Source organism: Pinus tabuliformis, chromosome 4_1 (genome assembly GCF_031772625.1).
Source record: "Pinus tabuliformis cultivar Carrire ecotype Pingquan chromosome 4_1, CPIR1, whole genome shotgun sequence".
NCBI lineage: Eukaryota > Viridiplantae > Streptophyta > Pinopsida > Pinales > Pinaceae > Pinus > Pinus tabuliformis.
The window spans coordinates 505,722,274-505,866,452 of NC_142303.1; the positions used below are offsets into that span (position 1 = coordinate 505,722,274).

Below are 144,179 nucleotides of genomic sequence, written 5' to 3' on the forward strand. Positions count from 1 at the left end.
GTCAATACTTGGCCAGACATTTGTTACGCTGTTAACACCCTCATTCAATTCATGGTGGAACTGAAGAGGGCGCACTGGGCAACAACCAAACATGTTCTTAGATATTTACTAGGAATCGTCGATTATGGACTGTTATACACGAGGAGTAAGGATATCAGATTGAGTGGATTTACTGATGGAGATTGGGCTCGAAGTTCAGTGAATCAGAAAAGTACCTCTGGGTACTGTTTCAACATTGGATAGGGAATGACCTCTTGATGTAGTAGGAAACATAAATCCGTAGCCCGGAGCTCAACTGAAGTAGAGTATATGGCTGCAAGCACAGCTTCGTGCGAAGCCAGATGACTTGGAAAACTGCTTGTGAACCTATTCAAAAGAAAGATGGAGGCGACTAGGATCATGTGTGATAATCAGAGCTGCATCAAGCTCTTTGAGAATCCATTATTTCACGATTGGTCAAAGCATATTGATATTCGATTTCACTTTGTCAGAGACTGTGTCCAACGAGGAGCTGTACTGTTGAGCTACACTCCTATAGGAGAACAGGTGGTAGATATCCTCACCAAGGCCCTTGTAAGAACCAAGTTTGATTATTTTAGGGAGAAGATGGGGATGCCAAGCAATCCATTTCAGGAGCAGAAATGGGTATGATGTTGCAGTGCAGTAGCAGTTAACAGTAACACGATGCAACGTAATGAGAAGGGCTTGCAGTGCAGATGCAGTTAGCAGTAGCACGATACAGCGTAATGAGAAGGGCTTGCAGTGGAGATGCAGTGTTGGGAAAAAGGACCAACAACAACACAGATGTAGAGGGAGTTGCAGTGTCGGGAAGAAGGACCAACAACAACACAAATGAAGAGGGAGTTGTAGTACATATGTAGCAGTGGCAATGATAGAGCCATGGGCAGTAGTACAGGATGCAGCAGTGCAGAGGATGTTGGGCAGGGAGGCTCAACGTCAACACAGGTACTAGTGCCATATAATTAGAATGATGCTCAATGTGGAGTATTACTAAAGCACAATACTCGCTAAAAGGAAGTGTTGATTTGGGGTAGCATCAAATGTGATCTAGCCATGAAAATTGGTGGAAAGGCTAAAGCACATGAGATCTCCAAAACCCAGAAATCGTTTTGGAAAAATCCATCCGGATGAAGAGTTATTACAATAATTAATATTTTTAATGAGTTCCTAAGTCTAAACTTAGGGAAATAAAAATATTAATGGGTATTAATAAAGATAAGGATGAGAAGCTTCCAAAATATATGGATCAAGTCTATTTTATTCCTAGTCATTGATTAGGGACTTCATCTCGATCATTGATTCATCAACATGAAAAATATAAAAGGAGACTTGAGGGTCAGTTGGAGATACACTGAGGGGGACCAGTCAATGTGATTTCTGGAGCGGGGTTAGCTGAGAAATTTGAACTAAAGGTCTGGAGTGCAACAAGAGGTAGAGGGTACGGAATAGAGAGTCGAGAACACCACCAGAAGATCAACGCAGAGGGTTGGGAGGCAAACGTAGAGCCTCTCAGGCAGACGTAGAGCCTCTCAGGCAGACACAGAGGTAGCAGGACTGCGCAGTCACTGTAGGGCTTGTGTGGGTGACGTAGAGAGGCGCAGTGCTGACACAGAGAGGCAGAGGCTGACACAAAGGGTCTGGGAGCTGCGTAGAGGCCAACAAGATTGACGCTGAGACTGAGAGAAGTGCTAGAGAATTTATCTCTGTTGGGTAAGCCAATGTGGCACCCAGTTGTACCGGAGAATAACTGATTAATAAAATCCTCCTCTATTGCACTGGTTTTCCTGCATTGGGTTTTTCCGGGGATAATTGTCCAAAATATTTGTGTCTATGTGTTTTGATTCTTGTGCATGTATTTGTTTCTGGCTTATGGTGTGAAATCTGCAAGAGAATTTATTTTAATGTTTACTGAAGGGTTTTACTAAATAACTTATTGGAAAATAAGTAGGAAAAATAAATCAGTTGTTGCAGAGATAGAATTTTCACATTAGAAGTTGTAATGCTATTTTCAGTTTGCATCTTTCTCGGTTGGAGCCCCTTCCAAAATAATTTTGGGTTATTTTTCTCAAGGAAGATTAGTTCTTGCCTCCTTGAAACCATGAAATCGACCTTTTTTCTTTCTTAATATATGTTTGTAAACTTTGATCTTTATGTTATCCTTGTTTGACTCTTTCCACATTCTCCTTGGCTTTTTGCATTCCTCGTCAAACCAAGAATTAACCAGAAAGCAATTTGTTTAGGCCTTCTTAATTTTTGCTCTTTTGCACTTTGCAAGTGCGCTTTGAATTAAATGTGTTAATTCGTGACTTTGAAGGCTGTGAATTGAGATTTTCTCATTCTCGAAGAGCCTCTCTAGCGTCATTTTGAAGGTATTACAATTTTCTGGAGTCAAAAGAATTCTTCTCTTTGTGAGATTTTTTTGAACACACTGAGTTTTTGACTCTATTACTTCTTTGCGGTCCAAGAGAAATTTAAATAAATTGGCTTGTGATCTGATTTTAAGTTCCAAAGTTGATCTCCAATCAAAACTTCCTCCATTTTCTCACACAAACCATGCGAACAAATTACATAATCTACTACACTTGCTCCATTGTAAGTATGGCAAGTGAAATATAAACTAAAATATCTTTATTATCATCTAGAATCTCGATGAAGATACGGATTATAACCATTGATTTAGCGCTGACTTTAATAATCATGCTTACTATAAATATTTATTTATTTGTGAATGTAAATATTAGGTAATATTTTTTTTTAATATATATATATATATGTTTTTAATTATTATATTAGTGAAAAGAAGTAAAGTTTTATTATTGAAAATATGGAAAAAATATTTAAGAAGTCAAAATTAAAAAAACAATAAATTAAAATAGAAAAGTTATAAAAACTTATAATTAATGAAAAAGTAAAATTTGTTTCAGTTATAATAATGGTGTTATTTATAGATATCGTAAAGAGCATGTGTTTCTTACAGTTTGAGTGGGCCTAATGGTTAAGAGCATGTGTTTCCTCCTAAGACATTCAAAATCAGAGGGGTAGTGTAGGTATGACTTTGCAAACTTAGTAATCAAACAACTACGCGCAGATGGGTCCCTTTTCCACAAACAAAAAAAGTCTCATACACTAATTTGGTGTCTAACTTCCCTGTGACCTTAAAATTAGATAATAATGTTATATATATTTATATTAATATAGTTTATAATATATATTTGTGTTATCTTTTATTTGTTATATAATATTATATATATATATATATATATAATGGTAGAAATATATTATGTTAATAGTGAAAATATTTACTTTATAATTTATAATTATTCACATGAATTTGAATTTCAAAAGTTTTAAATCTCCGTTTGTTTTTGTTTTTAGGATAGATAGTTTAATTATTATTATTATTGTTTTCTTTGAAGTTAGGAATTTCACATCATGTCAAATGATGATTACAACCAATTTTTTTGTTACACTATGTTTGAAGGGAAACCTGACTAGTAATATAAATTGAGAGTCTCAAGGTTGCTAAGACCTCTTCTAACTAGAGCAATTTGTAAATAGAAACTTATAAAAACAACCTCGCTGTGCTAGACCTGGACATACATCGATATGAGAAGACAAAAAACCTACTATTGTTGCAAGCAAAAAATCAGCGAGTCATAACAACTATTGGGCAAAATCTCCAAGGATTCAAGCTCGCTGGTCATTACCATAATGTTCAATGATCTCTTGGCTAGAATAGTCAAATTGTGGTCTATATTGTCAATCTTTTCCTTTGGCTCTAATTATCTTGCTAAACCCTCTTGTATCTCCCTATGCGGCCTGCAATATTCAAATGATGTTTTTCCTTGTGCCGACTTAGTGTTATTATCGATAAAATTGTTAGCGCTCAAATCTGCCTCAGGCTGAGGAAGGCAAAACTCGAGGCAACATCATACCATGCTCAGCCTCGTAGCTAGCCCTCCGAGGACAGGAGAGGGCTCTCTCCAGGTCTATCTCGGCAAAAGGTTTTCAAAGGGGCTGAGATGACCAATAAGGAATACTGATCTTAGGCTAGATATTAAGTGCAGAGGTTTAAAGGTGATTTTTTGGGATTTTTGTTCAATCAAAGGGAAAAACAATTTTGGGTGCAGGGATGAGACACAGTTTCTGCAGAGGTCTGGTTGGAGCAAGGTAGGCGATTGTTTTGATGCTTTTAAAGTGATGTGGTGAATAGATCAGACAGGTGAGGAGCTAAGGAGAGAAAGCAAGAGCAAGGGTTCTCCTTAAACTGAAGAAAACATGGAAAATTAAACAAATTTAAAGGCAGAGCACAGCAAATTTATGGATTCTACACTTCATTTGTTCAATTGCAAAAGATGAGAGATGGAAAAATGATACACATAACAAACTTACAAGTACTGAAAGAAGCACACCATCAAGACATAAAGCCACAAGAATTCCAAATAGTGCTGCAAATCCCTGGTCTTCCCTTTGCCAAAATGCTGAAGTAAAATGTACAATAAAGTCTCAAGCCTCTTCCCAAAGAGTCCAACCCTGAAAATGACTAAGAAAATACATAATATAGGCAAGCTAACACATTCCCTTGCCTCTAGGGGTCAAGCTCATCATCCTAGGAGCTGTTTAAACCAATTCTAAACAAAGCACTACAATCTAGGCAGTCAAAACAACTTGCCTCTATAAGCTAGGAAACCAATCCATTCATTAAATGTTTGCTATTTCATGAATGAATCATCTAGAATAGGTAAATAAGTGTCAAGTCAACATAAAATTACATTAATTACATCAAGGAGGGTGAAAAATCCCATCACAAGTCAAAACTGGTCCAAACTGGGCGAATTCCTGAGCTGGAAGGTGCAAAATGTGCAAAAAATCCTGATGCGTAGCGCGCCTTTCCACCTGATTTTGGGGCACTTCCCGGCATCCAAATTTAGCTCAGGTTGGCTTGTTGGAAAGCCCTAGATGTCTACTTTCCAACCCAAGTGGAATTTTCCAATTTGGTGTCCATTTGCCCCTCCAAAAGTTCATTCTTGCAAGGCTGCTACCTGTGTGTCCAAAAAGGGGTAGTGAGGTCATTTTTTGCATGTTTTTTGACCTTTTGGGGACCCAAACCTTGATGAAATGCCTTAGCAGTGGCTGAGCAGATGTATTTCATCATGACAAATCCAAAAATGCAAACCTTTCGTGATTTGGACCTCCCCATCTTCAGGGTAGCGCGCGGCACGCTACGCGTTGAGCTCAAAAACCTGTTTTTACATAAAAATTTCAAAATTGCCAAAATTTTTCCCAAATTGCTTGAAATTTGGGCTGGGGGTCCCCAATCAAGTATTATGCTCAGTCAAAGAGGCTTCGGCCAAAATTTGGAGTGGATCGGGCCTTTTCCGCCGTTTTAGTGCCTTACTCAATCGCCTCTTAAGGATCTTAATTTTTGCTTTGCAAACATGCATGCGGGCCCAGTAATGATTCTTCATGTGCCGAAGCAAGTCTTTGTCTCTATTGGCCTTCGCCAACAACCCCTCCAAGTGTCGGTTGACCTTCTCAAGCACAAATTGCCGCGCAACAGGTGTCAAATCACCCGGTCTTTTACGGGCCAACCTACGGTCTTCACGGATTCGTTGCAGCTCTATAAGTGTGTGCTCGTCCTCTAACTGTTTATTGCGCTGCTCTAGATACCTGATATATGAAGCTGTCTCATCATGACTAGTAACAAAACCTGATGGCTCACCGGAAGGCCTCTCCTCATGCTTGGGCTTCTTGCCCTTATCCTGTACCTGCGGTGCTGCTGTCGAAAGCGAGGCCCCTTCCACACGAGGTGGAGATAACACTCGCTGTGCTGATGAAGTCAACGAGACCCCTTCCACCCCCGGTGGAGATAGTACTCGTCGTGCAGATGCAAATAAGGCCCTGTGTCCTCGCTGATATGTCACACATGCTGGAGCGCTGACATGCTCTATCTCAGGAATGTCAAACTGATGTGAAGGCCCTCCCTCATCATGAACAATCTCAGGAGTTGGCTGTGGCGCTGTGAAAAGGTCACGAGAAATAAAATCCTCCCAAGTAATGCCCTGCTGTGCCAACTGATGCATCACTATGATTTTGATCAATGCATAATGATAGATGCTTTTATGCTGATGTGCTGGGCTCTTCCTTCGTACTAAAGGCACCATTCTCTCTATGTTGTGACACATGAAAAATGGAATATTCATCATACGTACCCTTGTGAAATGCATCAACAAACGGACATGGTACGCATAGAGACGTGAGAATCTGCCCTCACAACTGAAATATCGAATGATGAGTTTCATCAATGGCGCATACTCATCCCTTAGGAATCTGAAAGGAAAAACTGCAGTCAAGTGTCTCATACATCCGGGCTTGATATATGGCTCATAGTGAAATCTGTCTAACTGCTGGCGTTTACTCCATTCCTCCCCTACATTTGGTATTCCAGTGGCCTGAGCAATAATCTCGGGTGACAAGGTGAAATTCACTCTGGCAAGGTTTACAAGACCATCCTGCAAATGTAGAACAAATAAACGGACTAGTTCCCGATGATGCTGGATTTGTGAGATCCGCTCACAATATGCAAAACATGATTGATACTGAAAACAGTCCATTGCAAGTGGACAAGCTTGCAATTGAGCCAAAGAGGTAGGCTCCTCCCTGACATGCCGACCACCTTTGCCACCTTTGTGATACCTTCTTGCCTCTGGTGTAGAATCACTATCATAATCCTGCTCATAAGCTGACTCGGTCTCTGACATGTTCTTTAAAACCAAGGTAGCTGGAATATATATGCTGATATACAACTGTGTGCAAAATTGACTGTGGACTTTTTCTTTTTCTCAAAATGCTGTGACCAAGGGGACACAAATATATAAGGGAAATGTTAGGAAAGGGGAAACATTAGGGAAATAGGGGCAATGAGAATAAAACAAGGAATTTAGGGAAGGGAAAGGGCATAGAAATTCTGATATTTTAGGGTTTGGGGTGAAGTAGGGAATATTATGGTTGTAATAGAAGGGAGGGGTTAGAATTTTGTAGGGGGATAGTGTAGGGTTTTATGAAGAATTTTTGAGGAAAATGTTGGTGAATATGGGAGGGGTAGGAAACACAAAAGTGGAAAAACCTTGGCAGCATGTAATTTTGAAACCCTAGCAAACTAGGCCTTTGAATCCACACAGCAACTTTAGGGTTTTTACATTTAATTTTCATGGCACATCTATCATAATTTTTTCTCATTAATCTTGCAAAACCAAGAACCAGCCATGGAAATGAAGCCTACCTGTGGTTTGCTTGAGTTAGGAGAGGAGTTGAATACTTGCTGGCGAATTTCTGGGCAGACTTCCCAACACGTAGCGCGCCTCACCCAACGCGTAGCGCGCCCCTGGTGCGTAGCGCACGAGTAAATTTACACTGAGAAAAGTGTGTTGATGCGTAGCGCGCCCTGGAAACGACCCGATTTGCCCACAAATTTGTAAAATCACCTTAAAACATTGTTCTTTGCTCTTGGGATGTAGAATGGTTTGGTTATGATGAGAAATGTCTTTATATAGACACCCCTTTGATTTTTGCTTGACCAAAACCCCTTTTCTAATGTTTGGTTTTTTGACACTTTTTCAGATTAATAGGCTCTGACTTTTTGGTTTTCTCTTTAAAAAAATGGTTGAAATAATGATTTTCTCTGATAATTTTTTGCAGGGATAGCTCTGATATGCTCTTGCAAAGGAGACCAAGGCTGCGCTTGAACATTTGGAGAACTTGAAAATTTTGACAATTTTTACAAAAATGAGATGGTGACTTATCTTCAAAACAGAGTTTTGAAGAGAAGCCCTTATTCAGCGGTACAATGACGAAAATTATTGAAGTGATGATCTATCAAAGACATCCCTCTGGCCTGCTGGTCTTCTAAGACTTTTCAAGACAAAATTGACTCAACCCTAGACCTAAGACCTCAAAATTTAAAACATGATTGTAAATGACCTTTGAAGACTTATTTTAATAAACAGGCCTGAACCAGCAGTGCCAAGCACGAGGGGAATAAGTGACACAACCCACTCCATCAGAGTTATGGCATGCCTAACGAAATGCAACTGATCAAAACTGGTGGGACACCTAATCATGAAATGCAAAAGAGCTTTGATCTCTGATGGAGGGATAACTAGACCGACTCTAACATTGGCTCCAATGGGGATGGTAGCTCCTTGGAGATGCCAAGAACCGCAGATCTCTGTAAGAGCTAGACAGTGCCTTCATCCATTGGGCTATGGAGTCATTATTCCAACAATTAACACAAAACTTTGACACATTTATTGACTGAAACTTGATTCAAACCGATTCAATTATGAAACCTACATGACTGAAAAATGACTCACAAATGACTCATAACTGACTTAACTAAAACAAGAACTTACAAAGCTTATTGAAGGGCAGCAGTCCATCAAGATTTGAAATCATGATGACAACCACCTGTGTTTCTTACAAGACAATATACCATCAAACTATATCAAAATGCCAATGCAACCAATCAAGAAGATGGCTTCTTGACTGATTCTTCTTATCAGATCTTCTGGTCAACAGTACAAACTTATCACTGGGCATCCAAAAACATAGTTGACCATGGCTGCAACAAAACACTTTAATAAACACTTTCACTGCTGGCTGCAACAAACTTGCTAGAGGATCGTAAAAAACATGAAGATTTGCCATTGCCACCTCCTGCTGAAAGATCAAGGTGTCCTTTGTTTCAAATTCTAATCTGCCTTCATCATGTGCTTCGGTAAAAGTATGCTCATGGGCTTCAAAAAACTCTGAACAGGTAGATGAGCAGATCTCCTCTTGTAAAAACATTTCAACACATGAGACATATGAAGAATCTGAAAAGTAATCCTGTATGCTATGATCTTCTGTACTCTGACAATATGATAGGTCATCTTCATATGATATCACAACCAAATTATCAAGTTCCTTATTACATTCTTCAATATTATCAAGCACAATATTATCATTTATATCGTCTGCCACAAATTCACTCAAAGAAACTTTTTCACTTGCTTGAGCAAAGATCTCACCTTGCTGTTCATGAGCTGACTGAATGACCTCCTCATGAAGACTCTGTTCTGATGAGATGGGAGCACTTAGATTTGTAACTCTGTTTTCTTCATGCCAGATGATCTCAACAGCCGAGTTTTTCTTTATAGGATTCGGCACAAGGTATTCTTGGTCATCATGATCTGAATGTTGATCTGAAATAGTTGACTTGACTGCATCACATGAATATTGACTACCCTGCACGTTGTCTTCTTCTGTGGGCAGATCTGAAATAGAACCCTCTCTTTCATCATTTTCAGCCATATGACCATCTTCAGCCTGCTGATCTTGATTCTGCTGCAAAATGTCCTGATCATCTGGACAAGTATCCTCTAAGTTTTCTTTATGCTGCTGAAATGGATTCTCATACAGAGCCTCCATGATCTCATCATCCATAAAATTATCATCTTCATAATATTTCTCAAGGCTTTCAATAAAAGTAGAAGCATGTTTGCAACAGTCATGAACCAAATTTAATGATGGATAAGATGCTTGATATCTTTCAATAAACAAGGCATGAAAATCCTTTAAACAGTAAATACAGGCCAGCGGCAAATTTTCATACCAGGATTGGGCTTCACCTTCCAGAGTGGCCAGGAATATCTTCATCAAGCAATCTTCAGGAAAATCAACTTTCAACTTGCGAATATGCATGTGAAATCTAACCAGATGTAAAGCAGCGTCCTTCCTACCATCATCTTTAAATGTAGGCAAATTCCTTGACCAATCTACCTTCGGAATTTTATTTGGAAAACCAGGGATGTGATCTCGGCTCATGGGAGCATATCTTCTTGTGATTTGGTCCATCTTGAAAATCTCACAGCTACTGATCTCTCTGCAGTGAAGTCACCATGAAGCACAGGTTGCTGGATTCTTCATGAAAGGAGTCGCCAGGTGAATGATTTCAGCCTTCAGAAGTGTCCGACTGCTGTCCACCATCAGCATCAGATCTGCAATTTAATTTCATGTACTGGGACAAGACAATCTACAAGTCGAATGTCACATCAACAGCAAACCATCTTCCCCAGTATGGTCGCCACTATGTTAGCGCTCAAATCTGCCTCAGGCTGAGGAAGGCAAAACTCGAGGCAACATCATACCACGCTCAGCCTCGTAGCTAGCCCTACGAGGACAGGAGAGGGCTCTCTCCGGGTCTATCTCGGCAAAAGGTTTTCAAAGGGGCTGAGATGACCAATAAGGAATACTGATCTTAGGCTAGATATTAAGTGCAGAGGTTTAAAGGTGATTTTTTGGGATTTTTGTTGAATCAAAGGGAAAAGCAATTTTGGGTGCGGGGATGAGACAGTTTCTGCAGAGGTCTGGTTGGAGCAAGGTAGGCGATTGTTTTGATGCTTTTAAAGTGATGTGGTGAATAGATCAGACAGGTGAGGAGCTAAGGAGAGCAAGCAAGAGCAAGGGTTCTCCTTAAACTGAAGAAAACATGGAAAATTAAACAAATTTAAAGGCAGAGCACAACAAATTTATGGATTCTACCTTAACACTTCATTTGTTCAATTGCAGAAGATGAGAGATGGAAAAATGATACGCATAGCAAACTTACAAGTACTGAAAGAAGCACACCATCAAGACATAAAGCCACAAGAATTCCAAATAGTGCTGCAAATCCCTGGTCTTCCCTTTGCCAAAATGCTGAAGTAAAATGTACAATAAAGTCTCAAAGCCTCTTCCCAAAGAGTCCAACCCTAAAAATGACTAAGAAAATACATAATATAGGCAAGCTAACACATTCCCTTGCCTCTAGGGGTCGAGCTCATCATCCTAGGAGCTGTTTCAACCAATTCTAAACAAAGCACTACAATCTAGGCAGTCAAAACAACTTGCCTCTATAAGCTAGGAAACCAATCCATTCATTAAATGTTTGCTATTTCATGAATGAATCATCTAGAATAGGTAAATAAGTGTCAAGTCAACATAAAATTACATTAATTACATCAAGGAGGGTGAAAAATCCCATCACAAGTCAAAACTGGTCCAAACTGGGCGAATTCCTGAGCTGGAAGGTGCAAAATGTGCAAAAAATCCTGATGCGTAGCGCGCCTGAGCCCTACGCATAGCGCGCCTTTCCACCTGATTTTGGGGCACTTCCCGACATCCAAATTTAGCTCAGGTTGGCTTGTTGGAAAGCCCTGGATGTCTACTTTCCAACCCAAGTGGAATTTTCCAATTTGGTGTCCATTTGCCCCTCCAAAAGTTCATTCTCCCAAGGCTGCTACCTGTGTGTCCAAAAAGGGGTAGTGAGGTCATTTTTTGCATGTTTTTTGACCTTTTGGGGACCCAAACCTTGATGAAATGCCTTGGCAGTGGCTGAGCAGATGTATTTCATCATGACAAATCCAAAAATGCAAATCTTTCGTGATTTGGACCTCCCCATCTTCAGGGTAGCGCGCGGCGCGCTACGCGTTGAGCCCAAAACCTGTTTTTACATAAAAATTTCAGAATTGCCAATTTTTTTCCCAAATTGCTTGAAATTTGGGCTGGGGGTCCCCAATCAAGTATTATGCTCAGTCAAAGAGGCTTCGGCCAAAATTTGGAGTGGATCGGGCCTTTTCCGCCGTTTTAATGCCTTGCTCAATCGCCTCTTAAGGATTTTAATTTTTGCTTTGCAAACATGCATGCGGGCCCAGTAATGATTCTTCATGTGCCGAAGCAAGTCTTTGTCTCTATTGGCCTTCGCCAACAACCCCTCCAAGTGTCGGTTGACCTTCTCAAGCACAAATTGCCGCGCAACAGGTGTCAAATCACCCGGTCTTTTACGGGCCAACCTACGGTCTTCATGGATTCGTTGCAGCTCTATAAGTGTGTGCTCGTCCTCTAACTGTTTATTGCGCTGCTCTAGATACCTGATATATGAAGCTGTCTCATCATGACTAGTAACAAAACCTGATGGCTCACCGGAAGGCCTCTCCTCATGCTTGGGCTTCTTGCCCTTATCCTGTACCTGCGGTGCTGCTGTCGAAAGCGAGGCCCCTTCCACACGAGGTGGAGATAACACTCACTGTGCTGATGAAGTCAACGAGACCCCTTCCACCCCGGTGGAGATAGTACTCGTCGTGCAGATGCAAATAAGGCCCTGTGTCCTCGCTGATATGTCACACATGCTGGAGCGCTGACATGCTCTATCTCAGGAATGTCAAACTGATGTGAAGGCCCTCCCTCATCATGAACAATCTCAAGAGTTGGCTGTGGCGCTGTGAAAAGGTCACGAGAAATAAAATCCTCCCAAGTAATGCCCTGCTGTGCCAACTGATGCATCACTATGATTTTGATCAATGCATAATGATAGATGCTTTTATGCTGATGTGCTGGGCTCTTCCTTCGTACTAAAGGCACCATTCTCTCTATGTTGCGACACATGAAAAATGGAATATTCATCATACGTACCCTTGTGAAATGCATCAACAAACGGACATGATACGCGTAGAGACGTGAGAATCTGCCCTCACGACTGAAATATCGAATGATGAGTTTCATCAATGGCGCATACTCATCCCTTAGGAATCTGAAAGGAAAAACTGCAGTCAAGTGTCTCATACATCCAGGCTTGATATATGGCTCATAGTGAAATCTGTCTAACTGCTGTCGTTTACTCCATTCCTCCCCTACATTTGGTATTCCAGTGGCCTGAGCAATAGTCTCGGGTGACAAGGTGAAATTCACTCTGGCAAGGTTTACAAGACCATCCTGCAAATGTAGAACAAATAAACGGACTAGTTCCCGATGATGCTGGATTTGTGAGATCCGCTCACAATATGCAAAACATGATTGATACCGAAAACAGTCCATTGCAAGTGGACAAGCTTGCAAATGAGCCAAAGAGGTAGGCTCCTCCCTGACATGCCAACCACCTTTGCCACCTTTGTGATACCTTCTTGCCTCTGGTGTAGAATCACTATCATAATCCTGCTCATAAGCTGACTCGGTCTCTGACATGTTCTTTAAAACTAAGGTAGCTGGAATATATATGCTGATATACAACTGTGTGCAAAATTGACTGTGGACTTTTTCTTTTTCTGAAAATGCTGTGACCAAGGGGACACAAATATATAAGGGAAATGTTAGGAAAGGGGAAACATTAGGGAAATAGGGGCAATGAGAATAAAACAAGGAATTTAGGGAAGGGAAAGGGCATAGAAATTCTGTTTTATTAGGGTTTGGGGTGAAGTAGGGAATATTATGGTTGTAATAGAAGGGAGGGGTTAGAATTTTGTAGGGGGATAGTGTAGTGTTTTATGAAGAATTTTTGAGGAAATGTTGGTGAATATGGGAGGGGTAGGAAACACAAAAGTGGGAAAACCTTGGCAGCATGTAATTTTGAAACCCTAGCAAACTAGGCCTTTGAATCCACACAACAACTTTAGGGTTTTTACATTTAATTTTCATGGCACATCTATCATAATTTTTTCTCATTAATCTTGCAAAACCAAGAACCAGCCATGGAAATGAAGCCTACCTGTGGTTTGCTTGAGTTAGGAGAGGAGTTGAATACTTGCTGGCGAATTTCTGGGCAGACTTCCCAACGCGTAGCGCGCCCCTGGTGCGTAGCGCACGAGTAAATTTACACTGAGAAAAGTGTGCTGATGCGTAGCGCGCCCTGGGTGCGTAGCGCGCCCAAGCTGATGCGTAGCGCGCCCTGGAAACGACCCGATTTGCCCACAAATTTGTAAAATCGCCTTAAAACACTGTTCTTTGCTCTTGGGATGTAGAATGGTTTGGTTATGAGGAGAAATGTCTTTATATAGACTCCCCTTTGATTTTTGCTTGACCAAAACCCCTTTTCTAATGTTTGGTTTTTTGACACTTTTTCAGATTAATAGGCTCTAACTTTTTGGTTTTCTCTTTAAAAAAAATGGTTGAAATAATGATTTTCTCTCATAATTTTTTGCAGGGATAGCTGTGATATGCTCTGGCAAAGGAGACCAAGGCTGCGCTTGAACATTTGGAGAACTTGAAAATTTTGACAATTTTTACAAAAATGAGATGGTGACTTATCTTCAAAACAGAGTTTTGAAGAGAAGTCCTTATTCAGCGGTACAATGACGAAAATTATTGAAGTGATGATCTATCAAAGACATCCCTCTGGCCTGCTGGTCTTCTAAGACTTTTCAAGACAAAATTGACTCAACCCCAGACCTAAGACCTCAAAATTTAAAATATGATTGTAAATGACCTTTGAAGACTTATTTTAATAAACAGGCCTGAACTAGCAGTGCCAAGCACGAGGGGAATAAGTGACACAACCCACTCCATCAGAGTTATGGCATGCCTAACGAAATGCAACTGATCAAAACTGGTGGGACACCTAATCATGAAATGCAAAAAAGCTTTGATCTCTAATGGAGGGATAACTAGACCGACTCTAACAAAAATGACAGGGGCACATGCCATGCACCAAATATAATGAGAGCCACAACCCCTTTCATATGTATCAAAACCAAAAACACTCTCCTTAAAAAAGATAAATAATTAAATCTTTCTTTACCAATTTATAAATAAATAATATTTTTTTCCCTTTACAAATTTATTAATAAATTATATATATATATTTTAAGACACTTAGAACTAAACTGCCATCCCTACTTGTTATTTACTCTTTGATAAATTTACAAAACATCTACAAATAAAACATTCAAAGCTTACCCTCATTTAGAGTCCATCTCATCCAAGGTCGTAGTAATATTGTTGCATTCGGTACTTACAATTCTATACCGCGGAAGTTTGAACTCTATTAATACCAGCAGATGTCTGTCATTTGAAACGCTCCAGGCCGTGGATGATCTCGCGTCAGCTTTGATTCAACGGTTCAAAATGGGCACATCAGATTCGAAGCTCAATATCTCTCGGGTATGCTGAATTATGCTCTTTGAACGGACATTTATTAATTATTTACACTTCGTAATAATTTATTTGATGAGGCTCTGAGTTTTTCCCATTTTTGGAATGCTTGGTGATTGGTAGAGTCCTGCAGATGAAATTACCACAGTTAAGGGCCGAACCGAGGAAACTGATCCCATCTTGGAGAAGTTGAAATCTCTTAAAATTGTAAGTTCATTCATACTGGGTGTCAATTTTCGAAATATAGGAGAAATAAAGGGAACACAATTTAATCTGGAGTTGCTGACTTTGCACAATTTATGATACATTCTTCTGGGTTCAAAGTGAAGAGTATTGAAAAACTCGTAAACGATGAAATGGATTTCGTGTAATTCCATTAGTAGTGAGTGCAGTTGTCATGGACCAATTCCTTTCATGGGCATTATAGATTCCAGAGCCACAGACATTGATATATATGAACCATAACAAGATGGATGAGTATACAACCCAGTTATGATTTCTTTCTTTTGAGGCAGGTTTCTCCTATACTCAAGTCCCCGCCAACAGAAAGTACCTTGACTGACATTCTGGTTCGGAAGCCTTCGTCGGCCTCAGATTCTGGTCAGTATCGACTATCGAATACAATGGGTTTTTAAATTTATGGTTTCCTGCTCACTGTCATCCACTGTTTTCAGCGATGATAATTTCTGACATTTTAGTTTGTGTTATTCTTTTACAGTGTTAGACCGTACATGTCATGATCTGGGATATTAAGAATTTCTTAATTTGAGCGATGTTTGATTTTTCTTAGTTGTTTTGAGCCTTAATTTCCTTTATGGAAATCTTAATGGTTCATAGTTACCCTTTCTCCTTCTTGGTCCTTTTTCCTTACAAGATTGATTGTTGATATACTCGAGTTTTCGAGGGAGAAGGACTCGAGGCTGGTCTGTAATTTTAGCTGTGATATGCTGCAAATAGATTGTCCTTATGAGAATACCAACTAAGATGGTGAAGGTAACCATGGTAGGATCTAGCTCCTCGAGTTGAGCGTACCCATCCGACATCATGTCCTTGCTGCATCCATAAGTAACTCATTTCATGGCATTTGAAACCTTGGTTACGGGCAATCACTGTCACCGACTAATTTCGTAAGTCCAATTCATACGTTTTACTAGGTGTAGATTGTGATCAAATCGATCTAGTGTTCACATGAGATTTATAATACCCGAGAGTTTTTCTTTTTCAAAAACTGCAGATCAGTTGTTCCTGAAGGTCTAACCTATTGATTTTATAAAGCCATGAATTGTTAATGCAAAACTGTTAGAATTTGACGTGGTTGCTCAGTTATTGTTCTCCATCAGTATGTATGGCGCACTCAGCAAATCCGCACTGCAGCGGCAGAGAGAGCCTTTTGAAGAGGCGTAGTTGTGTAAGCAGTGGTAGAGGGTGCATGCATGCGGACAGCGTGCATGTGCTAGCCTTGGACGGATTCCGGATTTAGTAGCTGCTGTTTCATTTTTAGACATGCACACTTCGTACTTAGATTAGGTGCTTTGAATAAAAGTTGTTTCAATTCTTAGGACAAATGCCTTGCATGTTGAGTTTGCTTTATTCTAGGCAGGCCTCCATCCAAGGCTGGGTGCACTTCTCTAGAGGGGTTGGGTTAGGGTTTGACACAGTCAATCTAGATGCTTTACGCAGACAGTTCACATGCATTATAAACCCTAGATCTTGCCTATTCTATAAAAAAGAGATGGGGCATACCGTTCAGGATATGGCTTAGAGATTTGGCAAGCTAATTGCGATGCAGCTATTCTTTTTTGGGTGATATTGACTTGGTGTAAATATTTTTTTCAATGTGATGTGTTTGCAGATTTGGCATTCCTTGTATACAGTTTTGGTAGGGGCTCTTATTTTTCAGTAAACCAGAGTTTGTAGGACGGCAGGTCTGCTTACCATGAATTGCAAATTTAAGAAAAACAATGAACACAATTTAACTAAAACAATTAACATGTTCAAACTGTTGATGATTATGTTGCTGAATCTTCCAAGCGTTGCAGAGAACCTCACCTTTCATTGTACACTCCAATGATATGCATTTTGTGAGCTGGTATATGTGTAGTCTTATTGGAATTGTTTATGCAGGTTAGTCTTGTTATAACATCTGTATAACGTTGAAGTAAAAATTGAATAAATTGTTTACCCAGGTAACAAATTTCAATTGAGTATTGTACGCAGTACATGTAACTTCATTATACGAAAATATTGTAAAAACAACATGAACTGCCTTCATTTGGTCTTCAACTTGTAACGATGTCATGCAATAGAGAACAAGAGACATTGATAACCATCATAGTGAAGCATGCAATGACTATAATTGAATTGATATTTGTCATAATGTTCTGAGATTCTGTTGTTACAAGCCAGTCTTTTTGCTTGTGCGTATATGTTTATTCAAACACTAGGTAGCATGTCTACTAGTTGCATTTCCAATAGAGCATGGCAAACCAAAAGTTCCCAGAGATATTGCGAGAGATAAACTTTTGTCATTTATATAAACTCTTAAAAATTGTCACTCCATCACCCAACAAGGAAAATGGCACAAATGCATGTTACACCCTCAAAGAATAGTGTTCATGCTCTAATATTGAGCTTCAAAGCATCCAAAATTTAAGTAGTGATCGCTAGGAATATGTCCCCGAGGGTGGGGAATGTGTTTCCCTTGGTAATGGGTTGGGATGGGAGGAAGTTTGGGGGAATCCCCAGGCGTCCACCTTTGCGGATTCCTCAACTTCCCCCATAATATGAGTGTGTGCGTGTACACACGTGTATATATTTTTTTTCCATGGAGAACTTCCTTGTGAAAACCCTCCAAGTGTTTCATCTCATTCCTTGAATGGCACCTGAGGTAAATTCTGTCAGCAGACAATATGTACACCTAACCTTGGGGGACCTAGGTGAATTAGAGCTCATGACCTGCTTGGCCGTTATGATTCCACTTGAGCCGATACTTGGGGCTAGAGGTGTGTCTGTATTTTTTTGAAGGAAAGAATCCTCCCGGGAAACCCATGGACACTTTCCCACATTTCCTGGATGGTGTCAATAGTAACCTTGTTGGCATACACTGGTATGTGTGAAAGTTTCTCGGAATAGAAAATTCAATGCAAAACATAATTTTCATTTTCAACTTAGAAGGTTTCTAAGATTTTAGCCCTCTGAACTTTCAGCCTTAGGGCTGCTGTAAAACACAGTACAAAACAGCAGCAGAAAGAGTATAATGTTTCACTTCCAATCAGCCCAAACTTCCTGTCATTTCAAGGAGAAAAGATACCAATCCAAAGGGATAAATTTCAACCCTTTTAGGGCAATTAATCTGCCAATAACTAGATTTGAAAATACTCTTTTACAGCAGTAATAACAGCAGTACAACAGCAGTAAAATTAGCCTTTTATATTCTTCACTTAGATGTTAAATCTCTTAGCAATTGTCCTTTTACTTATTTTTAATCGGCAAGACATATATGACTGTATTAATAATCAATAAAGAACATATATAGCTGAAAATCAAATCTGGAAATTGCACAAATTTTAGACAGCTGAAAACTTCATTCATATTCAAGATGAAGTAGATGTAGATACCATGGTCTTCTCTAAAGGCTAGTACAAATTCTCTCATCTGTACAAACCCTAGCTAGAGCAATTCAACAAAACTCTAACAACAAAGGAGATCCAATGTGCAAGAGTCACTGGAACACATCCTTCAAGGCAAAATGTCCTCTCATCCTCTTCTTCATAATTTCACCCTAGGGCTTTATCACAAAACCACAATCTCGAATCTCCAAGGGGTAAACCCTAACCCTAGACCTCCAAGATTCTCTAAGATACTTAAAGAAAACTAAGAAACCCTAGCGACAAGCGAGAGGGAGAAAGATAGAGAGACCAAGCGTGTGTGCATTCTTCTCTTGGTTACATCCCATCACAAGAGTGGATACTAGTGAGTGAACGAACATATATTAATGGAAAGACTCTTTTCTTCCTCTATTTATATGAGAGGTAAGGAAGGCCAAGAATACAGTGTGGGCCTTAGCCCTTACAAGCAACCTACAATGAGCACTTGTAGGCCAATGCAAGCGAGGCACTACACTCTAAAGTACATATGTCATGCTTGAAGGTGATGTTGTGCACAATAATGGCTCCAAGTTGATGTAGCTATGCAAGGCAAGTTTACATCCCTCCATCACAAGGCTCCAGGGACTCCATGGATCCTCCTAAACAATATACTCTACCAGGTCAACCACCCTTGCAAGAATACCATTGAAGCCCTAGGTGTCCTTGTTACCCACCAAAATGGGTAACCCTATAGGAGAAATTTTCTCCTATCTTGGACAACTATCTAGTTGGCAGCCCCACACGTTGCTTGGTGATGATGATATGCCACATTCATCCACCATTTGCACGGGTCATTCACCTCTCACCATCCAATAATCCTCTTGAAGGAAGGTGGGCTTCCAGTCAACGAGTACTTCAACCATTTTGCGATGAAGTACTTTTACCGAATGTTTTGGGAATTTTAACATGGATCAAGTGGTGAATTAGATGATTTATTGATCTTGACTATAAATTTGTTTTCTCACCTTAATAGGGGGGTTAGTCTCTAGCCCTAGTTCAATGGGACCTCCTCTATGGCCTTAGGGTCATAAGAGGGGCACTACTTGTAAAACTTGGATTGAAGTAGCGTGTCCATTACCATTCCATACCTAACATCTTTCATCATTCCCTTGATAATGTTGCTGCACAAACTAACAAGCCTTGTGAATATGCAAAAGCTAGAGGGCACACCAACACTTAGGACAGAGGCCCACTATCACCAAAGCCTAAGTCCCCTACTCTTCTCAGATTTTCACTGACGGGAGGAGTCCCAGTGTTAATCGTCCCAGTGTTAATCACTTGTAATAGATATCTCTATATAATAGGTTTGACGTGAGGCAAGGTAGTTCATTCAATGGAAAGGTTCAACAAAAGTGCAAGCTTTGGCAGAAGCTATTGAGACTTTCCACAAAAAACCCCTTGGAAAGAGACTACATGAGACATAGGGTTGAAATTATATATATATGCATCCAAGGTCAAGGTATGTTGGAAATTGTAACTAGGTTCGGTCTTCATTTAATGTATTTGAGTCATCATGAAATACACTTGTCAAAAGAATAAAGAAAATAATTTTTATGATTGTGTCAATGACTTATTAAAGCATTGGTTTCATGCTTGGGTCATCATTATATTAGTCAAAGTCTGTTGATTTGGTGTAGCATCGGATGTGCTGTAGCCACGGAATTTGGTGGAGAGGTTGGGGCACATGAGATCTCCAATACCTAGAAGGGGTTTGGGTAGATTCTAAGCAGATCAGTAGATGTTAAAATAATTAATATTTTTAATGGAGTCCCTAAGTCTAAACTTAGGGAAAATAAAATATTAATGTGTATTAATATGAATCTGTGTTAGAATGGTCCAAAAGACATGGATCAAGCTAGACCTAATCTTAGCCGTTGATTAGGGATTTAATCACGGCCGTTGAATCATCAACAGGAAAAGTATAAGAGGAGGCTTGAGTGTCACTTAGAGAGCACACCAGATGATCAGTCATTCTATTCTCTAGATGGGGTTTGCTAAGAGAGATAGAATCAGTGATTGGGAGAGCAGCTGAGGGGCGTTGAGTATAGAAAAACAGATATTGTGCCGTGAGAGCAGCGCAGCAGCTAAGGAGGGTGACGTAGAGCCAGCAAGGGCTCACGCAGAGGCAGCCAAGTGTTGCACAGAGCACTAGAGGGGCTAGCGCAGCTGACACAGAGGCTCCCATAGCTGACGTAGGGCCTCCTGGGGCTGACGCAGGGCCAACGTGAGACAGAGAGGGGCTGATGCAGTTCAGATTGGGCAGACACTGGGGTTGCAGGAGTAGTTTTGTGTTGAGGAGCTATCGGAAGGGTTTTCCGGGGTTTCAGCCAGGAGATTTCTCTTAAACTATGAGGTATAGCTGCTAAGGAAATTCTCTGTTGGGTAGGCCAGTTTCGGCACCCAGATTGTACTCTGATATTGCTTAATAAGAAAACCCTCAGATCGCTGCACCGGTTTTCCCGCATTGGGTTTTTCCAGGGACATTGGTCCAAAAATAATGGTGTCATGTGGTGTGTTTGTTCTTGTTTCTTTTAGTTGCTGATCTGTAATATGTTGAGCATGCACTGGTGTTTATTTTCAGTGTTTACTTTGTAAATAACTTGTTAAAGAAAAATAACAAGTAGGTAGGAATAAATAAGGAAAAGTGCATGAAGGGTCTCTAAACTAAGTAAATTTAGAAACTTCAACATGGTATCGGAGCGTGATTGCAGATCACAAGAGGACTAAAAGACATTAGCCGAATGGAGCAATAACAACAGAAAACAACTGTCTTGAGGTGACAGAAGTTATTTCTAGCAACGTAGAAGCCAAGGAGTGTGACGGAGAGCCAGCTAGGGCCACACAGAAGAAGCCGGGAACTGCGCATAGCCTCAGAGAGGCCATCGTTGTTGACGCAGAGGGCTAGAGGGCTGATGCAGGGCAACCTAGGGCTGATGCAGGCCCATATGGGGTGATGTAGAGCCAACGTGGGGTAGAGAGGCGCTGATGCAGTTCATAGAGAGGCAGTTGCCGGAGTTTAGAAGGCTACAGAAATATTGCAGAGTCAAGCTGGTGAGGAACTGTAGTCAGAACAGTACCTGACAGAGCAGGGCCAGAGGAGTTGTTACCGAGGGTTTCTAGTTGAGGAACTTGGATCAGCAGTGCAGTTGCATAAGACGATCAGAGTAGGGGACATCTCTACAAGCGACAGAAGGATTTCCAGGAGGGAAATCAGGACTCAGAGGGAGTCTAGAAGAGAGCTTCCAGAAGGGAAGTAGAGGAGCGCCATGGCACTACACGGGGTAAGAGACTAGGATAGGCTGGACGGAGCATTGAAATTCGTAGTCTGGAAGGCCAGAATCTTATCAGTGCTTGACAGGAATCGTGTCAAGAACTTTGCCTTGATGACAATAGCTATCCCAGTCGACCCAAATGATAATGACAAGTACGAAGAGGCGATGGCGAGGGCCAAGTGCATTATCCTTGACGAGGTCAAGGATCATGTGGTACCACATATAGCCAAGAAGGAAACGATAGTTGAGATGTGGGAGGTTCTCAAGAACTTGTGTTCTGTGCAGAGAAGAATGCTGCTCGAGAACCAGATGAGGTCGTATCAGATGAAGAAGGGTCAAACGATTGACTCCTTTCTCGGAGGACTGAATGAGATCCGAGATCAGTTGACTGCTATAGGAGCGACACCGGATCAAGAGCTTATGGTAAGGACAATCCTGAATACTGTCTCAGAAGAGTGGGAAGTGTTTGTCTAGAGCATCTTGGGCAGAGGGACTCTCCTACCTTGGGACGAGATGTGGGCAGCTCTTCGCCAGGAAGAGATCAAACGACAGTCAAAGACAGGTAGCAGCAGCAAAGGGATCAAGGTCAAGCAGGAGGAGGAGGATGTGGCCCTAGCATCTGAGGGAAAGCAAGAGAAGCGGAAGAAGGAAAATCTCTCCAAAATCAAGTGCTTCCACTGTGGGGAGATGGGTCATTATGCGACCCAGTGCCCAAGGAAGAAGAGTAAGGGAGAGTCTTCCGAGACTAAGGCAGCGCCAGCATGGGCAGAGAAGGAAGTTTTGACAGACGATGATTGTGCCATGAGTGCACATGCACCACTTGAGTGGAAGTGGGGAGACATTGAGCTGTAGTCAGGCGGACTACAAGCGATGAGGGGCAGGATCCTTGAGGTACCCAGCCTCTTGGATTAGACCTTGCTACGGGAGCCCCGATGAGGAGTAGTAGGACTGGCTGAGTGGGTAGAGATGGATGCAGATGAGCGGCAAAGAGAGCTACAGTGCAGGAGTCCCAAGACAACGCAGAGCTAGCAAGCTGCAGTAGTGCGAGAGGCATAGGAGTGTTGCACCAGTGCAGGAAGGCACAGAGAGGTGTGTAACGGTGCGAGATGCAGGGAGTTGTTGCAGCAGCGCAGAGGTCAGAGATAGGGAGCACTTGTCAGCGACAGAGGGAGCTTTAGCATTAGTGGGTGTTTCTAGCCCAACAGGGAGGTCAGTTGGGAGATTAGTTACTTACTTCTCAGTAATTGAGTTGTAGTGCAGCAGTGGGCAGCACAATGCAGCATGATGAGAGGAGGTGCAGTGCGGATGCAGCGCTGGGAGAAAGGACCAGCGACAACTTAAATGCAGAGGGAACTGTCGTATAGATGCAACAGTGGTAGTGGCAGAACCATGGGCAGCAGTACAGGAGGCAGCAGTGCAGAGGATGTTGGGCAGGAAGGCCTAGCATCAGCACAGGTACTGATGCCGGATGATCAGAGTAATACTCAGTGAGGAGTATTGCTAGAGCATAGTCCTCGCTAAGAGGGAGTGTTGATTTGGGGTAGCATCGGATGTGCTCTAGCCATGAAATTTGGTGGAGAGGTTGGGGCACATGAGATCTCCAATACCCAGAAAGGGTTTGGGCAGATTCTAAGCAGATTAGGAGATATTAAAATAATTAATATTTTTAATGGATTCCCTAAGTCCAAACTTAGGGAAAATAAAATATTAATGTGTATTAATATGAATCTGTGTTAGAATGGTCCAAAAGAAATGGATCAAGCCAGATCTAATCTTAGCCGTTGATTAGGGACTTAATCTCGGCCGTTGAATCGCCAACCAGAAAAGTATAAGAGGAGGCTTGAGGGTCACTTGGAGAGCACACTAGATGATCAGTCATTCTATTCTCTAGAGCGGGGTTTGCTAAGAGAGATAGAATTAGTGATTGGGAGAGCAGTTGAGGGGCATTGAGTACAGAGAAACAGAGAAGGCAGAGATTATGCTGGGAGAGCAGTGCAACAGCTAAGGAGGGTGACACAGAGCCAGCAAGGGCTCACGCAGGGCCACACAGAGCCAGCCAAGTGCTGCGTAGGGCACCAGAGGGGCTAGCACAGCTGACACAGAGGCTCCTAGAGCTGACACAAGGCCTCCTAGGGCTGACGCAGACCTAGAAAGGCTAACACAGGGCTAGCGTGAGACTGAGAGGGGCTGACACAGTTCAGATTGGGCAGACGCTGGGGTTGCAGGAGCAATTTTGTGCTGAGGAGCTACCGAAAGGGCTTTCCGGGGTTTCAGCCAGGAGATTTCTCTCAAACTGTGAGGTATAGCTGCTAAGGAAATTCTCTGTTGGGTAGGCCAATTTCGGCACCCAGATTGTACTATGATATTGCTTAATAAGAAAACCCTCAGATAGCTGCACCGGTTTTCCCACATTGGGTTTTTTCGGGGACATTGGTCCAAAAATAATGGTGTCATGTGGTGTGTTTGTTCTTGTTTCTTTTAGTTGCTGATCTGTAATATGTTGAGCATGCACTGGTGTTTATTTTCAGTATTTACTTTGTAAATAACTTGTTAAAGAGAACATAACAAGTAGGTAGGAATAAATCAGGAAAAGTGCATGAAGGGTTTCTAAACTAAGTAAATTTAGAGACTTCAACAAAGTCCCCATTGTGGACTCCTAGGATTAATCATGAAATATGCTTGTCAAAAGAATAAAGAAAATATTTTTTATTATTGTGTCAATGAATTATTAAAGCATGGGTTTCATTCTTGGGTCATCATTATATTAGTCAAAGTCCCCATTGTGGACTCCTAGGATTAATATTGAGTTTATAGAGTTATTGCATATTCAAAGAAACCCTTCTTGGGATTTTGAATCATGTAAAAAGGTTTACCATTGAGTCAATTTATGTATCCTCCACACCAAGTCGGCCTAGAAGAGATCAAGTCGGCTTAAGGACACTGATTTGACCTCACTTGGAGCATATAAATAGAAGCAAGTCGAAGTCATTTGGAGCATCTCATCTCAAGCAAGTTTTATATCTCAAGAGAAGTTGGAGAAATGCGAAGTAGGACGAAGTTGGTCTAAGGAAGTTGAAGAAAGTGCGAGTTTGGGGAAGTCTAAGGAGAAGAAGAAAATCGAACTATTAGCGCCTCTCTCTCTCTGTTTCGTGCCCTAGTTTGGGAGATCGAAGCCTTCCAAGTTTCACTAATGCCGGAAGCTGTTGCCTAGTCGAAGTTGTTGGAAAGGAAGTCAAAGATCTAGGAGGCTGGCTTGGTGTGGAGGGAAGGTTTGGTCTTTGTCTAGGGTGAAGAGTCTCAAAGAATACTATTGAAAGGAAGAATTTTCTTTTACGGATTTTCCCCTCGAGGGGGGTTTTGCCTTGGCATAGTGCCTACATCTTGTGTCTCTTATTTTGTGATCTTCATACACACATAATATGGTAATTGCTTGATGAAAGATAAGATAATAAAGAAGTAAAAGAAGCCAACACACTCACAAGTAATTATCATGAAAGGAGAATCAAACCCTAATATAATTGCTTTGATTTTCCAACATGGTATCATATCTAAGGTTTGGAAAAGTCGAAGATCACTTTGTTGGCATGGATTCTCCCTCTTTGATGAACTGTATAAGAATGGGTATCAACACTTCTGGAAGCTAGATCAAGAAGGTCATCTACTACTTATTCAATAAGGTCAAAAGTCAAGGATTCTTGGCTTCTCTTACAGGTTCTCTTAATGATGACAATGCATGGATCATTGATAGTGGAGCATCAAGACACATGACAGGAGAAAGTAAACAACATCATACACTATCAAAGGAGCCATCTTCTCTTGCAGTGGAATTGGGTGACAACAGAAGCTATGTTGTTAGAGGCCTGGGATCAACATCGTTGAAGCTGGATAATGGATCGAAGCTACACCTCAACAACATTCTATATGTTCCAGGTTTGAAAAAGAATTTGCTTTCTATTTCTTGTTTAGAAGATAAAGGGGAAAGAGTTGCTTTTGTTGATGGAAAAGTTTTGGTTTGGGAAAAAAACTCTAGCATTGATAAAGCTAGGGTTATTGGAGTTTGTGAAGGAAGCCTTTATAGAGTCATTACACCACCTGCTTAAGCTTTGGTTCATATGGAAATAAGTCCCATTGAGCTATGGCGTAGGAGGTTTGGTCATCTACATTATAAGGTCATCCACATTATAAGGTCATCTCTACTCTTAGTCAATTGGTTCATGGTATTCCCAATATGAATTTAGATCACGAAGGTGTGTGCAAGCAATGCTCTTTGGGAAAACATACAAGAAAGCCATTTCATAATAGTGAAACTAGGTCTAAAGAAATATTAGACCTCATTCATTTCAATGTGTGTGGACCCATGTCTGACACACAAAATGTAACTTTGAGTTGATGTTCATTTTTGATTTTTGAACAACATCTGGATGGGTTGATACAGGGCTACCAAAAGAGAGTTGTAGATGTCACCTACAACTAGCACTCATGTGGTTGGATGGAAGATCCTGAAGGAAACATGACTTGGAAGAGGTAGCTATATGAAGAAAAGCTAGATGTGGGCTGGAATATCACTTTCTGATAAAAGGAAGGATGACATGACTGTTGGTTCAATCTTATGGTTCGTGAAAAGAAAGTGATGAATGGCCGATGCCCTACAAAAGATGAAGGCTCCATAATGATGAAGATAAAATTCATGACGTTGAAAGAAGGAGCTTTACAAGCAGCTGAAGGTCCCATGATCTCCACCAAAGAGCAGAAAGCTGCTAGAAGCAAGTCCCTAAGTTAAGATGGAGCTTGGATGAGTCCCTGGGTAAGAGGGAGCTTGGATGAGTCCCTGGGTAAGAGGGAGCTTGGGTACATTCCTTTATAGGAATGGGTATATCTTCCCTAGTTGAAAGGGAGAGAGACACGCACTATTCTTGTCATCATATTGAGAAGAAAGAATGAAGGATTGGGTAAGCATCTGGCATCTGATACTCTGTGAGGATGTGGTAGGGCATCCAAGATAAGAGTAGTCAAAGAGGACTGATATTCTTTGAGGACTAGGAATCCAAGATAAGAATAGTCCTGGAAGGACATACTCTATGAACACCTGGGTGGGGCATGTGCCTTGAGAGATAATGATGATTGTGCCTGTCAGTCATTGGTCTCGCTAGCATTGTGCTCTGATCTTGTGGAGAGATAGAATTGTTAGTCAAGGCCTTGCTATGTGACAATGCTGTTTGATATAATGCAAATAGATGGCTTACCAGTCCGACTCTTCTTATGAGAATTCTACATATTGAGAATGTCTAAGAACCTTGTATGGATTATGAATACCTCCCTAGTTAAGAGGGAGTGTTGAAATATGTAACTAGGTTTGGTCTTCATAATGACATATGTAATCATGATTTTATGTATTTGATGTAATGAGAAAAATAAATTTATTATTGATATTCTTGAGGCATGGGTTTCATGCTCAAGGAAATTTATTTTATAGGTCAAGCACCCATTGAGTGCTTCTAGGTTTGTCATAAAGTCAATTGAGTCATTGTCATGTATTGAAGACCCATTTGGGTATGTTACATATTGTAAAGATAAATTTCTTTGGGTCAAAATAAAGTCAAAAGACCCTCCAAGACCTCGTCATGATGCAAAGATCAAGTCGGCCTACTCAAGTGGACAAGTCAGCCTCAAGGGTGCAATTCGACCTAGCAAAAGGCCTATATATAAGAGAGACTTTGACCTCACTTTTGTCACTCACTTCACACACACAAGTTCGATCACAAGAGAGAAACATGTGCGAAGAAAAGGACAAAGATTGAAGAACATGACAAGTTTTCTGGATTTGTTTTGGCCTACTTCTCTCCACACGTGTGAAAGGATTAGGGAACATATTGAAGCAGAAGAAGATGAGTTGCAGAAGTCGAGTTAGGGCATCTTCAAGGTCACTTTGCAAGCCGAGTTCTCTAGGAGAGAGAATCAACTCAAGCGAAGAGGAAAGGAGGAAGAATCTACCATTATTTCCCACACGTAGGATAAGGTTTTCTATAGAAGAAGTTGCTAGGTAGGTCGAAGTTGCAGAAGAATTTGTTGGGCATGTCGAAGTTGCAGAAGTTCCAAAAGAATTTGTTGGGCAGGTCGAAGTTGCAGAAGAATCTGTTGGAGGTCGAAATTGTAGAAGAATCTACCGGGGATCGAAATTTTAGAAGTTGCTGGAAAGTAGGAAAGATTTGATTTGGTCTTGGAGGGTCTTGGTCAAGGGTCATAGGCCTTGGAATTCATCAATTGAAGGTCTATAAGAAGAGAAGAATTCATGTGGGTTTTCCTCACAGTTGGAGAGCTTTTGGCTCTCGATGATCGCCTATATCTTCTATCTCATTGTTCATTATGGTTTCATAGCTGTTTGATGACAAGAACACGATAATAATCAAGCTAAAGAAGAATCTAATTAAGATAAGTAAAACGATATGACAAGCATTTATCAAAGTAAGAGAAATCACATCTAATCTAGCTGCCCCTAGATTTCTCAACACAAACAACTACCAAACAATGAAGATCAATGAAACAAGAGAACACAGAATGTAGGCCGCTAGCTAGGGCCAAAACCTCTCTTGAGAGGAAGACCCACAATAATTCTTCTTCTTATATAATGTTCATATGACGAATTCCAACACCTATTACCCTTGACAAAGACACCTCCAAGACTAAGTCAAACTTGTTAGATGAATTTCCTCTTCCACAAAGTCAACGTTAGTCAAACTTGCCCTAAAGTAGCTGCAACTTCTCCTTGACCTAAATTTTTGGACCTGCAATCCTGATTGCAATTTTCGGCTCCTGTTGCATAAACCCTAGCCGGAACGTGTGTGATAATGATGGTGAATTTTTCTTCTTTTCTCCTTCACTTGGACAACTGCTTCTTTTCTAGCAATTCGACTTGCAAGGTAATCCTTCTTACATTTATTTTTGGCCTCCCAATATGACTGTAATATTTCGGTATATGCTGCAATAGATGATGCGCCCCAACTTCTTTGCATGTGTGAGGGATTGTAGCCCAGACACTTCAGATCTCAATTTACTTTTTGTCTCCTTTCTTCTCCTTGTTCTTTGCTTCCTTTTAGGTCTTCTTATCTTCCTTGATCGAACTTTGATTCTTGCTCCTTAAGTGAGGTTGAGTTCTTCATATTTATAGGCTTCACATGGTGGTCGAATGGCTCTTTATGAGGCCGACTTGTTCTTTCATGTAGGCCGACTTGTTGCAGCTAGGTTGACTTGCCTTGGAAGGCCTTTTATGACTCAAATAATTTTCTTTTACATAATACAAGATGCCCAAAGGGATCTTACATATTACAATGATCCAATTGACTTTTAGACTTTATGAGAAAGCCCTAGAAGCACTCAGTGGGTGCTTGACTTATAAAGAAAATGACCTTGAGCATGAAACCCATACAGGTATGGCATCTTAGCATATACAACTCAACATCTTTTCAGTCCTACATTTTGTATAAGATGTTCCTACAATTGCTATCCTTCCTACGGTTGCTGGTTGGCATGCATGTAGGACGTGGTTCATCCCTTCCTACCCGGTGATTTGCATGCGCGTAGGATGTGGTTTATCCTTTCCCTACGATGGTTGTGATGTGTGACTATAAGATGTGGTTCATCCTTTCCCTACATGTGGTTGTGAGCAGGATGTGATTTATTCTTTCCCTGCTATTGCTCCAGTATCATCCTACCCATGTAGTCTGGGACACATGGGAAGTACCTCTCATTTGGCCAATGAGTTGGGAAAAGTGGATAGGGACCATAGCACTACCGATGGATGCATCGTGTATTGCCATACTCCCTATGTCTAGGATGCATGATGTTCATCAACTTGATCACTTGGGATCAAGTCCGATTGGGGTTCAACCCCTGGTTATGTGGACTGACTTTTGTTAGTGGAGAGTGGCAAGGTCTTGTGACTCACTCTCGATCAATTCTTCTTCATTATCTATATTAGTGTTCAACAGAGTTGAGACGAGATGTAGAGATGGTTCATAATGAATGGATTGGCAGGTGGAATTCTCCCTAGTTGAAAGGGAGTGTTAAAAATTGGCAACTAGGGCCAAATTCCACTTTGGGAAGGTCTTTTGAAGAAGATAATTATTGCATTGAATTCCTCTTTTCGAGAAAACCAAAATCGACCTAAAGATCATCAAATTTGGACAAACAAAAGTGTGTTTTTGAATTTATGCCCACATGTGCAAATTGTTAAGGTCGACCACATCATCAAGTAGGCTCATAAAGCCCAATGACCATGTCACTTGACCCCCCAACGAGTTGTATATATAGAGGTGCCTCCAACCTCATTAGACACGTCCTTGGCCACTCATCCTTGTGATAATATATCTCTGTGGTATCAAAGTTAATTGGAGGGCAAGGTGTGGAAGAATCTGGGCACATCTATCTCTTATTACAGGTCCGAGATTTCTCGTAGGCTGACCGGAGTAATGAGTGGTGGGCTGGTGTGTTTGACTATGTTTTATGGTGTGGACACTCTCTTCTAAGTATGCCACAGCTACATGAAGTCCTTCTCAACTAGGCCGCTAGCCTTATCTTGCTGAACAATGGGCCGAGAAGATAGGCATTTGCCCAGGTAGGTTGCAGACCTACTTTGGTGAAGACTGGTTGGTGAGAGGGCTTGCTTGGGGTTGGCTTAAGCCCTATCTTATATCAGAAAGAGGCCAAATTATCTTGGAAGGAGGCCGTAACCCTGCCCATGCATAAATCAAGAAGGCGAGTGTCTTATCAAGGGTCTAGACCAGCCCTAGGGCCAACAAAGGGCATCTTCTTGTATGACAGGGTTAGCCGCATTGAAAGGAAGTGCTATGAATAGGTAAAGTAAGACAACAACTTAATGTAAGCAACCCTAACCAAACCATGAGTAACTTCAGTTGTCAAAGTGCTGGAGCTTTAGAACCTCTCTCTTATCTAAGGTTGGAATTACAAATTAGCAAGTCACTTTGACTTTGATCTATTGTACTCTCTCTCTGTTGAACATTTGATATTGATAATAAGAAGATTTGATCAAGGGTTTTCCCCATCTTGGGGTTTTTCCTTGGCTTGTGCCATATTATTGTGTCCTCTTGTCTTGGCTCGTCTTCATCATTTATTGCATATGTTCTTTCTTTAGTTACTGTCAATATGATGATGATTCATGAGATTGCTAATGGATTAAACATGGGCTAATATTGAATATTGAAGTAACTACCCTAAGCAAAGAACATGTTAACCTAAATAGATGGTATCAGAGCCACGGAGAAGACAAAGCCCAAGCAAGAGTGAAAGAGAAAGCAATCTCAGGAAAATGTTGATGTTTGTAGGGTTTTAGATTATGGTTCTGTTCAGAGGCTCTTTGATCTTCTTCTAATTGATCTATACGAAATTTCGTGGTTGCTCTGAGGCAATCCTGGGAGGATGTCTGAGGTATTTCTGAGCATGCATTTCTGGGTTAATCTTTACATCCTTTTTCTCTTGATCTAGATTTTTCTAGATATTTTGGTCTGAAGGTTCTTTAGCCCTCTTAGGGCTCGAATTGGAGTCACCTTTCTAAATTTAAATCTGAGGATTATAACTTACAACAACTCAGATTTATGGCTCTGTCCAATAAGGCACCACAGAGATGCAAAGTTATCTTAGTAAATTATCAGGACTGTTCCTCGAAAGAAGATGGGAATACTCTTCAGTCAACTTCAATCAAAACTCAGATCTGTTTGAACTCAGATTTGTCATTTTGTGATTGAGCTTGATAATCTCTTGGAGGGAAGTCAAATCATATATATGGATCCAAATTTCAGAAGAGGAAATAAGTTAGTAACCTAGTCCAAATTTTTGAAGGCATTGTGAATTTGAAAGAAGAACCAGATCACATGTGCCAATTCCTAGGCAGAAATATTTCAGGAGGCTTTTCACCACAAAAAAAAGAGAGTGAAACCAAGAATCCTCCATCCAATTCTGGGTGTAAGTGTTTTGACCTGTCTTGAAGAAAATGATCATCTGCAACCCTGAGTATCTGTGAAGAAGCCGAGAACTTGTCTCAAGGCACATATTCATATTTAGTTCAAGTATGCTCACATCTTTAAAAGCCGACTTGACTGAAGAAATTAAGCCAACCGCACTAGTTAGTGATTTAGAATTTTTGCATGGTGGAAGCCTCATTGAAAAGATTGTGGCATCAAAGGATCCTAGTAGCTCACTTGTGCATTCCTAGTCGAATTGTATTGAAGTAATTATAATGGTCACTTATGAGACTTTTTGATACGTATTCACCTGCTTCAACACCATTGCCTTCAGTAAGGACAATTGGCATCATTTGCTACGCAATAGATTTTCATCATTGTGTCATCCTTGTAGCTGTAAGGGCTTTAAGCTTAATTATTACATTAGTTTGAAGTAGCTGGGTTTTGGAATCAGTCACTTCAAAGAATCAGATATTTGGTTGACTGATCCATGGCTGAAGCAAGTGTTTGGAGCTTATTCCTTGAGGCTAATCCAAGAATTTAAGGCTGATCAGTGATATCTTAATCTAATGCTCAGTAAACTAAACCGAGAGACATCTGTGTAGATACTTCTGCCCATTCTGAAGCATAATTTTGAGATTTCTGAGGTATTGGTAGGAGCATTGATAAAACTTAGTAGGGCATGCTACAAGGGACATTAATCCCAACTCCTCTCTATTTTTGAAGTGTTAGATTGTTTGTTCATAAGGGTTTTGTGCCCCAAATCCATAGGCCTGTAAAACCTCAGAAGATAATTGCAAGGAACAGTTCTTAAGCTTAATGGTTGGCTGGCGCAATTGTTGTTTTGGCTTGAACTCCTTAATGAATGATGGTTTAATGGTATCTGTGGTTTCTTCATGTGTGAAGTCAACCTTGTACATCAGTTGACTGCTCAGGCATCTATATAAGTCTCTGATTGAATAAGGGTAAGAGGTCTTTAAGGTCAAGGATCCATCTTCATCAATTTAGGCAGAAGTATCAGTTCTTAAAGTGAAGGAAAAACATCTGAAGCAATATTAGAGGCACAACATCTTCATCAAGTCAGATCAAGCATCAAAGGAAGTCATCCTCAGGCATTCTAGTTACAACAGTACTTCAACACACGAGGTATGACTTTTGCATGAGGGAGGTACTATTGAGATGGCATCATATTTGCAGTCAGACGTATATTGGCATCAACATTCATACATACAGTCTGCAATAGAAAAAGTATTGCTTTCATTAAAATAAAGACTGGAAAAGAAGAGGCACAGTTCTAGGCACCACTGCATTCATAAAGAAAAAGGGGTCGAGTCTTCTATGTGTAGAGGAGACCTAGGACATTAGCCAACTTGTGGAAATTTTCTGACTTACAGTAGCTACAGGCATCAAGAGGTGAAAGCATCTCATTCCAGAATTAATCCTCCTTCTGTAATGAGAAGAAAAATTGAACAGCTTCAATACTGTCACAAGAATCTTCAAGTAACAAAGCACAAAATCTGCTAAGATCTTGAATATTTCAAGTAGGAATGGTCTTCCTGGAAGTATGGAGACCTGAAGCTACCAGTTAAGGATAGAACCCTGTCCAGCAAAGATTCCTGGTTACTTCATCATTATATATGGCATTAGTCCTGTTATGTATAGCTCTACCTTAGATATGGCATCTCAGCATATACACCTCAGCATCTTTTCAGTCCTACATTATGTATAATATAGTTACAATTCAGTATCCATGATGATATGTTGTAACCCCAGTAGATTGATGGTCTTGTTCACAATCGAAGTTGTGAACAAGACAAATGTGAATTTTGGATAGCTTATCTTTTGAAAGGTTATAAAGTAATAGAAATCGCAACAGCTTTTGGCTTTGATAAAAGATGCTGCTCACCTAAAGCTTTTATTCTTGAAGAACAGATAGGAAAAGAAGTGCATGGCACTCTGGAACAAGTTCTCTGTATCAGTCCTTATCAGCATGAAAAACAGAGGTACTCGGAAGAAAGTGCATGTTAGATTCTATGCCTTGACAAACACGATAAGCAGAAGACCTTGGGTTCGATATCCTAGTTGCATTAAGTCAGAATCTTATGAAGAATGGTTCTATAGATATGAATACCTGAATGAGAAAGTCTCCTCCTCATCATGGATTGGGTAATTTGATGCGTTGGTAGCTGTCATCTAGCAATGAAGGATCATACAATTGTGTTGAAACTTGAGATAATCTCACGAGAAGATTTCTTCTCCTTGTTTGAAAAAGGACCATAATTCACCTAAAACCAGTCTTCAGAGGGAGCTATAAAATCCCTGATGACTTTGCTTGTCCAATTTTTGGAAGCAAGTCATGTCAGTTGAGTTTAATAACTCTGATGAACTGCACATGGACCAAAGGATTAATAGCAGGTTGCAAGTGGCTTGAAGGTTATGCGCAAGATTACTTTCCCAATATTTAGAGGGAGATAAGATGTTTATTGATAATCCCTATCCTCTCATTTATCATTATAAGAGGAAGTTGATCTTCCTTTAGAGAGAAGTTGGGGGTCATGTAAAGACCTTACTATGAGGGTCCCGATTGAAGACTACGTTCTAGGAGCTCTTGAGGACTTGGGGTACTTCTTGAAGCTATGAGTGACCATAGGGTGACTGGTTCACGTTCCCCTATAGGTGCGCTATGTACAGGGTGAGTGGTTCACCTTCCGCTGTGATACCCTATGATGGTTGACATGTGTTTAGGGTGAGTGGTTCACCTTCCCCTACTTGATGACACGTGTGTAGGTTGAGTGGTTCACCTTCCTCTGCGATTGATGATATATGTAGAGGATGAGTGGTTCACCTTCTCCTATGGCATATGAGTAAGATGAGTGCTTCACTGTGAAAATTTCTAAACAAAATTTCTATTACTGCAGCAACTGATTTATTTCACCTACTTATTATTTCCAATAAGTTATTTATGAAATCTCTTCAGTAAATATTAAAATAAATTCTACTGCAGATATCACACCATTATATAGAAATAAACATATGCACAAGAATCAATCACATCAACACAGTTATTTTTGGACAATTGTCCTCGGAAAAACCCAATGCGGGAAAACTGGTGTAGCAGAGGAGGGTTTTATTAATCTTCAGCAACAATTGCTTTTACAGAAAAATTTACACAGATACTGGGAGAAAACACCCGAGACTTTTTTTGAGACTTTCTGACACCCTGGAGAGCTTCCTTTCTCTACTGCGTCAGCCCTGCGTCACTCTGCGTGGCTATGCGCAACTCTGGTCCCTCTTTGCGTCATCCTTGCGTTTCACTGATCTGTATCTCCCTCTGCATTGTCTCTCAGAGTCCTTACGTCACTTCTTCTGAGCTCCCCAGACTGCTGCTAATCCCCCCTCTTCCTCCAGCCTGCAACTCTCCCTCTGAAATCGATCTCCTCTTCTGTGAGAATCGAATTTCCTTGAGACACTGAGTATCTACAGGTGTGTCTCCAAATGACCCTCAAGTCTTCTCTTATACTTTTCCTGTTGATGAATCAACGGTCGAGATTAAGTCCCTAATCAATGGCTAAGATTAAAACAGACTTGATCCTTGTCTCTTAGAAGCTTCTCATCCTTATCTTTATTAATACCAATTAATACTTTTATTTTCCTAAGTTTAGACTTAGGAAATCATTAAAAATATTAATTATTTTAATAACTCCTCATCGTGATGGAATTTCTCAAAACAACTTCTGGGTCTTGGAGATCTCATGTGCCTTAGCCTCTCCTCCAAATTTCAAGGCTAGAGCACATCTGATGCTACCACAAATCAACACTCCCTCTTAGCGAGGAATGTGCTCTAGTAATGCTCCATCATTGAAACATCACACTGATCCTCTGCACCGGTACCTGTGCTGATGCTTGGCCTGCTGCCTTACATCATCTACACTGCTGCTTCCTGTACTGCTGCCCATGACACTGCCACTGCCACTGCTACATCTGTACTGCAACTCCCTCTCAATCTGCTGCATCATGCTGCCCATAGCATTGCCACTGCTAACTGTTGCACTGCAACTTCTGATACTTATCCATTATTGAAATGGATTCTTTACCATCCCCATCTTCTCCCTGAAATGAACAAACTTTGTTCTTCCTAGAGCCTTGGTGAGGATGTTTGCCACTTGTTCTCCTGTAGGAGTGTACCTCAACTGTACTGCCCCTTGTTGGACACAGTCTCTGACAAAGTGACACTTGATATCAATGTGCTTCGACCGATCATGAAATACTGGATTCTCAGAGAGCTTGATGCAACTCTGATTATCACACATGATCCTAGTCGCTTCCATCCTTCTCCTGAATAGATTCACAAGCAATTTCCTAAGCCATATGGCTTCGCACGAAGCTGTGCTAGCTGCCATATATTCTGCTTCAGCTGAGCTCAGAGCCACGAATTTCTGTTTCCTACTGCACCAGGTCATTCTCAATCCAATGTTGAAACAATACCCAGTTGTACTTTTCCGATCTATTGTACTTCCAGCCCAATCTGCATCAGTGAACCCACTCAGCCTGATGTCATTGCCTCTGGTGTACAATAGTCAATGCTCTACTGTTCCTTGTATATACCTGAGAACATGTTTGGCTGCTGCCCATTGCGCCCTCTTAGGTTCCACCATGAATTGACTGAGGGTGTTGACAGCGTAACAAATGTCTAGCCTGGTATTGACCAGATACATTAGGGATCCTATGAACTGCTTGTACAAGGTGGGATCAACATCTTTGTCCCCTGATGCATCAATTTTCTTCCAGTTGGTGATCATTGGAGTAGTCATAGGTCTACAGTCGTGCATCCTGAATCTCTTCAGGATTTCTGTAGCATATCTCCCTTGTCTAAGGAAGATCTCACCCTTCTGTTGCCAAACTAACAACCAATGTTCCACCAAGGTTCCGGGACGAGGGGGCGAGGGAGCGAGGATACGCGGGAGCAGCCTATGCAAAAGCTCCCCGCCAATTTTTAGGAAACGTGGGGGGACGTCAAGGTCTTAAAAGCTTATAAATATAAAATATAATTTATAAATTGAGTCCACTATGAAAATTGGGTTTGAATTGAAAAGCTGCAAAGCATGATCATTGATATGAATATCATTATCTAATATCATATAAATTTAAAATTCTAATTTATAATCATACATCATACATTATGATTAAAGTTTAAACCATATTGATGTTCCACTTCCTACTATGAACATTGAATACTGAACAATGAATATTGACATAAAATTATAAAAGTCAAGTCTGATACATCAAGAGTCAAAATTTTATAGAGTTAGAATAACATAAGAACATCAACATATCGAAAGATAAACGAGCATAATTTTGCTCAAGCCTCAAGGTAATGCCTTGCTAGTCTCTGCATCTAGCTACTGCATGAATAAATAAGAATCAACCATATCACCATCTGAATCTAAATCACTAGCATTCTCAAACATGCTAAGTGGCACACCAACCAACCCCATCTGTCTCTCATCAAGTCTCTCCTCCATATCTACCTTTGCATCATCCTCTGGATCAACATCCCATCATGTTGCTAGTCCCTTCAAATACTTAGGTGTCTTCTTATGCTCAAGGCGTAGGGCATTGTGCATAGCAACTAACTTCTCTGCTCTTTTAGAGGTAAGCTTGTTCCTCTTGATAGAGTGGATGAAGCTATATGTGGACCAATTCCTCTCTGCTGCAGAGGAACTAGGAGCATCTTGTGAATGGAGTGAGGGGCCAGGGCGAATAATGAATTGAATTTATAAGAAAACAAATTGAAACCCTAAAGTATTAAAACTAATGTTAAATTTTAATTATAAACAAAAGTTTATTTAAAAAAATCGGGCCCCTCGACCCACCACATCCCCCCTCGTCCCCCCACGTTCCCCCTCGACCCCGCCCCCTCGACCCCCCATGAGCCCTCAAGACCCCCTTTTCGGAAACGACCCCTTAGCACAAGGAAACGTCCCCTGGCATGTCCCCCTGCGTACCCTGTTTTTTGGGAGCGTGGGGAAATGACCCCTTCTCGTCCCCAAGTCCCTGGAGTGTGGGGGAGCTAGGAAACTAGACCCCTAGGGGTGGGGGCGAGTCCCCGTGGAACACTGCTTCCAACCCCAGGAAATACTGCATTTGTCCTAGATCCTTCATGTCGAATTCTGTGGCTAGATTCTTTTTGCAGACCTTGATGAGCTTGGATGATCTTGTCAGGAAGAGATCATCCATATATAATACTAGGACTAGAGGCTTATCCTCTACAACCAAATAGTAGAGATTGGGATCTGCGTCACTCTTGACAAACCCCATCTTCTGCAAGTAGCCATCAATTCGACCATACCGTGCTCTAGGTGCATGTTTGAGCCCGCACAAGGCTTTCTTCAATCTGCATACATGAGATTTCTTCTCATGTGTCTCAAAGCCTTCTGGCTGTTCAATGTATACTTCCTCTTCTATTACCCCGTTCAAGAATGTCGTCTTGACATCCATCTAATGAATCTCCCACCCCATCTGTGCTGCAAGAGATATCACGGTTCTAATAGATGTATACCTGGCTACTGGGGCGAAGGTCTCTTCGTAGTCTATTCCTTCCTTTTGAGCATACCCCTTAGCCATAAACTTGGCTTTGTATTTCTCCACACTACTGTCTGGAACATATTTGATCTTGTAGATCCATCTCAAACCTACCATTGATCTGTCCTGAGGCCCAGGCACCACTTCTCAGACATCATTCACCATTATAGAGCTATATTCCTCCACCATCACATCCACCCATACTTGATGCTGAATGGTCTCCTGAAAATTGGAAGGTCCCCCAACCTGAGCTACTAAGGCCTGGTATCTGTCTGGCTGTTTTCGCTCCCTTCGACTGTTCCTGGGTGCACCAATGAATTCTTCTGCATCCCGTAGAATCTGTCGGAGTTCCCGGCTCATTCTTCCTCTGGTAGTAGGCTCATCTGTCAGCTCTTCCTCTTCTTGTGATTCCTCTTGTTCTGAAGGAGAATTTCTTTACTAGCTTCCGTTGGTTGAAGTGGTTTGACCAACGACTCATCTTTTGACTGCTCTTTGGAAGGCATTTCTCGAGGTTTTTTGAAAGCTCTATCCTCCATGAACTTTACATCCCGCCAAACTACTGCCTTCCTGTTCCCCGGAAGATAGACTCTATATGCCTTAGCATTCTCGATATATCCCACAAGATATCCTTTCTCTGCAGTTTGATCTAACTTCTTCCTCTTCTCCTCGGGTATATGACAATATGCTAAACTCCCAAATATCCTGAAATGAATGACTTCAGGTGTTTTCCCGGTGAGCTCTGGAGTAATCTTGCCTAATGTCCTATGAGGAGTTCTATTCTGGACATAAACTCCTGTGTTGTATGCTTTTGCCCATAGGAATTTTGGCATATCCTGATCATACATCATTTTGCCCTAGCTGCTTCCACAATAGTCCTGTTCTTCCTTTCTGCTGTTCCATTTTGCTCCGGATTGTAGGGAGCTGTCCACTCTCTTCTGATGCCCTTCCTAGCGCAAAAATCGGTAAAGTCCTTGTCAACATACTCTCCGCCATTGTCAGAGCGCAACACTTTTATCTTCTTTCTTGTCAGATTCTCCACTAGAGCTTTGAACTCTTTGAATCGATCGAAAATCTCATCTTTGGTTTTCAGAAATTAGATCCAAGTCTTCTTGGAATGATCATCGATGAAGGTGACGAAGTATTTGGCACCACTAAGAGCCTTTGTGGACATCGGTCCACAGATGTCTAAGTGTATAAATCGTAGTACACTCTTGGCCCTATTGTTACTTCTTGGAAACGCTGCTTTGGCATACTTGCCTAGAGCACACCCTTTGCATACATCATCTCGTTCAGAACTAAGATCTGGAATTCCTGTTACAGTTTTTCTGAGAATTTTGAGAGCCCCATGGTGTAAATGTCCCATCCTTCTGTGCCATAGTTCATTCAAATCCTTGTCTCCATTACTGCCTATCAGTGCCATTGGTGATTCTAGCTACAACCTGTACAACCTGTTACTTCTGATCCCAATCTGGACCTTATTTTTCCAACTTGGATGTTTGACGCATGCTTTCTCCTTAATGAAGAAAACGTCATAGCCCTTGCTTTGAAGTTGAGATATGGAAAGTAAGTTCATCCCTAGTCCTGGCACATGCAACACATTGGTAGCTTGGAACCGCTCTCCTGTTTCTGTTTGAAAAACTATAGTACCTTTCCCTACTAGAGTACACTTTGCCTTATTCCCCATGGTGATATGAAAATTCATTCTTTCTTCTTGATAATCTGAAAAACATTCTCGGATTCCTGTCATATGCCAGGAAGCTCCACTATCTATATGCCAAAACCCCGAGGAGGCAGAGCTTGCTACGCAAGCAACTTCTTCTTCCACTTTGGAAGCCAATATAGAATAGTCGTAATTTTTGTCTCTTGTGCATTCTTCTGAAAATCTGCACGAGTCTCCTTGAGTGGATGCCTTTGCATCATGCTCTTGACCCATAATTGATTTTCCCTTCCTGTTGCTGAATCTTTGCTCTGATACCATGTGAAAATTTCTAAACAAAAATTCAATTACTGCATCAATTGATTTATTTCACCTACTTATTATTCCCAATAAGTTATTTATGAAATCTCTTTAGTAAATATTAAAATAAATTCTACTGCAGATATCACACCATTATACAAAAATAAACATATGGACAAGAATCAATCACATCAACACAATTATTTTTGGGCCATTGTTCCTGGAAAAACCCAATGCGGGAAAATCGGTGCAGCAGAGGAGGGTTTTATTAATCTTCAACAACAATCGCTTTTACAGAAAAATTTACATAGACATTGGGAGAAAACACCTGAAACTTTTCTTCGAGACTTTCTAACAGCCTAGAGAGCTTCCTTTCTCTACTGCGTTAGCCTTGCGTCACTCTACGTGGCTCTGTGCAACTTTGGTCCTTCTCTGTGCCATCCCTGCGTCTCACTGATCTGTGTCTCCCTCTGCGTTGTCTCTCAGAGTCCCTGTGTCACTTCTTCTGAGCTCCCTAGACTGTTGCTAATCCCCCCTCTTCCTCCACCCTGCAACTCTCCCTCTGAAATCGATCTCCTCTTCCTTGAGAATCGAATTTCCTTGAGATACTGAGTATCTGTCGGTGTGTCTCCAAATGACTCTCAAGTTTCTCTTATACTTTTCTTGTTGATGAACCAACAATCGAGATTAAGTCCCTAATCAACGACTAAGATTAAAACATACTTGATCCTCGTCTCTTAGAAGCTTCTCATCCTTATCTTTATTAATAGCCATTAATATTTTTCTTTTCCTAAGTTTAGACTTAGGAACCCATTAAAAATATTAATTATTTTAATAACTCCTCATTTGGATGGAATTTCTCAAAATGATTTCTGGGTCTTGGAGATCTCATGTGCCTTAGCCTCTCCTTCAAATTTCAAGGCTAGAGCACATCCGATGCTACCACAAATCAACATTCACCTTCTCCTACAGATACCCTCGTCGGAGGATAAGGAGAGGATGATCTTCATGTTAGACACCTCAATAGTTGATTCCAAACATCGTAGCTCCTTCTAAATATCAGGAAGATAACCTTGTCTGCAACGTAACCATCTGCAATCTACTATTAATCCAGGGATTTTATAGCTCCCTTTGAAGGTGATTACCCATACAAGAGATGAGGCTTTCCATGAGAAACTGATCTATTATGGGGAAGGTTCCTTTGAATTCAGGTGATTATAAGACTATAAGATCTTGGCTTAATGCAACCAAGATGTCTAAATTAGGATCTCTTACTTATTTTGCTTGATAATGTGAAAATTTCTAAATAGAAATCCAACTGCAGCGATTAATATTATTTATTCTACTTATTAACTCAAAATTAAGTTATTCAAAGTGTTTCTACAACAAATATCGAAATAAATTCTACTGTAGTCTTCACAATTAAAATACTGCTGAAAGTGAATGCAAAGAAAAATACTAGCACAAGTATAACCACAATGACAGTTATTTTTGGACAATTGTCCCCAGAAAAACCCAATGTGGGAAAACCAGTGTAGCAGATGAGGGTTTCTTTATTATTCTTAAGCAAAAATCTCATGTACAAGATACAACCAACAAAATAGAAGAGGATTCTCTGTGAGAAATTTTACACACACTTTTCGGCGAGTTTTTGATCCAAGAGAGGACTTGCGGCCCTCTCTGTGTCTCACTGCATCAGCTCCTGCGTGAGGACTGCACTGTCCCTCCTCTGCGTCACAACTTCTGCGCTGTCCCTCTTCTGCATCACAACTTCTGCGCTGTCCTCTCTCTACTCTGCGTCTTCTGTTCTTGACCCTCTCACTGATGCTGATACCCTCTCTCTCCTTCTCTCCTGCAACTCTTCCTCTGATTCAATTTTCTCTTGCCGAACTTCGTCCTGTGAGAAAATCGATCTTACTCAGGTAACTGAGTATCTGCCTCTAGTGTGTTTTCCAAATGCCCCTCAATGTCCTTATAATCTTCCAGTTGAGAACCAACGGCCCAGATTAGATTCTAATCAATGGCTCAGATCATTTGGACTCGATCTTCGTCTTTTTCTATAAGTTACACCCACAATTTAGATTAATATGCATTAATTATTTTAATTTCCTAAGTTTAGACTTAGCGACCCATTAAAAATAATTAATTATTTTAATAAAACTGTTTCTGTGTGGAATTTCCCAAAGCGATTTCTGGGTATTGTGGAATACATATGTTTAAGTTTCCCTGCAAAATTTGAGACTTAGAGCACATCCGATGCTACCAGAAATAAACAGATAAGACATAGAATTTGTTATGCACCTCGTTTAGGGAACCTTTGATTTCGTGCTGATGAGAGTTGCCCCAAAGGAGACTGTTCCACAGTGCCATGCACTTCGTCTCCTAGCTGATCTTTAAAGTAAAGGTTTCAGGTGAGCTGCATTCTTTATCAAAAGTGCTGTATTTTCTTTTAATAGAAGATCCCAGTAGCTTCTTCATAAATAACATTTCAAAAGATAAGTTATCAGACTGTCTTGTTCACAACTTCAATTGTGAACAAGACTATAACACAGTCGACAATTTACAGGAACATGTCATCAGGGCTTCTGGACTGAAACTATATCATAACACTGTAAGTGATGCTGAGCTGAATATGCCAGATATAGAGGGGATAATTCCATAATGCAGAGGTTGCCCTATAATAGCTTGATGGCCATATAGAGTGAGATCATATAGTTCTGTTTCAGTGAGACCATATGCGATTAAGAGACCAAGACCAAAAACAAAGCGAGATCATGTGATTTATAAAACATGATCATAGGGCAAGAGCATATGCTGATACAAAGATGCAATATTGCCACTACCAGAGATGTGATGTCATTACCATTACATTGATGGCATTAGAGTGAGTAGACTTGAGCATGAGAGAGACCTCTAGCCATAGATGAGCGAGAGTGTAGAAGAGTGAGCTATTTTGAGGGATGATTCCAAATGATCATTACAGAGATGTGATGATGCCACTTCAAATAGAGATTGGAGATTGGACCAAATGCATTGCTCAGATTTGAAGCTCCAGAGGTTGACTACTAGATATCTGTTACAGGTTTACTGAATGCAAGAGTCCATTTCGAAGTTTGATTTAGGTCACAAGTAGTTTGCTGTGCAAGGTAATCTTTAGGACAGATTGACACCTCAACAAATTTGATTTCTTAAATTCCACACAAATGTGTTGGTATAGAGCCAACGTTGCCTACAGATTCAAGATATTCGATCAAGCTTCAGATTTGCCAAAAATGCTTGGTAAACCTTAGATCAAATCTTAACATAAAGATAAATATGATCATATGTTTCCAATTGTTCCACTAGTGCATATAAAGATAGCTTTGGATAAGGTTGCCAAACATATCAGAATTCGAATTGTTCTCCAACCTTATAGTTGATAATAGGTTCAAAGGATGGACAAAAACCCTTTTGCTCAGACTTGATGCCCTTAGACAGAGGTTCAAGTGCGTCATCAAACAAGCCCTCCTTCAAGAACGAACTGGATGAAAGTTATAGATTAAATGGCCTATAACATGCTTTGTCAAAAGGAAACTTTTATAAACAGAATACTTGTCTCCTTATATGTTGGATGCATCAACATAGGCTCTGAATTTTGGCTTCAATAGAGATATTGACCATCTATAATTGTGAATTAACTGAACCAATCACATACGAGAATGTCACTGCAATGTGTATCAGGACCTTCATACTATAGGTAACAAAACAAAAATGCTCAGGATTCCCATGATACTGTGAACTGGATTGTATGTGAGAAGGATGTTGCTTCGCTGTTTGCTGCTCAGGCCACAGAGACTGATTAAAAATTCATCCACTGTTACAGGAGTAGATAAGGAGCTTGATTATATCAAAAATTGTGCCATGATTGATGGGCTGCTTTAATAAGGTACAAATCCTGCCACTGTGGCAACCGAGTCTGTAATAACCTCTTTATAGTGGAAGCCCCTTTAAACTCAGTATTGTACAATGGACAAACTTCGGCTTCTCCAAACAGAGATCAGAGTTCTTTCTTTGATAATTTGAAGACTGATATCTGACCCTTCTTTAGATGCTTGTGATGTAGTTATCTTGTGCCTTAGATAAGGCTGAAAAATTATAAGCCTGAAGTAAAATAAGAATCGATCTCTTCAAATGCCTGCGATAAGGCTTCTTTAGGGTCTAATGCAACTGCGAGTTCTTCAAAAACCAAAATCAGACTTTGTCAGGTAGCTTAGAATAGACCAAACCCTAACTCCCTGTTGTTTTACATTGCAGCTCCTTCGAGAGGTCGATAAATTCACTTCTTTCAGTGATAGCTTTCACTTTCACTATGGTTTGGGCTTATCTTCACCCGAGCTCTGATACCATGTTAATTTTAGCTTAACATGTTCTTTACTTAGGTTAGTTACTTCATGAGATCATTAGCCCATTAACAAATCATCACATTAACCATCATCACATGAGAGTAACTAATGAAAGAACATTAAATGTAAATGCAGAAGACAAGCCAAGACAAGTGAACACAAAGATATGGCTCAAGCCAGGGAAAAACCCCAAGATGGGGAAAACCCTTGATCGAATCTTCTTATTATTAATATCAAATGTTCAACAAAGAGAGAGAGTACAATACTTCAAAGTGACTTGCTGATTTGAGCCTTCATAGGGTGATGACATACTGCAGAGGTATCTTGATCTGATTAGGGTTTCTTCAGTTCATCATGTCTCACCTAATACATCATTTTAGTTGTGGTTCAACAAAGAAAACAATATGGTGCCGTTTGCCGATTGTTGGAGTTGTTCTAGATCTAAATCAGGCCTCTCTTGAACAGACCTGTGGTCTACCTTGAAGAGAGGCTTCACAAGAACATATGATCCATCCAAAGATGTTCACAATTCAGCCCAGAAGTTATACTCAAACTCGGCCTACCTTTCAGCTTATGATTCTCTGACCAGCAAGAACAAGTTCACCTAGACAAAGTGCCCAGAAGATATCTCCAGTCCAGCGACTGACCTTTTGAAGTAGCTCGGTCCCTAAATCAACAAGATTTGGCCTACAGCCTGCTTGAGAAGGACTCCTTGTGGCTGTGGCCCACCTAGGAGAAAATTCTTATGACATGCCCTCAAACACCTCAGCTCTACTTTTATGCCTGTGGTCAGCTTCTAAAATAACCCTAATCTGCAACAGAGTTAGATATGCCCAGAACAATCAGTTCTTCCATGATTAGTCCTCCACCTAACTTCGCTGCCACAAAGAGGTAAGAATGGTGCACTAGGATGATGAATACAACCCAGAATTTCCTTTAAGATCTGCGTCCTGCCCAACAAAAGAGTCTTGGCCCTGTTGTAGAAGAGAGACCCAAAAACAGTTAGCCCTTCATCCTCCTCCAAAAGTTTGTCTGTCTCAGACATAACAAACCCTTTCAATGTGTCAAAAGAGGTTGGAGGACACGTCTACATATATAAGTCAGTAGGGGTCAAGAGATTTGTCTATTGGACTTGTTGAGCCGACATAGAGATAAGGCCAACCTTGATAATTTTTGTGTGAGAGAATAAATTCAAAAACCCACTTCTACTTATCCAAATTTTCTGATCTTTAGATCGATTTTGGTCTCAAAGAGAGGAATCTAATGCCATAATTATCTTCTTCAAAGGAGTAGTCCAAAGTGGAATTTGCCCTAGTTGCCAATTTTAAAATTATTTTATCAAAGATTCCATACCTTCTGACCTGAAGTGCTTACTGCATGTAGCTTGGTCGATTTGCCTCATTCCATTCTCAAAATTTACTTCAATTGTAGGCTTGCTTCAAATAGACCAAAGACTCTTGACAATATACAAGAATCTTTTCAAGATGTTAAATCAAGATGCTCTTCCCAAGGTATCTAGCTACTGCTCCTTTTGATAGTCCTTCTAATTCGACTTCTATTATTGTTCCTTTCATCAAACAATGCTTGGATCAAAGACTTTTCTTATTTAGGTACCTTCAACAATAAATCTGGTATCATTTTCATGTATTTTAGACTTGTGCTATTACTCTGCAAACTTGGCCCTCTGGCTAGGGCTTTTTGTTGTCACAGTAATAGTCTTGATACTAGGCTTAGAAAGCCTCTTCAACCTGCAGTCTTGTATCTTCTCCAGGCTGCTTCACTTTCCTGGACTGTAGGGCTACTACTAGCCTAAAAGATGAAGTTACAGGTCTCAACCTGTCTCACCAGGAAAACAAAACCTTGCGGCCTTGGATGGTCCTCTTATTATCCTGCTCGGACCTCTTAAGATGCTGCCTGTTGTATTCTTTTCTGTCTCTATAATCACTTCAGAATCCATGGACAGGAATTCAGACTAGATTCAGGATTTTATACTCACTGTAATTAGAATAACAGTGATCTAGAATTAATCTATTCTAACCAGTGTTGCGAAAATCACGATAATATGGAAAAATCGCGGTTTCTTGAAAATGGCGATACTATCACCAGTAGAGGATGTGGTCTACCCCCTGTAGCTCCTAGTTCTTCAGCGTCTAGAGCACAGCAGAGCCAACTGCCAACTCCATCGACATCTACATCTAGAGGGAAAGCTATTGCGTTTTCTCGCAAGAGGGGCAGAGGAAATCAATGGTATTAGTTATTTGGTTCATTTCATTGTATATGACATTATGACTCATGATATGAGATACATTATTATATTTTTTGTTGATATTTTGAGGCTGAGTTGGGACTCAGGAGTCAGGATTGACTATTCAAGACATGATTCACTGTTATGTGTGATGTAGCACTAGAAATGATATTACACATCTTATATATTAGCTCTTTTATCATATTTATGTGTCAATGTATTTATTTTATGTTGTAGATGTTTTAGATATTAAAAAAATTGAAAAAAAATGAATATTTTTGTATTTTACGATTTTTCCCGATTGTTACCCAATTTTTACGATTTTTTTTCCGATTTTTTCCCTCGTTGATATTATCCTGATAATGATTACTGCAACATTGATTCTAACTCTGCTCTTCTTTGGCCCTCAAGGAGAATACAAAGAGTTTCAAAACCTTTGATCTTATGTTCGAAATGTCTTTCTTATTTCAGAGGTCTGATTTCATTGTAGATTGCACAAAAATAGCCAAAAAAACAGCTCGGCTTTTGACCTAGCTGTCTCGAGTCTCGACCTTCAGGATAAATGTAAACAATCCCTTTTTGCTAGACTTGAAACTCTTTTTGCTTCCAAACAACAATGATCTTCCAGCTGTCTATGCCTTTAACCTTAGCTTTGAAACCATGTTGGAAAATTGGTTAGGGCAACATTTAATTTAACTTTTCTTACGTAATAGTTATTTGTGATGTTATTTTCTTCATCTTGTTCATGCTTATGTTCTTATCATCAAATATATGCCAAAACAATGAAGGTCATAGTCATACAAAGATGAACACAAGATATAGGCTCCAAGCTAGGGCAAAACCCAAAAAGAACTTCTCTTCTTATAGATTTAATTCAAACGAGACTTCCAAGACCAAAACCTAGAGCAGGCATCCCACCAAGAACCAAGTCAACCTGCCAATCTTTCTTCTTCAATGCAAGACAAAGTCTCTGTGGACAGCGAAACAAGATTTCTTCAAGATGAGGGATCTTCTAGGCTTTCGAGCTTGCCAAAGCAACCCACAATACTTCCTGCAATTTCGAACTTGAGGTAACCTTAGAAACTGTAGGGTATTTGCACCTATGACCAGTGGAAGGCAGATTTCAGATTTCCAAAATTTTCTAGGGCTTCTTCCTTGCTTCACTATCCTTCTCCTTGCTTTTCAAGGCCTTCACACCCTTCTTCCAACTTCATATCAAATCCAAGTGTATATGCTTGAGTGTCGCATTCAAATAGGTTGAAGTGCCTCCTTTTTATAACCTTCCAAGAGGCTCGAACAACCCTCTCTAGGCCGAATTCTCCTTGGCTGGCCGACTTGGTCTTGAGAGCCTTCTAGACACTTCTAAATTCAAAAATAATTTTCCTTTTCTTGAGACAAGTGCCCAAAAGGGTCTTTTACAATGTGACAATAACTCTTTGACTCATGAATATCCTAGAAGCATTCAATGAATGCTTGGCCTAATGATAAGGTGACTTGAGCATGAAACCCATGCTTTATAAAAATGATTTTCTTTGGATCTTTACATCATTTTCTTTCTTATTTTGATAGATACATAAGAATTACATTATGACATGAGTCAAATGACAATTATGAAGACTGAAACTAGTTACATTCTCCAACATGTAGGAAGGGATGTTATTATCTCTATTGCTTCTACTCAAGATGACAATTATGTTAATACCGAATTTGCTAACCAATTAATGGTTCCCGAGTCTAATATAATTGAAACAATAGAGAAGGATGAAAAACAGTGACATAAGCAATTTGCAACTGAGTATTGGGGACTCTAATTTTGTCTCGCAATTCACCATTAAATCTTTATTTTGTGATAGTAGTGACATTATTCTAGGTTCACCTTGGATGGAATCAGTAGGGTCCTTTATCTTAAATACAAAGTAGTTTTTGACGTTTCCCTATAAGAAGAAGATGATAACATTCAAGGACATTACAATGAAGTCGGAATCGATAATACCTTCATCAAAAGACTTTAGAGATATCTTGAATGTTATGCTTCAAGAAAATCAAAAGTCAATGTCAAGGATGCAGAAAGAATTTGACAAAGTTATCTTAGATAAAAATGAAGGAATTTCTCGCTTAAAGGATTATGGTTAGAAATGACTTGCACAAGTCAAGAAGTCTAACGCTATGATGCAGTGATTAGAAAATAGAATAGAAAAACTTATCTAGACAGAAGCATCAAAGTCTTTAGGTAAAAATGTCGAAATTGAGGAAAAGGGACCAAATACAGATCCATTTAAACCTTTGCATGGGCTAGAAACGAAACGAAGTTTCATACGGCCTGGAAACGTTTCTTTAGGTAAAAATACGTGCCACGAAATTGAGGAAAAATGTGATGTACCAAATACAGATCGCAACTTTTTAAACTTATGACTCAAAAAGATGTCAATCCAACTGAAGTAAAGGCATACTTTGATATTGCAGTACAAATGATATATCATATAAATTTTGAGGGTACCTACTAATAAAGGCTCAATAATTAATGATGCATAAGTGCACAGAGAAAATAAAACTCCAGAAGCAAACCAATGAAAACACTAGTAGGACACCTTGTTGACTTCCTAATCACAGGAGCAGGTACATTAATTAGTTAGGGTATCAACATCAATCAAAAGGAAAACAATTAGCATATCTTTTGAAGGACACTGATACCAACATTACCAAGTCTTATAATAACAATTCATCTTTGGATGCTTATAAGCACAACATTCCACAAGAGGATCAAATTAGGTTGGCCAAATCATGTTACAGTTCAGAAATTTTGCTCTTCACTTAAAAGTTCGTAATGTCTAGTATCATCAACCATGACAACATCAATATCATGCAACTACGTTAATATTGTAAGTACAAATATAAAAATCCTTTTCATTTGTATGCTTTGAGGACAAAGCATTTATGAAGGAGAAGGCAATGTGATGAACATGAATATGGAATAATACAAATAATAGATAATATAAATAATAAATAATAAATAATATAAAAAATAACAATTAATAATTGTGAAAAGGCATGTCTCAAAAAGACATGACTCCTTACAAAAGGGCACTCTTGCCTAATATTTATAGGAGGCCCATCATTGTATTCAATCATAGCACTTTTGTACTCAATGTTGGATATTCTTATATTTCAAACATTCTAAATTTGTGATAACGAAGTTATGTTCGTATCATCAATCCATAGGCACATGTGACGAAGGTGGTGATGGAGTGGACAAGACTTCAAGGAAGATGGGCATAGCCATTGTACTAGTTGAAGGGGTCAAACATCTCTAAGTGCTATAATGAGGAGGGAGCAATCATGGAGGCATGAGTTACCCCTTTCCTCAGCCCTCTTTTTCCAACCCTCTTCTGTGCTTTTTACTTTAAGGATTTATCTTTATTTCTTGCATAGCTTAGGAGGCTTAGCTTGCTTTATGATTTTCTAATACCCCTTAAAGATGTAGCAATTTCTCGCTCATCAGGGTTGGGACATTCAAGAGTTTCTTTTAGATGGAGCATGAAATGCTAATGGACTACATGATTGCTAATTAGGAGGATAGAGCTCATGCTAGGATTTCGCCCACATGTTTACTATGTACCATCCATCTTTTGCATTTTTCCTTTTTCTATTTGTTGCTTTATGTGCTTTTATCTTTCTTTCAACTAGATCAACGTCTAAGAGTAAATTTTCGGGTCTTGACTTAGAGATGAGGATATAGGGTGCCAATCACAATGACAAATGAAAATCAACCCAAAGAATGGATGTGGATAATAAGGGAAACATGGAATGTGGCAAGTATGGATTACCTTGGGCACGTTACTTCAATTAGTGCCTCCTATTAGTGCCCCTCCTGAAGGAAAGACCTCAGGGGAGGTCACATTGGTCTAGGCGCAAAGGATAACCTTCCCGGTGAAGCATGGGAACAAGGTTACAATTAAAAGTGGTCAATCATCCAGCTTTCCCTGTGATCCATATTAGCGTACCCCAAAGCATTAAATGATGACCCACCTTCCTTCAAGAGGCATGCTAGATGGGAGAGAGCACTGAATGGAGCCTAGATAGAGAGCTTTGATGTAAAGCTATTTGTGGGCTATCATAGGGATGCTGGCTGATCAATGGGGAGATAAATTTTCTGCTGTGGTTTACCCACTTTTGGTGGGTAACAGGGGCCACCCTCCATACATTATAAGATGGTAGAGAGAGCTTCCTTCCAAAGAATGATGGAGCCCTAAACTAATAACTGGTTATCAGTTTCAAACCCTTCCAAGGTTGGAGCTCATAATTGCGGAAGAAGAATTTGTTGTAGGGTTAAGTCATGATATGGATGATATGCTTATAGGTAAGACGGATGTTATATATATAAAAGGAGAAATTAAGAAAGAATAAAACAAATATAATAACTAGTAAAATATCATAAATAAAAAATACAGGAAACAATTTAATAGTCATAACCTTTCATAAAAGTCACCAAGATGCTCCCTTGGGATTATTTATACGGGGTCCCTCCCATTGTAGCAATCATCTAATCTTTTATCAATAATATTTTTTATATATTTTATTTGTTTCTCAGATTATTGAGCACGGCAAACGTTAGTTTATGTGCTGCATTGGTATTAGAGCTGTATGACCCACTGTACCAGCCGCCATAGTAGTTTCTGTATAGCTACTATGTTCATATGATCCATATAATAACAACTGTCACTGTACCACTTAATACTGCTACTGTATTCATCCTCTAAAAGAACTCACAAATCTCATGCTTTTGCTATGAACAAGCCTCCCAAATATTCAAAATCAAATCCATAATCAACATGAATCACCAGAAGAGAAGAATTCATCTGGGATTTCTTTTAGCACAAAGTATTTCTAAAGGTGAAGACAATGCTATATACATAAAAGGACAAGTTAAAAAAGAATAAAAAAATATATAAATAGTAGAAGATAATAAATAGTAAAATAAAGGAAATAATTTAATAGTTGTAACCTTTTATAAAAGTCACCAAGATGCCTGCTTAGGAGTATTTATAGGGGCCCTCACATTGTAACAATCATCTAATCTTTTATCAATCAATCTTTTATATATATTTCCTTTGTCAGATTTCTGAGCAAGTGCAACGTGAGTTTATTGGTTCTAGAGGGGGTAGTGGAAACTTTGTGTATTGTAGGAGTGCCCCAAATTAAAGCCAGGCGTAGCCCCTGAGGTTGGTGACCCCCTGCTCTTGCTTGTGTGTGCAAGAGGGATGGTCATGGACAGACATTTTGATTTAGCACCTCTTGCAAAATCTAATTGCCAGATAAAGAAGCATTTAATGTTTGGTGCCCCCTGAACTGGGAAACTAAGGGGCTCTCCCAAAATTCTTCTTACGTCTATTATCGAAGCATGCTTGCTTATTGTTTAACTCCAATATCACAGCTTGTCATGACTTTTTCACATTTGGAACATTGCATGTTCTCCTGCTTATGTTCAATCTTTGAAGCAGATTTCAACCTTGAGGATCACAATTAGGCATACTATCCACTTTGGTCGGAAATTTCTTATTCCAGATGGTCGATGGAATTCATTTGTACCAATGCAAGGTTTGTGTGGAGTTCGATTTGAAGCAGAAGCTTCCCCTTTCATATTTCTGTGCACCATTGGTGGATATGCTTGCAGAAGTGGAGGTACCTAGCTTACCAAATGCATGTTTCACATGGTAGGCACATGACTGATTTATTCGGGATTGCCCCTTTCATCGACTGAAGCTAGGGGAGGTGCATTAGGGTGTCTGTTAATTTTAGGTATGTTCTATGCTTAGCACAATTTACTTCAATTTTTCATATTAGCCCAATGACAATTCCAGATTAGCAATCACATCAGCATGATAGTAAAGTGTAGATAGAACATAAACATAAACATCAGAAAACAAGCCAAGACAAGAGGACACAAGATGTGGCGCCAGCTAGGGACAAACCCCAATGTGGGGAACCCTTGATCAAATCTTCTTATATTGTTCAATAGTCAGGGAAGAGAGAGAGAGATAGTACATATATATCAGAAGTCAACACTTTGACTTGACAAGATAGAAGATCAGACATCTGAGATCTTCACTATGAAGATGACAGAATAGTTCTGATGACAAGGACTGCAGATCTGAACTCAGGAGAAGGCACACTTGTCAGATCTCATTCTTCAACTGATTCTCCAAGGTGATTCCATCAGCATGCTGCACCCAACATCACTATGCTGCACTTCATTACACTATGCTGCACCCAACATCACTATGCTGCATCCATCATGCTGTATCCTACACTCAATGCATACTACAATACTGCCATGGAACAGCCTTAGCTGCTTGCTATGGCTTGCAGCCTAGCAAAGTAGCTGGCTGTAGCAATAGATTTTTCCAACAGGTCTTATGAACCCTTAAATCATGCCCAAACATAATCCTGATACAACGCTGTCTCCTTCACTAATTCAAGCTGCATTTAGGGCTCCGTTGGCATGCTTAGAGTTTCCTTTAACTGTGATTAGAGGCCTCTATGAAGGCCTCCTCTGGACAGCGTACACACTTGGTGATAAGAGACCTTCATTGGCAGCGGATAAGGGCTACACCTCTCAGCTAATTAGGACAGCATATGGTGCTGCGTAGATCCTTTAGACAGCGTGAGAGGAGCATCCTTAACAGTGGATTTGAACACCCTTGAGGACTGCAGCTAGGTGTCTTTTGAACAGTGTATAGGTCTCTCCTTAGAATGGCATATAGGTGCCTCCTTTAGCTGTAGATAACACCCTTATTGACTGCGGCTTAGGACAGCGTATAGGGCTAAATCTTGCTGTAGTTAGATCTCCTTTAGGGCTGAGATTAGAGTGCCTCCTAGCCTGCGTTAAAGCCTCTCCTAGGACTGCATAGGAGAGCCTCCATTAGGGCAGCGTAGGTGCTTCTCTTCAATGAGATAATCCTCCTCCAAGACAACTTCCATAGGGCTTGCTTCATTGACTGTAATATAGGGCAGCGTAGGCACTCATATAAGACCTTTTGCTCCTCCTCGTCTAGGGCTTCTCCCTGACTGTAATTAGGGCATCATTAGGTCAGTGTATATCCTAGGGCACTCCCTCTAGATCTCTCCTTCATCAAAACCCAAAACATAATGAAGAGAGATCACAAGAGAGTGTGTCAAAATGACTTGAAGGCCACCTCTATTTATAGTAAAACATTGAGGACAAGTGGGGGCAATTTGGTTGCTGGTTGACCTTGACGAATTGTCACATAACACAAACAAATTCATATCTCCATGAATACATGTCGAAAACGGATGATCTTTAGATCAATCCTACACCTCTCGACGAGAGGAATCCAAGAAAAATATCAGCTGCCATAAATAAGTAGGCCCACATGGAGTTTGGCCTTAGTTTCCAATTTTAACAGTGTCTCTATAGCACCACCTATTTCTCATGGTATGGTGACAGGGGAACTTTGTTGGCTTTGGGGCAGGGTGTTAGGGGCTGTGATGCTTCATTGATAGTTGGTTCTGGTGCAGGTGGTATTTTTTCAGGAGTTTTGAGGGCGGGTTCAGAAGCAATTAGTACTTCCTTTATGTGTCTTCCTAGTGGTTTGGCAGTTCAGTGTGCTCATCGGGCTATTAGTTCTTCTGTGGCACTGGTGTAGTCTTGACCATCCTCTGGTTCTGTGAGTTGGGGGGAAGGTGCCACTGCAGTTTCAAGCAATTTGGCGATTGAGGTTGGGTGGCAGGTAAAGTCCAATGAGCAGAGGTAATTTCTTGTGTAGACAAACCAGGTAGAGACTTATGCTTGATGGATTCTTGGTGAAATGAACTAGCTCAACATATTGTTAAATGCTTAATTCTCATGGAGCCTTTATTGTTGAACTTTGTGGAAGTTTGTAGTTAGACTTCCCCCTTGATTACTTCTAGTCGGGAAGCTTACCTTTATCAGAGTGTAACAGGGCATAAAGAAATGCAGTTATGACATTATTTAGTATTTGAAATTTGAGTAGTTGTTTTTAGATTATTATTTACTTTTTGCTCACGAGTGTCAATTTTAAGCATTTATGAATTTATGTAGAATGATTTTCACCATTTTTTTATTTGTATAGGTTCTCTAGATCCTGAGTCTGTGTTTGAACTCTTCTCCCTTTATCGAGAATGGCAAGAAGACATAGCAAAAAGAATCAACAAAACTCAGGTACCTACCTTTCTTTTTCTTCGCTTCAAGGTAAAAGGAGAAGAGAGATAGAAGGAAAAGAAAAATCCTTTTATTTAATAATGTAATGAAATAAAGTTGTTTATGATACAAATAAAGAGATTGTATAAACAAATCAAGAAAAAAATATTTTCCTGTTTATCAAAATTAAACTCCTCTAGTCCTTGGGGTGTTGAGACAGGATCAAATATGAGTAACATTTGTTACTACTAATAAATTCTAAGACTTATTTTTTGATGAGTTTATATGCAAGGTAAATTAAATGTGATATAAATCTAAAGCTTAGACAAGATTCATTAGATATGTGCAATTATTTGTTGAAACAATTATTTTGTTGAAGGATGCCAAAATATAGTCAAAATGATTAATGCTTATAAAAATGTAGTAATGCCAAGATCTGATAGTCAAGCCCTCAAAAAATACAAAAAGGTGAATGAATGCATGAACCCATGATTTGATCAAAGTTTCTTCTTCCTTTGTGAAAATGCATGTTTTCAAGTTTTTTTTTTTTGGCTGTGGTTCATGGACACCTTGGTCAATGGGTGGTTGTTACGTCTATGGAAAAATGTGCGCTGATCGACCCCGAAGGGAATCTAGCCCCGCGGCCCACTAGCAAGGCCTAACCCCAAGGGCTTCGGGCATGATGGACCCTGTGACCTCCCTATCGGTGAGGCATTGGTTTTGACCAATTGAGCTAACCCTTGGGGCTCCATGTTTTCAAGTTATTTAGTTGGGTACCATAAATTTCGTTGTGCACATTTCATGGAATATAGAAGGTAGAAGCGGCTACAAGATTTACCCTTCGTTGAAATTAACTTAGATTTGAAGGTAACATATTTGACTTCTTAAGTGAGCTTTGTAAGCATGGGAAACTGATTTTGATTCCAAGCTTTCGCATAAAACTTTTGGTAATAAGTATCATACTTTTGTATAGTGCAACTAGGAATTTTAGTAGTAGTTCTTATACGAGAGTTGTAGATCATTTTCAGTTGGGAGAGTTAAAAATACTTCTTTCTTGGTTTCATTCTCATGTTGTTTTTTGTTTTCATGAAGAAAAATAAATTTATGAAAGGCACTTGATAAGATATAATTACTCAACTATTTTAGAAGGACTTTAGTAGTTGTTTCTTCATTGAATACTATCCTTTTTTTCTTGTTCTTCTAGAAAATGTTACTCTTGGTACTAGGACTTGTAATAAATTGGGAATTGAAATGTTAGAAGACAAAGATCAACAAGTGCACCTTTTATTTTCAATTTAAGATTTATTCAGAAAGTTGTTATGCTATTGTTCATACACTTTCTATGTGCTAGGATACTGTCCATGTTAAATGCTTCCAGTTTTGTTTCTCCTTCCACGATAAACAGTGGTTAACAAAAAAAGCCTCGAATTGGCATTCTATGAGATCAATATGAAATAATCAACAAGAGATTTCATGTGACACAAAAGCTATTATTTGTGAAATTTTTTGAATTGAAATCGAACTGCAGTGATTGATATTATTTCTTCTACTTATTAATTCAGAAATAAGTTATTCAGTTTTTCTACGGCAAATGTCGAAATAAATTCTACTGCAACCTTCACTATTAAAATAATGCAGAAAGTAAATGCAAAGAAAAAATACTATCACAATGACACAATTATTTTTGGATAATTGTCCCCAGAAAAACCCAATGCGGGAAAACCAGTGCAGCAGATGAGGGTTTCTTTATTAATCTTTAGCAAAAATCTCATGTACAAGATATAACCAGTAGAATAGAAGAGGAATCTTTGTGAGAAATTTACTGACAACTCTCTCACACTTCTCGGCGAGATTTTGATCCAAGAGAAGACAAGCTGCCCCCTTTGCATCTCACTGCGTTAGCCTCTGCGTGGGGACCGCATAGTCTCAGCGTCACAGCCTCTGTGCTGTCCCTTCTCTGCTCTGCGTCTTCTGCTCCTGCACTCCTGACTGATGCTGCTACCCTCTCTCTCTGCCTCACCTGCAACTCTCCATTTGAGTCGATTTTCTCTTGTCGAACTTCGACCAGTGAGAAAATCGATCTAACTTGGGTAACTGAGTATCTGCATGGTGTGTTTTCCAAATGCCCATCAAAGTCCTTATAATCCTCCAGTTGAGTAATCAACGGCCCAGATTAGACTCTAATCAATGGCTCAGATAATATTAATACCCTTTAATTATTTTAATTTCGTAAGTTTAGACCCAAGCACCCATTAAAAATAATTAATTGTTTTAATAAAACCGTTTCCGAGTGGAATTTCCCAAAACAATTTCTGGGTATTGTGGAATACATGTGTCCAAGCCTCCTTGCAAATTTTGAGGCTTAGAGCACATCCAATGCTACCATAAATCAACATTATCATCTGATAATAATTCAACAGTTCATAATATAATATCATGTCTTTGTCTTGTGGAGTTGTTAGTCATTGTCTTTAATGTAATATTGAGATGGTTCCTTCTAGAATCTTTTATTTTAAAAAATGTCTTCGACGTTGTCATGGTGTTAGCATTCAAGTTGTTTATAATTGATTGATAGAATAATTAGCATGATTAGAGCATTCCTTTATGTAAAAACTTGTGATATTCCCACTTATTAGTATTGCTAAGGGGAAATACCAATTTTGCCAATTTTGTCTTATTTTGCATTTGTACTTTAGAAAAAGTGGGTCATGGGGCCCCACTTGAATTTTGAAGCTAAGGGAAGGCCCAAACATTAGAGAAAAGGAAGAAAATCGAAGCGCTAGTGGAAGGTGGGGACCACTCATGGGGAAATACGGTCCCCCTAGGAAATATGCACTCCTGGGAGGGAAACTGATGGGAGTTCGATGACTGGGCCCACATGGGCAATTGGGAGGCACATTGACAAAAGAGGAGGAGACACTCTTTTTTGTCATTCTCGATCATTTTAGCATTCACCTTGACCACTGCGCTTGAGCTGGAGGCCGAGTCTACATACGCTGTTGAGCACAAGAGATTTTCAGGCGAGAATCTCACCCTTTGCTTCGGTGGACTTCAAGTGCCATCCCTAGGAGGGAATACCATTAGTTTCAGATTGATACAGGGGCATTTCGGAGTAGCTTCAACAAAGACTGCGTAGGCCTGCGTAGTCCATTTTCTTGCTACGTGGGACACATAGAGGAGGTCAAGTTTGGGGCTAAGATTGTGGGAGTAGCTTGGAAGGGAGTTTTGCTGAGTATCTCAACCATTTTGGGAGAATTTGGCAGCGTTCTTTAGAGGTGGGTCGAAATACCCAACCACTGGAGGAGCTAGGGGAAATTGGGCTGAAATTCCAAGGTCAACGTTTGGCCAATTCCTTTGTGGGTTTTTGTGGGTTATTGGTAGAGAGCCCAGGATTAATTTTCCAGAATTTTCTGAGCACCGGAGGAGACTCTAGTAGCCATTGTTTGCATCCAACAGTGAAGTTTTCATTGGAACAACACAGAGCTTGTTGGGGACAACCACATTGCATATCAGAGTAGCTGATTTCATCACCTGGGCATTGCTAGCTTGCCTTGGGCAAGCCCAAGTGCATGCTTTGTAATATTACTTTTGCACCCAACATTTATATCAATAAAATGGCTCAACTCACGACAGTTTATGGAAATTTTTGGGTGTTTATGTGCTGTAAATTTTTGTGTGTGTTTTTTTGTTATGTTTGCTTTGTTTATCATTGTAAATTTGCACTGGGAATATTACAGTGTTATTAGAGCTCATAGTCTTGGCTCAGCCTATGGGAGCAACATTGGTCTTTGACACCAGAAGACCAACATAACGTGAAAGGTAACAACAGGGGAAACAGATAAGGATTAAGAAGCTACACACATGGTACTGATTTGCAGCGCACCATGGAGAGATTGTTCCTCCCAACTTTTGATGGTTTGTCCAAGAGTTCAACAAAAGCATGGGTTGAGAAGTTAGATTTCTACTTCCAACTCAACTAGATGACGAAAGGGGAGGCGAGTAAGATTGCCCCGTTGCATTTAGAGGGAGAAGCCCACAACTGGTGGTTCCCATGGGCTAACCACGATGGGGCATGCAAGGGTTACAACCTATGAGGATTTCACTAGGAGGGTGTTGGAGTGATTTGAATGGAGAGACACGGAGGAGCATTTTGAAGGGTCAAGCAGATAGGGAGTGCTGAGGCCTACATCTCTGAGTTTCTGAGGTTGTCAGTGATGGTGCTTGACCTATCAAAGGCCAAGTGGGTTTTCATGTTCATAGAGGGGCTAGCAAAGCCACTGAGGGGATTGGTGAAGTCCAATAGGCCCACCACCTTGCAAGACGCAGTCGGGAGAGCGCGAGACTTGCTGGATGCCCTACCTAGGGCCTGAGTGGCAGTGCCACCAAGACAAGGGTTCCAGCAGAGGGGGAGAGACACTAGGGCTCCACCACCAAGGGCTAACCAGGGGCGAGGACAATTGGATGAGGAGACCCAGAGAGATCTCCGCAGGAGGAAGCTATGCTTCATTTGTCAGGAGCCGTGGGCACCAGGGCACAGATGCACAACAGGCAAGGCGCACTACATTGAGGTCTACTCTGACAAGTGACCAAGAGGACGATGTAGAGTTGGAGGCAGGTGGAGATGACAATGTCGCACATGTGGAGAGGGGACCACCACCACCACCAACACCACCACCACCAGGGGGAGCCCCTTTCGCACCAACAGGCGGGGTTCTTGCGCCCTTACGTGGGGTACCTAAGTTTTTGACGTTGAGGATCAGATGCACAGTGTAGGGGCAATGTGTCTCAATTTTGGTGGATGGTGGGGACACCCACAACTTCATAAATGCACAGATGGTGCAGAGGAGAGGGATCACGACCAAGGAGTTTGAGGGGTTCCCAGTCCTTGTGCCAGGGGACAAGACCATGCAGTGTACACACTATGTTCCCGCTCTGACAGTGACCACGGGGAACTATTCAGTCACAAATCATTTCTTTGTGGTGGATGTAACTGACACCAATGTGGTGATGGGTGTCCAGTGGCTCTATTCTCTTGGTCGGGTCACTATTGATTGGAGGAAGCTGGAGATGGAGTTTAGAGGGCCAGATGGCAACTTGGTTGTCCTTAGGGCCATGCACTCTTACCTACCACAGATTGTTTTAGCATAAAGGATGGAGGCTGACCTGAGGCATGGTGACATTGAGTGGGTAGTGGAGTTGAGGAACTCCAGAGGCTAGAGGTCAGCCCAGGCCACCACACCCTGACGTACAGACCATCTTAGACAGGTACTCGGTGGCGTTTGGAGACATACCGCCAGGGCAGCTACTTGACCGGGGGTTTGAGCACACGATTGAGTTAGAGCCATGGGTACAGGCTGTGATTACCACCCCGTACAAACATCCTAAGGCTTACAGGGATGAGATTGAGAGGGCTATCCATGAGTTGTTGGCACTTGGGCATATTAGGCGTAGCTCCATCCCTTTTGCTTCATCAGTTGCCTTGGTGAAGAAGAAGGATGGGACATTACGCATGTGCATAGATTACTTGGGCCCTCAACAAGAAGACCCTGAAGAATCGCTACCTCATCCCACGCATAGATGAGCTAATGGATGAGTTGAGAGGGGCTAAGTTCTTCTCCAAGATTGACTTGCATTCGGGGTACCACCAGATCAGAGTGAGGGATCAGGACATCCCTAAGACAACTTTTAGTTGTCACTATGGGCACTTCAAGTTCTTGGTTATGCCCTTTGGGCTAATCAACGCACTTGCCACTTTCCAGTCTTGCTTGAACCACATGTTTCATGGGCAGTTGCGGAAATTCGTGTTGGTGTTATAATGTTATTCGATGATATTTTGATCTATAGCTGAACCTGGGGGAGCACTTGCAACACTTGCAACACTTGGAGACGGTGTTGCGTATTTTGGAGGAGCAACAGTTTTACGCCAAGCTGTCCAAGTGTGAGTTTGGATTGACAGAGATGCTCTATTTGGGGCATATTATTGGGGAGGATGGCGTGAGTACATGAGGAGAAGATCAGGGCCATCCGGGACTGGCCAGTGCCCTGGAATGTGACAGAGTTGAGGGGTTTCATGGGTATCTGTACCTACTACAGGAAGTTCGTGAAGGGCTTCTCTCAATTAGCAACTCCCCTCATTGATTTGATGAAGAAGGGGGCGTTTGAGTGGATAGATGGGGTACAAGAGACTTTTGAGCGCCTCAAATAAGTTATGAGTAGCTGCCCGGTGTTGGCACTCCCAGATGTAAAAATCTCTGTTTTCCCACCCCGGTTTTTAGTTTCTCCTTATTTCTCCCATGTAGTTAAATGCCCATTCCCATAACCATACATTTAACAGACTGAAAAAAATAAATATTGCTGAAAACACAAATTCTGGAAATTTTTCAGAATGCTGGAAATTGCAGAATTAAAAATGAGCAATCAAAAACAGCCATTAAAACACATTAAAACACTGATATTTTTGGTCAACTTGACCCTGGAAAAACCCCCTACAACTCTTGGGGAAAACCAGTTTGAGAGCTCTTCTTTATTTCTGAAAATTGCCTTTTTACAGTGAGAATTATTCAGCAAAAAATCAGCAAGCAAATTTACAACTTATCTCCTTTCCCGTGCCTCACAGCAATCTGGAAATTACAGCAAACAGGACAGCAATAAATGCTGTATGGCCTCCGTTTTGTGTGCAGAAAAATCAGCAAACTGCTCCTCGATTTTTGTGCAAAAATCTGCCTTTCACTATGTGTTGAATCAGCTGTACAAATCTGCTCAACTGCTGCCTTGGAATGTGTGCCAAGCTGTTGTCTCCTTCTCCTCCCTGCTCAGAAATCTCTCTTGCTCTCTTGCTCTCCTTCTCCCAATCTGCTCATGAAAGAATGAATGACCTTTTCCTCCTTTAATATAACTCCTAGTGACTTTTGGGTGATCTCTAAATCCAATGGCTGAAATAGATTTAGATCAATGGCTGAGATTAAATGCTCATTTAAATCTCACTTTCTATTTTTTAATTCACCCCACTTTAATAAAGACCCACTTAATCATTTATTTCCAAAGTCACTTTTCCTTTCTAATTTTTCATTTACTTTATAAAAGTTACTTTAAAAATTAGACTTAGTAACTTTATCACTTAAAGTCACTTTTAAATTAGATTTAACTTTATAAAATTATAAAGTCACTTTAGGAGAAAAATTAAATTCTTTTGGACACTTTTCCCTAGGCCAAAGATCAAAGCCTAAGGGAACCCCTGTCCTCCGGTACCAAATTTCAACACCAGATTTTGCACAACCCTTCGTACTTGAGTGTGATGCATTAGGGGACGACGTAGGAGCAGTTTTGATGTAGGGGGGACACTCGATAGCTTTTGAGAACCGGAAGCTACTACCCCACAAGAGGTCAAAGAGATGCTAGCCATCATGTATGCACTAGCCAAGTTTAGAGAATACTTGGTGGGAAACAGGTTCTGGGTGAAGACAGACTACAATAGCCTCAGATTCTTCTTGGAGCATAAGCAACTGCAGCAAAGGCAACAAAAGTGGATGAGCAAGTTTCAAGCATATGACTTTGACATTAAGTATATCGAGGGTAAACACAATGTGGTAGTTGATGTGTTGTCCAGGAGGCCGACCACCATTTCATTGATGAGCATTGCGCCAGATTGGAGGGTGCAGTTGCTAGTGGAGTATTCCAAGGACCGATTTGCATGTGAGGTCCTTGATGGTGCAGTGACGGATGACCGGTACAGGGTGATGAACGAGGTGATTTACTTTCAAGACCGGATTTATTTAGTGCCCAACTCCCAGTTGAGGGAGAAGATCATGCAGGTTTCCCATGACTCACCATTAGCAGGGCATTAGGGGTTTACCAAGACATACAGGGCTATCAGGGAGTGCTTTGCATGGAGGGGCCTTAAGGATGATGTTCTGAGGCATGTCCGGGAGTGTGATACGTGCCAGAGGAACAAGGGTGAGCAGACACACGCTGCTAGTTTCTACAACCTCTTCCTATCCTTGAGGGGAAATGGGAGAGTATGTTGATGGATTTTATTACCGGGTTGCCCACAGTCCAAGGCAAGGACTGCATATACATGGTGGTAGATAGATTGACGAAGTTTGCCCACTTCTTCGCTATTTCAGCCTGGTCTTCAGCCTCACAGGTGGCTGAACTGTTTTTCAAGGAGGTATTTCGGCTTCATGGTCTTTTGAAGACCATTGTCAGTGATTGGGACAATAGGTTCATGGGGGGATTTTGGCAGGAGTTGTTTTGACTGGTGGGCACAAAGCTCACCTTGAGTACTAGTTACCACCCCCAGACTAATGGGCAAACAGAGATAGTAAACAAATGGATGGAGGGCTACGAACGCAACTATGTGATGGGCCATCAGCGTGCATGGACACGATGGTTGCATTTGGGTGAGTACTGCTACAACACAACATACCACATGTCCATCGGCATGCCCCCATTTAGAGGTTTGTATGGTTATGATGCATTATATTTTGTTGACGTGATGTTTGGAGACAGCAAAGCCCCTAGGGCCAAGGATTGGATTCAGGAGAGCCAAGATATTTTGCAAGGTCTCAAAAATAACCTATAGACTGCGCAAAACCAACAAAAAATCTATGTAGACAGGGGCTGAATAGAAAGGCAGTTTGAAGTTGGGGATTTGGTCTTCCTGAGACTTCATCCGTACAGATAGTCGACACTCAAACAAAAGGGGGCTGAGAAGTTCAAGCCCCTCTTTTCAAGGACATACAAAGTCACTAGGAGAGTTGGGGAGGTGGCATATGAGCTGGAGCTACCCCCTGGGAGCCGAGTTCATAACATTTTCCATGTGCCTTGCCTGAAAAAGGCACTAGGTTAGCAGGTCACAACAGCTACAGAGCTATCACCCATGGATGATGAGGGGTGGTTGGTCCTGGAGTCGAAGGCTATTCTGGACACCCGTGAGAGACATTTGTGGAACAGGGTCATCAAAGAATTTTTGATTAGATGGAGGAATCTACTTGATGAGGATGCCACTTTGGAGGGAGAGAAGATACTACAACATCCTTCATTGGAGTTGCTTTTGGCGGGGAGGACTTTGATATTCCCACTTAACAGTATTGCTAAGGGGAAATATCAAATTTTCCAATTTTGTCTTATTTTGCATTTGTACTTACGAAAACTGGGTCATGGGGCCCCACTTGATTTTTGAAGCTAAGGGAAGGCCCAAACATTAGTGAAAAGGAAGAAAATTGAAGTACTGGTGGAAGGTGGGGACCACTCATGGGGAAATACGACCCCCTAGGAAATATACATTACTTGGAGGGAAAATGATGGGGAGTTCGATGGCTAGGCTCACATGGGCAATTGGGAGGCACATTTACAAAAGTGAAGGCACTCATTTTTGGCATTCTTGATCATTTGACTATTCACCTTGACTAGTACGCTTGAGCTGGAGGCCAAGTCTGCATGTATTGTTGAGCACAAGAGATTTTTAGGCGAGAATCTCAACCCTTGCTTTGGTGGACTTCGTGTGCTAGCCCTAGGAGGGAATACCATCAGTTTCAGATTGATCTAGGGGCATTTTAGCGTGTTCTTGGAGCAGCATCAACAAATACTGTGTAGGCCTGCTCAGTCCCTTTTCTTGCCACACGTGGGACACAGAGGAGGTCGAGTTTGGGGCTGAGATTGTGGGAGCAGCTCGGAAGGGAGTTTTATTGAGTTTCTCACCCATTTTGGGAGCATTTGGCAGCCTTATTTATAGGTGGGTCGAAATACCCAGCTAGGGGAAATTGGGCCGAAATTTCAAGGTCAATGTTTGGCCAATTCCTTTGTGGGTTTTTGTGGTTTATTGGTGGAGAACCCGAGGTTAATTTCCTGGAATTTTCTGAGCATAGGACGAGGCTCTAGCTGCCATTGTTTGCAGCCAGCAGTGGAGTTTTCACTGGGACAGCGCAAAGCTTGTTGGGGACAGCCACATTGCATGTTAGAGTAGCTGATTTCATCACTTGGGCATTGTTAGCTTGCCTTGGGCAAGCCCAGGTGCATGCTTTCTGATCTTACTTTTGTACCTAACATTTATATCAATAAAATGGCTCAACTCATCGCAGTTTATGGAAATTCTAGGTGTTTAATGTGCTGTAATTTTTTGTGTGTGTTTTTGCTCTGTTTGCTTTGTTTATCATTGTAAATTTCCACTAAGAATATTACAAAACTGGTGTTAAATTGTTACAGTTGTTATGGAGGCAAAGAAAATCCAAAATAACCACAAGCAAAAAACTAGGACCATGACACAGTAGTTGCAAGCCTTGAAGACCTAAGAAAATCTGGGAACATGAATAGCTTTGTGTATGGCCACATTTAGGAGTAGGGTATGAGCTGAAAGGATAATGATGGTCCCAAGTTTTGTGTAAAAAAGGTAAATAAGGCTTGTGAAAGTATGCTGAGACTTACTCCTTTTGCTAGACAATGGTATTTCTATTATCAAGCACCAGAAATGGTGAAAATTATAGCACCCAATTCTGAAGTTTCTGATATTGCTGAGATCCATTATTACGGTTACCTATAATTGTCTCATTACAGAAATTTACCAGAATTACAGAAGATTTCCTGGATGTAAACTGTGTTTAAGCTTTGAAATGTTTCAAAACTTAAACACAGTTTACATAGAGAAAATCTTCCATAATTATGAGCAACTTTGAAAATCTGCATTCTTGTATTTACCAGAATTTATACATGTTGGAAACTGCCTACCGGCCTTTCTGGTTGCTTAACACATTTCCTCTTAAACAAAACTGATATTGTTCTAGTTGACAGAAAATTTACGTACAGATTGAGAAAATCAGGAGCCTAGATTTCTACAAGCATCTAGTTAGAAATTACAACCTTGTAATGCCTCAACTATACCTGATGGGAAAAATAAATCTTCATACGATTTGTATGATCTCAACTCTTTTGAAGTCCCTGAGTCACCTGACTGCTGATAGTTATCCTTTCTGATATTTACCTTGGTTTTCTTTTTAAGAAAAAGGTCAGTGTGACCATATCCCAAAAAGCTTCTAGGACTGGAGTACTTCATTCTTTAGCATTGGTGCCTTCCTTTTCCTTTCTTTTCTTCACTTCAATCTATTGCCCTTGCCTTGGGGACTTGTTACCAATTCAACTTGAGCTTAAGATCCAAAGTCGTAAAGTCAGTTCAAGCTAAAAGGAAACTCAAGAGGGTGCCAATTGTCAATTGAAGATAGAGATGGAAGGGTTTTGCTAAATTTAGAAGTGCGCTAAATTTGGCAGTGGAACCCACAAGTGAAGCTAAGGCACAATTATACTTTTACTTAAGTTTGACTTAGGAGAATTCTAATTTTCCTATAGTCAAAAAGTAAATCGATCCCCAGTTCGACTTGAGTTAATGACTTGAGTTAAAGGGCCAGTTCGACTTTAGTTGATGGGCCAGTTCAATTTTATAAAAAGGGAAGGGCGCATACTTGGCTATCAATTATATAAAAAGGGAAGGGCGCATACTTGGCTATCATCATTACACACTAGAGATTTGTGTGTTTTAGCTCAGCAAGAAGAGATTCTAGTTTGGTGTGCCAAGGCAGAGAGAAAGACGCCGAATAGGCTCAACTATTTCTTCAGCAGCTTGCTCACTTCTCAAGGCTGAGTCAGCATGTGCAGGAGGGCCGAATAGCTTGTACGAGTCCGTACAACTGCATATCCAAAGGTTGAGTTAGTTATAGAGACGAAGAATAGTGTGTTGAGGGACAACAAATTGAATGGGAATTTTTCCTAGTATTTGTAATCAATTTTTTGAGATTTTTGCTGAGCAAAATAATAATAAAAAACACAAGTTGGCAGGTTTTTCGTAGTTGGGGTTTCCTGGGTAAATTCTAGTGTATTATTTATTGTGTGCTTGTGTCTTTGTGATTTTATTTTCCGCTGCTATTATTAGTTAGAATACTTAACATATTTAGTAAAAGAGTTTGGAGTTCAATTTTCATTTTCCTCATCTCATAATTTTTATTAAATTAGCAGCTGGGTATTATAAAGCTAACATGGTATCAAAGGGGGTCTCTGATTGAAGACCAAAAGGTGTGTTATTTTTCCTTCAGAGTAGGTGAAAAACGCAGTAGAGTGGATGCAATTCACTTTAGGGTTGCGTTAGGGTTTCTGTCTGCAATCTGCACTTGTGTTTTCTCCTAGTAGGCTTTGCGCAAGGATTTTTGAGTAGATTGAACAAGCAGGATGGCGTATTGGGGACTCAAATTTTTGTTACTGGAAGGAGAGGATTGTTATAGTATTGGAGGAGCAAGGACTTTGGGAATTTGTGGAGAGTCCACCAGTTGCACTAGCAGATCCTCAACAACTAGCCCAACTTAACAAGAAGGATGCAAAGGTTAGAAGAATAATCCTTGAAGGAGTCAAGGTTGTTGAAATGTGTAACTAGGTTTGGTCTTCATAATGTCTATGTAATCTTGATTTTATATATTTGATATTAAAGAGAAAAGAAATTTATTATTTTCATTCTTGATGCTTGGGTTTCATGCTCAAGATAAATTTATTTGCTGGTCAAGCACCCATTGAGTGCTTCTAGGTTTGTCATAGAGTTATGAAGTCAAAAGAGTCATTGTCATACATGTAATACCCCTTTGGGCATGTAAAGGAAAATTTTTGTATAGTCAAATGTATCATAAAGACCCTCCAAGACCTTGTCAAACAAGTTGGCCTATAAGAAGGATCAAGTCGGCCTCATGGAAAACAAATTCAACCTCCTAAGAAGCCTATGTATAAGAGACATCGAACTCATTTAACGCAAAAAACAAAATCAAGCAACAAGAAGTTCGATTAAGCAAGAAAAAGGAGACCTAAAAGAGCAAAGAGAAGGAGGACTAGAAGGAAAAGAACAAAGCCTTTGAAAGTTGTTTTTGGGCTATTATCTCCTCACACGTGCGAAGATTAGGGCTGCATCACTACAACAAGACCAAATTGCAAAAAGGAGCCAAGTTAGGGCACCGAAAAGTCTACTTTACAAGTCGAGTTCGAAAGAAGGAAGAACTAATTCAAGCGAAGGAGAAAGAAGGAAGAAGCTACCACTTTTCCACACGTGTGAGGGCTAGGGTTTCTGCAATAGCTGAAAAGTGTAGTCAAGAAGCTGATAGATCGAAATTGAAGAAGTTGCTGGGGAAGTCGAAGTTGCAGAAGAAATTGCTAGGGAGGTCGAAGTTGCTAGAAGCTGCTAGGTCAAGGTTGCTCATCAAGAAGGAAAGTTTGCTTGGTCTTGGAGGGGTCTTTGACAAGGGTCTTAGGTCTTGGAATTCGTCATCTGAACATTCTATAAGAAGAGAAGAATTCTTGTGGGTTTTCCTCTCAAGAGGAGAGGTTTTGGCCCTAGCTTATATCCTATATCTTGTGTCCTCTTGTCTCATTGTATTTCATAGTTTGGTAGTTGTTTGATGATAAGAACATAATAATAATCAAGTGAAAGAAGAAGATAATCAAGTTGAGTAAAAATACATCAAAGGTAGTTATCAAAATAAGAGAAATCACCTAATTAAACTGCCCCTAGATATCTCAACAAAGGATCATATCATACCTCACCCTTCCGGAAAGAAGACAACTCAGGCCATGTGGATGGGTATCATAGGGTTGTACTAGGGTACGAGTGAGGCCAGGAAGTTGGTACTCAGAGATAAACTCAGAAATATCAAGATTACAATCTGAGTTTGTGATTTTTTTAACCATGGTGAATAGGTAACTCCTCAGACTAAAGTCTAGGGGAGGTCCAAGATCAACCCTCATGGTTGCCTTATAACAACAAGAGTATATCCAGCAACTTGCAAGCCATATATACCAGATCTTATGATTTAGCAAGAGTCGAGACTCTCGGAAATGGGGAGTCTACTCCTTGAGCCGGGATCATAGTAGGCCATATAATCAATGGGATTTGAACCACAGTCTCGTTGGTTTCACCTAGCGAAACTTGCAGTTAAACCACATATCACTGTACCTGAGTCCGTGATTTCTTACCTGATTAGATTCACTGAAGTGAAGGACGAGTTAGCCAGGGTTGGGGAGACAGGCTCAGACAAAGATCTTGTCAATTTTGCACTATTGGGTTTTCAAAAGTCATGGGAAAACTTCACTAATGCGGTGAGTGGCAGAGTAAAGCTTCTAGATTGGGAGTGACTATGGACTAATTGCGTGCAAGAGGAGATCCGAAAGCAAGCTAATTCTGGGTCTCATGCAAACATTGAGGAAGAGGAAAACGTTGCCCTAGTTGGCAAAGGTTCAAGGCCAAGTGCAAGAAAAATCCAAGAGGGGTTGAGTCTAACTCAGGGGGCAAGAAGAGGAAAGATCTCAACAAAGTGAAGTGCTTTTCTTGTCATCAGTTTGGGCACTATTCCACTAAGTGTCCAAATAGGAAGAAGAGTTTTAAGAAGGATCACGTGGTTGTATCAATAGAATTGGAGGAGTTCACTTCTCAGTTTAAGGATTTTTCGCTCATAGCTTGCATGGAAAGCTATGTGGCCAACAATGTGTGGTATATTGAGAATGGAGCATCTTGTCAAATGATCAGGAACAAGGGATATTTCCGCCAATTGACAGCGAAAGATATGCAGTTTCATATAGATATGGGAGATGATGGCAATTACCTACAATAGGGTATGGGTACTATCAAGTTTGAGAGGGATTTCGAGAATCCTCTCTACCTTATAGATGTCATCTATGTCCTAGGGTTGAAGAAAAACCTTGTTTCAGTCTCAACCTTGGAAAACAAAGGTTATGAGGTTATCTTCAGTAGAGGAAAGGCTTTCCTCAAGCCCTTAAATTTTGGAGCCATGAAGTAGATTGGAGTTAGGGTGAAGAACCTCTATAGGTTACAGTTTGAGATAGAAGCAGCCTTGAGCAGCAGAGAGATTAGTGCACATAGATGTGACCTTGGGGAGCTTTGGCATAGGCATATGGGTCACTTACACCATGGAGCGCTAAAGATTTTGAGGGAGATTGCTACAGGGTTACCACAGTACAATGTAGATCAACATGATGTGTGCAAGGGTTGCACACTTGGCAAGTATGCTAAGACATCCTTTTCCAGCAGAGACAACATGGCCAAGAGCATCTTGGAGCTATTACATTCAAATGTATGAAGACCATTTTCGTCTCCATCCTTGATGGGATATAGATATTATGTCATCTTTATTGGTGACCACTCAAGAAAGACATGGATCTCCTTCATGAAGAAGAAAGATCAGGTCCTCTCGAAGTTCGTGGAGTTCAAAGCCTTGGTGGAGAACCAGACTGGTAGGAGGATTAAGGTGCCAAGGTCATACAATGGAGGGGAGTACATCTCCAACGCTTTCAGGGACTTTTGTGTTAGGGAGGCATCAGGAGAGAGCTCACTGCACCTCATAACCCTCAGTAGAATGGGGTGGCTGAGTGCAAGAATTGAAGCATTGTTGGAGGGGTCGGGGCTATGTTGCAAGGGGCTACCTATGTTTCTTTGGGCAGAGGAACACTATAGTCTTTTTACAGAAGAGGAGTCCACACAGGGTGATAGGCAAAGTTACACCAAAGGAGGCTTTCATAGGGAAGAAGTCTGACGTGTCTAACCTCTGGATCTTTGGCAATCTTGTTTACTGCCATGTGTCTTCAGATAACTAGAAGAAGCTGAAGTTCACAATGGAGAAGGGCATTTTTGTGAGCTACAATGAGACATCTAAGGTGTACAAGGTGTATATTCCAACACTTAGGAAGACAGTGATCAGATGTGATGTGAAGTTCAAGGAAGAGAGGGCTCTCAGGAAGTCCTTAGAGCATGAGCAGGCCACACAAGAGGAGCAACAGGGTCCCAAGCAGGGAGCTCAACTAGTTCTCAGGCTTCATCACAACCAGTTGTTGGGTAGGCCGACTAACACACAATTGAGGAAAGAGCATAGGGACAAGAGGAGAGAGTAGAGCTAGAGGGTCCACTCAGCCAATGACTCTCAATCCAAGGAGAGGATGAGCCAGGTGGGCAAACCAATTGATCAGGGAGGCTCAGGAGAGAGTTAGAGCTCCCAGTTCCACATTCAGATAGAGGAAACAACCATAATGATATACTAGGTACATAACACTTATGACTGTGTTGATAGACTCAAAACCTTATTGCCATCTCAACAGGTGTGGCGAGATGCCACAATGGAGTATTCCTCTATCATACATAATGATGCTTTGGAGATTGTGCTAAGACCAGTTGGCAAGTTAGTGGTTGGTTCACGTTGGGTGTACAAGATTAAGCATGCAGTTGATGGGAGTGTGGAGAAGTGTAAGGACAGATTTGGTTGGAAAATCGGAAAGGCGGTAAAGATTTTCTAGATCTTGATAATTACTTGTGATGTTTCTTATTATTACGATTCTTTATATCTTCTTTCTTTAGTTCATCAAGCAATTACCAAAAGCAGCAACACATAAAACAATGAATACAAGGTGTAGGCACATGCCAGGGCAAAACCCCCCTCGAGGGGAAAACCTAGTCAAAGTAATTCTTCCCTTCAATAGCATTTTTTGAGACTCTTCACCCTAGACCAAGACCACACCTTACCTCCACACCAAGTCAACCTCCAGGAGATTGACTTCTTCCCAACAACTTCGACTATGCAGCAACTAACAAATTCCGGTAGCAGTCCAACTTGGAAGATTTCGATCTCCTAATCCAGAGCATAAACAAAGAGAGACCACCACCAAAATTTTGATTTTCCATGACTCCTTAGACTCACCCATACTCACATTCACTTCGGCCGCCCGGCAATAGACTTTCCCAGCTACCCATTTCGCACTTTTGGCCAGCGACAAGATTTTTGCACTTCTACCCAATAGAGAGAATTTGAACTTGATGAGAAGTGATGCACCAAATGATTTCGATGTCCTTGCTTTTATAGACTTCTTATGGGGTTGAATAAGGTCTTAGGCCGACATGGTGTGGAGGTTCCATAATTCATTTTGACTCAATACTAAACCTTTTTACATGATTCAAAAGCCCAAGAAGGGTCTCTTTAAATATACAATAATTCTATAGACTCAGAATAAATCCTAGAAGTCCTCAATGGGGACTTTGACCTAAAACATGGTGACTGAAGCATGAAACCCATGCTTTAATAAGTCACAATAATAATAATAAAAATTGTTTTCTTTATTCTTTTGACAGGTACATTATATAATGACTCAAGTACATTATAGAAGACCGAACATAGTTACTTTTTCCAACACTCCCTCTTAACAAGGGAGGTATTCATAATGTACATGTAAAATGGAAGATCTCAAACTATATGAACCATGAAGAAATTTAGGCACCGCAATGCCATGGACTAGATTCCTGACTAGGGAAATCTATCCAATCAGTAACTCAACAATTTAGGCACTGCAATGCAATGGACTAGATTCCTGACCATGGCAATCTATCCAACCAGTCACTCAACAATTTAGGCAACACAATGCTATGGACTAGATTCCTGACCAGGGCAATCTATCCAAGTGGGACTAAGGCAGACTCAAGATTTTAGCGCCTCTAGGTACCATTAGGCTTACTTGCTAACCACCAACCCAAAAATCCAGGTGTGTATCCAAAACAAAGCTCAACAATCAACACCACCTTTCCAACTTGTTGGAGTTTCTAAGTCTAACCCGTTAGAAATTCTTCTTGTACTATCTGGTTTATTTCACCTACTTGTTTAATTACTTAACAAGTTATTTACCATGTAAATACTGAAAATAAACACAAGTACAGTATCAACATCTATAGATCATCAACTGAAAGAAAAGAAGCACACAAGTGACATCGTTATTTTGGACCAATGTCCCCGGAAAAACCCAATGCGGAAAAACCGGTGCAGCTATTCAGAGGGTTATATTATTATGCAGTTTATTTGAGTGCAACTGGGTGCCTAAACCGGCTCACTTGATAGAGAAAAATATACAGCAGCAATACCTCTATAGCCGGAAGCAGATGTTCAGAAAGCCCGTCCAATGAAACCCTCTCTGGCACAACTGAAGCTCAATGCTGACCCTTCTGGCCTCTGCGTCAACCTCCTGCTGACCTGTGTCAGCTCGAGGATGCTCTGCGTTAGCGTTCTGAGGCACTGCGGATCCTCTGCGTCACTCCCTCTGCCCTCTGTGTGGATGACACAGTCTCTCTAGGCTCTGTGCTGCCTCTACTGGGCTCTGCGTAGCTTGGACTGACTGCTGCTCTCGCTCTCTCCACTTCTGTGCTGGTCTCCCAGTATTGTCCCTGCCTCTCTGCCTCGTACTCACTGCCCCTCGCTGCTGATCACTGATTCAACTTTGCTTAGCAACCCCGTTCCAGCAAAATGAATCATTGATCACTCTAGTGTGTTCTCCAAGTGACCCTCAAACCTCCTCTTATACTTTTCTCGTTGGTCCTTCAACGGCCGAGATTAAATCTCTAATCAACGGGTAAGATTAGATTTGGCTTGATCCATGACTTTTGGAACCTTCTAACCCAGTTTTTATTTTTCGTAAGTTTAGACTTAGGAACTCCATTAAAAATATTAATTATTTTAATATCTCCCAAATTGGGTACAATTTGTCCAAACCATTTCTGGGTCTTGGAGATCTCATGTGCTTTAGCCTCTCCACCAATTTTCATGGCTAGAGCACATCCGATGCTACCCCAAATCAACAAAACTTCGGGACTTAGACATCAGCACTGAGTGCTAGCCAGATGTCTGCCCAGGCAATGCTTCAGTCACTGTTTTACAACCCGGCCGAGTCAACTCGGAAACGGCCGTTCCGAACCGAGCCAACACCCAAAACAATGACCCGGCCAGCAACCCGGCTCGGTTGACCGAGTCAACATGACTCGGCCGAGTCATCCAATGACTCGGTCGAGTCATAGTTGACTCGGTCAACCCGGCCGGGTCCGTATTGACTCGGCCGAGTCAATGAAACCACGACTGGGCAGCGTATAACATGAATTGTTTTCACTTTTTTTTGTGATTTTTGTTAAAGTTAAAATCAGTTAATGGATTCCAAAGGGTTATGGTAAATTGTTAAGTGCTTTTGGGGTCCATTTCCCCCTCCCAAACCCTATTTAAGACAGCCAAATGCTCTCATTCACTCACAACAGTCTTATGCATTTGAGTGAGAGTCTTCTTTGAGAATTAGTGAGCAGTTCTTGAGCTTGTTTTGGAGCAGCAGTGAGGAGTCTTGGAGGAGCATTGTAGCTGGAGTGAGGAGCTTCTTGGGCAGCCATTTGGAGCAGCATTGAGGAGCTGATTCTTGGAGCAACCTTGAGGAGGCAGTTTGTGCCTGGAGGTATTTTTTTCCACCTCTATAAATCTGTTTTTACTTAGTAAATTTTAGGTGCATATCAAGAAAGCTTAGAGTGTTTTTAGTCAAATGAATGAACATTGAATCAATTTTTTATTTTTTTTTTCATTTTCAGATTGTTTTCCTAGTCAAAAAATGGCACCTAGAGCAAAAGATCCTGCTTGGGCATATGTTGAAATGGTTGATAGTCAGATGCATTGCAAGTTTTGCCATAGGAAAATTAAGGAAGGTCCTGGGGGGATTAATAGGCTGAAACAACACTTGGCAGGGATTAAAGGCCAAATTACTGCATGTCCCTCTGATGAAATTGGGGAGATTAGAAAGAATTTGTTGGCCAGCTTTGAAAAATTTAAAGAAGATAAGGCTAGGCAAAAAGAGATACAGGATGAAATTGGGAGGAAGAGGGAGATACAAAGAATGATGGCTACCAACCCCCACTATGATTTTGAGGGTTCTTCCTCTATCCCTCAAACTGATGCATCCAACCCTTTCCGTTATGTTCCTCCCTCTTTTGGTTCTGTTCAAGATAAGGGAAAGGGTAGAATGAAGGGTGATGTGACTATCAAAAGTTATTTCACTACCTCCTCTCCATCAGATGCACATGGTCCTGAAGTTAGTAAAGGTCATATTCAGCCCACTTTAGATGACCATTGGAAGAAAGAATTGAGGGAGACTGCTTGTGACTACATAGCTAGATGGTGGTATGATGCTGATATCCCCTTTAATGCTGCTCGTTCACCATATTATGAGCCTATGTTTGATGCCATACATGCTGCTGGAAAAGGCTTCAAAGGCCCTAGTATGCAAGAGCTAAGGGGGTTTCGTTTGCAGAAAGAAATTCAATCCATTAATGAGTATTTGCAAGAGTTCAGGGACTCATGGGCAAGAACAGGGTGTACCATCATGTCAGATGGATGGACTGATCAAAGAAACCGTACCATCATAAACTTTCTTGTCTTCTGCCCACAGGGAACCATGTTTTTAAAATCAGTTGATGCATCTGATAAGGTAAAAGATGGCCACTTGTTGTTTCAGCTATTGGATGAGGTTATTGAGGATGTGGGGGTGGCTAATGTTGTTCAAATCATCACAGACAATGCCTCTAACTATGTTCTTGCTGGTAAACTGTTAGAGGAAAAACACAAGACCATCTTTTGGACCCCATGCGCTGCACATTGCATTGACCTCATGCTTGAGGATATTGGAAAATTAGATTGGGTCAGAAACACTGTAGATAATGCCAAAAGCATAACAAAATTTATCTACAATCATACACTGGTTTTGAGTCTCATGAGGAAACACACTGGAGGCAAGGATATTATTAGGCCTGCCATCACTAGATTTGCTACACATTTTTTGACATTGCAATCTATGCTTTCCCAACATAGAAACTTGCAAAAGATGTTTTCTAGTGATGAATGGAATCAAAGCAATTGGTCTAACAAACCAGAAGGCAGAGAATTGAAAAGGAAAGTCCATGATGAAACTTTTTGGAGAAAGGCAGCAGAGATTGTGAAGCTTGCTGAGCCACTAGTTAAGGTGTTGCGGTTGGTGGATGGGGAAAGGTTGGCTATGGGCTTCATTTATGAGGCTATGGATCAAGCAAAGGAGCAAATAAAGACAGCATACAAGGATAGAGTGGCAAAGTATGGGCCCATTTGGGCAATCATTGATGAAAGATGGAACAATCAACTCCATCGCCCTATACATGCAGCTGGGTATTTTTTGAACCCACGGTATCATTATAAAGCTAAGGAGTCAGGAGCTTTGAGGGGGGAGGTCAGAGATGGACTGGTTGATTGCATTGAACGCATGATCCCATCGGAGTCTGATCAGCTGCAGATACATCAACAGGTCACATCCTTCAGCAATGCAACAGGTACCTTTGGGAAGAACCTAGCAAAGATTGCAAGAGAAGCAGATGAGCCAGGTAAACAAAAATTTCAATTTTCAATTTCTTAATGGTTTTACAATTTTACTTTTTTTATTAAAGACTAAAGTTTGTTAAATCATTTATAATTTGAAAGTTAGATATAATTTGTAATTTTGTTGAGCTCCAGCCTTCATCTTGATCTAACTCATAATTCATTACACTCCTATGTTTTTTGCAGCACAATGGTGGGAGGCCTTTGGTGGCCAGTGCCCTGAATTGCAAAAGTTTGCAATTCGTATTTTGAGTCAAACTTGCAGTGCATCTGGGTGTGAGCGCAATTGGTCTGTCTTTGAGAGGATTCACACAAAGAAGAGAAACCGTTTGGAGCAAAAACGGTTGAATGATCTAGTTTTTGTCCAATACAACCTTCGGCTCAGACGGAACCAATTGCTGAACAAAAGACCTGATTCAGATCCCATTGTGTTGGAAGACATTGATCCAACATCAGATTGGGTAGTGGAGAGTCGTTTACCAGAGTTTGATCCTGATGAGGATCTTGATGAACTTGAACTGGAACATCATCTTCAGCCTGTTCAGTTGAATGCAGATCCCGATTTACCAGCCTCAGTCTCACAGCCAGCAAGGAGTGGGACTCCAGTTGTAGGTGCTTCCTCTGCTCAGCCACGACAGAAGCGTAGCCGCATATCTAGTCTATCTCAGCTTGCATCTGCTGCACAGCCTGCTAGTGGTACTGGCACCACTTCTACAGTTGCGGTTGGAGACGATGATGATGAGGAGGAGGCATGGGGCCCCTTGTCTGACTCTGATGATGATGATCCAGAGATTGGTCGAGATGATCTTGGCTCCTCTGGCAGTAGCTACTAGCCAGTAGTACTAGTATTGGAGTCTGGTCACCATCACAGTTTACTTTTGTTGTAGAGGCCATTTCTAGCCTCCTTGGTTATTTGTATTTTGTTTTGAGTCTTTGATCATGTATGACAGTTGACTATGTATTGCCATTGGGTACCATTTTGATATAATGGATTGGTTCATGAGCCTACTTTGATCATATGTTGTCTTCCATCTATATTATAATGCTGTGTGTTTGGAAACATGAATGAAAATCTTTAAAATTATGTTTAAAATATTTAAAATTATGTTTTTTTATAAAAAAAATAAATATTTAATGTATTTTTTACAACGACCGAGTCATTGAAATCGAGCCGGTCGAGTCATTACCGAGTCGGAGTCGGAGTCGATACTCGGCCGAGTCGGAGTCGTAAAACATTGGCTTCAGTAGCAAAGCCTCAACATCCTTAGATCCAAAAGATCAAGAATGTCCAATCTCTCCCAATCAAACTGATTGGTAACCAACATGCTTTCCTTCGAGAGTTTCACGTGTACAAACGCAGCCCCAATAAATAATATAATTTCACATGTACATAATCAAATACAAACCTTCAGGGTCTTACAGAGTACTTAATGTTGCTTCTCTTCTTTCCATAGTAGGACTATCAACCGAATCTTTGAGAGAAGATTCCTCAATCACATGTTTTCCTTCCTACTTCTCATGCAACAACATATCTTTCGAAATTCATTCCTCAATCAAGCTAAGGCCTCTCTCTCAACCAAGAAGAACCTTTTTATCTAGATTCCCTCTTAATCTTAGGGAGATCTCTTTTATTCATGCTTCCTCTGGGAGATCAGCTTCTTCATTTTCGACATTAGAGAATCCTTAGTGGCTTCCAACCATTTCATCAGAGTTATTATCATTTCCATCAAGCTTATCACATCAATGAACATCTTCACCAAGTTGAAGATTGTGCACCTGCACAACTTTAATAGCAAGTATAACCAAAACTATAGAAGCATGATGTTAGCCATATTAGAATCACAGAAGCATTTCATATATTGGATACTCAGACTTAATTATAAACATATGCTCTTCAACATCTTGCTAGGGACTTTTTCATGCACCCTAGACTATTTCAACTTTCATTCCATCTAGAGTTTTCAATGTTACTTCCAAAGGTATGACATACCTTCCTTCAACATATAATAAACCCTAGAAACAATTTCACAAATATAGATCTACAAAGCTTCTAACAACCTTTCAAAATACATATGTTAGACTTCTCACTATGGATTCATACAAATCCTAGATTTCATTCAAACATCGCAACTTAGTCGTTAGTTTGACCAGCTTCCACTAGGGTTAGTCCCAACCCCTAGATTTTCAATCAACCATCATTTAGTCACTAACATGACCAACTACCACTAGGGTTAGTTTCAAACCCTAGATTTCCAAGCAATAACCAATCTCAACCAAAAATTCAAATTTCAACAATAGGTTCACAAATCTCAAATTATCATATAGTTAACATTCATTAGAGATTTCTATTTCAACTAAGGCTCAACTCCAAAACCCTAGAATTCACAAATTCACCAAACTTAATACAAATCTCAAATCATCATATTCCATAGATTTTACTTTGAACTAAGTTTTATTCCAAAACCTTAGAATTCCATTTTCACAATCTCAACAATCATTTCATACATAGATCTCATATTGTTATATTTCATACTAGACAATGTCACTACTAGGATTTAACTGCTAAACCCTAGATTTTCAGATATCATCATCCTAGAATCTTAGGCAAGGACTTCCATTAAATCTTAAGACTCATGACCATCAATGACTAGGTCAACACACATATCTAGGAATTCATAACCATACACAAGTGTATCATATGTCCAACAACATAAATGCATTTTTGACCTAGACCGACTTAGGATTTCAACCAAAGAGGACATATCTATACATGCTTAGATTTCGTCATCATGCAAATGCATTTCATATCATGTGTTCGTCAAACCCAACTTCACAACAATAAATAAGAGTTAGACACAGTGATTTTGATTACACTAGGGTTTGATCAGACAAACACACACATACCAAAGAAAACATTTTTAAGACAATGTAAGGGTCTTGCTCACAGATTCCACCAAACCCCAATGAGCTAGGGTTCCAATTTAGAATCACACATTCCACCAAAACCTAATGAGCTAGGTTTCCAATGTAGAAATATAGCAAACTCAATATTACCAAAACTTCAAAGGTTCGGGATTTTAGATCTTATCACTCTATCTTAACAAGTTAGGATTTCACAATCATACCAAAATCCCAAACATGACTTCATTAATAAGACTTCAACTAGCATTTCACAATATCCCTTAGCAACTTAGGATTTCAGACATTCATATTAGCATACCCTTAGGTTAGGGTTTTCCAGAACCTATCTAGGGTTCTACATAGTCAATCAAGAATATGAGTGGGGGAGGGTAGATTATCAAGAGATGAATCACTCAAACAAGAATCATTACGATTCAATATAGCTAGTCATAAAAAAGTTAGTAATAGATCATCAAATGAATAATCCTTTCAATCAATATATTCAAAACATACTTTTGAATATTCACTAACCTTGTTTTGAGAGATCCTCCTTCTTTTGGATGTTTCCCTGATCAAGGCAACAAAGGGAGAAAGGTGATTAGTATTTGATATAATCAAAACTAAATGAGTACATGAACCCAAAACTAAAAAGACATGAGATACTTATTTTTGAGAGTTGTTGGGAGCTCCCTCCAAAGCTTGAGGGAAACCTAGAACTTAAAGCAATACAAAAATGTCTTTTCCAATGATATTTTAGAAACCTATAAATTCTTAAACATATAAAACAAGTTATGTAAAGCAAATGACTTAATAGTGTAAGTCCCTAATGTCAGATTCTTCAGGCTTGACTTTCTTTGAGTCTCCTTCTTTAGCAAAGTTGGCTTGATCTCTTCTCCTCTTCTTATTCTTTGGATTCCCAGGACAGTCACTTTTGTAGTGACCCTTCTTATGACATTGATAGCATTCTATCTTCGACGTGTCAACTTTCTTCCTTGGTCCCTTTGATCACTTCCCTTTATAATGAGCAACATAAACATTTGATACTCCTTCAGGATTGGCTACCATTGAGATCCTTAATTCTTCTTGACTACATGCAGTCCATAATTCTTCAAAGGTGGGAGCTACCTTCCAACTGTTGAGACCTGAAGCAAATGCACCCCAAGAGGGTGGCAATCCTAATATAGCAATGATCACCACTTCTTTGTCTGGAACAAAATCTCATCGATGGCCAAAAGATCATCCCTGAGTCCAACTATCTTCACAAAGAAGGTTGCCACAATATCTTATTTAGTCATCTTTGTATTCCTCAACGCATTCTTCAAACTTGCTACTTGACCAATGTTCTTAATAGTGAACAACTTCAACTTCGCTTCATACATCTCTTGAAAGTTGAGCATGATCGATGTTAGCTATGAATGGGACAAGATTGTCTTTTATCCCTTCTACCATCAGAGTCATAGCCACCAATTCTAAATCCATGAACTTTGCTTTGTCGGCATCACTGGCTTCTTCTGTAGGCTTCTTTACATTTCCTTTTACCAAATCTAGCACCTTGTTCTTCTTGAGGATTAGGTCAATCCTCTTCTTCCAGGATCTGAAGTTAGATGCTCCTTCAAGCTTGTTCTCACCCTTGATAGAGTTAGACATCTTCCTTGAATATAATAGACTCTTTCCCTGAGATAATGCCTATGAATAGATTTGCGTTTTTCTTCTTTCTTCACCAAAGCTCTGATACCATGTTGGAAAATCAGAAAGGCAGTAAAGATTTTCTTGATCTTGATAATTACCTGTGAGTTTTCTTATTATTACGATTCTTTATATCTTCTTTATTTAGTTCATCAAGCAATTACCAAAAGCAACAACACATAAAATAATAAACACAAGATGTAGGCACATGCCAGGGAAAAACCTCCCTCGAGGGGAAAACCTAGTCAAGTAATTCTTCCCTTCAATAGTATTCTTTGAGACTCTTCACCCTAGACCAAGACCAGACCTTCCCTCCACACCAAGTCAACCTCTAGAAGATTGACGTCTTCCTAGCAACTTAAACTATGCAGCAACTTGCAGCAACTAACATCTTTCAGCAACAGTCCAACTTGGAAGACTTTGATCTCCCAATCCAGAGCACGAAACAAAGAGAGACCGCCACCAAAAGTTTGATTTTCTTTGACTCCTTAGACTCACCCAAACTCGCATTCACTTCAACCTCTCGACAACAGACTTTCCTAGCTACCCACTTCGCACTTCTGGCCGACAACAAGATTTTCGCACTTCTGCCCAATAGAGAGAATTTGAACTTGATGAGAAGTGATGCACCAAATGAATTCGATGTCCTTCCTTTAATAGACTTCTTGTGGGGTCGAATAGGGTCTTAGGTTGATTTGATCTTTCCTTAGGTCGACATGGTGTGATTTCCATAATTCATATTTGACTCAATACTAAACCTTTTTACATGATTCAAAAGACCAAGAAGGGTCTCTTTAAATGTACAGTAATTCTATAGACTCAGAATAAATCCTAGAAGTCCTCAATGGGGACTTTGACCTAAAACATGGTGACCCAAGCATGAAACCCATGCTTTAATAAGTCATAATAATAATAATAAAAATTCTTTTCTTTATTCTTTTGATAAGTACATTACATAATGTTTGAAGTACATTATAGAAGACAGGACATAGTTACGTTTTCCAATAGATTCTTTGCCAAAGGGTTCTCTCAGGTCGAAGGGACAAACTATGATGAGATGTTTGCACCAGTGGCCCGATATTCATCCATTAGGGCTATTATGGCGATTAGAGCACAGATGGGGTGGAAGATATGCCAAATGGATGTGACAACCACCTTCCTTAATGGAGTTGTTGAGGAAGAGAAATGTATTGAGCAACCTGAGCAGTTTGAGACATTCAATAGAGACTTGCATGTGCGTAGGGTGAAGAGAGCTCTTTATGGGCTCAAGCAGGCACTGAGGGCATGGTATGCTTGGATAGACAACTGCCTTCTCGGTTTGGGCTTCACCAAGAGTGAAGCTGACCCTAACATGTACAGTATTGTGGTTGAGGGCCAACTTCTCATTCTTATGTTATATGTTGATTATTTGATATTGATAAGGGACGAGGACCTCATCTGTCACTGTAAGAGGGATCTTGCAGAAGAGTTTGAGATGAAGGATATAGGGCTTATGCACTATTTCCTTGGATTAGAGGTTTGGTAGGGTGATGGGGAGATATTCTTGGGACAGGGCAGGTATGCACAAGAGATTCTTAAGAGATTCCACGTGTAGGATTGCAGAACCATGACCACACTTTTAGTTACAAACTGGTGGAAGGCAGATGCTATCAGAGGTGAGCGGGTGGATCCCACTCTCTATAGGCAACTCATGGGGTCGTTGATGTATCTAGTGAACACACGACCAGACATTTGCTTCGCAGTCAACCAGTTGAGCCAGTTTATGGTTGAGCCGACTAGAGTGCAGTGGCTTGTTGCCAAGCAGATGTTGAGGTATCTCAAGGGAACAACAAATTATGGGTTGTTGTACAGACAGGTTGATGGAGTCAGTCTGCAGGGTTTCACAAATGCAAATTGGGCAGGGGGTTCAACAAACTAAAAGAGCACTTCATGTTGTGCTTTCATTGTTGGGTCAATCAACAAACTAAAAGAGCACTTCAGGTTGTGCTTTCAATGTTGGGTCAATAGTTGTTTCCTAGTTCAATAGGAAGCAAAGATCAATGGCACTGAGCTCAACCGAGGCCGAGTAGATGGCCGCCAACTTCGTAGCTTGCGAGGCGATTTGGTTGAGGAAGCTACTTGTTGGGTTGTTTAGTCAGAGGTTGGGCCGACATCAAGCTCTTTGAAAATCCATTGTTTCATGACCGCTCCAAGCACATTGAAATCAAGTACCACCATATCAAAGATTGTGTTCAGAGGGGTAAAGTCAGACTTCAATACATAGCTATAGAGGAGCAGACAATAGATATCTTGACCAAGGCATTGGCAAGATGCATATTCGTCTACTTCAGAGATAAACAATGTGTAGTACATAACACCTTCCTCTCTAAAAGGGAGTGTTAATTGAAGCTAGAGATGGAAGGGTTTTGCGAAATTTAGAAGCACGCTAAATTTGGAAGTGGAACCCACAAGTGATGCTACAATGCAGTTAAGATTTCACTTAATTTTGACTTAGGAAAATGCTAATTTTTCTATAGTCAAAAGGTAAATCGATATCAACAGTTTGAATTGAGTTAATGACTTGAGTTAAAGGGCCAGTTCCACTTGAGTTGATGGGCTAGTTCGATTTTATAAAAAGGGAAGGGTGCATACTTGGATATCATCATTATGCACTAGAGACTTGTGTGTTTTAGCTCAACAAGAAGAGATTCTAGTTTAGCGTGTCAGGGCAGAGAGAAACAGGCCGTATCGCCTCAACAATTTCTTTAGTAGCGTGGTCACTTACCAAGGCCGAGTCAGTCTGCCTAGGAGGGCCTAATAACTTGTACGAGTCCGTACAATTGCATATGCAGAGGCCAAGTTGGTTATAGAGACACAAAACAGTGTGTTGAGGGACACCAAATTGAAGGGGAATTTGTCCCAGTATTTGTAATCAATTTTCTAAGATTTTTGTAGTGCAAAATAATAATAAAACATACAAGTTGACAAGTATTCCCCAGTTGGGGTTTCCTAGGTAAATTTTTGTGTATTATTTATTGTGTGCTTGTGTCTTTGTGATTTCTTTTTCCGCTGCTATTGTTTGTTAGAATACTTATCATATTTAGTAAAAAAGTTTGGAGTTTAGTTTTTATTTTCCTCATCTCAGAATTTTTATTAAATTAGCAGCTAAGTATTAGAAATCTAACATCGATTGTTGATTTGTGGTAGCATCGGATGTGCTCTAGCCATGAAAATTGGGGGAGAGGCTAAAGCACATGAGATCTCCAAGACCCAGAAATGGTTTGGGGAAATTCCACTCGGTTAGAGAGATATTAAAATAATTAATATTTTTCATGGGGTTCCTAAGTCTAAACTTAGGAAAATTAAAATATTAATGGGTATTGATATAAAACTGGGTGAGAAGATTCTAAATGAATGGATCAAGCCAAATATAATCTTAGCCGTTGATTAGAGACTTAATCTCGACTGTTGAAGAATCAACAAGAAAAGTATAAGAGGAGGCTTGAGGGTTAGTTGGAGATACACCAAGATTGATCAGTCAGTTCAATTTTTTGGAGTGGGGTTTGCTGAGAAAATTTGAACAAGTGATCTGTTGCAGTGAGGGGCAGTGAGTACATAGCAGAGAGGCAGAGATAGTGCTAGAGGGTCAGCGCAGTGACTGAAGAGGTTGACACAGAGGTAGCAGGAGCCACGCAGAGGTAGCTAGAGACTGCGTAGAGGCTAAGGGGCCTGCTTGGGTGATGCAGAAGGCCAAAGAGCTGACGCAGAGAGGCAAAAGGCTGACGCAGGGGTTTTAGGAGTGACGCTAAGGCTAACGGGGCTGACACAGAGCCTAGGAGAAGCACCAGAAGGGTTTTCGTGGGGAAGACTAGAAATGAGAGGCTGAATATCCGTCTCCGAGAAGAGGTATTACTTCCGTGTAACAATCTCTGTTGGGTGACCCAGTCCGGCACGTAGTTGTACTCAAGAAATCTGCATAATAATAAAACCCTCAGAAGTGTTGCACCGGTTTTCTCGCATTGGGTTTTTCTGGGGACGATTGTTCAAAAATAATGGTGTTCCTTGTGTGTTTGTCTAGTATTTCAATTGTTGATCTGTATATGAGTTAAGGCTGCATTTGTGTTTATTTTCAGTATTTATTTGTATAAATAACTTGTTAATGGAATAAACAAGTAGGCGAAATAAACCAGATAACGCAGAAGGGATTTTTAATGTGTCAGACTTAGAAATTTCAACATGGTATCCGAGCATTACAGATCACAGGAGGATTGAAGGCACCAACAGATATCAGAAATTTGCAACAGTAGCAGCTGTCTCGAGAGACAGAGCTGCTCCTAAGCAAAAGACAACAGAGAAGGAGTGACGCAGAGGGCTTGCATCATCATTTCGAGCCAGAGAGGGCCAACGTAGAGGCAGAGAGACAGAAGAGGCTCACAAAGAGCCACGTCATCCTACTCAGCCAGGTAGGCTTGACGCAATTGGCCAGAGGAGCGATTCAGCCTTTGCCAGTATTGCCTAGAGCTGGAAGGCTCAATTTCTTCAGTTGTCGGGACCTAGAGAGCTGTGGGCAGATTGTGGATTGGGATGTTGGTGGGGTGTTGTTTCTGTCGGAGCAAAGCATTACCTAACGGGACATCTCCAAGGTGAAGTGCTTCCATTGTGGGGAGCTGGGTCATTATGCAACCCAGTGTCCTAGGAAGAAGAATAAGGGAGAGGCTTCTGACTCCAAGGCAGCTCCGGCTAAGGCGGAGAAAGAAGTCGAGACTGATGACGACTGTGCCATGAGTGCTCATGCACCTCTAGAGAAGAGGTGGGGTGACATCGAGCTGTAGTCAAGAGGACTACAGAAGATGAGGGGCAGGATCCTTGAGGTACCCAAACTCTTGGATCATATCTGGCTACGGGAGCCCCGAATGATAGTAGCAGGATGACGGATGTCGGTAGAAGCAAGATGCGATGAAGTGACAAGGCAGTGCTAGAGTGCAGAGGTCTGTAGCAGTGCAGTGGGGGTTGCAGCAGTGCGAGAGGCACAAAGGTGTTTGCAGCAATGCGAGAGGCACAAAGGTGGTTGCAACAGTGCGAGAGGCACAAAGGTGTTTGCAGCAGCGCAGAGGCAGTAGAGGGAGCACATGATAGCAACATAGGTAGCTTAAGCATCAGGAGGCTTTCGGATTGACAAGGATGTCAGTATTTGGGTAGATCAGTTACTTCTCGGTAACTGAGTTGCAGTGCAACAGTTAGCAGTGGCAGTACTATGGGCAACATGGGCAGCATGAGAGGGAGCTCCAGTACAGATGTAGCAGTGGAAGCAACAAAGCCATGGGTAGCAGTACAGGAAGCAACAATGCAGTGGATGTTGGGCAGCAGGCCAAGCATCAACACAGGTACCGGTGCAGAAGGATCAATGTGATGTTTAGTGGTGGAGCATTACTAGAGCACATTTCTTGCTAAGAGGGAGTGTTGATTTGTGGTAGCATCGGATGTGCTCTAGCCATGAAAATTGGTGGAGAGGCTAAAGCACATGAGATCTCCAAGACCCAAAAATGGTTTGGGGAAATTCCACCTAGTTATAGAGACATTAAAATAATTAATATTTTTAATGGGGTTCCGAAGTCTAAACTTAGGAAAATTAAAATATTAATGGGTATTAATATAAAACTGTGTGAGAAGGTTCTAAATGACATGGATCAAGCCAAACCTAATCTTAGCCGTTGATTAGAGACTTAATCTCAGTCGTTGAAGACTCAACAAGAAAAGTATAAGAGGAGGCTTGAGGGTCAGTTGGAGATACACCAAGATTGATCAGTCAGTTCAATTTTATGGAGCGGGGTTTGCTGAGAAAATTCGAGCAAGTGATCTGTTGCAGCGAGGGGAAATTAGTACATAGCAGAGAGGCAAAGATAGTGCCAAAGGGTTAACGCAGTGACTGAAGAGGTTGACGCAGAGGGAGCCCGAGCTACAAAGAGGCAGCTAGAGACTGCGTAGAGGCTGAGGGGCCTGCATGGGTGACACAGAAGGCCAGAGAGCTGACGCAAAGAGGCAGAAGGCTGACGCAGGCAGGGGCTTCAGGAGTGATGCTGAGGCTAGTAGGGCTGACGTAGAGCCTAGGAGAAGCGCCAAAAGGATTTTTGTGGGGAAGACTAGAGTTGAGAGGCTGAATATTTGTCTCCGAGAAGAGGTATTACTGCCGTGTAACAATCTTTGTTGGGTGAGCTAGTTCGACACCCTAGTTGTACTTAAGAAATCTGCATAATAATAAAACCCTCAGAACTGCTGCACCGGTTTTCCTGCATTGGGTTTTTTCGGGGACGATTGTCCAAAAATAATGGTGTCCCTTGTGTGTTTGTCTAGTATTTCAGTTGCTGATCTGTATACGAGTTAAGGCTGCATTTGTGTTTATTTTCAGTGTTTATATGTATAAATAACTTGTTAATGGAAAAAACAAGTAGGTGAAATAAACCAGATAATGCAGTAGGGATTTCTAACGTGTCAAACTTAGAAATTTCAACACCAATGTCACCACACACTGACTTCTCTCTGGTACAAAGAGGGTAATTCTTGTTGGAAATACTAAGAGGGGGGTGAATCAATATTTCTTTTACAATTGCTATTTTACGCCAGTTAAGATCACTTTTTAAATCAGAACACAAAAACATACAACAAAAGAATAATTTATTAATAAGAATAACAAGGATTCCAATCCTGTTTTACAACAATAATTTGCACAATCACACTTAGAATTCCTTTAGGGCTCCAACCCAAGACGAAGACTTGAATCTTCGATTTCAAACCAGGTTCCAACCTGTACTACACAAGCTCCAACTTGGCCTACTTGAGGACTCCAATCCTCTCACCAAATTCAAGTTTTGACCTGGTTTTCCACAAGGCTCCAACCTTGTGTGAGGACACCAATCCTCTAGGGCTCCAGCCCTCTCAATCTGCTTCAATTTTCAAGGTAATTTCAATGCTTCCTCAAGACTTCCAAAACCATCTTCAACGAGTCCTAAATGTCATCTCCACAAGGTATTCAAAGCATGTCTCCAAGAATGTATTCAACCAAGGCAATGAGAGAGTCTTCAATGATCCTTCAAAATAGGCTTCAAGAATGCTCTGGGGACTGCTTCAACAAGATCTCAAATCTTCAATGGCTGCTGCAAGGGATCTTCATCAATTCTTTAGTTCAACTCCAAAGATGAAGGTCAATACCGTCTCCAAGACTCTTCATGTCACCTAATCAGTCTTCTACACAACTACTTCATTGGGGCTTCAATCATACATCTTTTTGTGAAAATTCAGAATCCCCGAATCATTACTGCAACAACTGATTATATTTATCCTAATGAATCAAGTTATTTATAGTATTATACGATAAACATCGAAATAAATACAACTGCAACCTTCAAAACTTAAATAATATGCGGAAACAAGAACCGAGCAAGAAAGAATATAGCACACACAAGTGACACCTTTGTTTTTGGACAAATGTCCCTGAAAAAACCCATTGTGAGAAAACCGGTGCAACAGCTGAGGGTTTGAATTATTATGCAATAATTTCTGAGTACAATACTTTGGATGCACAAATTGACAAATCGATACAAAGATATAACTAGACAAAAAGATAGTGAGATGATCTCACCCTGTCACTGGGAAATTAGGCATTGATTTGCACTGGAGATGAGCCTCTGCGTTGTCTCTGCGCAGTACTGCGTCACACCCATGCAATTACTGCGTCGCTGCTGTTGGGACCGCGCTACACCTCCTCTCGATCCTTTGCTCGTTGGAAACTTCGGCCCTCTGGCCTCCCGATCTCACACCTTGGTCCCGACACTAGATCCCGACTGTTCCCCAGTAGAAATACAAACTCCCTTTGAAGCTCTGTGCTGCTTGTGCATAGCCCAGTGCTGCCTCTCCGGACTACTCTCTGCCCTTTCTGCCTTGCACTCTCCGAATCAGGAAAAGTTCCTCCGGAAAATTATCCGTGCCCCTCAGTTCAAGATATCTCCTCGATCACCTTCTCCGGCAACTGTTGCACTGCTCTCTTGAGAGAATCGATCTCTTATCTCTCACCCAATGTGTCTTCCAAATTCCCATCAAGCCTCTTCTTATAATCCTCTCGTTGATCAATCGACGACCCATATTAGATTCTAATCAATGGCTCAGATAATTTTGACTTGACCCTTGTCTTCTTTTAGAAGTTTCACTCCCAGTTTAATTAATATCCTTTAATTATTTTAATTTCCTAAGTTTAGACTTAGGCATCTGTTAAAAATAATTAATTATTTTAATAAAATTGTCTCTGGGTGGAATTTCCCAAGACGATTTCTGGGTATTCTGGAATACATGTGTCCTAGCCTTCCTGCAAATTTTGAGGCTTAGAGAACATTTGATGCTACCATAAATCAACACATTCTACATAGATGATTCCTTCAAGACCGCCTTTGATGATGTTTCAACACAACTGCTACAAAGATACTCTAACTAGTACTTCAACATTCTTTCAAGTCTTTTCAAGGGTCGTCCAATAAGGTGTCTTCAACTGCTCCTTAAAGATATCAAGTCTTCAATAGGATTTAATTGATCTTCAACAATATGTTCCAAGGATTCTTTCAAAGTATGTCACAACTCATCTTCAAGGAGTCAATCCTAATGCAAAGACTCTGCTTCAATAATGCACTTAAGAATCTTCTATACTTTGCTCCAAATGTGCCTTAAGCTCTGTCTTAAGGTGATGCCAAAAACACTGTCTTTAAAAACTTCAAATGATGCCCAAAAGATTGCTCTACAAAGATACCAAAGGATTGTCAAAGTCTATAGAAGATTGCTTCAAGTTATGGTCAACGTAAAAGGCAGAATACCCTTCTTAGCTTTAGGTTTGTGATCTAATTAAAGGAGAGTGGAATTCTAACTCAAGGGCCAGAATACCATTGTCAGAAAAAAGGGTCGTGTTACAGAGATTATAGAGGGTCAAAATTGCAAGTCTTACAGGGCCGAAATTGTAGGGATTATAGGGCCAAATTACAGGGATTACAGTCACAAGACAAGGTTAGTTATAGTGTTATACTCTTGCCTCAAAGCCAAACTTATAGGGCAAGTTTCAGACCATCAAAAAGCCCGAGTTTTAGGCCAAATCTTGTACCATAAGGAGGATGAAATAGACTCAAAAAATAATTCTTGTTTAGCTCTGAAAGATATCATAAAAAAGTCAAATCCCTGCAGAAGAATCACCAAGAAACTTTTTAGCCCAACCTAAGACTATAAATTGAAACAATGCTCTTTTAATTCGTTATGAACCAATATCCTCTTTTCCACAGGTTTGAAGTGCCTTAGATGCAAATTCTTCTTATTGTGTTGTATCGAATGGATGGTGTAAAGAAGGATTCATTTTGGTATTTATATTTGTTTGTATATGCTGAATGGTCATGACTTTTGCAGAGGAGAGCCGACCTATGTAGGCCGACTTGCTTATGATTAATTTTTTTATATTCAACTCAACAATTCGACCGATTTCATTTTTGTGCTTGGGTATACGAGTGGCAAGGCTTGATAGTTTGAATTTAAGAGTTTGTTGTGAATATTGTTTGTATTCCGCAAGTTTTTATAGTAGATGTACACCCTTTACATCCCCATAGCAAGGTTTCAATATAGGCCAGGGCCTCATGCTTACAAGAAATTATTAATGCATTTCTTGCAGTCTACATATCTATGCTAAGTTTGTATAATATATTGTTCCAAACTCAAGAAAATTTGATCAATGCAAGCCAGGTCCTCACATTCACAATCAAATTATTAATGCCCTTCTTGGAGCTTGCAACTCATCTAGCATAGAAGCAAATCCGATGCCTGGTGTTGTTGCCTAAGATGTACACCTAAGTGTGGAAAAAGTTCATAACCCCACAAGGTATAGTCTTTAGGGACTGTCACCTATTCCCAACTCTCTCTGTTTAAGCTCTCTCCTAGGAAAGCTATGGGGGGTAGTCCCTAAGATGATTAGTAAAGGAAAAAATTATTGAAAGAACAAGTTCTAGGAGACAAAGGGCAAGGCAACTACCACTTAATGTAACTTGATTATAGACTTGTTAGAGAGTATGATTATTAATGAGCAATATGGCTATTAAAGATAGATTCAATTAAATCAATATGACAAGAATATATAAGGGTGAGAGACCAATGCCTTATAAACAATGCTCACATAAAGATATAATACTTGCAAATGAAAATAATGTTTCAAGTTACAGGAATAGCAATGCGACAAGACAAGGTTAGTACAAAAAATTGAAATATGAGCAATAAGATAAAACTTGCAATGTAAATGAAACTTGTACTTTAAAGATAGAACAATATCATAAGCCAATGAGCAAGTAATTTGAAATGACAAGTACAAGAGAGATAAAGTGCAGTGTTGCAAGTAAGATGAAATGCTCTCAAATCAACAAATGCAAGATGAGTAATGTTAGATGGATGAATGCAAGACTAGAATTAATATGCAATGAGATGCAAATGTTATTACAATTCTTCAAAGATATCCAATTATAACAAAATGCTTCAAAGAAAGTAACATCAATCTACTTATAATCAAGATTATGATAAACATTTAGAACACAAGATTATGACAATAACCAATGAAGCATATAAAGATTACTCAATGAAACAAAGCGTTAGAGAAATACCAATTAGATCACAAGAAATAACGAAAGTGCTTTGTTAAAAAACTCTCTTAATGTGGATTGAGTTAGTGATTAGATTTAGATTGTTACTTCACTTATAATGAGGTTCAATTTTAAGAACAAATAGAGCAAATTGAATTAGAGCAAAGTAGTTATTTCAAATGATGGCAAATGAGATTGCTAATTAGTGAAGAGATATACTACTTTAATCTAAAACACAAGTGAGATAAAGATAGGAATTACTCACATGTGCAGGGGCCAGGAAAATTCGTAGAGCTCAGTAGCAGTTCTAGTAGGCAGTGTTGTAGCCAGGAAGCAGTTCTGGTAAGCAAAACAGAGGATTCGTTGAGCAGCTCTGGGCGTAGTTGGTTTGCTGCAGTATTTGCAGTAGCGAATTAGCGTCGAGTGGAACAGAAATAACATGAAATTATACACAGGATGTCTCCGGTAAATTTTCCAGAATCATCTAGTATTGCCATGGATAGATTTGATATTTAGGGGGCTATAGAACTATCTTCTAGGTTGGAGGACGAATTTGCTTACTTAACTAGCTCAACTTCACAGGGAGTCTGTTACATAGACAGTGGAGCTTCAACTCACATGACAGGTGTCAAAGAATATTTCTCCAACTATAATGAGGAGAAAATGGACTTCCAGATAACAATGGGAAACAAGACGAAGTGTACTCCAGTTGGAAGAGGTACCATTGACATAAAGAGGGAATTAGGAGCAAGTGCAAGTGTTACAAATGTATTGCATGTGCAATTATTGGGTATGAACTTGATTTCAGTGTCCTAGTTACAAGATAAGGGATATGATGTCCACTTTGTAGGGAAGAAGGTGTTCATCAAACATCAGAACTGGAAGAGGGTGAAACAGATTGGGGTATGAAGCAACAAATTGTACAAGTTGCAGTTCGACTCTCCAATGGCACTAGTTAGTAGTGGCAGTGATAGTGGAAAAGACTTGAATGAGTTATGGCATAGGAGGATGGGACATTTACATCATGGAGCACTTAGAATGCTTAGGGAGACAGTAACAGGTGTTCCAGAATTAGGCACGAAACATGATGATGTGTGCAAGGGGTGCGTGCTTGGGAAGTATGCTAAGGCAACATTCCCAAGAAGTGACAACAAATCAGATGGTGTGTTACAACTTATACACTTAGACATTTGCGGTCCTATGTCCACTAGATCTCTTGGAGGGTACGAGTACTTCATCACCTTTATTGATGATCATTCCAGGAAAACTTGGATCTATTTTCTGAAGACCAAGGATGAGGTCTTCGATCACTTCAAGGAGTTTAAGGCTTTGGTGGAGAATGTGACAGGGAAAAATATCAGGGTGCTTCGCTCAGATAATGGAGGTGAGTACACAGATAGTGACTTCATAGGTTTCTGTGCGAAGGAAGGCATCAAGAGGGAGTGGAAAACTCCATACAACCCACAGTAGAATGGGGTAGAACATGTCTATAGTTGGGTCTATGAAGGCAATGTTATATGACCAAGATTTGCCCAGATTCTTATGGGTAGAGGCATGTAACATGACAATGTATATTCATAACAGGGTCCCTCATAGGGCATTGGGTAAGATAACACCTGAAGAAGTAACCTTTGATGAAGATGTTGCTCTTGGAAAAGCACGAGACCTTGAAAAACTATTGAGAGAATTCAAGGATGTGTTTTCTTGGTCCTATCATGATTTAAAAGCTTATAGTCTATAAACTATACAACATACTATACCTCTCCAAAAGGGGGCAAAGCCGGTGAGAGAAAAATTAAGAAGAATGAACCCTAAGCTTGCTCCCCTAGTAAAGGAAGAACTTCAAAAGATGGTGGATTTTGATATTGTTGCCCCCCTTTGATAATCTTCATGGATTTCAAACCCTGTTGTTTCTCGGAAAATGCTGAGAAATATTACGATGTGCATCGATTTTAGGGATCTCAACCAAGCATGCTTGAAGGATAATTACCCGTTGCTTAACATTGAGAATCTCTTGCAAAGAATAAATGGCTCCCAAATAATGTCATTCCTTGATGGTTTCTTTGGATATAACCAAGTTGTAGTAAAGGAAGAAAATCGACCAAAAGCTGCCTTTACTACCCCTTAGGCAACCTACATGTATCTTAGGGTTCCATTTGGTTTGTTAAACGTTTGTTCTACTCTCCAAAGAGCCATGGGCTTTTCCTTTGGAGACCTTATAAGAAAAATCATGGTACTATACCAGGATGACTTGACTGGCATCTAAGGAAAGGAAGGATCATTGCAAACATCTAAGGAAAGTGTTTGAAAAGTGTAGGCAGTGCAACATATCCCTTAATCCTAAGACGTCAATCTTTGGGATTGATCAAGGTAAGTTGTTGGGCCATGTTGTACTTAAAAAGGGAATTAGTATTGACCCTAAAAGGATCGAAGTAATTAGGAAAATTCACGCCCCCAAAGATAAGGGAGCCTTGAGGTCATTTTTCGACAAAATTAATTTTGTAAGAAGATTCATACCAAATTTTGCCGAAATTGTTAAACCCATAAATGACTTGCTAAAGAAGGACACATGCTATGTGTGGGATAACACTAAGGAAAAATCTTTGGAGGAAATTAAGGAAATAATTGCTTACGCCCCTGTGCTTAGTAGTCCCGATTATTCCAAAGATTTCATCATCTATTCCTTTGCTTCAAATTGTACGATTGCTGGTGTAATCATGCAAAAAGATGATGAAGGCAATGACCGATCCATAACATTCACGAGCAAACCATTGAGAGATGCCAAATCCCGATATACTGTCACTGAAAAGTAAGCCTCTTCCCTTGTTAAATCACTCAATTATTTCCGGGCATATGTGGGGTAGAATAAAATATATGCCCACGTCTCGTACCCTGCTATAAAAGGTGTGTTGTCACAAATTAGTTGCCTTGGGTCAAGAGGGAAATGGGTAGTGAAAATATAGGAATATGATTTAGAGATCCGCCCCAAAAAGATTGTCAAGGGACAAGGTTTCGCCGAAATGTTGACCAAAGACAATGATGAGGCCATCCAAGGAGGGGAAATGAACAAGTGTGCTCCACTACTATTGAACTAGAAAATGATGAGTGGTATTATGATATCATCTACTATTTGTCCAACATAACTGTCCCTCTTGGGTTAGTGGAGCACAAGAGAAGAGCCTTGAGATTGAAGGCTGCGTAGTATTGCTTGACCCAAGAAGGTCTTGTTTGGATGAGCTCGAATTGAGTTGTACCCGATGCATAAGTAAAGATGAGGCCCAAAACCTTGTAAAGGAGTTTCGTGTTGGATTCTGTGGGGGGCATTATGCAACTAGAACCACTGTAGAGAGGCTAGCATTAAGAGAGACAACTGTTCCATACACTCTTGAGCAAAATGGCGTCGTTGAAAGGAAGAATTGAACAATCATGGAAGCCACATGTGCCATGATCTATGATCAAGGTCTACCCAAGTTTGTATGGGGAGAAGCTGCCAACATTGTCGTATATGTTCAAAATAGGAGCCCACATCAAGCCTTGGATTTTAAGACATCCAAGGAAGTTTTCACTGGTAAGAAACCTGTTGTTTCTCATTTTAGAATCTTTGGTTGTTTGATATACTTTCATGTGCCTAAAGAGAAAAAAAATAAGTTGGAAGCTTCCGAGAAGAAAGGTATATTCGTTGTATACAGTGAAAATTCAAAGGCATATAGAATCTATGTACCTGGTAAAAGAGATGTGGAAGTAAGTCGTGATGTTACCTTTGATGGAGACATAGCCCTTGGGAAAGCCAGAGATCTCCCCATCTCAAGGAAGGATGTTGATGATGCTAATGAGAAACAAGCTAAACCTTCGACAGATGAACCTATACTTGATATTGATGGCCTGATGGATCCTATTGATCCACCTCCTGGTGATTCCTCTACCTCAAGGAAAAGACCACTATGGCTGAAAGATACTCTCGAAGATGCTAGGAGACATACTACTCCAAGAGGGACATTTTGCGAAAGTAAGACACTGAACAGGTATCAAGGGTACTTGGTTGTTCAAGTTGAACCTTGCACGTTCGAAGACGCTGTAAAACACCAAGTATGGAAAGATGATGAATAAGGAATATGAATTGATCATGAAGAATGATCTCTGGGACGTGGTACCTAGACCTAAGGAGAAGTTTGTGGTCACCTCCAAATGGCTTTACAAAATTAAACATAGAGTTGATGGAAGTTTTGAAAAATAGAAGGCCAAGTTCGTTGCTCGTGGCTTCTCTCAAAAGGAAGGAGTGGACTACAACAAAATATTTGCACTAGTTGCTCGATATACCACTATTCGATCCATTATTGCTCTCGCTGCCAACCAATGTTGAAGCCTATATGAAATGGACGTCAAGACTGCATTCTTTCATGGATCACTTAAGGAGGAAGTCTACCTGAAACAACCACATGGATTTGAAGTACAAGAGCGAATGACAAGTCTACTGACTGAAGAAAGCCCTCTATGGGTTGAAGCAAGCCCCTAGGGCTTGGTATGAAAGGATTGACAGTTATCTCGTGACGCCGGGGTTTACTAGAAGCTATGCTGATCCAAACCTATACTTCAAGGTTGAAAAGGACATGCCTCTTATTTTGGTCCTTTATGTTGATGATCTCTTTCTAACTAGTGTAGACCCTCTCATTTATCAATGTAAGAGGGAGTTGACTTCTGAATTTGAGATGGACCTAAGACTGATGCACTGCTTCCTAAGGCTTGAAGTTTGACAAAATACAGGCAGGATCTTCCATTTTGAAGGAAAATATGAAGCTGTTAGAAAGATGTGGGATGGTGGATTGCAAGTATGTGTCTACTTCGATGGAACTAAACTTCAAGAAGCTATGTGGAAGTGTTGCTGGGCCCGAATTGGCGAACCCTTCTGAATACAAACAACTTGTGGGGGCTCTGATGTTCTTGGTAAACTCCCAACCTAACATATGCTTCACTATAAATACTTTGAGTCAATATATGGTTGAGCCTCATCACGTACATTGGGTTGCTACAAAGAATCTCTTGAGATATCTACCTGGAACTATCAACTATGGACTGAGATACACTGTCAGGAATTTGAGGCTACATGGATATTCTGATGTTGACTGGGCTGGAAGTGTGGTGGATAGAAAGAGAATGTCAGGATGTTGCTTCTCTTTGGGATCTGCTTCAATTTCTTGGATGAGCAGGAAGCAGAAATCGGTTGCTCTAAGCACTGTCGAGGTCGAATACATTCCAGGTAGTATGGCTCATTGTGAAGTTGTTTGGTTGAGGAAGCTCTTCATTGAGCTATTTGAGCACATGTTGGATACCACTGTTATCTATTGCGATCACCAGAGTGGGATTCACCTTTTAGAGAATCCTGTGCTCCATGATGTTAGGCCATGTGGTAACTCCTCAAATGAATTATGTTTATTCATTAAGATTACTCATGGTTATATACATGAGGGAGTGACTCTTGGGTTTCACCTCCCGATGACTTCATTTTCCGTTATTTACTATTTAACATTATTTACAAGTGTTCACCCAATCCCAATGATTAGGTGTCACCATTCCCCCCTTAATTTGAGGGGATGTTGGTGAGTCCAAGCATTGTTTTGAATCTTTCAAACTTTTTTCTTCCAAGCACTTTGGTGAAGATGTCTACAATCTGCTTATTAGTGGAACAATGGCATAGATGGATTGTCTTGGCCTCAACATGATGTCGAATAAAATGGTATTTTGTATTGATGTGCTTCATTCGATCGTGGAACTTTGGGTTCTTGGCCAACTTAATTGCAGAGGTGTTGTCAATCATGAGTGGAGTTGAATGTACTTGTTTTACCTTCAAATCTTTTAGAGTTTTCTTGAGCCACACAATTTTTTTTTTTTTTTGGCCTCAGTTGCTGCCACATATTCTGTCTCTGTTCTGGAATTTGTTGGAACTGATTGTTTGCGTGATCTCCAGGAGACAACTCCCGATCCAAGACTCATAGCACAACTTGAAGGAGATACCCTAGTTTCTTTGTCTCCATTGAAGTCTGAATCAGAGTATCCAATCAAGATGAAGTCGCCCACCTGTGTATACTTGAGTCCAAAGTCTTGGGTTCCCTTCAAGTACTTTAGAACTCTTTTTGCAGCAGACCAATGTCCCTCACAAGGCTTTTGCATAAACTTAGAGAGGATTCCAACATCAAACGAAATGTCTGGTTTGGTAGTAGTCAGGTAGTTGAGACTTCCTACAAGTTGTCTATACTTTGTTGCATCCTCAAATTCTTTTCCTTCAATGGATGTGAGCTTTAAGTTTTGTTCCATTGGAGTAGTTGGAGGATTGCACTCAGCCATGCTAAACCCGTTCAACAGTTCTCCAGTGTACTTCCTTTGAGAGAGGAATATAGACTTCGGATGTTGAGGTACTTCAATACAAGATAATAGTGAACATAGCCCAAGTCAGTCATTTCAAAACCTTTCCTCAATTCCTTCTTTATGGATGTAATGCAGCTCTCATTGTTCTCTCATCAAAATATCATCTGCATATACCACAAGATATACAACTGTTTTGCCAACTTTCTTGACAAACAAAGTTGCATCATCAAGATCATAATGTTTGATGTTGAGATTCAAAAGATGTTCAGTTAACTTTCATACTAGGCTCATGGTGCTTGCTTGAGGCCATACAAGGATTTCACAAGTTTGAATACTTTATGTTCATGTCCCTTCACAACAAAACTTTTGGTTGGGCCATAAAAAATTTCTCTTTCAAATCTCCATTCAAGAAAGCAATTTTTACATCCATTTGATGGACTTTCCAACTGTTCTGAGCTGCTAAGTCAAAGACTGTTCGGACGGTAACCCATTTTACTGTGGGGGCAAAAGTCTCCTCATTATCGACCCCTTGCTTCTATGCAAAACCTTTTGAGCCTGACTTTGTACTTGGTCAAGTGAGCCATCAACTTTATACTTGTTCTTGTAGACCCACTTGCAGCCAATTGGTTTGGTTCCCAATGGAGGATCAACCAGCTTCCAAGTGCCATTCTTTATCAAGGCATCATACTCCTTTTACTTCACTTCTTTGAAGGAAGTTGGTTCAAAATCTGTAGACAAATTCAGTTCACAATCATAAGAAACATCCATATCAACAGGTGAATCAGAATCATCTACATCACCTCCATTTTCCCTGGCTGAATTTCTTGTTCCCGTCTTTCCAACCTCATCAGGATGAACACTTTCAAGTGTCTTTGTCAGCCACTTTGGGGGACCTTTCTGAGATGGTCTAGGCTGCTCAGTTGACTGAGTTGGGACTGAATCAAGATTGAGTCTCCCAATTCTATCAATCACATCACTCAAAGTATCATCAGTGGTTGGAGTTTCATGTGGGGGAGAGAGTGCTTCAGAAGAAGATTCCATAGATTGATCCAGTATAGGAATCCCCCCTTCAAGATGTGGAATTTGATTATCAAATTCTTGAAATAATTTTGCATGTTCGAATCTATCCAAGCGATCAAGTTGCCGCTCAACAACATTGTCAGCTTTGGAAGATTCAAGAAAGATTACATCTCTAGATACAACAAACTTTTTATTAACTTCATCATAGAGACGGTATGCTTTGGAGGTATTTGAATACCCCAAGAAGATACACTTACAACTCCTTGCACCAAGTTTGTTTCTATGTACCTTTGGTATCAAGGCATAACAGGTGGAACCAAAGACCTTGAGATGCTTTACCGAAGGAATGTGGCCATACCACATTTCATAAGGAGTTTTGTTTCTAATAGCATTAGATGGACATCTATTCTTTACATATACAACACATAGAACTGCATCAACCCAAAACATCAATTTTACATTCTTTAAAAACATCATGGAACATACCATATTTAAGATTGTCCTATTCATTCTTTCAGCTATTCCGTTCTGTTGGGGATTATAAGGCACAGTTGTTTGATGTTTGATCCCATGCTAGCGAAGATAGTTTTCAAATTCATTTGAAGTGTATTCTTTTCCATTATCAGTGTGAATAGAGCCAATACGAGATTGTGCATCATTTTGAATCCATGTATGAAAGTTCTTGAATGTTTGAAAAGCATCAGATTTAAGCAAAGTCTTTTGGTAGAAATCACATAAGAGAAATTTTTGGCCGACACGTTTCGAACCAACAAGTGTGGTTCAAAACGCATTGGCAAAAAATTTCTCTTATGTGATTTCTATCGAAAGACTTTGCTTAATTCATTATGGATCACAAAAGCTTGAATACAACATCAAATTTGTTCTTCAATAAATAAACCCAACACATTCTGGTGTAGTCATCAATAAATGTCATCATATATTTATTTCCATTTGTAGAAGGAACATGCATTGGACCACATAAATCTGAATGAATGAGTTCAAGTTTTCTATGTGCTCTGGAATGTGAATCATGAAAAGATTCTTCGCTATGCTTTCCTAGAATGCAATCATCACATTGCTTAAGTTTCCTAGGAATTGTAGGCAAACCAGTAACACCATTTTTCTTCAACAAGCAAAGGCTGTCATAGTTCAAGTGTCCAAATCTAGCATGCCATAATAGAGTTGATGGAAATGTACTTTCATCATGATGAGAACTGTATGAGAAATTTTGTGCACAAGCAGAGATACCCTGCAACTTGAGAAGTCTTTCTTCTTCTATCCCCGTCATGACAAGTGAGTGATCTGATGCTTTTCTCACCTCAACCTTGCCATCAAACATATGAATGGAGTGTCCTTGCTGGCAGATGTGGACCAAGGACAACAGGTTTCTCTTCAGCTGTGGGAGATATAAAACATGATGCAGAAGAAAGTTTGGAAGACTAGGCAATTTGAGCTTGATTGTGCCAAGCCTTGATGGCTTGAGTTTTGATTTGTCTGCAAAGTATACTACTCCATCAACATTGTTAGTAAATTCTTTCTTGTAAATTCTAATAGGAGTTACAAGGGCAGAAGGAAGCTAAAATTGGGCCGTCTCTGATACCATGTCAGGCCAGGAGGTAACTCCTCAAATGAATTATGTTTATTCATTAAGATTACTCATGGTTATATACATGACGGAGTGACTCTTGGGCTTCACCTCCTGAGGATTCTTCATTTTCCATTATCTACTATTTTACATTATTTACAAGTGTTCACCCAATTCCAATGATTAGGTGCCAACACATCACTGCTCCAAGGACATTGATATCAGGGACCCCTTTATTCGAGATATAAGGCTCCAACACAACCGGACTGATGAGTAGGTTGCTGACATCCTTACGAAGCCCTTGGGGAAGGTCAAGTTCTTGACCTTCCGAGAGAGACTTGGAGTCATGGAAGGACCCTCCCATGAGGGTCCCACTTGAGTTGGACATTGATCTTTGGGAGCTCCTGAGGGCCTGGGGTACTTCTTGGAGCTATGAGCGACCATAGGGTGAGTGGTTCACCATTCCCTATAGGTACTCTGTGTACGGGGTGAGTGGTTCACCTTCCCCTGTCATAGCCCATGATGATATATGAGAGCATAGGGTGAGTGGTTCACCTTTCCCTATAGCTGATGATATATGCATAGAATAAGTGGTTCACCTTCTCCTATGGCATATGAACAGGATGAGTGGTTCACCTTTCCCTGCAGATGCCCCAACGTACATCCTACCCATGTAGTCCAGGACTCATGGCAAGTACGTCTCATTTGGCCAATGAGTTGGGAAAAGTGGATAGGGACCATAGCATTACAGATGGATGCATCGTGTACTATCGTACTCTCTATGTCTAGGATGCATGGTGTTCAACAACTTGATCTGGGATTAAGTTTGATTTGGGTTCTACCCCTGGATATGTGGACTGACTTTAGTCAGTGGAGAGTGGCAAGGTCTTGTGACTCACTCTTGATCGATTCTTCTTGATTATCTATATTAGTGTCAACAGAGTTGAGACGAGATGGTATATGATGACAAGATGGCATGATGATGGATGGTCAGATATTGGCAGGTGGAATTCTCCCTAGTTGAGAGGGAGTGTTAAAATTGGAAACTAGGGCCAAGTTCCACTTTGGATAGCTCATTTGATGGAGATAGTTATTGCATTGAATTCCTCTTTTCGAGAGGACCAAAATTGACCTAAACATCACTAAATCTGGACCAGGAGAAATATGTTTTTGATGTCAAGCCCACATATGTGCAAATTGTCAAGGGCGGCTATTCCATCATGTAGGCTCATGAAGCCCAAGAGACATGTCTCTTCACCCACATCGATTCATATAAATAAGAGTGACCTCCAACCTCATTTGGCACCTCGCACCTCATCAACTCACACATTCTTCTCTCTCATCTGAATGGTTTGTACACCTCATTGGGCAGCTGATCTTTTCACACATGTGGCAGAAAGGAGGATTAATTTCAGAAGGCCGAATTTCAGATCTGTTGCAGGGTTTGACCAGCATTGACCAAGGGCTGTTTGACGTCATTTGACTGCATTTATTCACATAAATTGAGATTTTCTGGGCTGTTTGACCGCAGAGTTGACTGCAGCCCTGTTTGACTGCAGAGTTGACTACAGGTTGACCAAGTTTAACTGCTGATCTGTTGACTGTTTTAGGCTGACTTTGACCAGCAAGAGAGGCCGAGTTCCTCTTTCCTTTGACCAAGCTGTTTTGAGGAAGTTTGAGCAGACTTTGAATGCTGTTGACTTTCTGGTTAGGGATGATTTGACTGCTGTTGACTAGGCTGAATCGCAGGGCTGTTTTTGACAGTGGTTTTGATCATCTATTGGAAAGTCAATTTTGACTTTATTGTACTCTCTCTCTCTCTGCTGAACATTTGATATAATAATAAGAAGAATTAATCAAAGGGTTTTCCCCATCTTGGGGTTTTTCCCTGGCATTCGCCAAATATTGGCGATCTCTTGTCTTGGCTTGTATTCTGCGTTTATTGTTTATGTTGTATCTACTGTTACTGTCAATGTGTTTAATGGTTTATGTGATTACTATTGGAAACCTAATTGGAAATTGTCATTCGATTGATAAAAGAACATTGAAGTGATTGTTGCAAGCATAGCACATACCATTGTTATCTAAAATTAACAGGTTCTCCCTCTAATTTAAATTTTGGATAGTTGGCATTGAATGTTGATCCTCGGTCTCAATCACCTAGACTATGGATTATTAAGCACCTCAGACTCTAACACCACTTGTTGGGAACTATGATAGCAATCGCTTTGAAACACTAGTTGGAGTTAAATTGGTGCGATACTAAATATTGCAGAAATGTACAGTCGGGATAATCTAGCTCGTTCAGTCAAGCATGGGTATTAGACACAATGTTTGGCATATTGTTGAGGTCGATATGGGCAATATGCAGAGATATTCTGGGTAAATGAATACACCCATAAATATACCTTTTTATTTCTACAATTTGTCTAAGAGTTACGACATTACTTGGAAGATTGAGGGCTCACAACTTATTTGTCCTAAACTATAAGATAGCAATCGCTTTGACTGCACATGGAGTTAAATTGATTCGATTCCAAATATTGCAGAAATGTACAATCAGGATCACCTAGCCTGTGCAGTTAAGCATAGACACACCATTCGATATATAGTGGATATGGGGAATATGCAGAGATATATTATATTCTGGGAAAATGAGTATGCCGTTAAAATATACCTTTTATTACTACAATTTATCTTATAGTTACAACATTACTAAAGGAATGGAGGGTTCATTGGTCATTTGTCCTACACTACAAGATTTTAGCAGTAGGCATACAGAAGGCATTTTCTGCTTTACACCTATTTGTACTCTTTTTCTTACTCATTTTGTGCTCTTTCCTCACAAACAATTTGGTGCAGTAAGCACTTAGATTTGTAGAAAAACCCATGCCTTGCTTTAGTAGATTGCTGGTTGCAATCGGCTTACCAACTGATTGAGACATGTCATTGAGGGTTGCAAACTTGCAAGTTGCAACTGACTAGCGGATTGATTATGGCATACCATTATTTTCTCACATTCTGTTGATTGGTTGTCAATGTTAGTCAGCTTACATTGCTGCCAATGCCTCTGATACTTGTCTGCGTATGTTATCAATGCCACCAAGATTGAGATTTTCATTATCTTTGACTTATCACCAGAGGAACTTGTGGATTTGCCACTATAACTTCTAAGTTACAACACTCATGGCCCTGCAACTCTTTATTGATCCTGCAATGTGAGGTTACAGGTCATTGCAACCCAATAACTTTTACTCCACATATTCTTCCGCTTTTTTGGATGTCTATGACATTGTAAAATGGGGCTTTCTTATCCGACTTAGGTCATCCAATGAAGTCAGTGCCATGGTTTTTTATAGTCTAAGTGTGAACATTAAAATAATTAGTTGAATGATTGCTCTTCATTTATGTGTGACGGCATTTCCTTTCTTCTCACTTGCATTGCATTTAATTGTTGCTCATTAGATTATTTTGTCCTTTCCATTCTGGAGATTTCATTGCTTATTCATTCTGTTTTGGCAGGGGGAGTTGGAACATAAAATCGAGATTGTAGATGCATTAGCTGTTAAACTTCTGCAGCGTTTCAATGACTCAGTTTCTGTTATGAAAAGTAGTGCCACACACTTGGAAAATGGTAAGACATGTAAATAATATTATATCATGCTTCAGTATTCTTCAAATTTGAAAATAAAACACTATTTCTTAACTTGATAGATGGTTCAAAGTAAGTTCAATGTTTGAAGTTCAAAAGTTTTCCTAATAAAGTTATTTTTCTCCAGTCTATCCATTGCAGGTTGAAGTTGGTGAATTAAAAGGGAAGTTGAAAGAGGTCCTTGCAAATTGCGATGCTCTTTGCAAAAGGATCAATGCAGATGGACCAGATGTATTACAAGGCAGTGTGATGCCATTGTCAGCAAATGTTCTACAGCTCAGCAAGTCTGCTGCTGTTCAAAAAGCTCCATGATTTGCATTGACAATGATTTACAAAAAAGTAGAGCAGTATTTGGTGCTTTAAGCAACTCCACTATTTTTCTAAAAGAAATAACGTGACAACCTTCTCTGATTATGTTTGCTTCCTTGTGAAATACATGGAGGTTCTTTGAATAAAGAAGCTCTATGGGTATAATAGTAAAGATCATAAACTGTGAAAATGTTGATGACATAAAACTAAATTTCTATGGTCTTTTCTTGTGAGAAATGGCTGATGAAAAAATCAGTGAATGTTTTTTTATGTACGGTTGGTCTGGTATCTTTTAGATCTATTCTTTCACACATAAAAAGGATACAAAAAGCAGGGGCTTAAAATATGAATATGGAATATCATTAGATACTTTTTGCAAAGAGATTATCTAACTTGAACTCCATCTTATGAACTGAGCCCTTTGGATGGATGCAATAATGATCAGTGGTTTATAAGCTGAAAGATAGGAAATATTTAGATGTGTCTTCCCATATATAGGTGCAGATTACGATTGAAGTGGGAATAATATTTAGTGGAGCAGTTTTAAGATAGGAGACTTTTAAATTAATATGAGATCAACAAGAACACGTTATCTCCTGTGAGGTTTAACATTACATGTTTGTGTCATATCTTGAACAATTCCATTGAAAGAAATATCCATATGGAAATGTACAATCTATTTGAAAACATATTATATCACATGCTCTTGAATGCTAAAATAAAGGATACTTTAAAGATACCTGAGCTAACTTTGATCTCGTTGAAAATCACAAGCTTACCATAATAGGTACCTAATATTTTGGGTTCATTTGAGATTACATGATAAAATTAATGCTTGAATGAATGGGAGAGAAATTAGAATAGAAGAGGTTCTTCATGGTCAAATTGAGTGGCCATATTGTTGTGAAGTAAATGCAATTGGAGCAGACCACCAAGTAGATTCATATGTTTAATGTCGGTGTGCTTTGGGTGTAGATTCCTGGATTCTCCACTCCATCCCCGGTCTTTGGGTGTAGATTCTCTGTTAAAATTGGCAACTAGGACCAAACTCCACGCGGGTCATCTTATTTATGGCAGCTGATATTTTTCTTGGATCCCTCTCATCGAGACGTGTAGGATTGATCTAACGATCTTCCGATTCCGACAAGCATTCATGGGGTTATGAATTTATTTGTATTATAAGACAATTCGTCAAGGTTGACCAGCAACTAAATAACCCCCACATGTGCTCAATGTTTTAGTATAAAAGGAGATGACTTGAGAGTCATTTCACACACACTTCACTCTTGATTTCTCTCCACTTGTTCTAGGTTTTAGTGGAAGAGAAATCTAAGAGAGGAAGCCCTAAAACACAAAAGGTAAAGGAGCCCTAGTATGAAGCCCTAAATGCAGTCTCTACAAGCCCTAACGCAGTCCTAAGGAGGAGGATCTACGCAGCTATGGAGGTCTTAGCAGCCCTAGCTGCAGTCCTAAGAAGGAGGAACTACACAACTATGGAGGAGGTCTTAGCAGCCCTAGCCGCAATCCTAGCAAGCCCTAACCTATGACAGCTCTACGCATCCATGTGTGGATATATATCTTTAAGTATAGCTCTGGAATCTGCGTGGAGAAAGAGGCTTGAAACCGTAGTTAGTAGGTTGCCCTAGACAACATGGAAGGGCTATATGGATAACATATTTCTGAGGTAAGTTTAAGGGTTAGACAAATCTGTCTGGGGTTGTTTCAAGTGCAGATTTAGAGCAGGGATTGCAGAGTCTTAGCCGCAGTTTGAAGGGCCAAAGGGACAACGTGGGGGAGCTTAAAGAGCAGCATGGTATTTTTGTGGAGAGGTCGAGTTGTTGTAGGTTACAACGGGCTGCTTTGAGGCTTGTTTGAGCGCGGTCTTGGGTGCAAATTGCTGGGCAAGGAAGGCCGCAAATCTGGAGGAGAAAACTGTGTTGTTTAAGGGTTGTTTGGGTGGTGTGTAAGGGAGTCGTAGCAACATCTAGTTGCTGGGCTAGGTCGCGGGCCATAGCCAGCAACTAGAGGCCATCTATGTGCTGTGTTTGAGGTAAAACAAGCAGACAAAGGCAACATAGGAGTGGAGGCATATTCCCTTGGTAAACCACAATTTTTTGGAGGGTTGATTGCTGAGTTGTGTGAAGGAATAGGGATGTAGGTGATGCCCTAACTAGAGAGCAACAATGCAATAGTGCAATGTGATGGGACAACAATGCTAGCAGCAATGGCATAGTGCAATGATGGCACAATTGGGATAGCAAGCTGTGATGGGACAACAACAAAACAATGGGACAACAAGCAAACATGGAATGGCAATGTCACTAACAGTGGGACAACAGTATGCCACATGGGACAACAGTGGCTAGCATGGTGCAGCTATGGCACATGGGACAACTGTGGTAGCATGGTGCAGCAATGGCACATGGGACAACCGTGGCAACATGGTGCAACAATGGCACATGGGACAATAATGGCAGCATAAGGCCCAACATATTGATGATGGGTGCAACATGGTGAGTTGCAGTATAATGACGAGGTGCAGCACAATGATAGGTGAAGGAGTCACCTTGGAGAATCAGTTGAAGCAACATGTCTTCAGTTAAGTTCAACTATCTCATGTATCATCTTCTTAGAGATGATCTATGCTTTTATTTAGATAAGTCAGTGTTGACTTCTGTTGTAATTGTACTATCTCTCTCTCTGTTGAACTATTGAAGAACATATAAGAAGAATCAATCAAGGGTTTCTCCACATTGGGGTTTGTCCCTGGCTAGCGCCACATCTTGTGTCCTCTTGTCTTGGCTTGTCTTCTGCGATCTATGTTTATGTTCTATCTGCAATTTACTTTAATGCTAATGTGATTGCTAATCTAGAAAAGATATTGATCTAATTGTGAAAATTGAAATAAATTGCTCTAAGCATAGAAGATACCTAAAATTAACATTCCTGGATTCTCCACTCCATCCCTTGTCAAGCTTGGATGTGACAAAGATGATGTGATTTCATGATAGAAAATAAATGTTCATGGGTAGTTTTATGGCTAGAAATACTCATGGTCTTATTGCTATATGGTAGTTTTATCCACATTTAGCTTTGTTAGGCTTAATATGGTTAAAAACAAACTTTTCTCTTGCTTATTGACATTGTATTTCAAACTTTCCTCTTTGAGTGCAAAGCTAGAGGCATGTAGAGTGTTCTTTTAAATACATCTATTATAAAATATTGTTCAAGATCCATTTTGCTTTGGTTTTTCTATTTTCCTTGCCCTATAATTCTTGGAATTTCTTGTTAAACCCCTAATCTTTGGGGATTATGGTAAATTGTAAATATCTTGTAAATATTTAAAAAAGAGAAATTTGAAGAGTTAGAATAGGAAGAGACATCAAATCTTGGAAGATGAAACCAAAGTTCACAATATTTTTTATATATGAATGTTTTTAGTTGATGAAATGGAATGAAGTTTGTAGTTATTCCTTTATCCAATGTCCAAAATTGGTAATAAAGTTGGTTGCAACTCTAAGATTTGTGTTGGTGTCCAAGTATGAATCATGCAATTCACCCAATCCACATTTAGTTGTCAACCCGGGGTTTTACCAGTTGTGTCAAGGCTATCGTGCACTGTATGTGCAAGCCACAGTTTCCCTACCCAACAGTGATCATTAACTATAATTCATCAATGTGTAACCGCAAGCAACACTGTAATAACAATAAGAGTAACAAGAAGTAATATCTGTAACAACAATAAGGACTCACAACAATGCACTGACAAACATTCACAACAATAATAAACTCACAGAAATAAACCTAACACATCTAATCCAAGTAGCACTTGGTCAGGAGAGTGGGCGCAACTCTTTGATCAGGGCTGTGGCGAGATCAAAAAATCACGATATACTCAAAAAATCAACTTGTCATTAATAAAAGAAAATATTACAATTGTGTTGTTACAGACTCTTAATAGTATTGGTTTTCACAACCCGCAACTCTACTCTATACAATCTGTCAATGATACAACTCCTAGAATTACAACACTGTCTTCCCTTAATTACACGCTGGTTTTCAGAAAGAAACAAAATGTTAAAAGATAACAATGTGTCAATCAAGGGTTGACTCACTGTTGTAGCCAGTATTCAAGAATAGCGTTGCAAGTTTGATAGCATCGTTTAGTGAATCACGGTCTTGGTCATTCTCCCTTTAAATCTGCAGAAATAACTGAATTAGCAAGTCACTTAGGTAATAATCCCCTATGACTATGCTTCATTGACCAATAATCCATAAATACATGACGAGAGGTATACTTGTGCAATTTAAGATATCGATTAACCACTATTGGCGTGAAATGGATAAAAGAATAGGGTAAAAAGGGTGAGTAAAAGTATGCAAATATAGCCACCAACATCTCCCCCCAACTAGCCTTACTGCATGTCCTCATGCAGTTCGTCGCCTGTGCAAGTTTGGGTTCGAGCTGCGATGATCAGCGTGAAGCTGTGAAAGATCGTATTTTGTAGACATCTTTGTCTTTGGAGGCTTATACCCATCTGTTTGGATGACTTCTTTCCACTAATCCTCGCTTACCTCGTAAGCTAGAGTGTACTGATCAGCTGGCAGCCAGATGATGAGAAATCAAAACCTCAAACCCATCCATTGGACCCCACGAAGCCGCATGCATGCAATATACCAGGGTACCCTGTTTAGAGCTTGAGCAAAATTGGGGGCCCCAAAAGGCTCACATATCCTGACAGCTGATGACGAGAGCATCCACCTTTTCTGGCAGTTGTCTCGGGCCTCCTCCTGACAAGTGAAGATATGTTTTGTGCATATATCAACACACCATTGCTGAGTTGCCAACATCTGTTCTTTCCGTCCTTTGATCCCCAAGAGGGTTTTGTGTCTGTTATAAACATTCACAGACTGACAATTCTCCATCCTGATGACAAGTGGCCTATTTGCCTGATTTTCTTCAAACGTATCAAAAGCCTTTTTCCATTTAACTTGGTTGACAGTGTAGGAGGTAAAGGCTCTGAGTTGAATATCTCCTACATATGGCACTGGGTTAAATGATTGAAAATTGCCCAGGAAGTAGTCATGCATGTACAACTCGCACATCAAATGTTGATCCAGAATATTGGGGCATCTCATGATACGTAAAAATTGCATTGAATCTTCCATATCATGACTAAGCTCATGGTGGATGCTTTCTAAACAAAAGAATAGATATTGTTCGTGGAGGAACAAGGCATAGCTATGAGCAGGGGGACGACAAGCCATTACCTGCTGAGCCAAGGTAAACATTTCTTCATTATCGACCTTTAGTAGGTTCACCTGTTCTTCCAACCCCTCAATTTGCTTTTGCTGCTTCTCCTGCTTCCGTTTTTCCTTTTCTATCTCTTCTATGTAACCAGACACTGTTTTTGTAGCTTGCTCGCAAGTTTGCCTTATTCCTTCCTGGTGTGCCTCTAAAGGAATGGACCCTCGTTGAAAGCGAGTTGCTGTAGCCTTGCCATTTCTGAATTTCCGCAGACATGAAAAACTCTCGTGCCTCGATTATTTGCAAAAACGACTTTGTATGTGTAGCTTCTGAAGTCGTTGGCCTGTCTTCAATTTGTGTTTCCATTGAAATAGTTTCAAGCTAGGGCTTCGCAACATTTTTCTTGTGCTTTCTCACTTTTCTTCGTAGGTGTTGCATTCGTTTCCTTAATTCCATGATCTCCATTTTCAATTGCATATTTTCTCTGAATTGTGTCTGATATCGCTGCTTAAGAGGGGGTCTCATTCTCGCACATTGCTCGATAAACTCTTGTTTCACAACTACTTCTTCCACATGGCTTACAGCTGGTTCAGGGCCTGGCGAGTTGACTTTGACAAAATTGTAAATTGGCTCTTGTTTTACTCTGACTTCTTCTGTTTGTTTCTCGACATGGGGAACAGTCCCACCATTTCCTTCTTCAGGTCTCAAGATCTCTACATCTTCCCTTTGCACTTCTAGATTCAGTACAAGGTATTGTGTGCTAGTGTCTTTGACACCCTCCTCTTGTAATTACTCTGCCCGACCATCCCCTTCCACCTGTGTAGGAACGGTCCCTAACCCTTGCGGGTTAGTTTTGTCAGCAACATCCTTTTCCATTTGCTCAGGAATGGTTTCTAACCTTTGCAGGTTAGTCTGATCAGCAATGTCCTCTCCCATTTGCTCGGGAATGGTTCCTAGCCCTTGCAGGTTAGTTTGTTTAGCTGCACCTTCCTCCATCTACTCAAGAACAATTTCTGCTGGAGTAATATCGGCCAAAGCTTCTTCATTTTGTCCTTCAGTCGGCACTGGTTCTTGTGTGGCAGTGCTGACCTCTAACCCTTTAATTTGCTCAATTATTTCACCAATCAACAATGGTTTTTGAATAACTGTGTCGATAGTGGTACGCTTAGCTTTACCAACAAATTTCAGGATCAGAGGATAAGCTTTTTCTTTCTCCATATTTCTAGAGGAACCGGTTTTCCTTACCCCTCTCAGAAAAGATGCAAGAAAAGGAGAACGAGTAATGATTTCATCAATTTTCGTTCTCTCAATGCCTGCTGACGTAGACCCTCCTTCCTCTTCTTCTATATCCACCGACTGTTCTATGTTCCCCTTTTCTCTTCCCGCTTATGCTTCTTCCGAGTTGTCCTTCTTCCCAGCAACCAACACTGTCTCTTGTAGAGTGGTGTCGACTGCAACCCCTGTTTCCTCTAGAGGTTCCACATTCAATTGAATAGGTGGTACTGGTTCTTGTGTGACAACACCACCTACATTTTCAATCACAGGTTCTTCAACTGTTTGAATAGGTGGTGTTGGTTCTTGTGTGTCAGCACCACCTACATTTCTGACCAGGAATTATTCAATTGCTTGGACAAGTGGTGCTGGTTCTTGTGTAACAACACCACCTACATTCTCAACCAAGAGTTCTTTAATTGTTCGGACAGGTGATGCTGGTTCTTGTGTGTCAGCACCACCTGTAACCGCACCCAAGGGTGGTGATTTTTCTCCTAGACTGCCAGTTGATGCTGGTTCTTGTGGAGCAACGTCAACTGCACTCTCTTCTATCTCCATTGTATCGATCTCTATTGGGCCAACAGACGACACTTGAAAATCGTCATCTTTGGCCTCTTCTTCCATTGCTACGTCTTCTTCCTCTTCCCATGCAGGTAGCATGCCTGCAAGTTCTTCCTCCACGAACTCGGTGAATTGTGGCCAAGCCACAAAGGTTCGAGACAAAGCATGCACGACCAATAATATCACCAACCCATGATTTGTAAGAACCACTAATGGTTGTCGAGACCGTTGGGTAGATTGTGCCATTAAGTGGAGGCTGCTCCATAGGAAGTATGGCATGTCCAAAGCATGAACTTGTGCATGCCGAAACTGAAGGAATGCAAGGAGTTTGAAATGACACTTAAACAATGTAGAGAAACGACCTTCGCAGGTAACAGACCTCATTACAAAATATGCCACCTCGCCCCATGGATATGGAAGTGATTTACGATCATACCCTCTCCCTTTCTAGACTATTGTTTGCCCAGCTTGTACAAACAATTTCGGAAACTTCGACAAAGGAGACCCCCGAGAGAACCATTTCTGACCTCTTTGCTGTAATCCACTAGCAATTGAAATAGCTTCCTCCGTGACAAAGATATCCAATCCACAGACTCTAGAATGATTTCCTTCCAAGTTTAATGCAAATTCTACTATGATGGCTTCATCAAATCCTTGTAGCCTCTCAAAATACACATGCCACCCTGCATCTAAGAAAACTTGCCAAACATTTACATTGCGTCGAACCTACTCCGTATTCTCTAGTTCGTGTCTCACAGCATGTCCACCCACTCTGCAATGCCCTGTAACAACACTTCGGAGTAACCACAGACCATTGGGAAGGAGTGCCGGCAGGTAGATTTGCAGTGAGAGTTGTGATAGGGATGGGGTGCAGTGAGAGTGAAAATCGGACGGATAATGATGAAATATGGGAAAAATAACGATAGATAATGGATAATAATGGAAGGTAATAATGGTAATTATTTTTCAACTTTGGAAAGGATAGTTCATTAGTACAAATTCAAGTCCTGCTGCATATGGGCATTGTGCGAAGTATGGTGGAGAATTGTGAGTGAATACGCTTAGCACAAGGTTTGATAAAAAAATAAAATAATGAGTCATCATTATAGTACCTTTCCCCAACTAAGGGATGACTTTCCACAGTCATATTGAGTCATGTCGCATGAATTATTGATCAAATCCACAAAATCGATCGGGGATGTACCTGGGCGACTTACCTTGACGGAGTAACAACAACGGGGGAGTAACATCATCAAGGAAGTAACAACACTCGAGGAGTAACAACACCGCTTGACCACTTAGTCGAAATTGCGACAGAGTAACAACACCAGGATACTTGGAAAAAATCGCGACGAAGTAACAACACTAGAGGAGTAATAGTACCAGAGGAGTATCAACACTAGAGGAGTAACAACATCGAGATACTTAGATGAAATCGTCATCGTCATGGAGTAACAACACTGGAGGAGTAACAACACCAGTGAAGTACTTAGATGAAATTTCCATCATCAGAGTAACAACACGAGAGGAGTAACAACACCAGTGAGGTACCTGCAAGAAAAAGATTGATAAAGTAGTGATAACATTATTTATTTGTTTATATATATATATATTAAAATTAGGGGTGCAGAGGAGGAATTCCCTGCACTAATAACTTCAAAACCAGAGTTATCAGAGAGATATTTGATAAAGGAGTCTCTTGAAGTTGGACGGTGATATAATCTGAGGTGATGTCCATTCACGATCAAAGGAGTATGTGCCTCATCAATTGTGATAAGTCTAACAGTCCCATTATCGAACACCGTATCAACTTCATATGGTCCCATCCACGTGGAGAAAAGTTTTCCCTTAAAATCCTTGAACCGAGAATCATAGAGTAATGCCCAATCCCCTATTTGAAACACCTTTTTCTTAATGAATTTATCATGCCATTTAGTTCGTTGTTGTTGGATTGCAATAGTATTCTGGACAATTATCAAACGAATTTTATCCAACTCATTCAACTATTCTAGCTGATGTTTCCGGGCTTCTGAAATATCTAAACCTACTTCAAGGGCTGTCTTGAGTGTCTTAATTTCGAATTCCACTGGAAACAAAGGGGATTTCCCATAGACAAGCTTATATGGTGAAAACCCTATTGTGTTCCGCCATGTTGTTCTATATGCCCACAGTGCCTCAAGAATTTTTTCAACCCAATTCCGACGATGGTTTGCTACAGTCTTCGTAAGAATATTCTCTAGCACCTTGCTTGTGATTTCGACTTGACCATTCGCCTGAGGGTGATATGGATATGTTACCCTATGCTTGATTCCATATTTCTTCATCAGTTCTGCTATCAGATGTGATGTAAAATGTGCCCCTCCATCTGAAACTTTCACTCTAGGAGCTTCGTACCGTGCAAGAATTTCTTCAAATAAAAAGTCCGAGACAACTCGTTCCATTGCTTTCACAACAACCTTGGCCTCTACCCACTTTGTTACGTAATCCGTGCAAACCAGAATGTGAACTTTTTGTTGTGAAGGCAGATTAAATGACCTGACAAAATCAATAGCCCATTTTTCAAAAGGCTCAAGAGCTAGTTGAGGCTGTAATGGCATTTCATCTGCCCGACTAGGCTGACCCATCCGCTGGCAACTATCACACCCTCTAACATATTTCCTTGCATCACGAAAAATAGAAGGCCAATAGTATCCCATTTGCAACACCTTATGACCTGTCCGCTTATCTACAAAATGTCCCCCACAGGGGCCATCGTGAGCAGCTCTCAGAACATCATAGATGTCATCTTCGCTTATGCAGCAATGGATATGTTGATCAAATCCTGTGTACAAGAGATATCCTTCTATCCATGAATAATGAGCACTGTGATGAATAATCCTTTGTTGTTCTCTGTAAGACAAGTGTTGAGGCACCTTTCTTGTAGCAAGAAAGTTAGCAGTATCTCCATACCACATAGTGAGTAGAAATTGCAAAAAGATGTTCATTTGGAAAACTATCCTTTATAGATATATCTTCATCACTAGTATCCGTCCTAGACAGGAAATCTACGACTACGTTATCTTTCCCTGGTTTTTCTACAATGCTAATATCAAATTCCTGAATTAACAACAACCATCTTGTAACACGACCAAGGGTTATTGGTTTGTTCATCAGATACCTAATAGTTGTATGATCAGTGTGCACGAAAGTAGGATACCATGTGATGTAATGTCGAAACTTATTAACAACGTAAATGGCAGCCAATAACTCCTTTTCAGTTACCATGTAACTTAATTCAGCAGGGGTCAAATTCTTGCCGACATAGTAAATTGCATACGACTTCTTGTCCTCTTGCTGCCCCAAAACCACCCCTACTGCTGTTTGAGAACCATCAATAGAGATGTGGAACGAGAGTTTCCAGTCAGGACCATGTAATATCAGAGCCTTGTAGACTAGTTCTTTGATTTCTACAAAAGCTACTTCACATTCATCTGTCCACACAAATTCTGCATCTTTAGGCAACAATTGAAAAAGTGGGAATATTATTTTAGAAATTTTTTCTATGAAATGCCTATAATAGCCAGCACAACCAATAAAGCTGCATACCTGTGTCAGTGTCTTAGGATTGGGAAATTTTAAGATTACCTCTACCTTTGCAAGATCAACCCGAATTCCTGCAACTGAAAGAAAGTGTCCCAACACTATCCCTTCCTTCATCATCATATGGCATTTAACTGTACTTAGAGAAACATGTGTCTGCTTGCATCTTTCAAGTACTTTCTCTAAGTTTTTCAAAGCCTCTATAAAGGAATCCCCATATGGGGTAAAGTCCTCAATGTAGATCTCAACACTGTCATTAACCATATCAGAGAAAATTCCTAATATTGCCCTTTGAAAGGTAGCCGGTGCGTTACAGAGGTCAAATGGAAAGACTCGGTAGGCAAAGGTTCCCCAAGGGCATGTGAAGGTAGTTTTGTCTTGATCCTCAGGAGCTATTTGTATCTGGTTGTATCCGCTAAATCCATCCAGAAAGGAGAAAAACTCCTTCCCAGCTAATGTATCAAGGACTTGGTCAATAAAGGGTAAGGGAAAATGGTCTTTCTGAGTTGCTTTGTTTAGTTCCCTATAATCAACGTAGATCTACCACTTGCCATTCTTCTTAGGAACAATGACTAACGGGGAAACCCATTGAATGTCCAATATCGGATAAATAAAACCCACATCTAATAGCTTCTGCAATTCATCTTTGACAATGTTTTTTAAGGCATGATTCATTCTTCTTTGTGGCTGCCTAATAGGTCAACATTCCTCTTTAATGTATATATGATGAGTACATAAATCAACAGGGATGCCTTTCATATCAGTATACTCCCAAGCAAAAGCTTCTTTATGCTCCTGAAGGACTTTTAGTAGCTATTCGGATTGGGAGTGTGAAAGGTTAGGATTAATATTCAATGTTTTCCCTAGTTCAATTTCTATAGGAACACTATTACGAGGTACAATTTCAGGAATGTTTTCTATTTCTGTTTCTGGTTCAATATCTTCCTGAACATTGCAACTCATGACAATTTCTAACAACTGACGGGTTGAATCAGAAACAGAGTTGAGATTGTTGAGAAAGGTGCTAATGGCATCGTCCTTCGTTTCATCTTTAAAACAGAGAGCCTTGTTGATGGTAAGGATGGGTCTAATTTCTTCATCTTCAAATTTAGGCTCTTTGGCAGGGAAAGACTTTTGAATCAAGGTAAATCCGGTTTATTTGATGAAGTTGGTTCTGCAGGGGGGTAAAGGATAAGGTTATTTGTAACTTCCTCATTGGATATTACCATGTTTCCAGACCGAAACCTAATGCATGCATCTGCGGTTGTGAGCCAAGGTCTTCCTAAAATCATAGGGTGCCCACCGGCTAGGGATTGGGTATGTAAAACCAAAAGGTCAACTGGGTATTATCATAAGTCTATCAAAATAGTGATATCTTCCAGCTTCCCTACCGGTCTAATAGTAGACCGATCTGCCAATTCTAGGACGGTGGGAGTTGGTTTAAGGTTCCACAGACCTAAGGTGATCACGGTTGCAGATGTTATAACATTAATCGCTGCCCAAAATCTACCAATACATTTGGGATATCCATCCCATTAATATGTGCTGTCAGAATTAGATTCCCAGGATCCCCGTATTTAACAGGTATAGATTTCCCCAACATTATATATGATAATTTTCCCATGACATGAATAGTAAGTGGGTCCTTTGGTTTTCTACCGGGTTTCTTAGAACAATATTCTTTAATTGTCTTAGCATAAATTAGTACGTCCTTCATAGCCTGAAGTAACAAAATTTTAATGAATAAATTCTACAATTCTCCCAAAAAGTCAAATTCAGGATGAGGACTTTGTTTGCTCAAAGATCTCTGTAGAGTATGCCATATCTAAAGAAGAAATATTGAGTCTCTATATATGATGAGATTGATATCTTGATTGAGTTAATAATGTGATCTAGGGGTTATAACCTAACCCGAGCAAAGGAAGTTGAAGTATAAAATTATGTGTCTCTTTCTGCTTATGAACATAACTAAGTTTTGGTATTTGATGTCTAAAGTCTAATGCTTCCATTACTATATGATTATGATATGGCTAAGTCCATGCTTCTATATATGTACTTGGTTGTGCTTGCTATCAAAGTTGTGCATGTACATAATCTTCAAGATGATAAAGATGTTCATTGATTTGATAAGCATGATAAAGGAAGATATGTGAATAATGATGATCAAGATAAAAAAGATGGAAACCATGAAAGGTTCTCAAATATCATAGAAAATAATTTAATCTCCCTAAGTTAAGAGGGAGCCTAGATAAAGAAAATAAATAGTATATCTCTTGAGTTGATATGGGGTAGTCATGATGAATACCTTGAAGAAGAAATTGGAGAATGCATATAGAGGTGATGTTGCAAGAAGGAAAGAAGGATTTGGTTGTTACATGTGAAATAGGAAAGGAAGCTAAATGATTAAGGACACCTTTGTCAATATTTGTTTGGGAAGCCTCGAAGTCCTACTGTGATGAATTTTGAGGAAGCATCGAGAAGTCAGAAGACCCTGAAGGTTTGTGTTTACTCATGAGTATTTGAAAGGTTTTTATTAATCGGGGTTGCGACTGTTCAGGTAAATCTCTCGAAGATTTTGAAAAGAATGCTTGAGGTTAGAGAGATTTCATTTGTTGAGGCATTGAGTGTGTATAATTCCTGCAAGGACATCTGGATGACATATGTATTGATGTCTAGATCCCAAATAGGGAGGGTGGCTTTGGTCTTGGATCTTTGACCTTGGATATGCACCTAGATCCCTAGGTTGATGGTTAGCAAGTAAGCTTGATGGTACCTAGTCTGGATGAAATCTTTAGTGCATATTAAGTCCCAACTAGATAGATTTCTTTGGTTAGGAATCCAGTCTGTGGAACCATAAGTGCCTAAAATCTTCATTGTTCATGTGTTTTGAGATCTTCCATGTACTTGTATATGTTTGTATGAATACCTCCATAGTTAAGAGGGAGTGTTGAAGAATGTAACCGAGTTCAATCTTCATAAATTGTATTTAAGTCATAATTGTTGGCATTATGATTCAGGTTTGGCGCTATGGCACAGGTGTTGTACTTGATGGCAACTCACTCAAGTGGCAAAACCCTGTTCTGGCTCTCAAAATGATGAACAATAAGGGGTTCGCAGGTACACCGTTCAAAAGGTGCGGACCCGCAGGCATGCCATTCACCAAGTGCGGTCATGTCCGCAGGCTATTCGAACAGAAGGTGCGGACCCCAGTCCACTCACTCCAATGTAGAGAAAGCATGCACACGTGGGAATTCTTATGTCTGGCCCATGGTATTTAGCCCGACATTCATGATCGTATGGTTTTGGTCCGTGGTATAGGATCTAAATTATTGAACCTTGGTTTGGATCCTTTGTATTGGTTTTCGATGGTTTTGTCCCATGGTGTGAATAAGGGCTTGCCTATAAAAAGGAAAGGAGATCACTTGGCTAGTTACTTGTGAAATTTAAATATCTTAAGATCTGAAATTTTGGGTGATCGGTTTTAAAAGCTAGATTTAAATCAAGGTGAAATTTAAGGCGAATCTATTGATAGGTCGTGATCTCTCGGGCGCATGATCAGATCTGTGGATCTGACTGTCTGTGGCACATTGGAGGACTGTTAATTTGGCTCTAGTCAGAGGTCCGTAGGCGATCCACAGCGTAGGTGTGGGGGTTCACAGCGCAGCAGAAGGCGCAGGTGCGGGGGTCTGTAGCGAAGCAGAAGGCGCTGGTGCGAGGTACGCAGCACAAAAGAAGGCACAGTGCGGAGGTACGCATAGGAACAGAAGGACCAGGTGCGGAGGTACGCTGTCAGGCAGACAGTGCAAGTGCGGATCTGAGCAGAGGTACGCAGTGCAGCAGAAGGAGTAGGTGCGGAGGTACACAGAGCAGAAGAAGGACCAGGTGCGGATCTGCGCAGTTTAGACACAGAAGAGCTGCGGATATTCGCAGGCTTCTATTGGTGAAGTTGCGGACTTGTCTTGAAATATTTGTTGGCTGCCTTTTATCTATTGCTGAAGATTTCTGGATTTAAATTAATGGTATTGCTGTTCTGGTTACTGCATTCTGAGAAGTTATTGGTGATTCATTGGTTGATTGAAAAGGAGATTGGTTGATTCACATGTACTTTTTGATGTTTATGGATCCAGTTTGAAAATTTATGAAAAGTGGTCCTTGCAATAAAAGAAGTAGGCCATCACCTACGTACTAGTAGATTAGCTAGTACAAGAGCTAAAGGGGTTGTAGCTCCCTTCCGGGAGAGGCTGGAAAACGAGAGAGAGGGTTGTAGCTCTCAGCAAGTTGTAGCTTGCGTACTGGTAAAGGACTGCACCAGTACAAAATCATTGTAAAAGAAGTTTCTAATTGAAAGAAGATAGAGACATATTGCAGCAGGTGGTTTTCACCCACATTGGGTTTCCACCTTATATCTGGTGTTCTTTGGTGTGATTATCTGTTTTTCCTGTTCTTTCTCATCATTATATGGTACTGACATACAAACTAATGATCAATATCTGAAGAATAAATTAAAGTATAGATCTGGAAGATATATTGAAAAGAATTAGATAATACTGATTCACCCCCCCTCTCAGTATTATTTCCAACAATTGGTATCAGAGCAGGCCCTTCTAAAGAAGCTTGATCGCTTGAACGAAGATCCATCATCATGAGCAACTACGAGAGAGAAGCATCTATCAGGGCACCAATTTTTGATGGGACAAACTTTGTATATTGGAAGGTAAGAGTTACTACCTATCTTCAGTCTCTTGATACAGAAGTCTGGGACATCATAGACATAGGGTACACTTTTCCATCAGCAACTCCTACAGATCCGGCTGAGAAGAAGAAATATGAAACAAATGCAAAGGCTGTCAATACTCTACTAGGATGTCTATCTCAATCAGAATTCGTGAAGGTTATGTAGTATAAATCCGCAAAAGAAATATGGGACAAGATTGTTCTGAGCTATGAAGGAGATGATCAAGTAAAACGAGCAAAACTTCAAACCCTCATAATTCAATATGAAAATCTCAGAATGCATAACGATGAAAGTGTGGCTAACTATTTCTTTCATGTAGATGAGATTGTTAATTGTATGAAAAAATTGGGTGAAGAAATAAAAGAGGCTGCTGTGGTTGAAAAGGTTCTAAGATCTTTGTCCCGTATGTTTGAATCTAAAGTTTCTGCAATAGAAGAAAAAGAGAATCTACGAAACCTTACCATGTCACAGCTGCACAGAATTCTGACTGCTTATGAAATGAGGAAAGGAGGACCATCAGACATGAGAGAAGTTGCCTTCAAGGCTTCAGGCAAAGGAGATTACTATGAGTCAGGACACGTGTCAAAAGAAGAAGAAGAATCAAATTTTGTCAAAAACCTTCAACAGGGTGTTGGAGGATTCCGAGGTAAGTTACCTTTCAAATGCTTTGCTTGTGGAAGAGTCGGTCACTATGCTGCCAAATGTCCTCATAAGGATAAGATTGACAAGGGGAAGGAACCTGTTAGATGGAACAAGAAACATAATGCAAATAAGAAAAGCTATTACACTCATGAAGATAGTGATGGACTTTCAAATAGTGACGAAGATGAATGAGGTAATAATTATAAACTTTTAATGGATTTCGAAGATGATGATTATATGGATGCTGTAGATGAAGAAGGTCTTTATGAAGAGATTTATAATCTCAAAATTTGTTTAGAAGAGAAAAATGTGATTATTGATTCTCTGCAATGTCAACTGGCTGAAAGGGAAAAACATCACGAAAAGTTGGAATGTGAAATTGTTAGTCTTAGAAAAGAGATTGAGAAAACAAAAGCTCTTAATCTTAAATTTGTTAAAGGATCTAAAACTTTGGGTGAGATTATCAATGTGCAACATTCTCCACTAATCAAGACAGGTCTGGGATATAATAGAGAAGCATCTCAAGCATCCACCTCCAAAAGTTATCTTGATGCAGCAAGGAGGAGCGAGCAAAGGCCTAATAGAAATCATCAGGTAAATTAGGGACAGTTTACCTCAAGAACGAACAAAGACTATCAAGAAAATTGGGGGCATGCTACCTTAAGGACAAATAGAAGCTACAACCAGCCACAAGTAAAATCTTCCCAAGTTGCCTCAAGAATGGATGTTAGTAGAAACTATAATTGGTTGGATAATCGCAGGAGTTTCTTCAATGGCCAATGTTTCTCTTGCCATAACTTTGGTCACAAAGCAGCTCAATGTGTTGCCTAAAAGACAAACATGACTAGAGAAGCTCAAAAACAAAGAAGTATGACTGGAATCATGAAAAGAACCTATAACAACTTTTCCGCCCTTGAAATTGAAATTGAATGTTTTATTTGTAATAACTTCGGTCATGAAGAGTCTGAATGCAGGAGCAGGTTTCGAAAGACAACTCAGAAGGAACAAACCTCAAATGCCAGAACATGGAGAATGAAGGAACCACAACTAGAAAGATGTGGGATAGCTTTATATGCAGAAGGACAGGAAAATCAATGGTACATCGACAGTGGATGTTCGAAGCATATGACAGGTGATAAAGAAAAACTTCAATCATATAGTGCTTTAGAAAAAGGAAAGAAAGTTTCTTTTGGAAATGATACCCCTGCAGTCATAAAAGGAAAAGGCACTGTACAGTTGAAAGAGAAAGTCAAGGCTGGAAATGTTTTGTATGTTGATGGCTTGAAGCACAATCTACTGAGTGTCAGTCAGATGTGCGATCAAGGAACTGAGGTAATATTTCGATCAAATGGATGTAGTGTTCGTGATCTTGATACAGGAAAAACAGTGATTAAAGGCATAAGAACTCCAAATAATCTATACATATTTGAAGAAGAACAATAACAATGCTATTTGAGCAAGAATGATGAACACTGGTTATGGCATCGGAGGTTGGGGCATCTAAGCTTCTCACAGATAAGGAAAGGATGCAAATACCAGGTAGTTCGTGGTCTTCCAGACATCAGAATTCCAGACAATACAATATGCAAATCATGTCAGTTTGGCAAGCAAACCAGAACTAACTTCCCCGAGAAGGAAGGATCAGCTAGCAGGCCTCTTGAACTAGTCTATACTGATGTATGTGGTCCATCTAGGAAAAGGTCACCTCAAGGAGAAGAATACTTTATATTGTTCATTGATGACTTCTCCAGGATGGTTTGGATAGGACTTATGAAGCACAAAGACAAAGCCTTCGAAAAATTCAAATCTTTCAAAGCCTTGGTTGAAAACGAATCAAATCACAAAATTATGTGCCTCAGGTCTAATAGAGGTGGGGAGTTTACCTCAAATGAATTTTTCGATTTTTGTGAAGAACATGGAATAAGAAGGGAATTCTCTACAGCCAGGACTCCTCAGAAAAATGGAGTAGTGGGAAGGATGAATAGAACGGTTCAACAAATGGCTCGTGCAATGCTTGATGAATCTGGAACTCCTGCAACCTTCTGGGATGAAGCTGCATTTACTGCGGTCGTTATTCTCAACAAAACAAATGTCCGGGTGAACAACACTCAAACTCCTCATGAGCTCTGGTATGGTGAGACTCCTTCAGTAAAACATTTCAAAATCTTTGGAAGCAAATGCTATATTAAGAATAATGATGAACATCTTGGCAAGTTTGAACCTAGAGCAGACGAAGGGATTCTCCTTGGTTATTCTCCTCACAACAAAGCATATAAGTGTTACAACAAAAGACTTGGAAGAATAGTTGACAACATTGATGTAGTGGTTGATGAAGAAGGAAACATTCCTAGGCAAGTAAATTATGAAAATATCAAAGAGGATGAAGATCATCCTTCAAATCAGACTGATGATGAAGAAGAACCTCAAGAGGCACCAGAAGAACAGATAACGATAGAAGAGAAGAATCCATCCAGGTATGTTCAAAAGAATCATCCAGAATCTCAAATCTTGGGGCAAAAGGAGGCAGGCGTACAAACAAGAAGAACAATTGCAGAAGCTTCAAGCTATTTGGTATTACTCTCCTCCACTGAACCAAAAAATGTAAGAGAGGCATGCAAAGATGAATGCTGGGTCAAGGAAATGGATGAAGAACTTGAGCAGATCGAAAAGAACAACACTTGGGAGATGGTTCCTAGACCAAAAGATAAGAATGTCATAGGGACAAAATGGATCTTCAAAAATAAGTTGAATGAAAATGGGGAAGTAATTAGAAACAAGGCCAGACTTGTTTGTAAAGGGTATGCTCAACAAGAAGGAATAGACTTTGAAGAAACTTTTGCTCCCGTTGCTAGACTTGAGGCCATCCGAATGTTTCTTGCTCTCTCAAGATTTCAGAAGTTTAAAGTATTTCAAATGGACGTGAAATCAGCCTTTCTGAATGGAGACTTAGAAGAAGAGGTGTACATTGAGCAACCAGATGGTTTCATTCTTGGGAATGATCCAAATCTTGTATGCAGACTAAAAAAGGCTCTTTATGGTCTTAAACAGGCTCCAAGGGCTTGGTACTATCGTTTGGACAAATATCTTCAGCAACAAGGCTTTTCAAAAGGATCAGCAGATAGCAATCTTTATATAAAAACTGAAAATGACAAATTGCTAATACTTGTTGTGTATGTAGATGATATTATCTTTGGCAGCAATGAAGAAACTATGAGTCAAAGCTTTGCCTTGGTGATGCAAAAAGAATTCAAAATGTCATTACTTGGAGAGCTGACATATTTTCTTGGTCTACAAATCCAACAAAATGAAGGCGGTATCTTTTTGTCTCAAACCAAATACCTCAAGCAGATCTTGAAGAAGTATGGCATGGAAGATTCAAAACTAGTATGTACCCCTATGGTTACAGGATGCAGCCTCAGTGCAAATGATGAATCAACAGCAGTGCATCAACCAACCTATAGATCCATGATTGGAAGTCTACTTTATTTGACAGGTACCCGACCAGACATCATGCATGTAGTGGGAATAGTTGGAAGATTTTAAGCAAATCCCAAGGAAACTCATCTTCAGGCAGTTAAGAGAATCTTCAAGTACCTTCAAGGAACTCAAAACTATGGCTTATGGTATCCTAGAGATACAGTTCTCACACTTCATGCTTATACAGATGCAGATTGGGCCGGAAGCGTGGTTGACAGGAAGAGCACAAGTGGTGGTAAATTCTTTATGGGTTTCAGATTAGTATCTTGGTTCAGCAAGAAATAGAGTTCGATTGCTTTATCTATAGCTGAAACGGAATATGTGGCTGCTGCATCTTGCTGCACTCAACTCCTTTGGATGATGCAGACCTTGCAGGATTTTCAAATCACTTGTACACCACCTATCTCCATCACATGTGATAATACATGTGCTATCAGCATTTCAAAGAACCCAATCATGCATTCAAAGACCAAGCATATACCTATCAAATATCATTTTCTTCGGGAACAAGTGCTTGAACAAAAGATCAAGTTGGAGTATGTTCCTTCTAAGGAACAAGTTGCTGGTATACTCACAAAACCATTGCCCAGGGAGACCTTTGAATACCTCAGGAAAAAGCTGGGGGTAGTTGATGCATCATCTTGTTGTTGAATCTCATCTGTTTCAGAGATTGTTGGTTGTACGCGAGTTTCATATGGGGTATACGTGTACATTTGCTGGGTTATGGATTGGTCGAAGATCGAATGGCACAGGTTCAGGGGGAGCTTATATAATGCATTGTTGGCATTATGGTAGAAGATCTTGGAGGAGAAATTACAGAAGGAGAACATGGATGCTGATCTGAATATTGCTGCTAATATGTCTCTATCTCTCTTGTCAAGGCACTCTGGGGGATTATGGACAGAAAAGGAAGAGAATATCTTGGTCCGCCCTTTTCCCTTGATGTCAAAGGGGGAGAATGACTTTGAGGATCTTGGGGTTGCCATCAAGTCCAAAGGGGGAGATTGTTGGCATTATGATTCAGGTTGGGCGCTATGGCACAGGTGTTGTACTTGATGGCAACTCACTCAAGTGGCAAAACCCTGTTCTGGCTCTCAAAATGATGAAAAATAAGGGGTTCGTAGGTACACCATTCAAAAGGTGTGGACCCACAGGCACGCCATTCACCAAGTGCAGTCATGTCCGCAGGTTATCCGAACAGAAGGTGCGGACCCCAGTCCACTCACTCCAATGCAGAGAAAGCACGCACACATGGGAATTCTTATGTCTGGCCCATGGTATTTAGCCTAACGTTGATGATCCTATGGTTTTGGCCCGTGGTATAGGATCTAAATTATTGAACCCCGGTTTGGATCCCTTGTATTGGTTTTCGATGGTTTTGTCCCATGGTGTGAATAAGGGCTTGCCTATAAAAAGGAAAGGAGATCACTTGGCTAGTTACTTGTGAAATTTGAATATCTTAAGATCTGAAATTTTGGGTGATCGGTTTTAAAAGCTAGATCTAAATCAAGGTGAAATTTAAGGTGAATCTATTGATAGGTCGTGATCTCTTAGGCACATGATTAGATCTGTGGATCTGACTATCTATGGCACATTGGAGGACTGTTAATTTGGCTCTAGTCAGAGGTCCGCAGGCGATCCACAACGTAGGTGTGGGGGTCCGCAACGCAGTAGAAGGCACAGGTGCGAGGGTCCTCAGCGAAGCAGAAGGCGCTGGTGCGAGGTATGCAGCACAAAAGAAGGCACAGTGCGGAGGTACACAGAGGAACAGAAGGACCAGGTGCAGAGGTACGCTGTCAGGCAGACAGTGCAGGTGCGGATCTGAGCAGAGGTACGCAGTGCAGCAGAAGGAGTAGGTGCGGAGGTATGCAGAGCAGAAGAAGGACTAGGTGCGGATCTGTGCAGTTTAGACACAGAAGAGCTGCGGATATTCGCAGGCTTCTATTGGTGAAGTTGTGGACTTGTCTTGAAATATTTGTTGGCTGCCTTTTATCTATTGCTGAAGATTTCTGGGTTTAAATTACTGGTATTGTTGTTCTGGTTACTGCATTCTGAGAAGTTATTGGTTGATTCATTGGTTGATTGAAAAGGAGATTGGTTGATTCACATGTACTTTTTGATGTTTATGGATCCAGTTTGAAAATTTATGAAAAGTGGTCCTTGCAATAAAAGAAGTAGGCCAGCACATACGTACTAGTAGATTAGCTAGTACAAGAGCTAAGGGGGTTGTAGCTCCCTTCCAGGAGAGACTGGAAAACGAGAGAGAGGGTTGTAGCTCTCGGCAGGTTGCAACCTACGTACTGGTAAAAGACTGCACCAGTACAAAATCATTGTAAAAGAAGTTTCTAATTGAAAGAAGATAGAGACATATTGCAGCAGGTGGTTTTCACCCACATTGGGTTTCCACCTTATATCTAGTGTTCGTTGGTGTGATTATCTGTTTTTCCTGTTCTTGCTCATCATTATATGGTACTGACATACAAACTAATGATCAATATTTGAAGAATAAATTAAAGTATAAATCTGGAAGATATATTGAAAAGAATTAGATAATACTGATTCACCCCCCCTCTCAGTATTATTTCCAACAATAATGAAATATATTTATCAAAAGAATGAAAAAGAAATTATTATTATTATCATTATTATTATGACATATTAAAGCATGGGTTTCATTCTTGGGTCATCATGTTTTAGTTCAAAGTCCCCATTGAGGACTTCTAGGATTTATTCTGAGTCATTGTCCATTTAAAGAGACCCTTCTTGGGCTTTTGAATCATGTAAAAATAATTAATATTGAGTTAAATAGGCTATTTGTCACCTCCACACCAAGTCGAACTCAAGGTGATCAAGTCAACCTCAAACTAGGTAATTCAACCTCACCAGAAGCCTTTATATTGAAGTAGTTCAAATTCATTTGGAACACACACTCTCACTCAAGTTCGATATCCAAGAAGAAGAGTTAGAAAAATGCAAAGTTCGAAAAAGAGGCTAAAAAGAGTGCAAAGTTGGGGAAGAAGGAAGGAAAGGTCAAGATCAAAGTTTTGGGCTATCTCTCTCTCTCTCTCTCTTGTGTGGATTCCTTTAGGAGATCTAAGTTTCTCTTGTCAAGTCGAAGTTGTTGCTACTACCGCTGTCGGTGGCTAGGCCGAAATTTCTACTACAAGTTGTTGTTGCAATGTCAAAGTTGTTGTTGAAGGGTTATCATTTGCAAGAAGGAAGAAAAAGCTGACTTGGTGTGGAGGAAGTCAGTCTCTAGTTCAAGAGTCTTGGATTATCTCAGGAAGTTATTAAGGAAGATTTGTTGATTGGGTTTTCCCCTAGATAGGGATTTTTCCCTCGTTTTCTGCCTATATTTGGTGTTTGTGATCTTTGTGCTATTGTTTTGGTAATTGCTTGATGAACTAAAAGATAAAAGAAGAACATAAATATAAGAAAGTCACAAGTAATCATCTATATAAATAAAATCTTTCTTCCTTTTTGATTTTCTAACACATGTCATGTATTATGGCTAGGACTAACAACTGTAAACCTATTAAATAATCTGGCAGGGAGAATAGTGGATTGGATAAGCATATGTAACCAATATTATTTGAGGATTTGTAATTTGACTAGGACTAACTGCTGTAAGTCAAGTATATTAATCGAAGATAAGAATAGTCTGAGGAACGACATTTCCTGGTGTCAAATATTGCAACAACGGATTAAGAAATGGTCATGTGAGGATGTACTTGGTGAACACCTGGGTGGGGTATGTGCTTGAGAGGCAGTGTTATCCAAATTTATGCCTCAAAGCATTGTGTTCTGATCTAGTGGAGAGATAGAGCTTGTTAGTCAAGGCCTTGCTATTTTGACAATGTTAGCTATGCTGATGTAAATCATCATTGATTCTTATCAATCTAGATATTTTCTTATATGAATATTTCAACTTGAGATTATCCTCTTATGTCATTATGAATACCTCCCTAGTTAAGAGGGATTGTTGAAAAATGTAATTATTGTCGGTCTTCATAATGTAATTTTTATCATTGACATATTTATTATATTCATTATTATTATCTTATTTTGGTCAAAGCATGTTCTTCATGCTTATAGAGTCAAAAAGAAATTGTTTTGAGTCAAATAAAAGGTATTTGAGTCAAGTCCCATTTGTACTTTTTATAAATTTATTTTTTATTTTATTTTTATTTATTTATTTAATTTATTTTTATTCTTATATTGAGTCAAACTCCACCAAAGTTTTCAAGTTGACCCTCCTTGGGAACAAGTTGTCCTAGGCCTCCCAGAGACACCCATTCGACCTCCTATATATATATAGATGAAAATTCGATCACTTTGGAACACATTAATTCATCATTCATCTTACATATCTTCTACACCTAATTAATGGAGAAATGAACGAAATAGAAGGGAAGGATGAGCTCACACTTGAGGAAGAATTTCTGTAAAGAAAGGCCAAAAATTTGATCTATACCTGGAACATAACGAAGTATTATTTTAGCTGCTTTCCAATGACTTTCATGTGGGTTTTGCATAAATCGAGCAATAAGGGCAATAACAAAGGAAAGGTTAGGATGGGTATGGGTGATATACAAATGTTTTCCTACAAGTTGACGGTATAAGGTAGCATCAACTTCGGGGGAAGTACAAGTGACTGAAAGTTTGGTTCCAGACTGAAAGGGAGAATGGGTTGGCTTACAATCTTCCATGTGAAAGTGGAGTAGAAGATCACATGCATACTTGGACTAAGAAAGGGAAATACCTTCCTTGGATTGCAAGACTTGAAGACCAAGAAAATAATGCAAGTGTCCTAAGTCTGTCATTTCAAACTGCTTTTTAAAGCTGGACTTCACATGGTTTATAAGGTTGGGATCATTACCAGTAAGGATAATATCATCAACATAAAGAACAAAAATGATAAGAGACTTACCCACTTTCTTGGTGTAGACAATATTGTCAGAATGACACCTAGAAAATCCAGTATCTAAAAGAAAGCTATCCATTTTGGCATACCAAGCTCGAGAGGCTTGTTTGAGACCATAAAGGGATTTCTTAAGCCGACATACAAGGCTAGAGTTTGTTTGTATAAATCCAGGAGGTTGTTCCATATAGATTTCTTCATGCAAGTTCCCATGCAAGAAGGCAGATTTAACATCCATCTGATGGACTTCCCATTTGAAAGAGGTAGCAAGGGAAATAACAAGGCGGATACGGTTCATTTTGGAAACAGGGGAGAAGGTTTCAGTATAATTATTGCCTTCAACTTGTGAAAAAACCTTAGCAATAAGACGAGATTTATGTTTATCAACTTTTCCATCTGGTCCAAACTTGGTTTTGTAAACCCATTTGCATCTAACAAGTTTTCGTCCCTTTGGAAGAGGAACAAGATCCCATGTATCATTTGCCAATAATGAACGATATTCTTCATTCATAGTTGTGTTCCAATCTGGATGGCCTGAAGCTTCTGCAAAGGTGTTAGGATCATAATTCACTGAAGCTTGAGCTAGTAAAGAAGAGGCTCTATCGAACTAAGAACGTGTACGTCGCTGATCTGTAGGATCACTTGCAAGAGCACCTGCTACATCCCGAGTAGCACGAACCCATTTTGGAAGTTGAGGAGCTGAAGGAGGATCCCGAGAAGGTGGGGGAGGATTTTCATCCTCTTTGTCATCATCTGAAGAAGAAATATTTTTCAGAAGTAGAAGGGATAAAGGGAGGTGGCACATCTATCGAACTAGGCCTGTAGGTCAATATATTTTCAACAAAATTTACATCTCTTATAATGATAACATTTTTGGATTTAGGTGGAAGAAGTCTATATCCTTTGACATATTCAGAATATCCAACAAAAATACATTTTTGACTCTTAGGTTCTAAAGATTTATGTTTCTCATCTCGAATATGGGCCCATGCTTCACTTCCAAAAACAAGAAAGTGACTTACATCTGGTTTAATTGAGCTCCATGCTTCTTTTGGAGTGATATTCTTTAAAAGCTTAGTAGGAGTGCGATTTACTATGTAATTTGCATAGCTAATTGCTTTTTCCAAAAAATTAAGACTAAGTCCTTTAGATTGAAGCATACAATTAGCCATTTCCTTTAAGGTGCGATTCTTCCTTTTAGCTACACCATTTTTTTGTGGAGTATATGGAACAATATGTTGCATTTGAATTCCATGCTCAGTGCAAAAGTTGATGAATTTGTTGTTAGCATATTCTCCGCCATTGTCAGATCTTAGCTTAAGAATTTGATGTCCAGATTGTTTCTCAACAAAGGCCTTAAAGGCCAAGAACATGTTTAATACTTCACTCTTGAGTTTTAAGAAGTATACCCAAGTGCGTCTGGAGAAATCATCAATGAAAGTTAAGAAATACTTGTAGCGAGAGAATGAAACAACTGGAAGTGGACCACATAAATCAATATGCACACGCTGTAAAGGGGCTAAGGAGTGCCAAGAGGCACGTTTTTCAAAACTATCCCAATGATGTTTTCTGAGTACACATTCAGAACAAACACCATCACTGCAATATACCATAGGAAGACTTGTCACCATATTTTCTTTACATAGATTTTGAAGGAAGCGATAGTTTAAGTGATCAAATCACTCATGCCAAAGTTTGCTCACTTCATCATTATAAGCAACAAATACCAAGGGAAGAGTTGATGACCCAAAGTTGTTAAACTTATACAAACTTGTAGAATCATCAACAATGCCAGTAGCTAAAATCTGCCTAGGATCTCTTAGGTCTTTAATTACAACATCGTGAGGTGAAAATTCAACGGTTTTACCTTCACCTGAATGAGTTATCTGATATATAGATAGAAGGTTGTAGGATAAGGTTGGAACACATAATACATCATTAAATTGACCATTGTCTAGATGAATAGTTCCAGTCCCTACAACAATAAGAGATCTATCATCACCAACATATATATTTTTGGTGTTACAATCATTTAAAGAAGAAAACATGGCTTTGTTTTTGGCCATGTGATAAGAAGCTCCAAAATCAATGAGCCACTCATGAGAATGAGAAAAAGAATATACATTTAGTGGATAACCAGAATGAGATGCTTGAAAACCACATGCAAAAAGTGATATTCCTGAAGATGAAGTTGAAGTTGAAGAGTGCTCCAAATGGATGCTATGCTTCTTCATTGCTGCTTCCAAGGCTTCCATCTTCTTAAAAGCATTTGGATTCTAAGTGGCCATCTCGATTACAAAAGTTGCAATGTCTATTAGTCTTTTTCCCTTTGTTTTTATTTTCCTTATCATTTTTTTGAATTGATTTTTCATTTTTTTGAGACTGAAAGTTCTTAGGACCCTTGTTTGGTTTATGACTATTCTTTTAGGATACCGCTTCTTAGGATTCTTTGAATTTGGTTGCTGCTAAGTCTTTCTTAGAAGAGTTTCCAGTATTAAGAAGACCAAGATGTAAGAATTTTTCTTGTTCTCTTATTAAAGAATCACAAAAGGCATCAAAAGAGGGGGACTTGTAAGCTTGTCCTTGAGAAATAAAGGCTTCTCTAGTAGAATAGAAGGTGGAAACAAACACAGAGTAGGCTGGTCCCAACTCAGTAGGAATGGAATAGATAAGGCTACCATATTCTTTCTTAATCTGAACACCTTCCAAGAGAAGTCTAAGGGTCTTGAACTTGGACAAAAAATCTTCAATGGAAGAAAAATTATTGGGGTTCAACGTAAGGAACTCATTTTCGAGTTGATGGACTCTAGTTTCATTTTTATTCCAAATTTTTTATTGAGCTGTTTCATTGCTTCATTAGGGGTATCAAGTTCTGCGATATGGAATCTAAGGTTTGGAGAAATAGGCATCTCTATCAACCCATGTTCTTGATCTTGCCTAGTTTCCCGTTTGGTTGCCTTATCTTCATCTTTAGGTTTAGATTCTTGGCTTGAGGCTCTAATGTAAAGACCTTTACTTCTAAGTAAATCCACAATATGGGACCACCATTGGAAGTAGTTGGTGCTATCAAGAATAACTTGACATGGAATTTATATTTTAACAGAAACTGAAGTTGTAGATGCCGAAACTAAGTGTTCCAATGGAAAGATCTCGAAAAATTAGATTGATTAAAAAAACGGCTTCCGGATGAAGAAGTTATGGCTTTTTGAAGAAAAGTTGTTGAAGATTCCGACAAAGTACGTGAATGTGCGGAAGTGAATGATAATGTTATATTTAAAAAAAAATCCCCCCTCTTTTCGAGCTTAATCTAATTAGTTCACTTTAAAAAAAAATATGTGACCCACTTTTATAAATAAGTGAAAGTCACTTTTACAATGGTACTTTATGAGCTACCCACTAAATTGTAACTTAATTTAAGTGACTCATTTTTTATAATGGTTGAGAACACTTTTACATAAAGTGACTTTAAAACATAAGTTACATGTGCTTTTTGAAAAAAACTCAACAAAAAGAAAGACTTGAACCCAAGACCTCTATTCTCATAAAGTAACTTTGGACCAAGTGACCTAGTTTAAAAGGTTAGTAATTTTTGGAAAAGAGGAAGGGGTTTTTTTGTTTTTTGTTTTAGCCACTGAAGCTCTGGAGTGCGTTCTTACTTGAGAAAACCCATTTTGCCTACAAAACAAAAAAAACCACACAACCCAAAAAGGACATGCAAAAAAAACAAACATTGCTGCTTGAAGTTAGATTTTTCCGGAAACTAAATATTTTCCTCAATGTTTCTGACGGCACGATGAAAAAGAGCATACACATGAGAAAAATCATTTCTTTCCATTTATGATTTTCCCAGATCGCACAGAGTCACAGGGCAAATAACATACACATAAATGAAAGGTATGGATCCAGTAATAACAAATAGAGAGATAAATAAACCAAAATAAATAGAGAGATAAATAACTAAAACCGAAAATAAAGACTGTACACCTCCAGATCTTAAAAATGACATAGCTAGGGCTACCAGAAATCTTTTTGCGTGAAACGAGAAGGGGCTTCTCACTGGAACATATGCTCCTAACATAATAGAGCAACCATCTCAGCTCGAAAGTGGTCGGAAAAAATAGATCTAGGAAACGATAGTCGGATGTAGTTGTACGGGCTTCGGATTTGGATAACCAACAGATGTGACCCTCAAATAGCTCTGATACCATGTAAGAATTTACATGGTAAGTTTCTCAGATAGAATACCATAGGACATCGCTCACAAATATATCACAGATCAACACACCAGTATTCTTGACGTGGTTAAAAGCTTCAAAGAGGGAAACAGTCCACAGCCTGAGCCAACACAACCACTTCAGGAAATTTATTAATGTAAAAGAAAGAAAATTTACATAACCTTCTCTCATGAACGGTCCCCTTACAAATGACCCTCCATGCTCTTTAAATAGAGATCATGGACCAGTCGGGTGTTAAGCCATCGATCAAGTGTCGGTAATACCGAGGAGAGAATGAACAGTCAAATCACTTCATGTCTAGAACATATCGTGACTATCATATTGTAAGTTACAAAAGTACATAGTAAAGAAACACACTTTACCTAACTCTACACTAGACCAAGTTATACTTAATTATTTCCTATGTGTCGGAAGAACCTAACAGGGAAATCTTGAGGTAGTGGTCAAATGCGTTGCACCTAGAGATTAAAAATTGTCTCGTGACCCATGCACATATAAGTGGGTCAAAGGAAAACCCCATTTCCTTTTATAAAAAGTCAAATTTTGCTAGCATGACTAGATTTCAGGGGCTTCCTTCTATAAGATGACTAAGGTTCAAAACACAAGGTTGTCGAGAAGAGACATCAAAAAATCCATCCATGTTAAAGGTTGGTGTGGTCCAAGGTGGGTATGATCCCAAAGTGATTTTAATAACTTAGATATCCCGATGTCGTGGTTTCTTAGACTACAAGCTTGTCCCATAAGTCACAAACACACTAACAAACAAAAACATCACACACATAAAAATTTTGAATTCTAAATTGGTACTTAGCTTTTTACTTTAAAGTACTTCACTTTATGAATATATTTATATTATATTTAAAAGTAATTTATAGGTAACTTTATCATTAAGAATATTTTAGTTATAACATTACCAAGCTTAACTATGAAATGTTAGAATGTGAGAAAAAATAATTAAAATTATCTCAACTCAACCACTAGAGAAGATGACATACTCTAAAATGTTATGAACTTTTACAAAGTTATATATATATATACTTATATATATACTTTCTTTGACTTCTCGAAATTTCGTTAATAAATGTGACCCTTCTTAGGAATATTTGAAAAAATCTTCATTGAAACCATGTTATAATCTTGATTTTCAATCTCTCCCTCAAATTCCTTATATTTAAAACTTGTCATCAAATAGTCTAAACTACAAATGCTCACAATTTTCATAGATACAAATTCCATAGTCCCAATAATGTTGATGTAGATTCAAATTGAAATATTCAATACACATAACTAAGAGTGATATTAATTATGAGATTAAGGGATGATACAAGGTAAGCTTATCCCATTTTGGATATATAGGCTTAAAGTTAAGTTGGAGCCTTTGTGATCATTAATTTACTTCATGATTAAGATTTACATGGTAAAATGGGAGTTGATACAATGTTTTAGCTTCTTATTAGTCCCCACCAATGCAAGATTCTGGGAATCGATTTGCCTATTAACCACTATTAGCTTAGCATTGATTAATGCAAGTTATAATGTTTAACTTTGAAAAACAAATCCTTTTTTTTCAACATCATTGAAAAAATTAATTTTCAAACATTTGATTGGACCATATCTTTGAAGGTCTTATTGTAACCCTTGTGCCATATGGATAACTACCTCATATTTTTTTTCCCTAATTTTTGGATGTAGTTGTAATATTTATGCCATAACTTCTAAATATTTGTGCATTGATTTTTCATTTTTAAGCTTCATAGGAAAAATACCTAAAATTAAAATCCTTTAAAAATTTTCATACTCATGTAAATAACCTATTTACCATCACCTACTACCCACCATAATTTAAGCAAGTATTTGCATAAAAAATGAATGGGAACAATATGGAAATAAATATAGCTACTGGAGTTACTTCCTACCATTACTTATGTTTTCTTCAACACTTTTACATGTAGGAGTAAAAGTGTAAATGTGAAAACTTAGTAGTGGTTACTACCCACCAAAATTTATGATGTTTTTAAGGATATAAAAAATTATAATATTTTTTTCATATATTTAAAACATGACAAACAAAAGAAACTTCCCCCAAACAAATAAATTCAACATGTATACTTAAATGTAAGACCGTGGTGGCATCTAAATGATATGGAGAGTTGTGCCAGTGTGGCCACTTGGAACATCAACATCACGTTTCGTTGGGTGTTAGGTAGTTAGAACACTAATGATTTGATTATTAGAGCAGTCTGAATGTGTGAAGTTCTATTCCCTGCAAATTAATAGTTTTCCTGTGTATATTGCATTGAAATATGTGGTGATTGTAATATTTCCATTATGGTTCATGCACATTTGGTATAAGTGATTAGAGCAGGCATTAATGACACATGTAGAAAGAATGCTACAAGGAAGGAGGGTTTGACAACATTTAAGGATCACCTTGGAGAACATGGAATAATGCAATTGTAATAAGAACTTTAATTTTTCAGATTTGTGAACAAGTCTAGCGAAATTTCAAACTTATGGAGCACAATTTGGGATGCAAAGGAGGAGCTTGGGGTAAAACTTGCTAGGATGGAAGGTGCTCTAGAGTTCATAATTTCTTTGATATCCTGGCATGCAGAGATGATATTGGCAGAATCTTGGGCCCAAAATGAATTTCTCTCTCAAATATTGGGTTTGCTGGAACTTAACCTGGATTGCCTTCAGTTGGAAAATGAAATGCGGGAGTTTCAAGTGGAAAATATGGTGTTGGATGAAGAAAGGAATGACACTAAGTTCTGTAACCGAGAAGACAAGGACAACTTGTAGTAGTCCAAGAATGTTGAATAGATGGAGGAGAGTAGATTTGATATTGATGATGACCAGGGAGACACCCCTGCTCAGGGCGAATTGGAAGCAACTGAAGCCCAGGTCCCCCTATCATGGAGGAAATGTAGTCCCATCTAGTCTTTAATTTTTTGTTATGTTATGTAAATATGTAGTTTTTTTAAGTGTGTTTTGAGGAATATATCAGTTGGCATTATGACTAATATGTTTTCCTTGATGGCAACCTACTTGATAAATATGTCAACATGATGATTATGTAGTGTGATAGAGAGAATGGACAAAGGTTGTCCTTGATGGAAACCTACTTGATAAAGATATGCAGATGCTACATGTGAGATGGACAAAGGAATATCATTTCAGAGACAGAAAAACGATAAAGGTGAATTTTAGGAAAGTATACATCGGTCCTGTGAAGAAAAGTCGTGCACATATGAAGGTATCATGAAGAGAAGTCGCATACAGTTTATGCACCATGGTATTATGACTACAAGGGATATTTACCATGGTATTGGTCCATAGTATTGAGCTCAACAATGGATATTTGATCCCGTCAACGAATACCATCAACATTACTAAGGGATTGACCTAAGGTATTGGCTAATGAGGAGCACGCAGGCAGCAACAACAACATCATGGTTGATATTAGCTGCAATGAGGAGCACGCATGCAACAACAACATGAACATGGGCTCCTGCGCTGTCCCTTATGGTGAGTCCAGCAGCAATGAGATGAAGCGCATTGAAGGCTGCCCTAGCACTATTAACATTGCCATCACTTCAGAATTCGTTAGTAAGGATGTTGAAATTAAGGATACCAAGATCATTAACGTGGATGATAAAAGAATCATGGATGATTATAATATATATAAGAATGGAAGCAACTTAGAAGGTAAAGATCTTGATGCTGGAACTAATACAAGCTATAGATTTATTAAGAATGATAATGCTACCAGTGATAATTCTGACAATGATAGGTTTGCTATTGGGAACCCCATTGCTCCGAATAAGCATGATAAGAGAGTCGTGAATCTCTCATCCATAATGCTCAACTCTGAAGAAATCAAAATCCTGAGCAAAGGATTGGGATTTGCTGTCTCACCTAAGAACATTCCTTCTGAAAGCATCATTTGCAACATTGAGAATGGGACTCAAGGTCTTTCAGCAAATGATAGGGAGATGTTAAGACAAGAATGTTCCCTAGCTATGTTGAGGTCTAAACACCCAAAGAGTAACCTGAATAAAGAGGGGCGAGAGGCTCTTAGATCCCTTCGAAATAATGATAAGATAGTTGTTCTTAAAGCTGATAAAGGTGGAGCCACCATTGTGTTAAATAAGGAAGATTACATTCATAAAATTAATGAGAATTTGAGTTGTGGAAGTTACAGAAGAGTCAACTCCAACCCTATTCCCAAGGTGATAAAGCAGGTCAAGAAAGCCATCATGGAAACCAACCTGGAAGATAAAATAAAAAAGAAGCTGATTCCCTCCTGTGAGGTTATTCCTAGAATCTATGGATTACCAAAAATCCATAAGGAAGGGGTCCCTCTTAGACCAATTGTTAATACCATTGGTTCCCCTACCTATGAATTAGCTAAGTATGTAGCTAAGATCCTAAAGCCTCTGGTTGGTAACACAGACTCTTTTATAAAAGACTCAAGTGATTTTGTAAAGCTTATTAGGAATAAAAGGGTCGATAAAGATGATATTCTAGTAAGCTTTGATGTCGTATCCTTGTTTACAAAGATTCCTCTTGATGAAGCTGTTCATGTTATAAAGATGGCCACCGACCCCGGAACAACGAAGCTTGCAGAAATATGTTTGCGGTCCACTTTTTTCAGTTTTCAAGATCACTATTATGAACAAATTTCTGGAGTTGCCATGGGTTCCCCGCTCTCACCTATTGTCGCCAACCTATACATGGAGCACTTTGAAAGAAAATCCCTTGACTCATTCCATTTGAAGCCGGCATGGTGGAAAAGATTTGTCGATGACACCAACCTGAATTGAACTCATGGTAATACAGAGCTTGAGAAGTTCTTCGATCATCTTAACTCTATATCTTCCGAAATCAAATTTACTATGGAGCTTGAGGAGAATGGTAAGATCCCCTTTCTTGACGTTCTGATCAGTAGAAAAGAGGATGGTACTTTGGGACACCAGGTCTACAGGAAGAAAACTCATACTGATAGCTATCTTCATGCTGACTCTTATCATCATCCATCCCAAAAATTTGGCGTCTTAAACACCCTAGCTGTGAGGGCTTTCAGGATTTCTGACCCTGATCACCTAAAGGATGAGATTGATCACTTAACCAATGTCTTCAAAAACATTGGATATAGGGAGTGGAGTATCAAGAGAGCTATAAGAAGGGCTCAGGATAGGGCCCTCTCTAAGCATCCCCCTAAAGACAAGAAAGAAAATCATGGGAAAGTTTACCTTCCATTCATCCAAGGGGTTACAGATAAGATTGCAAAATTTTTAAGGAAGAATAACATAGACACTCAGTTTACAACATGTGGAACGATAAGGCAAATGATGAGGTCGGTTAAGGATAACATTGATCGTCAACAACTCAAGGGCGTGTACAAGATTGATTGCTCATGTGGCAAGAGTTATATTGGGGAAACAGGTCGGTCTCTGAAAATAAGACTTAAAGAGCACGCTGCTGACATAAAGAATGAAAGATCCCGTACATCAGCCCTTGTTGAGCACTCGTCCAAGACCAAACATCATGTGTGTTTGGAAGACGCCAAGGTAATTGCTAGAGAGGACAACTATCATAAAAGAAAAATCAGAGAGGCCATTGAAATTATGAAATTCCCTGAGAACCTCAACAGGGACAATGGGAGTGAAATCAGTGGAAATTGGCTTCCTCTGATCAGACAAATAAACCCCTCTGGACCCTTGGAACCATAAAGAAAAAGGGGTCTTTCATTTCAAAAGTTTAATTAATTAATTAAAACAAAGTAATTAATTTAATTTAATTAATTATATTAAGTTAATTAATTAATTAATTAAATTAAATTAAATTAAATTAATTATATTAAATTAAATTAATGATTTAATCATATAATTAATTTAATAATAATTAATTATATTAAATTAGAAACAAATTAATTAATTTAATTTAATTTAAATTAAATTAATGATTTATTTATATAATTAATTATATTAAATTAATTAAATCTTAATTAATTGACTTAAACAAATTAATTAATTTAATTAATTATATTAAATTAAATTAATATTTTAATAAACCCCTCCGGACCCTTGGAAGCATAAAGATAAAAGGGGTCTTTCATTTCGGAAGTTTAATTAATTAATTAAAACAAAGTAATTAATTTAATTTAATTATTAAGTTAATTAATTTAATTTAATTTAATTTAATTAATTATATTAAACTAAATTAATGATTTAATCATATAAATAATTATATTAAATTAGAAACAAATTAATTAATTAATTAATTCAATTTAATTTAATTTAAATTAAATTAATGATTTAATTATATAATTAATTATATTAAATTAATTAAATCTTAATTAATTGACTTAAGCAAATTAATTAATTAATTAATTAAATTTAATTTATTATATTAAATTAAATTAATGATTTAATTATATTAATTAATTAATTAATTAAATTAATTATATTAAATTAAATTAATGATTTAATTATATTAAATTAAATTATTGATTTAATTATATAATTAAATAAGATTGAATCAATTAAGGATTCATGATGAAAATAATTAATCCTGAACTAATAATGAATAATCAAATAATTAATTAAAAAGTTTTTATAAAAAAAAATTAAAATTATAAGGAAATTAATTAATAAATAAGAAATCATGTGTCGACCCTTACAAAATTAGGGTTCTTGGTTTATTTATATCCAGGTCGCAAGGCTCCCTTCTCTCAATAATCTTTCATTCATTTTCTATCTGATTTGTCCTGATGATGGACCCCCTTTGGGGTTTGAAACGTCGGCAGAATGAACTAGAAACTATGGGTAATCCAAATGACTCTACAAAAAACTTCCACAGAAGCTTGAAATCTAACAAGGCTTATACTATATAAGGAGATGAAGATCAAGTGTTAGGCTATGCATGTAATGGATTATTTACGACTAACTTAATATGAAATAGGAGTACACTAGGGAGCATGGAGATGAATTAGATCTAATAGACCTGAAATGACCACATGTTGAATAATCTATTTATGGTTTGATAGATCTGTTATGATGATATTATGATGTGCATCTGTAACAGTTTTCATGCTGAGATTTGGGTTTGAAAGATGTTGTGTTGCAGCGAAGGTATGTCTTAGAGATTATAGATCTGTACACGGGTTTGACACGAGAAGCCACGTACATACACAAATCTTCTACTAGATAGCCCCGTATGTATTATGCAGTATGGACAGATTTGTATGCATGTGTGGTGAATGATAAGTGCTTATATACGCGGATATGCTTTATAAGAGTCACATACATCTGCTATGGTTTTGTAGTATGATCTGTTAATGATCCCTGATCATTTCTGTTATGTTTGTTGTTGTATGTCGATGAAGTCTCTCTTGTGATAATCTGTGTTTGATAGTGCTGGTTGGGTTGAATTGTTTATTGAATGATATGTTGACTAAGGTTGATGTTACTGTGTGATGATCTATATCTGTTTCAGCGATTTGTGATGGGTTCAATATGTGATTTATTCATTGATTCAATTTGACAGTGATTTATACTCAGTTGTTTAGTATTTTGAGATCTATACGTAGGTTATCTTAAGGAGAAACACGTACATACGTGGGTATGACTTATAACAGTATCATATATATTATGACATATAGTTGATTAGGGTTTTGTAGTAGTAGCAGTTGGATTATGTTATGGGTAACAATGATTGGCTTGATATATTGATGTATTTGATGGTTTATATTGGTTAAGGTTTGGTTTGATTCAGTTGTAATAAATTGTAGAAATTCAGAAATTTGATTGGTTTAGTGATTAAGTGATTTTATACAATGATTGGTTTCAAAATTGTTATTTGGTATTGGGCTTAAATGATGGTAGTGGGTCCAATATGAAAATATGATGAAAAGTGACCTATAGGTTTGATGTTGTGAGTAAGAAAATCCAATATGAAATATTATGAAATGTGGTCCACCGAGGTGCTAAGGGTTGGAGCCTTCAGTGTGGAAGTCAAAGCTTCCGTCCAGTGGTAGCTAGTGAATCTGATGAGGGGGTTGGAGCTCCCTTCTGGTGGGTGTTAGAGAACAAGTGAAGGTTATAGCTTTCTACAGGTGGGTGCCTACGTACTGGTATGAGTCTGCGCCAATACAATATTGTAATATGTTTTCATTTATAATAAAAGATGAAGACAAAGACGACGACAATGGTGGTTTTCTCCCACAATGGGTTTCCACCTAAAAATCCTGGTGTCCTCATGTGTTGATGTGTTTCTTATGTGTGATGGTTTATTTTGTTCTTATTGATCATGGTTACCGTTCTTTTTTTGCTAAAGCAAGAGTGTTTCCTTCTCATTCAATGGCTAAAAAGTTACAAAACTATTTTACAAGTCCCGGCCCAAAAGTCAACGGGAGCAGTCGGTGACCGCCAAGCCTAAAAAATTAGGCATCAATCCCGCAAAACTTTGTGAACGCCTACGGGCGTAGGATCTGAATCAGAAGAACACATGGTTGGGGGGTGAAAACGACAACTCAAAATGCCTACAAATTGACAAAACCCACGGTCATGAAAGGAAATTAAACCCAATTGAAGGGTTCTATCGGGTCTGTCCAGGGAGATAAATTGTGTTCTACTTTGACATCCGAAACCCAAGAGCCACCATGATTATCACGATAAGCTCAGAGGATAACACATCCAACTAGCTCGATGAACTGTGGCCATAGATCTTCACCTGCCGAATCTGACAGTTGAGGAGAATATTGGGCGGAGAAGAAGCTCGAGGAAAACTCGCCTGATATAGGCGGTTTTCTCTCTCCGCCCGCTGCCATGTGGTGATTGATGAATGGCATCGGAGGCAAACCATGAAAAATCACTTGGGGTCTTGGGAGCGCCTGATAAACCACTAAACCGCTTGACCTCTGTTTTCTTTGAGAAAGGAAACCACTCTTTCTCCGCATCCTTCCGTCCATTAGAAAGCTTCCATCGTGCCGATGCTGAGGTCTTCTGCTTGATGAACCCTTGTCTGCCATTCACTTAATTTCCCAATTGCTGCGTCTCCTTCATACTATGATAATGCTCATTGTCTGCGCACGCCAGACTGTGGCATTCCTCTCGCAAATTCCCTGCGGGTGTTAGCTCCCACCTGTAAATACTGTGATCATTTTTACAGAGCACCCCTTCATTTTCCAGCCGGTCCGCTAATCTGTTGGCATTTCTGCACACATGTACAAAACTTAGGGTTCTTAAGATTCTTAGATGTGATTGAATACGATGATAGACCTGCAAAAGTCACCAGTGGTTCGAGACTTTCTCTGGTGCAGAGCCATTTGCTATTTTTTTTATTGAATTAATTGTTAATTCAGAGTCAACTTCTATTATGGAGTTCGTCATATTGATATCTCTCAGAATCTATAAGCACTGCTCTATGGCCATTAGTTCCACCATGTTGTTGGTAGCATTCCCTAAATGACTGTGGAAGATGACTATTATGTTCCCCTTGTCATCTCTTATAGCTCCTACATAACCCGCAACCCCTGGGTTTCCTTTCGAGGCTTCGTCTGTATTGAATTTCAAGTAGCCAGGGGGGTGGTTGCCAGTAATCCTGCCTCATTGTAGAGTGTGTTGCAATCCGGATTGTGCCCTAGGGGACCAACTTCTATAGGCCCAAAAGGAGAAGAATGCGAGCTTCCTTGTGTGATGGAGGATTCTCAGGAGGTTGCTTCTGAATGGTATTTATAGTTTCTTTGAGTTGCCTTAGGAGCTGAGTTATTATGTTCTTTCCAGACATTCTAGATTAAAAATCCTGGTATCAATGTCTAGGCTGTGTTGACTGTCTCCAGAAAGTTTTGTCTTCCAATTCTTTAAGGTTATGGAGATGCCGTTTTCATCCCTGTCAGTTTGCCTGAAGATAGAGGCAACCCAATTCCATGAGGTTGAGGTGAAGGTACAGAGGCTGAGAAGGTGATCCCTCGTTTCTTCTTGGATACCACATAACTGGCATCTGGATGGTCCCGCAAAACCTTTCTTTCTAAGATTTTCCCAAGTCAGAATATTTTTGTGATGAACCATCCACATAAACAACTTGATTTTCATCCAGTGAGGGTGCTTCCATAGGTCCTTCCAAATTTTATCCAGGTTTGAAAAATTATAACCAGTGGCAATTTCTTTGGCTTCTTTGAGGTTGAAGTTGCCCTCACTGCTTCTTCCCCATCTAAGTTGATCTGTGAAAGTAGAGATCAAAATTTTCCTCTTTTCCAGGATTGTAGCAAGAGCTTCAGCCTAGGTCTTCAGAGGAGTCTCTTCACTGTAAACTGGTACTTTCCATGTTCTCCATTTGTCATTGTTCCTTGTATTATCCCAAAAGTCACTGACCTTTTTTAGTCCTTTGTTGACAGTTTCCTCTTTGAGAATATCCAGTCCTTCTCTACTTAAGTTGGGTTCTTGCTGCCAGTTATCCTCCCAAAACCAAGCAAGGTTCCCATTTCCAATCTCCCAAAAGCTATGTTTCTAAACTAAAGATCTGTTCTCCCAAGCATTGTTCCAAATATGTGAGCCTCGGATATGTTCGGTCATTCTGATCAGGTCCCATTGTTGCCAGTCCTTTACATATTTCTGTTTCCAGAGCTTGGCCCAAGGGTTGTTTGATTCCTTCATCCATCTCCACCAAAGTTTGGCCCCCAAAACTTTTTTGAGAGTTTTCGGGTCATGGAGACCTAGACCCCCATGAGGTTTTGGTTTGCAAAGTTTGTCCCAAGCTACCAGATCCCATTTCATTTTTTCCTCCCCTTTTCCCCAAAGAAAATATCTTTGCATGTTCCTGATTTGTTGGGCTACTCCTCTAGGGACAGGAAGAGCTGAAAACATATAAATTGGAATAGATTGTAGGACCGCCTTTGTGAGAACGAGCCTGCCAGCTAGATTTAAAGATCTACTTGTCCATTTGCTAATTTTGT

General features: G+C 39.7%; 1 protein-coding gene across 1 annotated transcript; it reads left to right on the forward strand.

Moving 5' to 3' along the window:
• The first annotated feature begins 14,734 nt into the window (after positions 1 to 14,734).
• LOC149176762 (uncharacterized) lies at positions 14,735 to 104,820 on the forward strand. The gene is made up of 6 exons (XM_089423181.1): positions 14,735 to 14,970; positions 15,085 to 15,168; positions 15,477 to 15,561; positions 55,132 to 55,220; positions 104,114 to 104,225; positions 104,371 to 104,820. Exons 1-6 carry the CDS (start codon positions 14,935 to 14,937, stop codon positions 104,553 to 104,555), a joined length of 591 nt encoding a protein of 196 aa, XP_089279307.1. The 5' UTR covers positions 14,735 to 14,934; the 3' UTR covers positions 104,556 to 104,820.
• The last annotated feature ends 39,359 nt before the right edge of the window (positions 104,821 to 144,179 follow it).

Bases quoted from the DNA above. Each gene is read 5' to 3' on its own strand.
- LOC149176762 (XM_089423181.1), top strand. From the start codon at position 14,935: ATGGGCACATCAGATTCGAAGCTCAATATCTCTCGG. The intron at 14,971-15,084 runs GTATGCTGAATT...GGTGATTGGTAG, and splicing joins CGAAGCTCAATATCTCTCGG to AGTCCTGCAGATGAAATTAC. The intron at 15,562-55,131 runs GTCAGTATCGAC...TTATTTGTATAG, and splicing joins TTCGTCGGCCTCAGATTCTG to GTTCTCTAGATCCTGAGTCT.